The 114,837-nt window shown below is 46.5% G+C and overlaps 1 protein-coding gene across 6 annotated transcripts; it reads left to right on the top strand.

The window, feature by feature from the left end:
- Positions 1–33,015: 33,015 nt before the first annotated feature.
- Positions 33,016–111,828, top strand: SERTAD2 (SERTA domain containing 2). 6 transcript variants are annotated; one of them, XM_058020086.1, is made up of 3 exons: positions 33,017–33,308; positions 89,450–89,607; positions 106,437–111,828. In XM_058020086.1, exon 3 carries the CDS (start codon positions 106,441–106,443, stop codon positions 107,383–107,385), a length of 945 nt encoding a protein of 314 aa, XP_057876069.1. In that variant the 5' UTR covers positions 33,017–33,308; positions 89,450–89,607; positions 106,437–106,440; the 3' UTR covers positions 107,386–111,828. The 6 variants fall into 6 exon arrangements, with proteins under 6 accessions (XP_057876072.1, XP_057876069.1, XP_057876070.1 ...); XM_058020087.1 differs by lacking the exon at positions 33,017–33,308 and adding an exon at positions 34,809–35,006; XM_058020089.1 differs by lacking the exon at positions 89,450–89,607 and having other exon boundaries at positions 33,016–33,308.
- The last annotated feature ends 3,009 nt before the right edge of the window (positions 111,829–114,837 follow it).

The raw sequence follows: 114,837 nt of genomic DNA, 5'->3' as shown, positions 1-114,837 counted from the left end.
AATACCAGGAAGAGTGTGGGATATCAAGAAAAAGCAGTCAAGCTGGACAAGCAGGTATCTGCAGCTCATCTAAAGGACCTGCAGATAAGAGAAAAACAGCAACAGAAATTTCAAAAGCAGATTAAGGGAGTGAAAAAGTTCATTAATCTCATTTCACTCCCAGGTGTTTGGGAGTGATTTACTGAAGTGTGCTCATTCCAAACATCAGCTTTCCTGGAGCCATTGAACAGTGAAGTTAATATGCTCATGTAGTTGCCTTTATATAAATGTCTATCGTGTCACTATTAACACAGTCAATACCAGGAGCTTTATTTCTTGATTCCCCTGAGTGGGACACGAGTCCCCAGGTGCCCTGGGCGTGAAGCCCTGAAGCCTGGAGCTGCAGGTGGGTTGCTGCAGGACTACAAAGGGTGCCTGTGCTCGAGCTGCCCAAGCAGACAGGGTAAACACCCTCAGCCCTAACTATTATAGGAAAGAGTGAGCCCACATGTCCTGACTCACTCCCTGAGGGACACCCAGCAGAGGAGCTTGTGGTCACCCGTGCCTCCCTCCTGCCCCACCGCTCGCCTTTGCTGTGGCTGCAGCTGGTTCCCTCTGAATGTTGGAGCCTCTCTGACCTCTGCTCCCGAGGGAGTGCACCCCTCCTTTCCCAAATTCACTGTTTGCCTCCTGTTCCTCCTTCTGTGCAGCCCCAGTTCCTCCCTCAGATGCCCCTTCCTCTGCGGCAGGCACTGGCAGTGATGGAGCTCCCTTTGGAGAAGCCCCAGGTTAGCCCACTGCTCCCAACTGACGGTGTTCATCTTCCAGAGGTGTAAACAACTCATTGAAAGTAAATCAAAGTTAAATATCTAAGCCCCCTTCCTTGTTTGGAGCTTCTCCATCAGCCTCACGGTCTTACCTTGCACGATGGCCATGCTACCACAATGCTTCGAGCTTTGGCACAGGGATAGGACAGAAATTTGTGTGTGCATCTACACAGAAAAGGGGTTGATCAGTATGAGGAGAAAGGATCAGGGAGCAGTGCAGCAGATTTGTGCCAACAAAGGATGTTTTTTCCTCTCTGTCGCTTTCATTCCTGTTTAACTCCCCCCAGCCCCTCGCCAGCCATCAGCTGAAGCCCAAAACCAGCTTTCAGTGTTCAGACTGTGTCTGAGGGAACAGAAATCTGCTGTGAGAAGCCCAGATGTTGGGATAAATGGAAAAATTGTTGCAAAAATCAGCTACTATTTAATTTAGATATTGCTAATGAGAATTGCCTGGGTAGGCTGTACAGGTTACTAGAAAGTCCCTTCCATACCTCTCCGTCAGTCTGACTATTTAAAACTCCCTCTGTCCCCTCCCTAGACACCCCTCGACTGCCCCTGCTGGCAGGACATCTGCCAGGGGAGCATGGTAAGACAAAGGAGCCGCCATAAATCACAGCTGCTAATTGCAAAGCTGTATGAATCTGTCCTTGCCCTTTTGTGCCTTTGCCTTCAATCCACAGCTCGCCCATCCGATCCATCTCCTATCAGTCTTGCTCCTTCCTGTCCCTCTGTGCTGCTCCCCTCTATGCTCTGAAGCACAGCCTCTGCTTCTTCATAATCAGCTTCATATTCCCTGTGTCTTCGTTGCTGAGCACCCCTGGCCCCTCTGCCAGCTTGTTCACTCCTTTGATATTTCTCTTCTTCCTCGAGTATCATCACCCTCCTTGCTTCCCTGCTTGCCTCTCTGAGCAGACACACATGACATGTTTTGCTGTTGCCTTGCTTTTCAGACATAAACTAATTATGGTCTGTGAGCCAGAAGGTCAGCAGTAGGATCCTTATTTTTGCAGCCCTCAATCCCACTATGTCAATGCACACACAAACATGGATGAAGGTCTTTCAGGGAGATGGTCAGGCCCAGACACAAAAACCCCTATAAAACCAGTAAAAAAGGCTGATTCTTATCATAGAAGCACTCCCTTGTCAGCATGTGCTGTGTGTGCCCAGTGCTCCAGAGAAAAGCCACGTCAGCTGCACTTTAATCTCAGAAATATTCAGGAGGCAAAACTGCCAACCTGCCAACCTTTGGGTCATCTCTTCATCCTTAAAACATTAGTCAGCCCCCAGACTTCCAGGAACAGGTTTTTTACCACCCTGAAGAGTGTTGGGAGATGACAAGAGGCCATACTTTTACATTCAAGTGATTTAGGAAAAATATCAGGAATAGATCCCAGGGAGAGAAGGAAACGCCTTGGGGATTACTAGGAGCCAGTTTAGTGCTTTCCTGGGGGAAAAACAAATTGCAGGGCAAACCAAGAACTGGCAGTCTCTGAGGCAGTGTTTGACTACCTGCAGAAAACCATCCCTGATATTTGCTGTCAGTGCTTTGTTCCAGCCTGAACTGCCTCCACCCAAGCAAAGTTGTTCCACAGCTTTCAAAAACTGAAAAATTGTAGGGAAAACAGGGTTAAAATATTTCCAAGAACAAAGCAAACCAGGAAAGTTCTTCTGTGAGCCAAATACCATTATTTTTTAGCAGAGACTTCCGGACTGTGGGACCCCAGCATTAGCAAATCTTGTTAACAATTTGCTTGAGCATTTTTGTGAGGCACCAGAAGAATGGGTTACGTGTCTTATTGATTTAATGGCAACTATTGCTGCTGGGAATTGATGCTTTCATTAGAGAAAGCAGGTTAGCAATAGACTTGTGAATGTCTGACCAGCTCAGGAGGTGGCAGGGAACAAATGGTTTCCCCTATTGAAATAGGCAAGATGCAATGCAGAAAGACTCTGCTAATATCACAGAGCTGTAACACAGCTCTGGTTCACCGGATTAAAAACTCCCATAGTTGCTGAAACCCTCCAAAGATTATGATTAATATATCATCTCTTTGGGGGAAAGAGCAGTGAAATACCTGATAAAAGCTAGTACTGTTTGCTGAATATCTGCCTTTGAAACTTTGGGAATAAGACTCAGTTTCCCCGTGCTGGAAATCTTTGGCTGATGATGCCACATGACTTGGATGATTATTCCTAGAAGGATATAGGCAACCTGAGGCAGAGAAGGCTTCCTCAGTGGGAAAAAAGTCAGAAAGGAAATTGAGGGTTGAGGCGGGAAGAGACCTCTGGAGGTCACGTGGCCCTGTATCATCTGTGGATGCATCCCTATTCTCTCCTTGAGGTCCTTAACAGAGATGTGGGGCAGCACTGGGGGGCTCCATGTCAATCCCTGCCTCTCGGGGTCTCTCGCTGGTCAGAGTGACCCCAAGATTAGTTAGAGAGTCTCTTTTCCCAGCCCAGTGATTGAAGAAGGAGTCAGGGCTCTTCATTTCTCGGTCTCAAGGCTGTTTATTGTATCTTATCTATAAAATTCTTTCTCTTGTCCTGCCGAGGTCCGCTCAGCAAGACAGTCCGAGGCACTCTGCCTGCCCCCAGGGTGGTGTTATGTCTTTATACTAAAAACTATGTATTCAATATTTACAATTACTTTCCAATACCTATCACCTATGTTAAACAATGAGCTTCTACTCTAAACCAATCTAAAAGTGCCAATATCACAGCAGAAGATGGAGGCCAAGAAGAAGAAGGAGAAAGGCTGGACACACCCAGATTGCTCCATCTTGCCCCCTGAACCCCCACTCTAAAAACCCCAAAAACCTATTTTTTCACCCCGTAATAAATTGACTATCATTCTACTTAAACTGTCATGGCTTGTAATTCCCCGTATAAGGTTGGTAATTATTTTTTCCAAGGGCTAAATCAAAGGCACAGGGGTCTTGGGCTCTGTGCCAGGGTCTCTGAGCCCCTTGGGCAGGGTCTCGAGCCCTCCAGGGCAGCCAGAGGAATTTCCTGGGTTCCCACACCTGCCTGCACCATTTTCCCCCGAGTGGGCTTTGTGCCACCAACCACAACCCTCTGGACCCAGACATTCAGCTGCTTTTTAACCCACACTGCCATCCCCTCCTCTAACCTGCGCTTTGTCCAGGGGGATGTCACAGGAGGCAGTGTCAAAGCCCCTGTGAAGCTGAGGTAAAGAATATCCACCATTCCCACCGTGTCTAACCTGTCACCTCCTTCGGGTTGGTTAAGCACAATTTCCCCCTGGCCTTTCCCTTTTTCTGCTGAAATAACAGCAGAGTCCAAGGATGTGGTGTTTTAAGAAAACAACTAGATTAAGAGACAGATGCTAAGTGTTCAAAGACTTCTGACAGAGATAAACTGCAGTATCAGTCTCTATCAGATGGAGAGCACAGGCCTCATGCTTCAGGGGAGAGACTTAATTATTTAATAGAGCTTTCCCACCTCTCACTGGTGAGCTCCAGCCCTGCACACAGATATGTGAGCACCAAGGGGACAAACCCAGATGTAAATAATCATTAGAAACCCTCACTCAGGGTCTCAGCACTGGAGACATTGTTTGGGCATGTTTCAAGCAAGAAGCAGAGCATGTTTCCCTGTGCCAGGTTATGTCCCACACCTCCTGGAGGAGGGTGGATCTCTCTCTTCTTTCTTCCTACTGCCTCTGGGGCTACAGCCTGTGTTTTCTCTGGTGCTTCAGGCTTTTTAGCAGGTATTTAACTGTTCATGTGAGTGCACAATGATTATGCTCATGGTGGGAGAGGGGGATCAAAGAATTTTCTGGATTCTGCTTCCTCTTTGTCCTTTTTTTGTCTGCCTCCCTGTCCACTTTGGCTTTCTGTTCCCCAGAGGAGCTGCTCCACCTTACCCAACCAAGCAAGCACAGCTTGGCTCTGCAGGTTGTCCTCCATCTGCAGCCCTCACCCCAACACCCAATTAGGTGGAAACCTCTAACTTCCAACTGGATGGGAAAGGAAGGAAGAAGAGAAACTTCCATGTGGCTGCTTGAGGTGCAGCATCTCTCCTATTTGTTGGGTCATATCTCTGGCATCCTCACTGACTCCATTTCTGAGGAGAGATGTTCTCTGCAAGCTTCATCTTCCTGTGCAATGGCTTCCAGAGGCTTTGCCCAGTGAGGGCTGATGTTGAAGCATTAAAACACACCAGCATATGTGGATCCAACAAGACCTACCAAGTTTTATCCACAAGGAAAATGGAGGCTTGTGATGGTACTGCTGCTCTATTTCCTCTGAACTCATTGACATGTATTAAACATGGCATTAATACTCACATGGTTTAGGTTGATGAAATGAAGAAAGAGAAAGGGAGAAGGACACAAGCATACAGATTGGGAGAGAGGAAAAGTCCTGAAAATTCCATAAAACCTGCCAGGCATCCTTATAGCTGCCATTGGGAATAAGATTTTTTTCTAGCACAATGGCAGAAAATAGTTGAAAGATGTGATTTCAAGGACCTCCATAAGAAATCCTCCTCCTTGTTGTGTGAAGCTTCACCTTTTCTGATTAGTTTTTAACATCCTGCTTGGACCACTGTACTGATTACAAAATTAAGTTGCTCCTCTGAAATCAGGATGTCTACACTAAGTAACAGCCAAAGAAGCTCTAGTCCCAAATCCCACATAAGAAGCTCTGGCACCCACAAATTTCACAGGATTTTTGGGTGCTCACCACCTCCCAGGCAGGATGTGTCCTCAAATGACTGAAATGAGAAGGAAAAAAAAAAAGAAAAAAAGTCCTCTCAAAAGTAAAACACGCTTCTGATGCAAAATTAGCATTTGGCAGAGAAGTGACTCATGGTGACTGAGGGCTTCGTGCAGCCCTTCTCTGAAGCATCCAGAATCTTTTTCTGGCTTGTGATTCACCAGAAAATGGTAGATGAGCACATCTTGACCTAAGCAAAAACTGAGGGTGTCACAGAAGAAGATTAACATCTCTTCTCTGCTCTCTGAAATGGCACTGCTGGCAACTCTGTGGTGCCAGGAGGAGGGAAGACAGCACTTCCAGGGCTGGGTTAAAAGGCAGAGAGCTTCATTTACAGTGTATTCTAAGCCTTTGGGAAGCCCAAAGGTGAACCAGTGGTGGATTCCACTTCATACAGAGCAGGACCCTGCGTGGGAGGGTGACATGTCAGCTCTTCTGAGGGTCTGATGCCTTTTAGTTTTTTATTATTATTTATTACAGGACCCCATTCTTGTCACATTTTCCATATGCTCTTGTGACTCCAGAGTCAAAAAATCTCATCTTCAGGCTCTTCACAAAGGCCCTTCAGACTTCTTTGAGAAGAATTTTTGGGAATGGGGATCAGCAAAGCACCTGAGCACCACCCTAAACCCCATCTATGCTTCCCCTTCAGACCCAGACTCACATCAGCAGCACTGTATGCAGCAAAGACAGAATTTTATCAACACCCATGAATTGCAGTTTCACCACCTAAATTGCTACAGGACAGAAGGAAGGAGACATCTATAAGACATGTATGTGTTTACTGAGTGGAGCACATATATAACAAATTTGAGTTTGAATCCAGCTGCATGAAATGGGGCAAGCACAACATCTCCAGCTCCACAATGTTCTGAGAGAGCCTTTCTGCCCAAGGCAGGGCTCGGTGTGGAGCCAGCAGGCACAACAGCCCCAGGGACAGCACTGTGCTGATGCCCCAGGGACTCTCTTGATTTTTGCAGGAGGGGCCATTGCAGCGTTCCGGGCACAGAGAGGCAATGAAACACATTTTGTTTGTGGTTGGATTAGCTGGGTTTACTGATGGCTAAGGTGAAAAGACCAGCTCATCTTCTGCTTCTTGTTTCATAACTATGCCCCCATCATACTTCATTTCTACATCTCTCTTAATTATTTTTAAATCCAGATGACTCCCCACAGCAAAGTCCCGAGTCAAGCAGTCTCTTATTCTCTCTGCTAGAGAAACAAATGTTGACAATGATCTTTTTTTCTTCACATCAAGTAGAATTAAGTGCCAGCTTTTGTCATGACTACAAAACATTCTCTCTGGGCCAAGGATTCCCTTTGGATAAATGCTCATCACAAAATAGCACCTTCCCAAGCACCGTTGCTCATTAATTATCCCCCTGGTCAAAATTTCCAGGACCTTCCTACTGCAAAAACACTCTGACACTGATGTCATGGTTTAACCAGAGCTCATCTTAAAGAATCTAAATCAGGTTTTGTGGGAAGGGTAGCCACGACTACAGAGCAATACTGAGGGTAAACACTACAGGTGATGGATGTTGGCTGAGCTCTGTTGGATGCTACAGGCATTGAGGGATCCCTGGATGAGTGGCTGGGTGTTTCACTCCCCATGGCTTCAGACATCCAAGTGCAAAGTCCCTTTTTGCCACTTGTGAACGCAGGCAAGGGCGAGTGTCTTTGGGCTTTTGTGCTTCCCTTCTCTGGGCTCTCCATGAACAGAAAGGTGAAAATTGCTTTCCCTGTGCTGTTGCTGAAGGAATCTGAGCAGGAGCCCTTTCCATAAGGATGCTTTGCTGTAGGATCATCCCCCTGCCCTGAGGTACCTGCTGAACCTTTTTGTCAAATGGCAAAAGGGAAATGCAGAAGTGGTGTCGGGCCAGCCACGCTGACCTGAGCACAAAATGCTGCCTTGGGGAGTCTGCCTCCTTGCGCAACAAAGGCAAAAAAAAAAAAAAAAAAAAAAAAAAAAAAAGAGTATAATTCCAGTCCCGCCATTGCTTCCATGGTAATCAGCATGGCATTATGCAGAACGATTTGCAATTTTACACTGACAGCTCTTCTCTTCTGGCAGCCGCCATGAGTCAAACAAATGTCTGACATCTCAAGGGGCTGAAGGTTTGTGCCTTTGACAAAAACCTCAGCTCAATAATGAGCCCAAAGAGAAAGAGATGCTGCTCTGCAGGCCTCACTTCACTCTTGGCCTATGGATCATGGAATCCTTCCTTGGTGCCAATGGTCGTCCTGTGATGTCAGCCCCACCTGAAATTCCTTTTGCAGAGCAAACAAGAAGCACAACCTGTGGACTTTGCTTTCAATATCCTCCTTTTCTTCTGATGGAGAAGTGTCTGGAATGAGAGGAGATGCAGGGATAAACCCCACAGCTTGACCCAACTTGGCAGATTTTGAATATAAGAAATGTCAAAGTAATATCCAACCTCTTACTTGGGCAAAACCTTTTATTTCTTTAATGCCTTCTAGATAGAAAAAGCGGGCAGCAAATGCCTGGGTAATAAGTGACCAAGTAACTCTTCAGCTGTATAGGTTCACAGAAAATTGTCTAATCTTCCTTACAACTCACAAAACAAGGGAGGCAGGATACAGAAAATGAGAAATATTCTCTTTTGCCTTGAATTAACTGGTCTTTTCAACTGGATTTCTCAGAAATCCAAGTTCAGTGACTGGAGGAGCTTCAGCCTTATGAGCTGTCTGGTCCTGGACACTGAAGAGGATCAAACACAAAATGGGATGAGGCTCCAGAGCTGGAATGCTCCAGCTCAGATTCATTCATAATATTAATATTTCTCTTGCCATCAGGGCTTGATCATTCAAGATACCTGTATAGCTCAGGCCTCCCACCAACCACAAACACACCCTGCCAATCCACAGGGATTTCCTATAGGTCTATTTTTAGAAAAAGTTCAGAGTTTGGAATCAATAAAAACTGCTTAGGTCAGAGTTCCATCTGTGTCGAGCCTGGCTGGTTTTCAATCAATCTCTTCATTAAATTTTCATGTCTTGATAGAAAATTAGAAAAAAAAAGGAAGATTTGTTATTGTGTAGGGGAAAAAAAAAATTGCTTTTCAAGCAAAGCAGCTATAATTTGTCCAAAGTTGATCCACACTTACAGAACTACTTTGGCTTCTGTGAATATTTTTAGTTTTTGTCTGGCTACTTTTGATGGTTTATTTAAGGTGTTGTTGGCACAAGTGGGAGATTTCTGGGAACTTTATAAAAGCTTTTAAGTTTTTTTGCTTTTATTCTGGAAGCTTTTGTGTGCCCAACAGCTGACAAGCTGTTTCCAGCTCTAGTGGCTTGTCCAATAAAATATATTAATGTTCCCTACGGCCCTGATACATTTCTGTGATGCTCAGAAAAATAGAGGGCTGCAATTCCCACCTCAAAGCCTCTCACCAAGTACTCTGCCTGGTATGTAAAAACCCCAGTGTCCTGAGGCATTTGTAATATAAAGCTGAGGTTATATAATGCACCATCCCCTTCAATCCTGATCGGGACAGATCCAAGGTCATTTCCCTGGTAACTTCAGGAGGCTGGCACAAACCCATGGCTTTATTTATCATTTCAAGCCACTTTTGAAAATATTGCCTGATACCACCAAAATCTCCTCAACCCAAAGAGATTTTTTTTTTTCAAATTTTTTTCCTTGCAATGCTCTTTTTTCCCCCAGGTGCTCCTTTTTTAGGGTGAGGAGGTGTTGGCATCTCTTTTGGTGCTGTCCAACAGGTGAGATCCAACAGGAGGTGGCACAGTGGCCCCTCCAAGCAGAAGAACAGTTTCCCCAGGTGGCTCTGGCACATCTGTCTGGGATTTTGCGCCCCGCGGTCCCTTCAGTCTGAAGGCATGAGAGCCTTGCTAGTTGGTAGATTAACATCACACCAGCCCCATCCAAGTAAAGCCGTTTTTAATTATTCCAAAGCTGTGGCTGCTCTCCTCGGTGGGCATGGCTCCACAGCCTCTCCACTCCCCTCCTTCCCAAGCCCTGGCTGGGCCCTGGGCTCCTTTAATGTTGGAGTTCTTCCTTTTGATCTCAGATTTAGTCTTGAGAAGAGTAAATGCTCTGCAGCCTGAGTGGAGCCAGCCACAGCTACTCCCCAATAAACATCTTGTCCTTTGTTTTGCCCGTCAGTGTTATCTAGGTCATTGTTTTACCTTTCCTGCTCAGGCCCACTCAAGGAGACTGAAACCACATAGAAACCATGAAATGGGGAACTCCCAGTTCTCAGGGCCCATCTTCACCCATTGTTTGGATGCTCACCTCACCTTTTCCACCCTAATTTCTGCCACACTGAGAGCTCCTGGGATTTCTCACTTCCTCATGTCAGTGTCTCACCAATCCCCCCATGGGCAGGATTTGCCTGAGGTCATTCTGCACAGAGGACGTGACCAGGTCATCATCACTAGTGCATGTGGTGGGCAGTGGGGTGAACCTCCAACACCTGAATGCTGCCTCTGTAAAGAAATCAACCCCCTAAGGCTCAGCTCTGTAACAGTGAGCATGAAAAAGGAAAAAAATAATTCAAAGAGAGTTGACTTTTATATCCCCACTCAACTCTGTGTCTACCTCTGAACATCAGCACTCATGGCAGGACTGTGTTTCCATGTAACACACGCTCCCCTTAGATAATTGCATTTAATTGCTGTTGTTGGTGGCTCAGGCTCTCCCAGGCTCCACCACAATCCTGCCAGCAGTGCTTGGGAGCTGATCAGGGCCACCACGTGTGCTCCAAGCTGCATCCCAAGGATGCCCAGTGCCACTCGCACCCCCTCCCTGCTCCCTTGGCAGCTCTGGGAAAACAAAAAAGGCCCAGGGCCTGTTACAGAGGGATGCAGAGGTCTGCCCCAGCATGCAGGCCAGGTGTTATCTGGGAAGTGGGAATAGCCCCTTTCATCCCAGCCAATTAACTCTGAAGGATAAAGATGGTGATGGAGCCGACAGCAGCTGAGTTTATCATAGCTTTCAGTTCAGGAGAAACAATCCACTGATGTGTGCTCTGAGCAGATGGATGTCACACAAGCCAGGGGAAGCATTCCTCATTTTTCCAGACTCCTCTCCTTCAGACCTTCCCATTGCCTCTTCTGAGCTCCAGGGAGACCAGCAAGGCCAAAATGGGATGGTGGGGGAGCAGCAGCAAGGAAAGGCAGGAAGGACTGGCTGGAACCCCTCGGACCCAGGTGGGGAGCACTGAGGCTGGTGTAACTTCTGTCCCTGTAGACAGATAACCCTGGGGCCCTGCAACAGACAGCCCTCCCCCACGAGGAAGGGATTTGCACCTGGAGCCTTGGTTCCTGTGCTCACACTGCTTTTCTCACCTGGAAAATGCCCTGCTCAAGGAAAGGACCCCACAGAGCTCTATGGAGGCAGCAGTCTGACCCCAGCACATCATTGAGATGCCAGATTTGCAACAGCCTTTACTACAAACATTTTGTTTATTGCTTGAATGAGAGAGAAGAGAATCACTATTTTTCTGTCTTATTTTTGAATATTTTTGCTTTATATATATATAATGTTTTCTTATTTTTGCTTGTTCTTTTGTAGTTTCTGAAATGCCCAGCCCTGCAGGAAGGTTAGCAGGAGCTTGGTGTTCTACCCTTAGGGTATGAATCAGTGTGAGTGGGCTCAGGATAACTCATAGCCTGCCTGCCTGCTCACTTAAGGAGCACAGCACCAGAAGCAGGGCTATATTGCCAAACAATCCCTCATTCCTGAAATCATCTACCCCAGCACTCTGAAATATCAAGAGATAAATACTAATTTCAGTGATTCCCTAAGCCACCCTCACAGAACTTGTCCACAGTGTTTATCTGTATTGTTTCAGCCAAAAACTGTTGCAATACTTCTTCTTGGTAGTTATTTAAAAAAGCCATTGCAAGGTGCCACTGCCCCTCTGCACAATGTACCTGTCCCTGTATTTTACAGGCAGCTACAGGAACCAGATGCCAGGGTGAGGAAGACAATTCCCCCATGGCAGGAATATCTGGCTCTTTGGCAAACTCCAGAGGCCATTGTGTCAGCCAACCTCTCTGGTGTCCATTCTGATTGCGCAATCAGCTTGTACAGGAGCTGGCACTAAAAGCTTGCTCTTCCAGGCACCTCCTGTCTTCAGGTGACTTTTGAACGTAGAAGATTAGTTGCTTTGCCCAAAAGACCTGTTTTCTTGAAAGCTTCTCAGCTTATCTATGCTGTCCTTGTTTCTCAGCTGAACCCTTTGCTAGCCTCAGACCTAACCACATTTCTGCTAGGCACAGTGGCTTCTTTTTTCCTTGGAAAAGCTTTATGCACTGACCTTTTCCCCACACACCTCGCTTTTGCCTTCTGTTTGTCTCACCCAGCTTCAAGCAGTTCTCTGAAAAACCCAAATAAGGAGTTTTGTCACCCTGGGCTGTCCCTGTAGTCGATGCCCCAGAAGACAGAAGAGATATTTCTTTTCTCCCAGCAGGAGTTACAGCTTGGCACCATGGTGTTCTCCAGGTCCTTCTTTCCATTTGAATGACCATGGACATCTCAGACAGCTCAGTGGTATGCAATGATAGGCAAGGCAGCTTAGAGTTGACTTGTAATTCACTTGTGCTGTGGTGATACCAGAGATGACTTGTCCAGGCATCACTCAGGTGATGTGGGCTATGGGGCAGGGTGGGATTCTCCAGGTCCCAGACCAGAAGAATTTTGTGGAGTCTGCTTTGGGAGTGCATTTATGGGTATAGAAGAGCCAACAGCCACATGAGCTGCAAATGCAGTGAAGAAAGTAGCCTTTGACTGGTGTTATTTTTTGGCTGGTGAAAAATATGCCTCCTGTCTTGTATCAAATGCATTGAAATTACCACATTAAATTAAATAATTTCCTCCTCTTTTTTTTCCCCTTAAATATACAGTACTTTGTTTCATATAGTAACATTTGCTATAGTAGAATGTCAAATTATTGTGGTAGAGCTAAACTACTGTGGCTTGAAGACTTTTGCAAAATATGGGGTTTTATATTAGACAAACATGGAGATTTTGGTTAGTCTGAGGTAGCAGCAAATGAGGCAGAAATAAAAAACTTGGAAAGTTAAGAGACTGCTCTCTCTGTTTAGTTTGCTACTTACGTAGGAAACATTCTTGATTTTATGGAAACTTTCTTTACACCCCTTCTTAAACTGATGCTCTACTTGGCCAGGATCTAAAACATAAAAATTAAAAATATTGGACTGTCCCGCATAAATTATGAGACATTTACACCTTGAAAGCATCTTCTTTATATTATTAATTGTCCTTTTCCCAGAAGGGATTGTGAAAAATGGGCTGCTTTGAAAACAGTCTTCCCCAGCCTGCTGATGGAAGGAGGGATGATGGGCATGGTGTGGATTCTACATCTTGCTGCTCCTGGGGCACCTCCTGCCTGCTCCTTCTGCCTGCAGGAGAGGGGAGAGGTCCAAGGGCATCACTGCCAGGCCAGAAGTCACAGTTGTCATGAGTTTCACCCCCAAATCCATTGAGATGTTCATGCAGAAGGTTTCTCCCTCTGGACTTTTATTTCAGCAGCCATAGCTGAGCAAATGGAGAGGGACCACCATGTCCCTGTCACTGCAGTGGGCAACAGCCCCAGGAGACCAGGTTAGCTCAAAGCTAGCTCTGGAATAGCTGCTCTTGCAAAATGGCCATGCAGTAAGTGTCTGAGTGGAAAAACTTTACTAAAAGGTGCATTGTGCTGCCTAAAAATAACTACCAGGTCTTTGTCCAAACCACATGCCTCCAGAGGGCTCCAGTATTTAAGCACGCTTGGATCAAAGAGGAATCCCAATCAGGGAGATGTTTTGCTCTGGCCACAGATCTTTCTGAAGTCACTGGGAAGCATCTGCAGAGGCCCTGGGAGGGCTTGGCTGTCGCCCATGCCCAGGCACTGCAGCAGTGGGCTGGCTCTTGGAGCGCTTTCCTCTAATTGGGGCGATCGATCGCTCGCGTGCAGAGGAGTGAATTAAAATCCTGGGAGCTTGGCAATGTAGAGAAGCTCACAGCTGCCCAGGGAAGGCTGAGGGACTGAGACAGAACCGTGGCCTTCTTTAGGCTGGAACAGGACTTTAAGGTCATGGCATCCAATCATTAGGGCAGCACAGCCAAGGCCACCACTGAACCGTGTCCCCAGGTGCCACATCCACACGTCTTTTAAACACCTACAGAGACAGTGACTCCACCACTGCCCAAGGCAACCTGTTCCAGTGCTTCTCTAGAAGCTTCTCCAGACCCTTTCCCAGCTTTATTGACCCTCTCTGGACATGCTCCAGCACCTCAATGCCTCTCTTGTAGTGAAGGCTCCAAAACTGAAGACAGACAAGGTTTGAGGTGCAGCCTTACTTGTGCTGCATAAGGGGGACAATCACTGCTCTGCTCCTGCTGGACACACTACTGTGGTGAGCAGGAGGTATCACTTGTCACCCCATCCCCTGCCCCATGGAAAAAATTCCCCTCCAGATACCATGTTTGCCTTTTCAAGAGTGCTTCCCTGGAGAGAAGAGGCTCCTCAGAGTATGGTGTCCTACCATGGGCTGTTCCAGCAAATTTTGGGGATACCATGACCTGCCACGCTGGGCCTGTGCCTCAAAACTCACTTCTCATCTGTCTCCCCTGTCTGCAGGATTCCTGTAATTCCTCCCAAATAGATGGATGAGATGTTGGATTGGAAGGGTCAAGGTCCAGCTGAATCCAACAGATCCCCTTCCTCCTTCACCCTCACCCTGTCCTTTGTGGAGCTCAGCTCCTTCCATGACAGCAGACATTTCAAGCACTACTTTAAGAAAATAAAAATAAAATTGTCCTAAAACTCTCTTGCTCCCCAAAGCTCCTCTTTTTCTTTTCCCAGCAACTTTCTTTCTTTAATTTAAGATGGGGCTGGTCACTTTTGCTCCAAAAATACACCAAACTGCTGCATAACTATTTTCCAAATAATTAATCTTTCCAGTGGAATAACTCAAAGCCTCATGTTTCCTGTTATGTTACACAGCTGCAATTTGTAACAAGAGATCCCGCGCTGAGCTGCATGGGCAGAGGGCCGAGGACGTGGCACTTTACCTACACAAGAGTCCTACATAAATAATCCTTCCCTGCATGTTAAACAGTTAGGTACTGTTCAGTTCAAGAAAAAAAGGAGATGGAAAACAAAAGCCTTTCTTTTGGTTGTCATTTCACAGTTTGGAATTAAATTTTCAGTGGTAATCTCTTTTGTTTCCTAAGCTTCGGGGGTTGGGAATGCACCTTCTCAGCTGCCAGGGCACCCATGCTCAGTTACCACTACCAATAGCTGTTTTGTTGATTAATTCACATGTCACAAATATTTTGTCGGCCATAAAACTTACAGCCTCCTGTATAACTGGGATCTCGAGACATGCCAAGTATAAGCAGAGTAATCCTTACTTCTCTGCCCAAAACCAGGCTTGGGTGGAAATGGTGGGAGATGGCCAGAAAACAGGGGATGTCACTGGATGGGACAGCCCTGGAGGGCAACTGGAGCCAGGCATAAATCAGAGCCACCCTGAGATGGTGAGAAAGGACACCAGGAGCTGCACTGTCCCCTGCCAGCATCAGCATGGGGACAGCTCTGAGGTGACATGAAACCTCCCCTGGCAAACCTTCCTCCCTCCTCTGCCTGGCACAACATGCAGCTCCCATCACGCTGCCATTTGGGGGTCTGGCCTCCCAAATCCCTGAGTGTCTCCTGCCATGTGTGTTTTACATATCCATGATAACAGCATCATACGGGCTGTGGGGTGGATGCAGGGCTTGGCTGAGGTAGCAGCAGTGTTTATGGGTGTTATAAATCATCATCAGATTCATGCATACTGCACTTGTACTGTCAGGATAACAGTGAGAAGGACTGGGATATGGCATAAATCAGTTGTAAATTGTTGTCTTATCAAATTGAGGGAAAGGATTTCAAAGGCTTTCAGCAAAGGCAGATAAGCACAGTGTGCACGCTCACGGATCAGCCTCCCAATTTCATCCCTGAAAATACAAGCAGGAGCTTGGCAGAAGTTTGCTGTGGGATGGGAAGGTCTGAAAGCATCTAAACTAATTCAGCACCCAGCCTCCTGCGCTGTCAGTGGGATTTTAGACTTCATTCTCTTCCAGACCTCTAAGCATACTCAAAGCATCTAACCTGTGTTTAGTGGGACTAACATGAGGGAGGTGGGATGGAATGGAGGAGGCATCCCTTGTAGGAGCAGGTGCTGCTGCTTGTCTCCTCTTTTTGGTGAGGAGATGAGGGTCTGAGTGCAGCGAGGTAAAAATCCCAGCTCGCTCAGCCCAGTGAGGCAATGAGCCTGGAAAGATTGCTTCCAGCACCTCCCAAATTTCAGTGACACTCCTGGTTTGGGGGTTCCCATGAGACTTCCAGGTGATGGGGTAGTTTTGCTGGGAGGAGTGAGCGAGGCAACTGCAGGCTGTGGTTTCCCTTGGCCCTACCCGTGGCCTGTGCTCACACTGACAGGATTCACCCCAGGTGATGGGCAGGAGCCTGGTGCCCATGCCAGGACCAGTCCCTGCTGGTCAGCTCGGCTGCCCTGGGCAGAGCAGCCCCATCAGCTGCAGCATACAGGAGCAACCCTTCACAAGGGAAACAGTTTGAAATCAGGCAAACAGGAGAACAGCTTCCAAAAGGCATGAAAATTAGCTCGTTTCATGCTTAGAATAACCCCATTACTTCAATATCCTGAATGAATTATGCCAAACTTCCCATGCACACACGCACACGCACAAAATCCCCCTTTGGGCTACTTAACAACAGGAAGAAATTTCAGAAGAAGCAGCTCTTGAAAAGAGGGAATTTGAAACAAAAGTGTTCTTTGGAGCAGAACTACAAAGTGTGTATCATTGTGCTTTGATATTTAGAATGGCAATTGTTCTTCTTATTGTGAAATATATTTCTTTTGTACCAGCAAATCCTTGAAAAAAGCTTAATCTTGCACACATTGTGCATTAGGAAAATTCTCAAATTAAGACCTCTTTAAGACACTAATCAATGCAGCAGTGAGGAAGGCCAAGAGGAAAAAAAAGCAGCTCAGAGAGGGAAATTTTCCTCCTTCTGGACAGAGAGGGCTATTTATTGTAAGCCAGGATGGGAGGAGCTTACACTGCATTGTGAAAAATAATGTTTGTGACTTCACTTCTCCTATGTGAGAAGGTTTGCACCCAGGTAAAGCAGATGTAAAGGTAATTGTTCTTCAAGAGTGTCTAATGTTCTCCTCACACATGGGTGCTGTCAAACTCCATGCAACTTTAAGAGCTTAAAAACTTGTTTGTGAACTTTTTACTTCAAAGCACAGAATAAAATGCTGGACTCACATGAAGTCCTCGCCTTTTCCCCATGTCTTCTCTTGGTTGCTTTCCTACATGTGACTAAACCATGAGTCCACTTTTTTCATCAGAGTGATCCAAAAGACTGTGTGCCAGCTGGAAATGCCTTTGTGTCAGCACAACTCTCATTAGACATCACATTTGCTGTCCCCACCAGCAAATTGGCCCAACCCTGGGAACACTTCCATCCTTTCTTGCATGAAAGAGACACAAATCCAGGGTAAATTTGTATATACTTTTCCCACCATTTGCAGGAATTTGTAGTTTGGATATCTCCTCCCAAGTTTGAAGCAGTGGGTGGCAAACCTTGGAGAAGAAATGGAAAGGCCAGAATGGGAGATCATATATGGCTGGGGAAAGGAATGTGGCAGGAAAGGTGATGAATTGGTGAAAAGAACAAGCAAGCAACCAAAAAGTAAAATAAACATACAGAAACATAGAGAAGTTCCAGTGAAAGGGGAAAGAGAAACAATCTGGGAGTGTCAGGCAGCAATGTGGACAGTATATTTAGTTAAGCCACTGACACTGGTGGGAAAAGTGACAATTGCAGGGTTTAGATCTTAATCCAACAAGGGAATTTCAGCATGGGCTTATTTTTAGACATGCGAGTAATGCTCATGATTTCAGATCAGAAAGGTAGATCCCAGCTGGTATCATCCTGTTGTCAGCATGGTTCTCACTGTTAGGGAAAAAAAAATATTTTAAACCTCTTTTAAGTCACATTTTATTTTCCCTGTGAAAAAAAATATACATACCCAAATTTATTCAGACGAATAAAGACATGGAGGTGGCTGCTGTGAGACAGGGAAACGGGGTTTGAGGTTTCCTGTGGGCTGAGGAGGCAGGTCTGCCTGGGGAGGCTGCTCCTGCTCCGGTTGGGTTTTGCTGAGAGCAGGCAGAGCTGGAAAAGCAGAATGCTGGAGTCACTTCTGCATGATGGAGGGAGCAGCAGGACATGGGCACCCAGGACATCACTCCCTCAGAGTGGGACTTGTCTGGTGCAGAGAAAACAGGGCAGGTCACTGCTGTGTGCACCCCAGGTGTTGCAACCTGTACTGAGCACGGCTTGGGTGGAAAGGGAAACAGAAGAGCACATCTAAGGGCGAGCCCGGCTCAAACATTCAGTGCACAATTCATTATATTTACATTTTAAATGAGATAATATTATTATAGTTATTTATTGATTGCTTCCAACACCACTGTCTCCTCTTAAAAGTCAGACTAGACAGTAGCTTGATATAAAGTATTTCATTCACTGGATTTTAGGGTGGTTTCTTTTGTAGGGGGAGGCAGGATTGCTAGTTCTTTCTGCATCCATCCTTTTAAAATGCTCTCAACAATAAGTGTTTTCAAGCTTTCAGACACAGTGATGCTTGGAGTGACCCATCTTCAAGCGACCTGCTCCTACGTGGAGATGGTCCTGCTCTCTCTCAGTGACATTTTTTCACTTGCTGCAAGCACTGCAATGTTCCCTGAGACAGCAAAGCCCACCACAGGGTATTCCTTATGGGCCACTGATCTCCACTGATACCAAAAACATTAACCACAACCTCATCATCCCCTTTTTGTGCTGGGCTTTGTACTGGTTGTCCTGGTTTAGGACAAATTTGGGAGAAAACCTCCAAAGGGGTTCCTCTAGAAATTCAATTGGCCCCTCCCACAACTGGTTTGCAAAAAGATTGCCTTGGAGAAAAGTGGAAAAAACCTGTTTCTTTAACAGGTAAAGCATTCACCAGCACAAAAAATTAAAAATATTAGGCAATAAAACCTCTTGCCACTATGAAGAGATGACAAACTCAGAAAGTCCTTTCCATGGGCTGCAGCTGAGCTCACTCAGTCTCTGGTCAGTCCCTCCAGTGCTGGAAATGTCACAGCCCAGGCCCGGCCCGGTGGGCCACAGGTGCAGCTGCCGGTGCTCCCCTGGGTGTTCAGTCCAGAGCAGGTTTGAAAAGGTCCAAGAAGAAGAAAAACCACAGTCCAGGGAACTTCTCTGCCTCAGCTAGCTAAAACTAACTAACAGCAAAAGAGAGCTCTGTCCCACCATCTGTCCATTGCAGACAACACAGTCCAGGAGTAGGAATGTGGAGGAGCGAGTGCAGCTCCTGATAACAAACTGCTGCTTCTTCTTCCTCCCCTTCACTCTCAGAACCAGTCTTAAAGGTGCAAAACTTATTTCTGGGCTAAACAGACAAATGGGAATACAAGCATCATAAAGTCACCCCAGGATATTACACCCCTTATCCCCATATCTTCAACTCACTACCAAAACTAATACATATTCCAACTTTACAAACGCATACATTATACATATATATATATATACACACACACAGAGTATATCGCTATATGCAGACAATGACAGTGATATTCAGCAAACAGTGATATTTACACATGGTTCTCACCCAACAATCAGATCTCCCTGAGGTACACATCGTGTTGTTCCATCTCTCTGCATTATCCACCACATGCAACCTGGTCCCTGAGCAAAGACAATCCCATGAATGGGTTTGTCTGTACTTGAGGCAGAATTCATCCAAACAGTTTTCCCTAACAAACCTCTGACACTGGGACTTTGTCTCTGGCTACTCTGTGCAGGGGCTCAGATTGGGCAGGGTGTGCTCAGTTGGTGGAGCCTCAGGTGTTAACTAACCAGGTAGCCTTTGTTAGATGCTGCTCCCAATTCTTGAAAGATTCCCCCACTCAGTGCTTTCAATGTAGTTTTTAACAGTCCATTGTACCTCTCCACTTTGCCTGCAGCTGGTGCATGGTAGGGGATATGGTACACCCACTCAATGCCATGTTCCCTAGCCCAGGTGTTGATAAGGCTGTTCTTGAAATGAGTCCCGTTGTCTGACTCGATCCTCTCAGGGGTGCCATGTCTCCACAGGACTTGCTTTTCAAGGCCCAGGATGGTGTTCCAGGCCATAGCATGAGACACAGGGTAGGTTTCCAACCATCCAGTGGTGGCTTCCACCATGGTCAGCACGTAGCGCTTGCCCTGGCGTGTCTGGGGCAGTGTGATGTAGTCAATCTGCCAGGCCTCCCCATACTTATACTCGGACCACCGCCCACCGTACCACAGGGGCTTCACTCGCTTGGCCTGCTTAATGGCAGCACACGCCTCACAGTCATGGATAACCTGAGAAATACTGTCCATTCTTAGATCCACCCCTCGGTCTCGTGCCCACTTATAGGTGGCATCTCTGCCCTGGTGGCCTGAGGCATCATGGACCCATCGAGCTAGGAACTGTCGCAGACATCTTTTGTGAAAAATCTTTTCTTTAGATATTTCCTGCTAAAGATGAGAAGTTTCAGCAACAAATGTAAACAACAGTTATCTGCTGCTGTGGAATGCAACAGGCTCATCCATGATTGATCTCCTGTGGATGTTTGGATGGGGTGATCAGTCATGATAGAGCTGGGTCTCGCTCTCTGTCCAAGACAGCTGCCTTTGTTATTTTTTTCTTTTCTATACTTAGCTTAGCTATCTTCTGAGGAAACCTTTTCCTTCTATTTCTTTTAGTATAGTTATAATGCAATATATATATATATAATAAAATAATAAATCAAGCCTTCTGAACATGGAGTCAACATTCTCGTCTCTTCCTTCACCTGAAAACCCCTGTGACCACTGTCACAAGGAACAACTCCCCCTTATGTTGCCAATCTAAGTCTATATTTGACATCTTTGTCTTTGCAGCCTTGTCTATCTGCTCATTGTTTTGGTGGTCCTCATTGGCTCTATTCTTGGGGACATGGGCATCTATGTGACAGACTTTCACAGGAAGCCTCCCTACCCTAGTAGCAATGTCTTTCCACTCATCAGCAGCCCAAATTGGTTTTCCCCTATGCTGCCAGTTGGCCTTTTTCCACCTTTCCAGCCATCCCCACAAAGCATCCATGAATCAGTGTAGAGGTAGAGCTTTGGCCATTTCTCTCTTTCTGCAATGTCCAGGGCCAGCTGAAAAGCTTTGAATTCTGCAAGTTGTTGCAGGTGCCAAAAAATGTATTTGTCCTGGTTTAGGGCAAATTTGGGAGAAAACCTCCAAAGGAGTTCCTCTAGAAATTCAATTGGCCCCTCCCACAACTGGTTTGCAAAAAGATTGCCTTGGAGAAAAGTGGAAAAAACCTGTTTCTTTAACAGGCAAAGCATTCACCAGCACAAAAAATTAACAATAATAAACAATAAAACCTCTTGCTGCTCCAAGAGAGATGACAAACTCAGAAAGTCCTTTCCAGGAGCTGCACCTTGGCTCACTCAGTCTCTGGTCAGTCCCTCCAGTGCTGGAAATGTCGTAGCCCAGGCCCAGCCCGATGGGCCACAGGTGCAGCTGCTGGTGCTCCCCTGGGTGTTCAGTCCAGAGCAGGTTTGAACAGGTCCAAAGAAAAGGGAAAAAAACCACAGTCCAGGGAACTTCTCTGCCTCAGCTAGCTAAACTGACTAAAAGCAAAGGAGAGCTCTGTCCCGCTGTCTGTCCATTGCAGACAACACAGTCCGGAGCAGGAATGTGGAGGAGTGAGAGCAGCTCCTGATAAGAAACTCCTGGTCCTTTTCTCCCCTCCTTCACTCTCAGATCCATTCTTAAAGGCACAAAACTTATTTCTGGGCTAAACAGATGAATGGGGATACAAGCACCATAAAGTCACTCCAGGACACTGGTAAACATGCTGGCTATTGAAATATCCAGAGAAAACTGCACCTCCTCCTGCAGAGGCTGCTCTTAGCCAACTCCAGAGCTTCACCATCTTCAAGGAATTTAGGAAATTAGGATGCCTGAAGGGGTCCCAAGTTGCTGGGTGCAGTGTGATGTCACAGAGGGATGGCTCCTCCACTGGACATTGATGTGGCATTTTTTGGGCCCCCCAAATCTGGGAGAAATCAGCACCTACCTTGGAACGGAGCACATCTCAATGCATTGGCTGATCAGAAAGACCTGTGTCTGCCTACCTGTGACCTGGCATCTTCTGCTTAACAGGTGGATTTTTAGCAAATAGACCCATTTAAGAAGAATTTGTCAGCAGGTTACTCTGCTTCTTTCCATTGGATTGTTGTGAGACCCTTCAACAATGTCCCATCATTAAGAATTTGTTTTGGAAATGGGTGGAAAGCAGTGAGATTTGGCTAGTCCATCCTCATCCTTTTATCAGTGACATTGTGGGTCTCTGAAATTTAGGAAGTTAAGAAAAGATAAGGAGAACTCCATTAACTGGGCTCCTTCAAATATATATCAAATTGCCTGCAAGTTTACCAAACCTTCCAAGGAGGAATTAAGGAATACAAAAGAGATGGAGAAATGACTGATATGAAGCAGGTCAGATGCTCAAAAAATATAGCATTGTTGCAAAAAACCAAAAACGAACACACAAATAAAAACCAAAAAAAAGGGGGGGTGGGAATAAGTGGAGTCTTAATTTTGTCAGTATAAAATTTCATCTCCATGATTATGCAAGCATTTTATACTGTCTTAGATACAAGTTCTGTGGAAGAAGTGCTTTAGCATAGCTTTCTGCTATGGAGCTGAGCAGGAGCTCAGGAAAGCAAGGGCCAGGTCTTCTATCACTCCAGTCCTGAAACTGGTTTAGACAGCAATGGTTTAAAAGGCAGGAGCAGTAGCTTTGTTTATGGGGGGCTATCTCCAGTGGTGTGTAGCGATGGTGACAGCGATGGGAAATTTGGGCTACAAATGGTCACAGGCATCCCTGAGACGTTTGCCTTTAGTCAGTTTTGAGAGCAGCATTTAAACCTGCAGAGGAGGGATCACTAACCAGTGGTGGCACTGAGCCAGCCTGTGCATCTTGCTCACCTTTAGCTCCTCGTCTTCCTCCTCGGACCTTTCACTATGGGGAGAGGAGGAGCGAGGTGGGGGAGCAAACAGCACAGCAGGGCTTCAGAGATCCCCCCAAGACCAAGTCAGGAGCGACACAGACCTTGAACACCCATTTATCCCAGCAAGGAGCATTTATCGCTGCCAACCGGGCAGTCGCAAGAGAACCAGAACTCGCTTTGCAGCGCTTGGGTGAGGCGAGGCAGCTGGCAGGGACTCGTGGATCATTTCCCCGTTGCTCCCCGTGCCTGCCCGCGGCTCACAGCGCTCAGGGCACATGGCGCTCAGGGCACACAGCGCTCAGGGCACACGGCGCTCAGGGCACAGCGCTCAGGGCACAGCGCTCAGGGCACACGGCGCTCAGGGCACACAGCGCTCAGGGCACAGCGCTCAGGGCACACAGTGCTCAGGGCTCATGGCCCTCAGGGCACAGCGCTCAGGGCACACAGCGCTCAGGGCACACGGTGCTCAGGGCACAGCGCTCAGAGCACAGCGCTCAGGGCACACAGCGCTCAGGGCACAGCGCTCAGGGCACAGCGCTCAGGGCACACGGCACTCAGGGCACACAGCGCTCAGGGCACAGCGCTCAGGGCACAGCGCTCAGGGCACACGGCGCTCCGGGCACACGGCCCTCAGGGCACAGCGCTCAGGGCACACGGCGCTCAGGGCACACAGCGCTCAGGGCACAGCGCTCAGGGCACAGCGCTCAGGGCACACGGCGCTCCGGGCACACGGCGCTCAGGGCACAGCGCTCAGGGCACACGGCGCTCAGGGCACACGGCGCTCAGGGCACACAGCGCTCAGGGCACAGCGTTCAGGGCACACGGCGCTCAGGGCACACGGCGCTCAGGGCACAGCGCTCAGGGCACAGCGCTCAGGGCACACGGCGCTCAGGGCTCACGGCGCTCCGGGCACACGGCGCTCAGGGCACAGCGCTCAGGGCACACGGCGCTCAGGGCACACGGCGCTCAGGGCTCACGGCGCTCAGGGCACAGCGCTCAGGGCACACAGCGCTCAGGGCACACAGCGCTCAGGGCACAGCGCTCAGGGCACACGGCGCTCAGGGCACACAGCGCTCAGGGCACACAGCGCTCAGGGCACACGGTGCTCAGGGCACAGCGCTCAGGGCACACAGCGCTCAGGGCACACGGCGCTCAGGGCACACGGCGCTCAGGGCACACGGCGCTCCGGGCACACGGCGCTCAGGGCACAGCGCTCAGGGCACACGGCGCTCAGGGCACACAGCGCTCAGGGCACAGCGCTCAGGGCACAGCGCTCAGGGCACACAGCGCTCAGGGCACACGGCGCTCAGGGCACAGCGCTCAGGGCACAGCGCTCAGGGCACACGGCGCTCAGGGCTCACGGCGCTCCGGGCACACGGCGCTCAGGGCACAGCGCTCAGGGCACACGGCGCTCAGGGCACACAGCGCTCAGGGCACACGGCGCTCAGGGCACACGGCGCTCAGGGCACACAGCGCTCAGGGCACAGCGCTCAGGGCACACGGCGCTCAGGGCACAGCGCTCAGGGCACACGGCGCTCAGGGCACACGGCGCTCAGGGCACAGCGCTCAGGGCACACAGCGCTCAGGGCACAGCGCTCAGGGCACACGGCGCTCAGGGCACACAGCGCTCAGGGCACACAGCGCTCAGGGCACACGGTGCTCAGGGCACAGCGCTCAGGGCACACAGCGCTCAGGGCACACGGCGCTCAGGGCTCACGGCGCTCCGGGCACACGGCGCTCAGGGCACAGCGCTCAGGGCACACGGCGCTCAGGGCACACAGCGCTCAGGGCACACAGCGCTCAGGGCACACGGCGCTCAGGGCACACAGCGCTCAGGGCACACGGCGCTCAGGGCACAGCGCTCAGGGCACAGCGCTCAGGGCACACGGCGCTCAGGGCACACGGCGCTCAGGGCACAGCGCTCAGGGCACACAGCGCTCAGGGCACACAGCGCTCAGGGCACACGGCGCTCAGGGCACACAGCGCTCAGGGCACAGCGCTCAGGGCACAGCGCTCAGGGCACACGGCGCTCAGGGCACAGCGCTCAGGGCACAGCGCTCAGGGCACACGGCGCTCAGGGCACACAGCGCTCAGGGCACAGCGCTCAGGGCACAGCGCTCAGGGCACACGGCGCTCAGGGCTCACGGCGCTCCGGGCACACGGCGCTCAGGGCACAGCGCTCAGGGCACACGGCGCTCCGGGCACACGGCGCTCAGGGCTCACGGCGCTCAGGGCACACGGCGCTCAGGGCACAGCGCTCAGGGCACAGCGCTCAGGGCACACGGCCCTCAGCCCCTTGGCCCATCGCGGCCTCCCGCGGCTGCCGGGCCCGGCCCCGCCGCAGCTCCCGCTCCGCTGGCACGGCTGCAGCGGCGCGGCCGGCAGGGCCCGGTGACGCACCCGATCGGTATTAGAAGACTTCACTGGCTATTTATAGGCCCCCACCGACCGCAGAAAGCTCTTGGCCTCGCGTTTTCTCCCTCCCTCCCTCTCGCTCACTGGCTTTAGCTCAGCACAGGAGGGGGAGCAAAGAAATGCTGTCAGTGAACCAGCGAGTCCAAGCGCGATATTCCCGAGCACAGCAAAATTTCTGCCCCTCCGCTAGTGGATTCAGTCTGAACAAATTATTTCCAGCATGCCGGCCTTTCACTCTGGTGTTCTTTCCTCCTTTTCAGCCTGGATTTCTTTCTTGCTTCGCTTTTTTTTTTTTTTTTTTTTTTTTTTTTTCCTCCCTCTCTCTGCGCAGTTTCACTTTCCAGTTCCTGGCACTGGCTTGGCTGTTCCTCAGCAGGGCTGGATACACACCAGAGACGGGGGGACCTCTCTGTTGAGCTTGGCAGATTTCCCCCGTTCCTGCCAGGAGCTTCCCTGTGTGTCTCTCTCAAACACCCAGGCTGAGCCCTGACCCTTATTTTGGCCCGTGACATCTGATGCTCTCCTGACTGCAGGGCCAGGCTTCATACAGCTCCCACGTTCACCCTCTGAAGGACAAACCCATGGTCCCCACCCTTGCAACCCACGTGTCTCCAGCCCCTGCCCTGTTCCCGTGCTGGTGGGTGAGTCAGCGAGCACTAAACAGAGCTGTGGATGGAAATTGTACCTACGCATCGACCCTGGGTGCTCCTTCGGCATGGATAACCACAGCAGTGAGCTTTAAAGTGCTGTTGTTGCAAAAGCACAGTCTGCTCCAGTTTGGGGCAGAGGTGGCATTTGGAAATGTGAGTTAAAAGTTCAGTACACCTGGATGTGGGCAGTGAGGTAAAAACAATGCCTAGTGTCCACAGCAAAGGCACTGATGGAGAAGTGAAGTCATCTATAATAACTTCAGTGAAGTGAAAAATAGAGGTCACTGGAGGTGCACATCCATTCTTTTTTTACCAAAACAATGCTGATTTTCACAATATTTATTGTCAGAAGCATTTCTAACAGAAACACTCCCGTCTGCATGCAGGCCCTCAGGTTTACAACAGAGGTAAGAGAGGACGACTGTGGGAATTAAATCTGGAGCAAGCTATTCTTCTGCTTTGTCAGTGAATTAACCATTGCCCCACCTGAGAGGCTCCTTCCTTGCAGCTCCATCAGGACTTCAGGGCTAAAGCAATCAGGGAGTGGGGCGTCGTCTCAGTCTTACCCTTGAGTAAATCACTTTATCTCTCAGTTTTTGTATGGCACCCTGCTCCTCGCTTATCTCTGTGGACTTGCAGGCTCCAGGGCTCACTCCCACTGCAGGGCAGCATGTCCAGCACCAACTCCAGGCACATCCCCAGAGGGCTGAGGCTCGCAGAAACGCTGGCAGACAAATAACAGGGCCAGGGTCTTTGTCTTCAGAGAGAAATGGCACACCCAGCTGCAAACAGCTGGTCCCAAAGTTAGTGCATTATGCTTTTCAAATTTATTATTAGTTGTAGTATTTACCATGTCCAGTTCTGAGCTCCTCAGTATAACAGACATTGAGCTTCTGGTCCAACAGAAACAAAGATGATGAAGGGACTGGAGCCCCTCAGCTCTGAGGAGAGGCTGGGGGAGCTGGGCCTGCTCAGCTGGAGAGGAGACACTGAGAGGAACCTCATCCATGTCTGCCAGTGCCTGCAGGGAGGGGCCAGAGCATGGACCAGGCTCTGTCCAGAGGCACTGGGACAATGGGGCAGGAACTGAGGCTCAGGAAGTTCCACTTGAACATGAGGAAGAGCTTCCCTGTGCAGTGCCCGAGCACTGGGACAGATTGCCCAGAGGCTCTGGAGTCTCCCTCACTGGAGATATTCCAGAAGCATCTGGACACACTCCTATGCCATGTGCTCTAGGACAACCCTGCCTGAGCAGGGAGTTTGGATCTTATCCCTGTGGTCCTCTCCAATCTGACTCATTCTGTGATTCTGTAGCTCATCAAAATGAAGACACAGGAAATTCACTTGAATCTGGGGATGGTGCTTAACATTTGGCCACAGAACCAAGAGCATTCTTGACAAAAATTACTTTTTCTTGACAAGCTTGTCCCTTTATAACTTTCTGATCCCATTCCTAAACCCTGATGTGAATGAGACTCTTGCTGTAGGTGTCTTACAGCTGTGTCTTACTCATGACCAGGTCATCTGGGATGTGTGGGACTGAAAACTGGGTAAGAAAAAGGAAATTCTTATTCCTTCTATGCTGTTTCTTTAGAAGCTTCACAGAACTGCATTTGCCGTGTCTGCCAAAGGTGAGCAGGCTGCCAGTGATCAAAAACAAGGGGATGGAAGGGGATGGGAAGTGTCCTGGCAAAGGGAAAGCGCCCCTTCTCATCTGACCATGCTGGAAGGTGCATGGTGTGGTACTGAAGAGCCATGTACCCCGCTGACCTCTCTCCTCACACTACTTCTCTGCAGAGCTGAAAGCCTACAGAACCTTTTCAGAGGCAAATCAGTACACACGGATTCCACTTGCCACAAACGACAGCTGGGACACTTCACTTTTGCATCCTTCTCAACTTGGAGATGCTCTAGCCCTGAGAACTGCATGCTCACCCTGCAAATGTGGGATATGCCAGTAAAATTTCAGGATGCCTCTGGAACGCTGTTTTAAAAGCAGTTCAGGAGCAACAGGCTGCACAGGAAAATTTTTATTTATTCCTTAGTTCCTACTTCTTCAGTTTTGGAGAGGCACATTCATAAACCATAAAAGCAAATTATCCCTCCACTGACAAAGATCCTACCTTGACCTTTCTGCAGCACAATTAAAATGTAAAAGCATTTTTGCCATATGACTAAAATTGTTCCTTTCATTTACACTTCATTTTCTGCCAGCACCAATGTGTAAGGTGGTCATGACTCACAATAAATGTCTAGTAGTTCTCCTACAATAAAATCCTGATTTTGAGGAACTTCCAAATTGAGCTGGACAAAAGCCTCATAAGATGTAACTTACTCTTAAATTCACCATCCTGGTCCACATACAGCTTTGTTTCCTCTGCTTTTTGTGTGTGAAATTTTCTCACCAGGGGTTTCTTAGAAGTAAATCTTGTTCTCGTGGATCACACAAAAGCAATCCTGCTACAAGTACCTGACCCTTGGCATTTGACAGAGGAATGTGTTTGATTCACTGCTATCATTTATGGCATTTTTGCCAGCGCTGCAGTTGTGCCACTCCACTCCTAAGCAGGAAAAACCACACAGGCTCTGCCTTGGATGGGCTGCAGTCAGATGACAACTGGTAATGCTGAGATGCTGCAGGTGGCACCCATGGCTGGGCAAGTTTGCACACAAGCATCCATTAGGCATTTCAGAGCTCTGCATAAAAGTTCTGCTAATTTCTACAATAAACACGTGGGGGACAAACTCCATATTTTGCAGTTCCAACTTTGGACTTAACACTATTGTATTTTAATATACTAAATGTCATGTGGCTTCTGGTAGTGGAATAATACAAGCAACTCAATGTGTTATGCATTCGTGGATTAGGTTGTAAATGTTTGTAAACCAGGCAATAAAGCTGTATGAGCAGAAGCATTTAAAAGATAATAGTAAAGTAATTTGAGTTTTAAAATTATGGGAGAAGTTGGTGTTTGGCAGTGCTGTGTGGGGAGACAGACATTGGACAGCTGAAAACATTACAACCAATAGAAGAACACAGTCCAAGGTGAAGAGCAGCTTACAATCATGTGTAAATGGCATGATTTAGGGATAAAACATTACAGATTTTTTTGCCTTTACATGAAGGAGGGTCTGTTTTCTTGCAACAAGAGCTCTGGATCTTCTCTCCTGGTCATTTGCAAAGCAAAGGGATTGGGAATCTGATGCTAAACTTTTGGAGAATGCACATAAGCATGATTATGTGATGGTAGTAATGACATTAAACTTAAATCTCGATCTGTCAAACAAGACAAATTGTTTGTCCTATAATAAACCAATTACTTTTCACATAACTACTTAGAAAGACAAATGTCATTTTAAAAAAGCAGGCATATTACACTGGCATACCTTTGTTCCCAGTTCTACTTCACAGAGTAGTAGATCAGAAGCACCCAACATCTAAATGAAATTTATAAAATGGCAATTATCTCTGTTTCAGCACACAGCATTGTTATTTCTTTGCTAAATACAGCTGGTTTCCAAGAATCGATACACTCATTGCAGCTGGACAATGTTTATAGGCCTGTGGCAGAGGATGGTTTCCAAAGGAATTTAAATATTGCAGGGAGTGGTTTTATATTCCAGGGCCCCAAGTTTGCTTTGTGATAGTGGTTTAGTTTCACTGTTGCTCAAGAAAGAAGCCCTCTGTTCAAGAGGGAAATGCAGAAGGTGTGAAGTGAACAAATAAAATGTTCAGTTCTCCATGCCTGGCACAGAGGGCTAGGAATCAGGATGGCAGAAAAGGAGACAAGACTGGATAAACAGCAAAGCTAAAAATCCTGAACAAATCAGACACGTACTACTGGTTTGCATTCCCAGAATATAAATTAACACCTGGTAAGATGACTGTGTTTTTGAGATAAAATTTTGCTTTCCATGAATAACCACTAAAATGGGCTTAAAAATCTTTCCATAAACATTCCTATCCACTAATCTAATTGATGGGAATGTGTTCCAAAAGTAAACATAGATGAAGGATATTCACTGCTTTTATTCACTTAAAAGTGAGTATTTGCAGGTTTTTAAAGGTATTCCCTAAGGTCAATAACTAACTAAACAATCTTATTTTGTAAACAGCTGTGGTCCAGTAAAAAACGCCAGGCTCCAAAGGTCTTTGTGTGAAACTATCAACAAAATAATCTCAGTTTGCTCAGAGGAACAAATATTTTTAGCAATTGTTCCCCTCAACATGATAGATGCTTTCTGACACTCCCTAGAAGCCGTAGTTGAAAGTGAAGTTTATGTCAGCAGGGCACCTGCATGGGATCAAAGATTTCTGACTGCTTGGGATGTGCATGGATGTCAGCAAGGAGGGGTCAGGTCATTTTGCCATACCCTGAACTGATTCAGGCTTTGAAGCTTCAAACCCGGGAGCTTCAAGGGAATTACTGCCTGCTCACAAGGGTGGAAGAGCTGTATCAAGCCCCTGAGACCTAGCCCAGCTCCAGGCTCACTGCACACCTCAGGCAGACCTGCTGGCCCGAGCTCCCTCTGCTCTGTGTTTTGTGGTTTGGTTCTCTCAGGTGAAGCCAGAGCCAAACCCATGACACACTTCCTGCAGTTTTGCCCCACACCCAAATTACAGGGGGAGAGCTGCTGGATCTCTGAGCCAGGGCACCAACTATCCCTGCAGAGCTGATCCTTGACTATGAGGCCCCAGTTCACCTGTGAGCACTCCTGGAGCAGTTTGGCAGAAATGCTGTAACTGCTAAGCCCAGTCTCGCTAAGGAGCAGCTTAGCTCTGTTCAGCTGAAACAAGAGCAATCCTAAACAACCAAACATGCAAAACCCAACCCAAACCACCTCAGCCAGAAATCACCACTGGCAGGCAGGCAGGCTGCATTTCCAAACTTTTCTCTGTAGCTGTGAAATTGAGACTTTAAAAGAAAAGCCTTCATACAACTGCTGCTTCCCTGCCAGCGCTGGCCCTGCAAAAGCCCTGCTGCACATTGGGAAAGCTGCAGTGCTGTGCTGATGTGAAACATTCCCTCGGCTGCTGCCTCTGAAGGGTGTGCAGAGCCCCTGTGCCAGGCTGTACACAGGATGAGTGCTTCTAGACTTTCACCAGCCACAAGCAATCATGCCCAAACTCACCAGCTCAACTTCTGTGTCAATTCTGTCAGATTATTGCTGCTAAAGAAGGTACAGCTACCAAAACACAACTGTCTGCCCTGAGACTCCCACCCTTTTCAGTTCTTTGAAGAGGGGTATATGTATATATATTTTTTTATATATATATATGGGGGGTTTTTTTCATCTATCATTGAATGGTGAAGGCTCTGTTCATTCTGTTTGCCAAATTGCACAGCACCTGATGCAAAGCCCTCCTCAGTGCAGCGTTCACGAGTCTCCAAGCATGAGTCAGTGTGAGCACTGCTGAAGGATTCAGAACCCTGCAAGTATTTTAACCTCTTGCTAATGGCCGGAGGGGGCGGGGGAAAGATGACAGATCCTAAACTCTCTGCTTTTGCTATCAATTCAAAGATGGGAGTCACTTATAAACATCCTTCATTATTTCCAATGATTAGTCGAAAAGAAAATCTTACCCCCACCACCCTTTTTTCTTCCCTTTTTTATTCTGACAGGATGGCTTTAATGGTCTTATTTTCTTCCCCTTTCATATTAGAGCAATTTGTGTACTGTCCATCCTGGATTTCTTGCAAGACACTATGGCAAGGATGGCAGAATGGGGCCTTAGATGCTAAGACACAAATCTGAGATCTTTTTTTGGTGTATGGTTTAACAATTCATGCTTCAAATGAGGAACTGTGAATTCTCTCTTCCAGCTCCCTTGGATTTCAATAAAAGCAAGCAGAAAAATACTGTAATTAGTCCCACCATTTCTGAACTGAAAAACATGAACAAATTATTGCAGGTTACCAATTTTCAGCTCTTCAATTACTGTGGATGTCAAAATAAGGAAAAAATCCGTATTTATAGCAGTCTGTTGATGGAACAAGTTTTTAAAGCAAACAAAATTGTATTTTTTCAGCCTGTGAAAACGTCAATGTAGTCCCTTATTCTGTTATCTCACTATCTTATAGAAATGTATCAGCTGTTTTGCGCCTTTACTGCAAAAAGCAGGTCTTAGTACAAGAGTTAGTACGTAGAGCTGAAGAGCTGAAACACAATTTGAGTATCTCATTTCCTTCACGGGGATTAAAATGTTGGTAAGGTTCCAGTATTTGTTGGAAACTCCTACTGGGCATTACTTCCTCCTCGTGCCCAAAATAAATTCCTCAAATATTAATCATTTGTGATAACAGCGTTGCTTTTTTACACCACTGACGCCGTTCCTACCTGTCAATTCCCCCCCCAGCAGCAGGAGAGAGGAATTGCTATTGCTCCAATTTTTTTTCGTTCACCTGGTTAAATTCTGACACCGTACGGGATCCCGGGATGTGCTTTGTTCTCTAAAAACCTGTCACAATCAGAAACCAGCCGAGACTCGAGCCGTGACACCTGTCAAGCACAGGCAGCTCCCCACTTCCAGACGCGGTGTCCCGAGGGAAGCCCCCAGCCCCTTCCCAGGTTTTTCACCGCCGCCGGTGGGGCCTCCCCGGCTTCCCCCGGACCAGGCCCCGGCCCCGATCTCCTTCCTCCCGCGGGAAACGACCTTGGCGGCGCCGGGGCCAGCCCCGATCCGCCCCGGCCGCCTCCCGCTCGGCAGGCGGCTCCGGGCCGAGCCCTTCCCCTCCCCGGGGTCTCGGAGGCGCCGGCCCTGCCTGGCCCCGCCGTGGTTCCGCCGCCCGCGGCCGCCGCCCCCGCTCCCTGCGTGACCATCTCCCCGCCGCGCCCCCGCGCGCTTCCCATTGGCCGCCCGCCCCGTCAATCAACCCGGCTCTCGCTTCCGATTGGCCGCCTGCCGGGCCGGCGCGCGGGTCCCGCCCCGCGGGGCTCCCCCCGGCCCTCCCCGGCACTTGGCGGCGGAGTGTCCTCAGAAGACTCGCAGGGCCGGAGGGGCCGCTCCGCCGCCGGCGGCCGGCCCGCGCTCCCATTGGTCGCTCCTCCTGCCAATCCGCCTGGCCGCGGCGCGCTGTTGGCTGCCGGGCGTGCGGGGGGCGGGGCGCTCCCCCCGCCCCCGCCCGCGCGGTGCCGCCCTGTGACCAACTCCCGTGTGTGAGTCACGGCAGCGCCGTCAATGCCGTGTGCGGGCGGGCGGCGCTGCCTGGGCTGCCCCGGCCCCCCTCCCCCGGCACAGGGCTGGCGGGCCGCACTTGTCACCGTGTCACATCCTCCCTGCCGCCTGCCGACCCGGCTCACCCTCCCCAGCTCGGCCGCCGCCCGGGGCCGCCGCGGCGGCATGGGATAGAGCCGGGCAGAGCCGCCCTCGCCGCTGGTTTCACGTTGACCTCCCCGCGGTTTAAATCCTTCCCCGCGTGTCCCCCCCGCCGCCTCCTCGCCTCCCCCGCGGCCCCTCTCTCCGCCGAGCCCCCGCTCCCCCGGGCGCCTCCCTCGCCGGTCCTCGCCGCGGAGCCCCCGGAGCGGGTGAGTGCCGGGCACGGCCCTCCCGGGCTCGCTGAGGGGCTGGGGGTGCGGGGGCGCGGGCCGGGGCGGCCCCCGACAACTGTTCCAAAGTTGGGGCATTCCCCTCCCGGCGCAGCCTGGCGCTGCCCGCTCGGACTGCTAAAGAAGGGGAAAAGCCATTGGTATAACCCCCCGGCATCGTTGCCAACTTCTAGTGCGTGTCGTGCTGCCGGCGAGTGTAATTTTGATTTTATTTTGGTTATCTTCCCCGCCCTGGTTGAGGCTGTGGTGAGGGTTGACGTGCGGGTATCCCGAAAGGCGCCCGGGTGGAACAGCCCCTCCATGCCGGGCTCTGGCCACTGTCCGTGCTGGAAAAGCGGGGAAAGACTCCTTTTGTATTTCCAGGTGCTCCATCCTCTCCCCAGCCTGTCAGTGCTGGGTGTTTCGCTATTAGCTGGGCTTCGCTTGCCGTGGCAGGAACATGCGTGTTTGGAAGGGGGAAGCCGTGCTCCGCAACGGGGAGTTTTGGTGTTTTGGCTTGGTGTTGGGAGCGCTTGATGTGAACTGGTTATGTCTCTGTTTCACTGCCATTGATTTTCCTTTTCTTTTTTTTTTTTTTTCCCCTCAATGTATTTTTAGAACATGAATATGGTGTATGTTGTCGTGTGCTGTACGTACAGAGCAGCTAAAATAAAGCAGAGGCATGGAAAACCCCAGCAAATACAGCAGTGCTTCCATGTACAGGGCATCCAAAGCCTCAGTACTCTGTCAGGTTTATTTATTAATACTAATTGCTCGATCTTTGTAATTTATATCATATGGAAATTAATTGCTGAATTGAAGGTTTACCAAACCTCTCAGAGCTCCAAAATCATCTATCTCAGGCATCTGAAAAATAAATCTACTGATTTTTTGTTAAGAGGAAAGGCCAGCATCATTCTGGGAATCCTCCACATGAAGTTTCCCTTTCTAAAGGCAAGGACTCTTGTAAATAAGTCCTAGTAAAGAATGGCTTTACTCAGTGAGTACTCAAGTGTATGCAGAAGGTCAGTGAATTTCTAGAGAAAATGAAATCTTTACTAAATTTTGTCTTGCTTTTATCTATAAATAGAGGGAGGGAAACAAAAATGAATCAGCTGTGAGATTAACATGAAATAGAACATCAGTCCTTTTCCCGAGGGGTAACTTGCCCAACATAACCTGAAAATTTCCGAAATTTTGCCTTTAGGGGAGGGGTCCTTCAGCTGCAGTCTGTTGAATCAGTATGAAGTGGGCTTGTTTCTCCTCTGGAGCTGGCTTGGCACCAGTGTAACTTCATTACCAGAGCAGATTTGCATTAATGTGAGGAGCAATCCAGAAACTCACGTTTTGAGGAAGGCCCCTGTAGTAATGACGTGCCGAGTCGTGATTCCTCCCCTCATCAGTCCCAATTACAGCACCCTTACTCACTATGAGTGGCACTTCACTGCGCAAGTGCTCCCTGCGATGCCTCTGTGACTCCTTGTGTACTGCCCTGCCGGTCTGGGTGAGCCGGAGTGGCGCTTGTTTTCCTCATCACTATTTTATTCCCTTGCCTTGAAATGACAGCGTGCTGGATAACTATTTTTTCCTTGGGCCACGAAGAAAACTTCTGAGGATTAAATGTAAATCTGCTTTGTTAAGTGACCGTAGCAAAACCCCCCTGTTTGAGACTTCTGTGCTGCCAAGTGAAACGGGCAGGTAAGTTTTCTGTGTGCTTGGCTTTCCCTTGTTTCTACAGCAAGTAGGAAAAAGATTGGTGAAAAATTAATTATCTTGTCCTGAAATTCCCCTGCGCCTGTGGGATTCCACACCTGTATTCGGTGTTCAAGTTGGAGTTGTTTCCTAATTCCCCTCTGTCTCTAGAACCGCCCCCACCCCCCAAACATTGACATTGCATTGTTAAAGTGTTTGCTGTTGGAATCGCTGGCACAAGGATCAGGCCCTCGGCTGGTTTTCTTTAAAGCGGTTGATTATGACTTGGATGTGATGTTGTAGAAAGATAATATTATCTGGTGTGTCCAGAGCTCAGATCCACTGTCTTACTACAGTCTCAGAAGAAAGCTCTGTGCTAAGCAGCCTGTAAAGAAAATGTCCAACAAAGCAGAATTGTCTTCTGCCTTTCTGTACTTATTTATAAATCTCTTGAAAGTTTGTTTGATACTCTTTCAGAACAAGACGAGATCCCTGCGTGTTTGTTTCATGTTTCCACTTCCTCCTATGACTCTGTTCATTGCTAAGCCTTTGTGTCACTGATTGAGATGTTATTGTAATTAACATTAATTATGCAAACTAGATTGTTTTTAGAGGCTCTCCAACTCTGTATTGATACTGTCAACTTGTTTGTTTGTTGAACAAAAATCCACGCATTTCACCATTCTTGGAGGAAATAGATTAACCGACTCCAAGTTAATATATGCATGGGAAACCACAGCAAAATCAAGTTATATTAGCTCAAATGGCACACTGAATCTTGATGGATGTGGTGAACCGAGTATGGCTGGATCTGAACTATTAAGGCAGGGCAAACAGGGGGAGCAGGAAAGGGGACTCTGGGTACAGTCATTCGGGGAGGGTGTTTACACTGCAGACTTCCATTACATTTTTTCCAGATAGACAGTACTAGGATCAATTGGGCCATATTCTGCTGTCCCTAATTGAATTAAACTCTCACTAAAATATACTGAAGCTGGCTGCTTGAATTTTTTTGGGAAATGTAGAAAAATGGCAGAGTTTAATTCATTAATTATTTAGGACGTTTTTGATTTTAGACTCAGAGAATTTGGTTTAGGAGGTATTCCAGGGTTGTCTTTTTAAAATAAAAGCTTAATAAAGATAGCGTTGAAATATACATCCCTGTAGCAACGGTAGCATTTTATAATTTTTTTCACAATGTTAATTGTAGTGACATCCGCAAAAGTCTCCATGTCTGATTCCGAATCACCCTCTTGAAACCCTTCTGAGCCGAGAAGGATTTTAGAATTTCTCCCTGGAAGTCAAAATTGTTCCAATATTTGCATATTGTATTCTTGTGTACTCTTAGGAAGAAAAATAATAGAGGCGGGGAGAGTTTAAATGGGAATTGGTTGTCATGATATCACATCTGCAAATATATGCAGACTGGCAGATTATTCCCTGTCTTAAAAATCAAGTCTCTCTAACTTGTCATTTAAATAAGCAAAATTTGGTTTGCAGTTTGCTTTGGGTAATAAAAGAGATTTTTTTTTGTTTCTACTTTTGGTGCAGTGGTCCTCTGGAAAGTTAGAAACAGTGCCCTGGGGCTCAGCGAAGTGGAGGGTGTATAATTATAGGGGAAGGCTCCATAGCATCAGTGAATTAGCATTAGCAGCTGAGTGAGTTTGTTAAGTTGTAGAGATGGCATTATGGAAATCAATAAAATGCTGATTTCTTTTCCTTATTGCAGATTCCATGTTAAAAGGAAAATATGCTATTTGTTTGTCTGCCTTTCATGTAGGCTTGCCAAAGCATTAGTTGGTATGGAAAGGCAGGTTTTTCAGCTCTGACAATCAGTAGTCAGGCTTGTTTTGTTTTGCTTTTTTTAAACTCTTTTAAATCTTTATTTATTAGATTGTTTTCCAGAAATCACACTAACATCCTGGCCTGCAAGTGGCTTCACATGCGTCTGTTTGTCAGGAGAGGCAAAAGGGAAGGTCACTTATTTTTCCTGTGACATTCTTGTGTGGCATTGTCTGTTGTAGCCCAAATGCTCTATGTGCCTGATATTCCTGTTTCTGCTTTAAATTAAGTTCTCCCAAGGATTTGGAGGATACTGATGCTGAAATCCACATTCAAAATAAAAGAGAGAGTGACCTTAACTGTTTTCAGAGGTGTGTGTCAGGAGGAATGATATTAAGCACTGTAAGATGTATGATGTGCATTGGCCTTTATTTCTTTGTCTGAAAGCTTCTCCTGCTTTTATACCAGAGAGACAAGTACCCAGATCATTCATCACACTGAGCTCTTACAGAGACATGACAGACCAGCAGCCTTATGTTGCACACTGTGGAACATGTACAATGCATTAGTTCTGATGATCTATATAAAACATTTTAATTGGGAGGAGCTGTAAATGGGAACGGCTGTCTTCTAATCCAAGGGCTTCGCTTTTTCTTCTCTTCTTCCTGATTGAAATGAAACTTAAGTTCACCATCAAATTATTCTGTTTTAATGTAGCTGTATGCTATGACTCCTGATGAAATGGTTTATTCATGTTGAGGTGCAGTTTGGGGGACCCCTCTGCCTTTGTGGTGGGTTTGCTGGACTTTCTGGAGCTAAGAAGGTCCAACCGTGCGGCTTCTTCAGGGATGCTGTGGCGAGCATCTGTTCTGTGACATGTGAGAGCCTGTGTGACAGAGTTCAGATATCACAAGGCTTGTGGAGCACATTCCTGTATGAAGAGAAGCAGTCCAAAACGCTGGGTGTACGATGCAGGCAACACTAAAGATCAGCAACCTGCAAAAGTAATACTGTGGTTCATGGTGACGTTTCAGAGGGAATTCTGATGGAGGTGTGGTCCCAGCAAAGGTAAACTCAGGGGTCTAGCAGCACAGATAAAATAGCAGCCTTACTCTTATCTCTTTGGTAACCCAAACCTGTTTGCTGATAAACTGGCAAAATTATGTTTATAGTCTCCCTATGCTTTGTTTCTGCTAATCTCTAATTAAGTAGATCTAGGGAAGGCCAGCATGGTGCTTTTAGTGCTCAACTACAGCTTAGAAATGACACTCTGCTTTCTAATGATTACAAGCAGGTGAAGTGACAGGAAGGGCAGAGATGTTGGAGTAACGTGATCTGCAATTAAATTCCCGATTCTCTAAAATATTTACCCATAGCTGTAGTGATCCACAGTACTTCATAGCTGGCACTGCCCACGTGTGTCCAGTTAAGGACAGTTAAAAAGCACAGAAATACGGGGGGGGGAGGAGATTGGAAAAAAATATAAAGAGATCTTAGCTGAACCAGAACAAAACCTCTTTAGCTCCTACCATTTGAAATGGGGAGGAATCCCAAGAAATAATGAGGATAAAGTCTCTCACAACTGCGAAATTACTGGAGTGATTGTGACTCTGAAAAAGCAGGTTCCAGGTAGAGAAGGAATTGTAGTTACTCTGTGATCTTGTCATAGCCTTGCTAATATGGTTAAAGCATTAGTTCTGAAAACAACTGCATTGAGACCTTGGAGTACTTTTCTTAAAAATGTACAAATCTATATTCATGTATTTTCTGTGGAGCAAAATAAAATACTGCATGTTGGATTACCTAATTTCAATATTATTATTAGAAAAAAGAGATGCACCCTGATTTCCACCTGTCAAATGAAGTCAGATATTCTTGTGGATGCCTTTTTCTCTTTTATCTTTTTTTGAATTGAATTCCATTGTTGCTTTGATTCCTTCCACTTCTTTCTGGTTATTTTTTTTTTTCAATTTGTTATTGTTCCTTCTAGCTTTAATCAACTACCAATGTTGCTGCTTGCCTATAGAATCACAAGGTCCATGCTGAGGTGTGTCATGCCAATAGTATTTGGTGTGCTCTGTCCTCAGCAAGGCAAAGGTTCCCCACTGCTGTTCTGTGAAGAGAGAGCCTGTTGGAGGTGTGACTTGAGTGCAGTCATCTGGGAGGAGCCAGGGCCACAGCCAGAAATTGTACCCAGGTGTCATCAGCTTCCAGGCACGTGCCCTGTGCTGTAGCAAAGCAGGTTTTTTCCTTTTTCTGTCCTTTGCAGAGCTCACTTTTTTTTTTTAGTTTGTTTTTTTCCTTCTCTTTATTTGGCTGTCTTTTCTAGTTTTGTCTTTCCTCCTCTGTAATATGTAATAGCTACTAATGGCCTCTCAAACTGCATCACAGGAGTGTTGAGGCTAGTGTGTTTTCCCTCATCCTGTCTGGAATGTTTGGCTGCTGCCAAAGAAATTGAGATCAGAATCAGGGTCTCTTTGAGTACCATGCACCAAAAGTGTATGTACGTGTGTTGAAGATACCAAAATACTGTTAAAAAAATCAAACAAGATTTGTAAAGTTAAAAAGCTAACACTTGTTTTGAGATGCAGTGTGAGAACTAAGGTATGAAATGATACAATGAATAAAGGCAAAGATGCAGCCTTTTTCAGAGAATCTTTAATCAATTAAAACTTTTTAAAGGAACATGTCAGTTCTTTGGTGAACCTACTCAATGGAAGGAAGGTGAGCCATCCCCCTTCCTGTGAGAGGGAACAAATCTGATAGGAAACTGCCAGAACAGAGCTGAGGTCTTTAGGCCTGGTGGAGGTGATGGCTGTTGCCTGATGTCAAGTGAAGGAAGTAGTGACAGATATGCAGTGGGAAAATGCCCAGGAACTGGCATTCATCCAATCCAGGAGGTTGTTTTAACTGTCCTTTGATTCAGAATATTTTTAATTTATTCTGTTTTCAGATATTTCAGCACAAATTCTAGAAAAGACAGCTCCTCTCTTTTCAGATTGGCAGATTTTTGTAGCATGCCTATCTTGAAAAATCCAAAAGAGGGAGGAGGTAAAAAAGTAAATCTCAGATTCAATTTTCTTCTGTCCCTCCTGCCATGTTCAAAATGATATCTCATCTTGTTCTTATCCTTGTGTTCAGAATAAAAGCTGTGATAATCCATTTCCTTTGCTGTGATAATCCCTTGCCCAAATGTCCTGGTAGCATAATTTGATTGTGGTGCTTGGACAGCTATCATATCACTCCTACAAAGCAACAGTAATAGTTGTTGCAAACAACAATATAATCCAAGAAATCCAGAGTTAAAGTGCTTACAGCAGAGACTAATTGCATGCTAGAGAGTATTACTGTATCTTCCTGATTGATGTCCCTCATTGGCCAAGACAGACTTGCAGATGACTTCTTAACATATTATTTAACAAGATGGTAGTGCTCTGTGTTTAAATTGCTTGTTGTTGTGGGGCTTTTTTATTGCCCCTCCCCAGTGTGGGGTTCAGAACCTCCTTATTAGTTTTATGGGAAAGCCACAGATCCAGATTCCTTCTGGAACTATTGCAATGTGAGGGAACAAAGTGTAGGGATTTTTTCAAGAGCTACTAAAGTAGCCTGTGCTCCTTGCCCAAGGAAAGTTAAGAGTCCTTATAATCACTGGGGCTTTTGTGTGGTCTTTGTTTTATTTTTTATTTTTCCTTTGACTTTCTTTCTCACTTGAACCCTGGTTCTGGAGGAGCTGGAGCAATTACCCAGCCTATCTTACATCTTCCCATTCAGAAGAGGATGGAGTGGGAAAGAAGGTCTGCAATGGACCTCAGATATTCTCTCTGGCCCCTTTGCCACCCCTAAGTCACACTACTTCAACCTGAAAAACAGCAGAGGAAAAATTCCTGCTTGAACACTTTTTCCTGGCTTTAATGAGGGATTTTTACAAAGAGAGGAAATAGTGTTGGTGAATGCATCTAGCACCCTTTAGGAAAGGGTCACCACCACAGGGATGCTGCTGAAAAAGGATGCCAAATCCTCCCAGACTCTGTACCAGGCCCTTTGAAAGGCTCCTATGAAATAAAGAAGCTATATAGCCAGTGTGTATGTATATTTCTGAAGGTTATGCTGGATTTCTGCCATGCCACAAACCCTGATTAGAATAATTTATAATAAAAAGTGATGCATGGATTCCAGAAATGGATAATGTGATGGGGGAAAGAGGGAGGTGAGTAGCAGAGAAAGCAAATCTGAAGGTTTTCCTGGTCCATAGATGTACCCCAAAGTGTGGATTTACTGCTACTGTCTGTAGGAAGAAGCTACAGTCCTAATTTTTGATGTCAGAAATGATTGTTATAAGGTTGGCTTAATATACATACCGTGCACTGCTGTTTGTTTATTTATTTATTTGCAGTAGGACTCGGGATATTTCAGGTACTTTCCAGGTGCTTAAAGATAATTTCTGCTCCAAGGACTTCACAAATCAGAGAGGCCAGAGGAAAGTAAATGGGTGGGAATTGAGTGCTGAGCAGCAGAACGGGATTCACAGGATGCAGGGCCCTTGAGAGCAGTGCAGGTGTGTGGCAGAGGTGCTGTGCAGGTAAGATGGGGAGGAGGATGCCTGCAGTGGCCTCCAGGAAAGAAACAGGCACTTGGTGTGTCTGGAAAAAAGGGAGATCCTTTTGGTTTTCTTCTGCATTGCAAGTCAGTCTATGGTCAGTTTACAGCTCCCAACTCCTGATCTCTCTCTTGGATCCTTTCCCCTGTATTTGTGATTGTGTGGTGTGGTGGCTTTGTAAGTGGAGTTATTCTGTCATGTTCTGTGCAGAGAAATGCTGTGAAGATGGCAGAGCAGGGGACTGAGGCACAAAGGTGTGTGCATGCAATATGAGGCTTGACATGGCCAGGGAGAAGTGGCATTGGGGTTTTACACAAGCATTCTTTGGGGCACAAAGTGTCATCATCTTCAGTTCATTTTTTTTGCTGTGATTAAGGCCCTGAGCATGCCTGTAATGCAAAACAGAAAACATAAAGAAAATGTTTTCTCTTCAGCCATCATTCTAACATGCTTATGTGTGTATGAATCATTCCTCCTCCATCTGGAAGGATGAGATGCAGAGCTCTTTTCTAAGGAGGTATCTAAAGTACATCCTCATAGCAGCCAGCAATTGGCATGACAAAAGGGTTATAGCAAGTGGCTGGCACTTTTCCCATCCATCTTGCCACTGGAAACATAATGATTTGCAATGTGCTTGTTCTTCAGGCACCAGTGTGCAGAGCCAGTCCTTGGGACATGCAAACGGAAAAGTTGCATGTTGTTGGCTTTTGTTTGTGGCACCTCCTCAGCAGCCCCAAAACTGGGAAGAGGAAATAGCACTGATAAACTGGTTTCCTTGATTTAAGCATGATGTGGAGTGAAAAGGAGCAGTGGGGTACTCATGGAACGTGGGAAGATGGGCAGCAAGGCATCTGGCACTGCCAGTGTAACATCAAGTGTGGGAGAAGACTTTGTTTTGCTTCTTACCTTGTATACTTTGCACAGAACAAGGAAAAATATAGTAGTATTGAGTGCACAAGGAAAAAGGTCTGATTTTTAAAAATGTCATCTGTTGTTCATGTAAGCTATCTTGTATGTATTTTATGTATTTTGTCTTTCACTTGATTTGCAAGAAGGCCAAGGCCCTGAATCAAGTAATTTAGTCTAAAGTGTTCCTGTGATGTCAAGAAAGGGTTTTACTGTGCTTTTTTGGGGGTAGAGGAGTGTGGTGTCAGAACAGGCAGTAGAAAGAAGGGCCTCTAAATCTCAGTGCCCTGTTTTAACAACTCTATTCTTACCTTTCTCTTCTGCTGACCACGACTGGGAATGTCTTTGTCTTGCAAGCAGTGGCCAGCTCTGTAAGTAGTTCACATGTAGAAACTGGGTGTTCTTCTGCTGAAGCTCCTTGGGACACTCTTGAAAGTCAACAAATGCATGTCTGTGGGACTGGACATGTCCTTGCTGCTTCCTTCTTTTGAAGGGGGGTTGGAGATGAGGTAGGAGCATCCAGGATTCATTCATTCAGGGTCTTTGGTGCAGTAATGAGCTTGTGGTTTGGACCAGTTGTTCTCAGAGCTGGGACTGTGGCCCTTCCTGCCTGAGGAGTGCCTCTGCAGACAGGAAAAGGCTCTCTGCCCTCCATTCCTGCTCTGCTTTTTCACCGGTGTCTGTTCAGCAAGGCAGGCTCATTTTTGCTGCAGGAGCTGAGAGGATTTCTCCACCTCATGCAGGATAGGCTGGAGGTTTAGAGCACTGCTCCTGGAGGACCTCAGCTGACTTGGATCACAGTGGGAATGGCAGGGAGGAAATCACCAGCCTGTCTTACTGGAGAGCACCAAGTCCTGCTGTGCTGCATGGAGAATGCAGGCTGCTTAGTGCCTTGTGTATGAAGCACTTCAGCTTTTTGAAGGACAGGTTCTTGCCTTAGTGTATGGATGGAGAAACTTCCTTTCTGCTTTTTGCAAAGGGTGGGTTCAACATGCAGCCCTGTTCTTGGCATCTCTTATGAGCTGACTCTGCACAGTGGCGTGCTGACCTCAGGAGTTCAAACTACTGTCCTCTTCCTTGGTATACTTTGGGTTTGGGGTAGAGGGAGATGGCTGGTGGGTCTCTAGGCTTTCTGCAGCAGGCTCCTGTTCTGAGCCTTTCCTTTGGAGCCAGCCCCTTTCCTTTGGAGCTGTTGTGGCTGCAAGCAGGGACTGTGAAACCCTCCTGTGCCACTGAAGTGAGCACTATGTATCCCTGTCTGCTGCCTCCCAAAGAGCTTTTAGGGGGCTGCTCTGGATCTGGGATGTAAAATGTTTTAGAAAGCCATTCTGCCCTGGAGAGTGAAATACTCTTGCATATTAGGGCACACTGTTGGACCTTGTATCTGGGAGAGCTTTTCTTTGACTAAATCGCAAGCTTCTGTGGTTATCTTTTTTCAGATACATGGTAGCCTAGAGAAGACCCTTCAGGCAGAGATGCTTTGGTACTTTCTTTGGCTTCATAATTGCTGTTTATAGTATAGTGTAATAAACACAATTAGCATTTTTGGCTTATTTCAGGGTGTGTGCTTGCATGTGAAAAGGATTGGATATGTTAACTCTGCCATCTCTCTTACCTGTGCCTGAGATATCATCTGATTATGATCTTTCTTGATACATTACAGCTTTGGAAAGGAAGTTACACTCCCTATACTTTCAGAAACATTTCAGTAGCTTGATTCAGTATGCAGTACATTGGTATCAGGGATGAGGGGTGTTACATTCAGTCTCTTGTTTTGAGAATTGGCCTCTGGATCCTGCAGAGCACGGTCAGCAGGTGGAGGATGTTCACATTGCACACTTCACCTGCAGTGTCCAGCTGGGACATGCTCCATGTGTGTAAATGCAGTTTTGCTTTTCTGTGTGTCATGGGCCAGAGTTTACAATCTGGGGACCCCTGAGGCAAAAGAATTGCTCTGCCATGTGTGTATGAGTGCACTCAGCAGGTGTCATTTGTCCTGTAGTATTTTCTAGCCCAGGCCAGCTGTGGGTATTTCCACTTTTTGAGAGGCTGAAGACCAGGTTCCCATGATCCAAATTGTGTCTAGGGCTCTGTGCTGGAAGACCAGGGGTCAGATGGACGGAAATAAAAGATACAGTGACTTAGGTGCAATTTAGGACATGTGAATCTGGCTCCTCCTCCCCTGAAATACCAGTGTGCCAGCAGCATCTGATGTAGGAAGCTGCTAGGAACAGGCCAGGCCAGTGAACCTATTTCACTTTCCAAAGTATTTCTAAACATCCCAAACTAGACTTTGCACCTTTAGCCATTTTGAATTCTCAAGGCAATCCCTTCAATGTTAGGCAGAGCAAAGAACCTGATCCAAGCAGCGCTGCTGATTACTGGAAATGTCCTGACATCTCACTTTACCCTCTGGAGAGTAACTGGAGGGGTGGGGGAGAGGCCTGGAGCTGTGTTAGTACATGTGTTGTTTTCTGCCTCTGGGGAGTTTTGTTGTTGTGCATTCTCTTGTTTTTCCATCTTACACAAAATCTGAAAGCTTGTGTTGCAGCTGTGGCCTAGAAGGAGCAGTCAATGCTCTGTTACCCATCAGCACCAGACAGACCTGGTGATGAATGAGGGGGAATTTTGGGCTCTGGGACAGGGATGCTGAGGTTGCTTTGCAGCCTTCCGAGCGTGCTGGGCTGTGGGGGACTGAGCCCTATCAGGCTTTGTGGCTGTGGCCACAAGGAGTGTGATCTCTCACTGTGATGGCCCTGGTAATCTCTGGCTATCATCCTCTTCTCATTTGGAAGAACTTTGACTTAATGAGAGATCCGTCAGCTTGAGTCACTTCTACTTGAAGATACTGAGCTCTATGAGTACTGTAGAATATCATATCCTAAACTTTTGAGCCCTTCTGAGTGTAATGCAGTGCTGTTCTTGGAATGATTTGTTTCAACTATGGGGCCAGTTTAAATAGAACTATTGAAGTATATGTTGCTGTTCATCATACATCAAAAGTGAAGTTCAGTGAATAATGAGTTACCACAGGGCACCACAATGAGATAAGAACTCATCATAGCTTTGCAATAAATGGCAATGCCATTAAAAGAAAAAAAAAAAAAAAAAAAAAAAAAAAAAAGAAGACTTTTTGTCTATAAGCTTAATTGGAAAAGCCAGGAATCTTGAGTGGAGATTTTTAGCATGCTGACCAACTGAAATATATTGTAATGAGAGCAAATTTATGTGTGCAGAGGGTGTCCAAGATTTTGGTTGCTGCATGAGACACATGGCTTTGGGATATTTTCCTATGTATGCCTTTTGTGTAGATAAGTGATGGTACCTGATTTTTGGTCCTGGAGGGAAAATGTACACCCTTATTATTGAGCACCTTTCCAAGATGCAGCAGTTGTCATTAAAACTCAACAGTAGACCACGGAGCTGAATTTGGCAGGTGGGGACTTTTTTTCCCCTTAAACTTTTAATGGCAATGACTTGCAGTTATGTCATGCTGTAGTTTTAAAGTGTACGAGGCACTTTGGCTCATTTATGTTCTCATTCAGGTTTCTAACGTGCACACAGAAGCAGCTGCTCTCTGGGATTGCTGATAATATGGAATACAGTGAGGATGGCCAGCCCTTGGTGTGTACAGGGATATCAGGCACTCCCTCTTTCACTGAGTTTTGCAGCAAAGCCACTATGCTCCAATTTCCTTGTCTGCAGAATGTGGCCCCACCCTGCAGTTCATAAAATATTTTAAATAAAAAATTTTAAGAGGAATGATGTGCAAGATTCATGTCACTTTTCCCTTTGTGGTGCTTACTTTAACTTATTGCTTTTAGCAAGCAGAATCACTGTACCACAGTGGTCTCAGGCACAGTTAAGCAGGACAACACGATCTGCCCATTTGCAGCAGCTCTTCTGGAGAGGTCTCATCTGCAGGAGCCCTTGTTTGCTCTTAAGGATGAAATGCAATTGAGCATCTGGTGAAGTCTGCTCTGTGGTAGCAATTAATTATAAATATATACCTGGGGATTTTTTAATCATTAGTCTTAAATTGATTATTTCCTACCAATTGTAAGACTCCAAAGAACTGCTTTTTCTTCCATAAGAAAAAAATATCTATTTGGTGGGCAAATGCAATGCTACAGGTAAGATATGGCAACAATAACGCATGAAGAGCAGTGTGAGGAAAAAGACAACTTCCTTCTCTGTGGTGTTCCTGATTTTTTTTCCTCTAATTATATGGAGTTGGAAGAGTGAGCTGGTAGGATATGAATGTTGCCATCCAATAATAAGAGTTGTGGTCATGGGTGCCATGCAGGCATGAAGCTTCAAGAGACTGTGATGTGTTTTGGGGGACAGACCAAGAATAATTCATATGGCTTTCTCTGGTAGACAGGTGAGTTTAGGGAATGTCTGCAAAGCTAGGGCCCAAAGCTGGAATTGTGCTCCCTATTCCAGTTAAACCAATGTGTAAACAAACCAGTTCATGATGTTCCCATTAATTTGGACTGCTTACCTTTCCAGTTTTTCTAGCTTGTGATTTGAGCAGAATGAGCCAGTAGGAAAAATGACAGTCTGAAACCGGCTTGGCTTGTCTCTGGCTGTCCCCAGAAAGCCAGTTCCTTTTTTACCACCAAAACAGGGCCTGGCTCCATAGCTATTGTTCAGGACACCTGAGACAGCAAGATCATCTGCCACTGCCTAGAAAAGGACAGCAAGGAAAAACTTTCAATCCTTTGCCAGCCCCTTCTGCATCTTTCTACCTGCTAAGGCCTTTCTCCACTGCACAAATGGTGTAGCAGCTGTGGCTTGAAAATCCCTGGGGCTTTCCCCTCACCCTGGGATATTTGACTGTGTCCAACCCTGGCACCTTTACAGGCACAGGCAGCAGAAGCTGTGTGTGGGGCCAGTGTCACTGCTGTGCCTCTTCCAGCACAGGCACACAGTACAAAGCAGGCTGGCCCCTGGGATGACAAGTTGTGCTGTTTTTCTGACTTGAGGCCTTCAGGCCTGCAATGACCTTGAGCCTTTTGTCCCTGAAGAAGGGAATACCATGAAGAAGCCTTTCCTTTTTAATGGAGAACCAAAACTTGGGTTACTGAGGGATCTCAGGGACCAGTTGAAGTAGATTTTCCCACTGTGTGTGTGAGGGGGAATGGTAAGGAGAAGGAGACTGGGTACTCAGTACAGCATTTCATTTGGTTGTGTAACTCCAGCGCAGCATGCTCGTGACATGTGTTTCTGACTTCACCAAGAACCACTGAAGGTGCAAAGCCCCTCAGTGTCCTCTCTGTTCCAGGAAGTCCAGACAAGCTTCTGGCTAAGCAGTCAATGAGTCCACAGAGTCCCTTTGGTGTTTTGATGCCTGTGGAAAGAATAGTTGGCAGTAGAACTAATTTTGTAGCTTTTGTTGCTGACTGTGACAAAAAAAAGCTTTCTTGATCTGCAATGATGCCAAGGCTGTGTGCAGGATGGAGAATGCAGCCAGTGGTCTTTCCCTGGTGCCTTGCATCTTTGGAAAGAGAATTATTTTTGGTGTTAAAGTAGACCATAACCTTCCATGGGATCTGGTTGAATTCAGAGGTCTGCAGCTGAGATCTGGGGGCTGCCTTCTGGTCAGGGCTCACTTCACCATCAATTTTTAAATGGCTCTGCATGGGGCAGTAGTAGAGATTGTGATGTTCTGTATTCTCACACATCACTCCATGCTTTGGTATGCTGCCTGCGTATCAGTGGATACAGTTGGGATGTTTCCCTACTGAAAGTATTTCCTTTTTTCCCTTGGTATTGCTAGAAGCCATTCTCAAACACATTTTTCCAGACAAAACAAAATGAAACCTGTGAATCCCAAACCCCAAGATTTTCTGTAGGCTCTAGTGGGAGAAATGAAAGCAGATTGCAAACTCCCAGAAAGTTGTTTGAGTGCTCTGTGAGGAATACCACCTGCGAAAGGGGTATTCTTGCTTCTTCAGAGAGAACAAGAGATCAGCTGGGACCATTTTTTCTTGCCTTACATAGCAGTGTAAAAAGAATTCACAGGAATTTTGTTTTTGACTAGTAAGCAAGTTGGGGAGTAGCAATAGAAGTTATTAGAGCCATGATTAACATGTGTTGCTTTTGATCTTGTGGCTGAATCAAAACTGGATTGGTTTGACCTGAAACATGAAAAGTTTCTTTTGCTAACATTAAGATTTGCTAAAATCAAGATTTTGGCTAATCTTAAACCCAAGTATTTTATATTGTCTAAAGTCCTTTAGGTTAAAGAGTGATTGAAAACAGTTTTCTAGTTTCAGGGAAACAGGAATCTTTATGGTTATTCACTGAATTCAAATGTATTTCAGTCCTTTTGAATCCACATTTTGCTGAATATAACCTGGGAGAGGGAAATGGAGCTGCAGTTCCCCCAGTGTCTCTCCTGTATCATGAGAATGAAATCACAACTGTTCAGCTCCCTTTTTCAAAGCAGTGCTGCATACATCTCTGTGATATCCTCAGACCAAAAAACTTCCCAGCATTGATAACAGACAGACAAAACTGAAAGTCTGTCACAGTGAGAAACAGAGCTTTTTTTTCCCCCAAAGAGCAGTGTGCATGTAGAAGGCAAGTGAAAATTATCCCCTAATGAAAAAGCAGTAAAATTGCAGAAGAGCACAGCTAAACAAAGGTCAAACTGCAGTCTGAATGAAGACCGAGGCTAAACCTGTTTGCAGTACATAGAGAGAGCAGTATGAAATGTAGGTAACCAGCCCAAGGACTGTTACAATGCACAGATAATGCATATATGTGTAGGTAATACATGCAATCATACTTCTTGAAAGCCTGTAGTCAGAACAGATTGCAAAGCACAGAATCCACGCAGGAGTTAAAAAATTTGTAGCTGCAGAGCATAATACCAAGGTCACCACAGAAACAGAGCATTTTTTCAAGAACAAAAGAAGCATATCAAGGAATAGTGGATTAAAGGAGTTGTGTGAGATACTGATACAGGTCCTGGCATTCCAGCAGTGTGTATGATCCATGCTGCATCCCACTTTTCCCTGAGATATGAAGGAAAAGGTGGAGGGGTAAAAGTAAGGGTTGACAATTGAATGTAGTTATCAAGCAAGTTATTAGCATATGGTTCTGGCGTACAGAAATAAATGTTATTTTGAACTGTTGTCTGTATACAGAAGGTCTGTATGAGGCCACATTGAGAGTGTGGTTACATGGGGAAGGTACAGAGATGAGGAGGCTTCCAAAAGAGGAAATCATGTCTAGACTTCAAAATGCCAGTTCTCAGTTTTGTTTTAGGTGGTGATATCCTGTCTGGTATCTTTGAGGAGAAATAATTGAGAGGAAACAGTCAGTGACATCTAAGGAGGTGCTTTGTATCATTTCAGAGTGAAATATCCTAAACTTTTATTTTGAAAATTGTCACCAACCCCCAAAATTTGTCACATGAGAAAGGCAGCATGTATTTTATTGTCTGATAGAGCATCAATTTAATACCACTGGCCAGCAGTGATGCAAAGTGTTCTTGTGAAGGCTGTCTGAAAAGTCTTGACTAACTTGCATGCTGTAATCAGTGTGCCTTCTTCATAAATTTTTATGTTAAATGTTAAATATTTTGGTTTCTTTCATGTTTTAGCTGTCTTAGGGGTTAGAATGGTTATGCCGATTCTCAGCTTGGTGTTTTTATATTTAACTTGATAAATGTAAGTAAAATATAGAACATTTGACCTACAGAGTAAAGTTCACTGTTTCTGATAGTTCAAATTAAGTTTCCCCACTTTTGCATATTTTCTATGTGCACTGTACTTCTGATGTTGAGAGGGGGATCTCAAACTCAGTACTTCCCTAAATGAAGAGGAAAATAATTATTTATGTTGTTTGTGGTTAACCTACAGAGCAGTATTAATGGTCTGTAAAACCTCTTCAGATAATTGACTCAATAGAAACTTTTGAAAAATTATTTAAACTTGAAAGAAAAGTTCCATGGGAATAGAGGCCAAGATGGAGTTAAAATCATCAGGAGGGTGAGTTGGTGTGTAGGTGAAGATCCTTTTGTAATACATTCATGGGAAGTAAGAAGGCAGAGGAGTGTGTATTTAGGTGCTAAGGGGAAGAATCCATTAAGTGGAACCAAAAATCTTCAGTACAGTTAATTCTTTCACCCAGATGACAGTGGCAGTCCACGCTTCGATGCAAATACTGGAAACTTCACCTGAGGTGCCAATAATTGCTATTTGTATTCCTCAAATTCAAATATGCTCGAGTGTTTTCCCAGGCAAAAATGGCAGTGTAGTACTTAAAACTTGAAACAGAATCTTACAGCCATTGAGATAATTATATTTGTGCCATATGAAAGTTGTGCTTGAAAGCAGGATTTGATGCCATTGTGTAATGTGTTCCTTTACAGAGAATAGCGTAAATTAATAAAAAGTTATGAAAAAATCACACAGGTTGGATTTTCTTTTTCCTCTGGACTATTAATAATTTTGGATATTTTGATACAGAAAATTCAATTAAGTAATTGTACTTATACCTGAGCCAGGGCTTTCATAGTCTTAGAAGTGGAAGGCAATGAAGTTTCTCTGAAAGCTTATATAGTCCTTGTAAAACTTGGCTATTTCTTCTGTTCTGTCAAGTATTTAAATTTTCACCTCAATCCTTTTAAGGATGGACAGGCATTAGGGTTTTTAAAAATTATTTGACTGTGTGAACTTCTTTGCAGGGATTTTAGGGGTATCCTAAGCTTATAATTATGTTTTCATCCATACTGTGATCGTTCTTACAAGAAAACTGGCAGCATTTCCCTCTCTGTGCTTCTCTATTTCTCAGAGAAGATGAAGTGCCGTAATTTTTTTCTGTCATTGTTTTTATTTCTGGTATCTGGGTGGAAAATGAAAGCCAGTGTCTTTTCCCCACGTTTGTGTGTGCCCACCAGCAGACACGCAGGCACACACGAGGAATTCTCGCTTGTGCGCAGCCAGAAGGGGCTGGACCCGGCTGTCTTCAGCTCAGTGGAAATTGGCACCGTCCCATCTGCAGTAAACAACAGCCTGACGTCAGCTCTCGCAGCGGTGATAGCAGCACAACTTGAGAGATTTTTCAACTGGCCGAGCTGTTGAAAGGCTATCGCTGGGTTTGATAATCTCTGGCTGCACTTGAGAGGATTTGGTGCAAAGGTGGGGGGAGAAATGGTTGGTTAATGACAGAAATAATAGAGCAATTCCTGATAACTTCTTATGGGGTGGAGAGGTGATTTTTAAGTCTTACACCAGAGGTATTTTGATTCCCAGCTCATCAGCTGCAGTCATTCTCTCCAGGTTCTGAAATCCTGGCTGCTCTGTAGAATTCACATTTGTGCCCTGTTGGAAGTTGGAGAACAAATAAAGTGCTGTGGAACAGTCAATCAAGCAGATGATGAAATTTGACTTTTCTAATGTGTTGAATTAAGCACTTTTATTATGATTTCAATTCCTGATGTTTGCTTTATTCGGTGTAGACGAGTTCAAAGAACCTGAGCCTGGCAATGCTAAGATTTTTGCTGGTTTCTGTATATTCTATTTCTATTAGTAGGATATAAGTCATTGAGGCCCCACATTGTGGCCACAACACCCAGAAAATCTTTACTGAAAGATACTTGGTTATTCATCATTATCAAATTGAGCTAGAATAAAGGGACCATTTTGTGGTACTGGTTTCAGATAAGGATTCAGAAAAGTACCTGTTTTCCTGAAGTGCTGCAAGCTCCTTGACTGCAAAGTTACTGAAGACTGTTGCATTTCTGAAACAGAGCCACTATGACTTAAATTTAATTACAGCTGGTTCTCCTCATAACCCGACAGTTGAAAGAGACTTTTCTATTGTTCAATACTACCGCTGAAAACACATTTCCATTAGGAACTTAGAGTCCTCCTATGCCAAAATCAACAGTTAAAAATGAATGGTTTGCTCTGGTAACAGGAAAAACAAACATGAAAATCATTGTGTTGTGTGACAGAAAATCAGAATGTTAAAGTAAAAGAAGTTGATAAACCTACAAGAATAACTATCTGATGGGCTGTTCTTGAATCAAAGACAGTTCCAAGCAAGTATTTCAAGGACATAAATAATAGTGCATCAACTTCTGCTTTGTTTCTTGTATGGCTGCAAAGATAGCAAAAAGTTCATGTTCCATTTAGGTCCTGTCACCAGGGATTTAAGAGTTTTGTGAAACCCTGGAAAGGAATGTGAATATCTGCCAATATTAACATTTTCTAATGTACACATTTTTACATCTGCTTTTAGGGTACATTCAGACTAGGTTAATCATAAAGTCTGTCTTAGCAGGGAGGGACAAGAATGCAAGAAGGAAAGAAAAATTGGATTCTTTCTAAGACTGTGTCTGCCCTATTAGCAGTTTTTTGAGACTTTTGACCAAATTTGATGGGGATGCACAAGTCTCAAAAGTTCACAGCTTCTGTGAAAGTGGGCAAGAAAGCGAGGACCTGTCTGAGCCTGCACTCCTTGGTGAATTCATAGTCACTGAATATCTCAGAATGATACAACTGGGATTGCTGATCTTGCAGAGGGGAAGGAATGGGTGAGCAATGGGTCTTTAAAAACCAGGGAAGTCCTGGATTTCTGTGAGTCTGGCTGTCCTTGGAGACTCATGTGGCTACTTGACATCCTGTCCCCAGAGGGGCTGGCATGTGGCAGGGCCTGACTGTGCTTGATTTATGAGAAAAGCCCAGGACAATTTTAGACCAAAAGCCAAGCTGTCAGAAAGCTTGTGCTTGAGAGCTTGCAGTAGCAGAATAGTTGACAGCTCAGGTAAGGAATTTGTTCAAGAGAAGTTGGCTGGAGCAAAACTCTCAGACTTCCTGCGCTTCAGGGCCAACATGCAACTCCAGGATCACAGCTTTGGCCCTGTGCAAACGTGAACTTGCCAGCATGTAGGAGAGGGCAGACCTCTTCAGCTGTCCTTCCTAGGCAGGTGTGACGCAGGCTGGGCACCATGACCTGTATACAAACTTGGGAACAGGTTGCCTTAGGTCTGTTTATGACCTCTTTCCTTCTCTGTGGTGGTAGGCTCTGAGACAATGCCTTCCCTGCAGCCTGCCTCCTTTTCTGGGCTTGTGCCTGCAAAGGGAACACTGGCACTTGTAGCCCTGTGAAATTTTTACAGTGGCTGTAGCTGAGCAGGGGTCTCATCCTAGGTCACTTCAGCAGTCCTGAGTACTTGTCACAACCCTGAGCAGAGCTTCCCCTTCCAAAAACCAAACCAGCAGCTCACTAGGGTAGTTAATCTCTCAGCTGCAGCCTCCCTGAAGATGATGTTAGACCATAACTGGGAGGAGATGTGCAGTAGGAAAGGTCCTTTATGTTGTTGTTTTGGGGTTTTTCCTCCTTGCTTTCTTTTGCTGTGTTTCATCTCATTTAACCAGCCTGCTAGTGCTCTAAAAAGGGAGATGAGGTGCTGGGAAAGGTGTGCACTCTTCTCTCTGCCTCCAAGTGGGTAACACTTGCATTTGCTGCCCGAGGTAAGAGTTAGCCAGAACTGCTCACACTAGCCTTGACCTAACCCAGAAGCCAGAGACATGTTATAGCATGTTTCCTCTTGCTGGAAACCTACAGAATGGCTTTGGGATTCTCAGCCCTGCTTGTCTCTGCATGTAACAAAGTCTGCTGGGTGGCTGCTGAGGTTATGGTTCACTCTGCATCAAGAAAAGTTACATTTGGCTTTAGAGTGGCTCGGTATCCAATAATGCACATTTATAATCAAATTTTAAAGATCTTGAGTTTGCTTTTTGTTTTATGGAAATAACTGTAAAAAGGCTCCCAAATAGGCTGGTTTGCTATCAAGATGTGATTTTGGAATGGCTTTATCATGCATCTTGAAAGGAATTATCCTTCCCCAAAGATTCAGAAATACCTTGTGGTTAGCCCCTTCAAAGTAACGTGTCAAGGCTTCTAAAGAAATTAAGCTGAGGGCATCCTTTTGCTCTTAGATGATTTTGGATCCTTGCAGGTTGATATTTTCAAGATTTTTGTTTAACATAAAGAGCTAAAAAATAAAAAAAAAAAGTAGTAAAGCTGAAGTTCTTTTTTAGTGGCTGCTCAGTACTTGGAAATGTTACATGCTCTTGCTCTTGCTCCTTCTGTGCTCCTCAAATGTTACAACTTTTCTGAATAGTAAGGAATCATCATAAGGATGGCTCTTCCCCATGCTTGATCACAATGTGAGATGCAATGCACAAATAGCTCTGGGCAAGACTGAGGGAGGGAGGGAGGATTCTTACCAGCCTCAGCCACTGGAGCCTTGCAAGAGCTGCTCCCAAACCTGTTCTGTGTCTGCTACAGCACACACATTAGTGACTTTAATGAGGCAGAGGGCAGTCCCCAGTAAATTTTGGGGATTTGGGGTTTTCTTGTTTAAGACACTTGTACAAAGTGAAGGAGCAAAATAACTTTGCAACTCGCATTGACTTTATTTAAACTCAAAAAAACCAAGAACATTTTCCAGGCATGGCTTCCCACCTTGGCCATGTCCTCACATCTTACTGTATAAAACATGTTCAGCTGAAGAGACCAGCAAGGGAGGCACAGTGATCCTGTTTCACAGCTTAGAGATGGCCACCCCAGCTTGCTCCTTCCTTTTTTTATCCTCTCTGATTATTTCTCCCTAGTGGGCAGGGATTCCTATGGAGCGTGTGATGCCTTTGCATCCTCCCTTGTTCGTGTCTCATTGAACATGAGACCCATCCCACCCAGAGGGACCCCTGAGTTCCCCACAGGCATTTCATCAGACTGGAAAGGTTCTCCTTCTTGTTTGGTCATTTTAAGGGTAGTGTCAAGCACAGGAAATTTACTGATTTCTTCTTGTTGGCAATGCCATGCCGGCCCATCACGGAGGAAGAAATCAAGCAAACCAGAGCAGAGGGTGGGGTAGACTGATGAGCAGGAGAATTTGGACTTTTATGGATCTACACTGAGCAGAACAGGGATTTGTGTGCTATTTGGACAGTTGGGTAAAATGCACAGCCCTCTGTTCAGCTCCATGGTACTGCTGTTCCCCGTTGAGGCCCCCCACTTTTACCTGTGCAAATTCCTTGTGGATTTTTTGTTGCCTGAAATAAAATAGCTTGATTTGGGAGGGGAAAAAAACCACCAAAAAAACCCATTAAAAAACCCCAAAACCACACCCAAACACACATTAAAAAAAAGTTCTTGCAACTGAAATGTCTGTTTGTACCACTAAAAACTCAGTTTTCTCATTACTACAATAACGTGTTGATTTGAAATGGCTGAGTGGCTTTAATTATAATACTGATTTTATTTTCCTTTTTGGTAGCAGTAGTAGTCGAGCAACGGCACGCCGACAAAGGCAGCTTTGAAGGAGCAGCAATGCTGAGAGGTGCCGTCCTCTTCCCTCCCCCCAGCCCCATCTCCCAACTCCTGACAAAGAAAACAAGTCGCTGCCTCTTCAAGACTTTTCTTGTCCTTTCTGTTCGTGACAGGCGTAAGTGTTAGTAACATCTGCTGGCCCGAGCTCGCTTCCTCCTGCTGTGCCGGGCTCTGGCAGGGCCGTGCGGAGGAGCAGGAGCCGTGCCAAGCACGGAGCGCGGTGTGCCGAGCCAGCGCCGAGCGCAGCGGCCGGGCCGTGCCTGCATCGCGGGCACGGGCTCCGGGCACCTGGCAGGGGCTGCCCGGCCCCGCCTGCCTTCTCCGGCCCCGGCTCTCGCTAGTGGGAACCTTGCTGGCTTCTGCTCCTGGTGGATAATGAGTGTTATTTTAAGTGAAATAGCCAAGGGGGATAAACAGATCAGCATGTGAATCTGATCACATCTTCTGTGAGCTTTGACTTAGAAAGTTTCTATAAGTTAGACATTACAGAGAGTGCTTTTCTTTCACAATTTATTCTTTATCTTGTTTCTGCCTTTCAACAATGTTCTGTGGTTCACTAGGTGGTGGGGTTTTTAGTGTTTTTTTCCCCCTTTACTGTCAGATTTCCTTGGTTTTGGCAGTATTTTCCAGAGCAACCTGAAGGGAAAGTATGTATGTATATAATTTCACAGGGACATAGAATCTGTAAAGGCAGATGCAGACCCTGCTTTATTTTGTAATTATTTTGTAATTTTATAATTATTTGTAAAAATATCAGGGTTGGATAGCTTTCCCTTTGGTTAAAATGGGCAAAAAGTATTTGGGTTTTGCTTTTTTAAAGTAAGGCATAGGATTTATCTTCCTAAGACTGGTTGGTTGAATACTTTTAATTTTTTTCATCAAATTAAAAAAAAAAATTAAAGGACTATGTGGAGATTTGGTCTATTTCATGTCACGTGTGAGGTCAAGGGGAAAATTATGTGCATCTAAGAGTAAAATTTATCTCAGACTTGTCAGCTCCTAACAAGTCATGATCTTGTTACTTGCTCTTAGGTTGGCAGCAATGTGATGCTGTGCTTCAGATTTGTTTTTTGGGGGATGGACGGGGAGTTCCTGAGACTATTTTATGTGCCATTTCCCAATGAGAGAATTTTTGAAGACTCTTGTAATGATTTATCTGGATATTTTCTTCTAACAACATCGAAAGGCAGCCTGAAGTTACACTATCGTATACTTCAATCAGCTTTATAGAATAATCCAGTTGTTTCTTCCTTCTGAGTACACAAAGAGTGTGTGTGGCAATGATCCTGGAGCCTGCAGGCAGCTGCAACAGAAAAGGACTTCCGTGGTTTGCTTTTGCTTTCTCTTCCTGTCCCCTCCATTTTCATATATGTTTTTGAGAAGGCTGAGTTTCTGATAGACTACCTAGTGCAAGACCAGGGGAAAGTGAAACTGTGTTTTGGGGCTTGTTTTGTTCTTTTGGTTTTCATATAGAGTTCTATCAAAGACACTGTTCTGTAATATTACAAACAACCCAGTGGATGGAAAAATTAAAGATGTCAGTCAATAAAAATTAAAATCTGAACTTTATCTGTAGGAAATACTAACGAGAGAGAAGCTGAGTATGTCTCCTCCTCAGCCCTGCCCCCTGCAAAATGCCAAGCATCATCACTCTGGCATCATTTAGAAGTAACTTTGTAGTACTTCTAAGTAGCTGAAAGTGAAAAGATTAGAAATCAGGTTGATGATACAGTTTCTTTTCAAATGCTTTCTCTAAATGTTCAATACTGTGTCCCTGAGGAAGTCCCATTATTAAAGCTGCGTGACTCTGAAATCACCTTGACTCTGCGGGGGCGATAGTTGAGAGTTCTGGGGATTTTCCTCATCTGACTCTCAGAGTTCCCTTTTGTTGTAAGGATTTAAAAGGTTTTTTGTGAAATTGTCCCTCTCAGAGCTTGTATCATCTCCAGTCAAGCCAAATTGACAGGGGTGGCCAGAATTATCCCATGTACCCTAGGAGTATAAACCAAATCGTGTTATTAACTGAGACTAGGGGTTGCTGTAAACTTCTCCCAAAGGATTTTGGGGCTTGTTCACAAACAAACACTGAAGAGGAGTTTTGGTGCTTTCCAGGCACCTTTCCCCCCATGTGACATTAATAACACTGACAAAAATAACTCAAAGAGTGCACACTTCTAATAGACTCAGTGACAGAGACCCTAGCACACTTTGCCCTATGGATACTTGTAGAGGGGAGCTGTTCCTCTCTCCTCTGCCACAGCCTGGAGAGGGATGGGATGTGGCAGCTGTGTCAGCATGGCAGCACAGAAGGCATTGGGATGAACAGTGGGAGAATTTCACTATGTCCTGTAGAAGCAGTTAAGAACTTAACCTGAAACAGGAGCTGATAAAGACATGGCTGGCTGGGAAGTTTCATTTCTCTGTAGAATGCAGACTGTTGGTTGACGGCTGGTTTTTCTCTCCTGAGTTACAAAAACCTGCTTGTTCTTTGCTTCAGCTTTCCTTACTGTAGGTTTGGTTATAGGGCAGGCAGTGATCCAAGGCATGGGGTGTGCAGGGTGAGGTACAGGGTGCTCTGCTTTATCCTCTCTCTATGGATATGTGGTAGCAGCTTTGAAGGCGGAGCTGTGTGTGCTGTGTAAGGGCGTGCATGTCTCCTCCAGGATCTGCTCAGAGCTGTGAGGTGCCATGCTGCAGATCTGCACAGCAGCTTCCCTGGGGATAGGCAGTCCAGGAGAGAGCAGAGCAGTGCTACTACATCACTACTAGCTGGAGTAGCTGCAGCACTTGGATCTTTCCCCGGGGGCCTCTCCTTTGCGTATTAACCCAACCTGACCCTGCTTGCCTTGCAGGAACTGCCTGGATCCCAGCTAAAGGGGGTATGGCTGTAGGCATGGAAGTGTAAGGTCTGACACTGATGATATCAATGAGCAGGAAGCCTTACACTGCACTATGTGTTCTTAAAGAATGCTGAAGCCAAAATATTCATGCATTTCTTTTTTCATCTTTTACCAGTACAGCATGTTTAATAGTTTTTTGAAAACTGTGTGATGAAAAAGAAAGGCCAAAACCCCTTAACTAAATAACATTAACAAAGCATTCTTCTTAATCTATGTGGACATAAATATGGGCAGAATACCCTTACAGGTTTCTGACTGGGTCATTCAGCCTTAAATTGAAGTGACCTCATTCTGGGATGATCCAAGGAGCTCAAGCCTTGAATTTTTTTCTTGCCGTGGTTGCTAATGATTTTTATGCTGTTAGCAAGACTTCTGGTGGGTGATATACCAAAAAGCTTGCAGTGGCAAAAATTACTGATGGATTCAGTGAAGGAAAGCTGTGTGTGTGTAGGTTCCAAGGAGAAGAGGATGTCATTTGGATTTTTGTTATTTCAGCTTGAGCTTTGGTCTGCAGCTTGTCTGGTCCTTTGAGCTGCTGCTCTCTGACAGTGAATTCACATTTCAGCTTTTTTTCAATTGATTTGATGTTACCTAACATCAATTTTTTACTTACTTATGATCAGACAGTGCTGATGAGTTTAGGAGGACTGATTTTGGGGTAAAACTCCCAAGTGTGAAGTGACTTTTTGTGTTTAGGTATACATGAGCACAGACATACTTTTAGTGACCTGTATTCCTTCTAGAGGCACATGCTCTTCTCAAAGCTTTGGGCTTGGTTGGTTGTATATACCAAAATCACTTTCTCTTCTGTTTTCCTCTTTCTGTTCCAGAAACTGGTCAAAGATCTGTTTGATTTCAGGTTTTCTTTTTAATAAAATTTTTAATGGACAGATTTCAGGAGTGGTTTGAAAGGAGTCTGATGTAGAAGTTAGGCATAAATGTAACAGAATTCAGTATCTGTGCATGATTTCAAATCTAAACCACAAAAAAACTGAGATTTGCTTTCAGATTTGAAGACAACTCAAACTGCAAAGCAAGGCAAAAAGAATGTCTGGTACTTCTAATGCTGCTGAAGTTCATGCAGTTTTTGAAGCCACCAGCTACTAAAACATGCTAATTACTCCATGGAGATGATAATGTTTTTGGGACGTCAGCTGAACAGTTGGCATGAAACCTGGGCTCTGAAAAGTCAGCTGCTGCTGACTGTGATGGAGTCAGTGTCACCTGCTGACCCTTTTTAAAGAAAGGGTTTGGGCATGGTGTCTAAAGGGGGTGGAAGATGTTTTCCTTCCCATAACAGAAGATATGGGTGTGTGACTACAGGAGCTGCCACTGCCCAGAGGCAGAGACTTGGGGTAATTATGCAGGAGCACAGACACCTAAAGAGGGAGAGAATTTCCAATAACTAGACATACAAAATTAAACCAAACTGGTGATTCTAGTTTCAGGTAGTGACTGTACTGGTTTTGCCTGGCAGAGACAGTGTACACAGGGAGTGTTAGGTTATAGTGCCCACAGTAGCTTTCCAAATACCACTCAGACAGCCACAATTGATTGATTTTGTGCCTCTAATTTTGACTTCTTTTCATCAGTGGGAAAAACAGATTCCTCTAAGCCAAGGGGACCATACCCCACCATCTTGCAGTTGTAAATAGAGCTTGGTTCTCTCCAAACTTCATTGTGAGTTGTTGCAGTATGTGTGACTCATAGCCTAATGAAACAGTCTCAAAAAGAATACAGTCTCAGCATTAGTTGTGTTTTCACTAAGCATATCCAAGTATTTTCTATCTCTTGGGGAATCAGATACAGGGTTTTAAAGCACCTGCCTGCCTGACATTAGATTGCCAAACCATCAGTGATTTCTGTCATGAATGTGCAGGACTGGGTTGTCCTGTGAGCGTGCTGGATGGCTGCTTTGGAAGGGGAATTTCTGTCAAAAAGTACCTGCTCTTAAATGTTAATTGGGCCTTCATTTCTTTGATGTGCATATCTATGTAAGTGTATGAGAAAAATCAGCTATGGAAAGTAATCTTATAATTCTCTGTGTGGATATAATGGAGGAAGGAAGCTGTTTTTTATTATTATATTTTTAAAATTTATTTTACTTAGTTGAATAATGTAAGGAGGTTCAGCCCTGTGTTTTCAGTGAATAACTACTTGGTAGTGAAATGAAGTCATGAAAAAACATCCAGTTTTTGGGGATACTGTGCATGTGAAATAGAACATTTTTGCATACTGAGTAGGATGCTCCAAGGCATGTGTAGTCTTTGAGGCTTTTTTTGTTCCTTTTACATATGGGCCTTGGTGAAAAGTCAGACCTGCTATAGGTAAAATTTCCATTTGTGATCCTCTTGCTTCTAACCTTGTTGAGCTCTCAGATGTGCTAACTTGTCCCTTTGAGTCTCTGTGTGTGGTGCAGAGCTGTTTATGCATCTCACACTCCTGTTTGTTCACCAAAAGCCATCTGATGCCCACAGAGGTGTCTTTCCAGGCCAAGGTGCTCTTAAATAGAAGACCCAATTTTGATTGTTTGGTACTTAGAGCTTTATGACCACAAACTGTTGAGAGAATATCGATAACTTTTCGAGACTAATTCAAATTCCTTTGAATTAGCTTGGGTTTGGATGTGTTGGCTTTATTTCTTGTCCATGTTATATCAACATCCATCTTATCTCTGCTGCTCTGAATTTGTCATTATTATGCTATGCTAACACCTTTATTTGGCTTCTGAAGCTGCCTTGTGTTGCTTTTGCATTTACTGGCTTCTTTAGAGAGAAAAACTTTTTGATTAGTACTTAACCTACTCAATAGTGTAGGTGCTTTGCAGAATAATTTTTTTTATAAATTCCCCCAAACAGGTATTTTCATGTGGACTGGAATACAGGAGAGGGAGAGCAGGGGGTGTGTGGGATGGGAAGACAAATCAGGAGACCTGAGCTGAGTGCCCAGCCTTTAAACATTCCTTTGCTCTCTTGCATTTGCTGTTTAATTCCTGAGGATTGCATTTCCTTATCCCATCCCTCTGACATATCTGCTTAGCTTGTAAGATGCCTGGCACAGGGCTGTGTGTCCAGACATGGATGTGTGTGCAGAGCTGAAGCCCCATGAATCTCCGGGTTCAAGAGGAGACAGCAGTGACAGCGTTGCCATCCTGGAGCTGCAGTGGTTGTGTTCCCATCCTGGGAGCTCCTGTACTCGAGGCTGCTTGTCTCTAGGTAACTCCTCAGTGCAGGAACAAGAAAGTCACACTGCTCTGCAAGCTGCTGCAGCGCGTCCTGCGAGCACTGTGCCACATCCAGCCCTCTCCTTCCCAGGCTCCCTGATCCCCTCAGCCCCCGTCACCCACACACTGTCTGGGGGAGTAGTGCTGGTTACCTGAGAGCCCCAAACTCCGAGAACCAGACCCACCTGGGTGATTCCTCTGTCTCTCCTCCTCTGGGGGGTTTTGGGGATTTGCTGGCCTGTCTGCAGATGTTAAAGGTTTCGCTATTTCACCTCTGTCTTGCTACATTTTCCCCTGAAAGTGGAGTAGCGCTGCAGCTGCCGCTGGCTTGGGCTGGTGTTGCTGAGTGCCGCTGTGAGGTCTCCTGGCCCTCGCCATCTCTGGACGAACTACCTCTGTCATAGGTATCTGCTGTAGCTGCCTTACAGCTACAGGGTGCTTTTTTCCTTCCCTTCCTCCTGCATCCTTCTTACCTTTACTGGGTAGCTAGCGTAGGTGTTCTCTGGAGTGGGTGCTTTGCTCCGTTCCCTCGCTCCCAAGCGCCCCTCACATGCTAGCAGAGCTCACCCAGAGCCAGGCTGCTGCGATCGCAGCGCGGCTCCGCTGGCAGCGCTCCCGGCTCTCCGAGCTGGCAGCTGTCCTCCTTTCTTTGAGCTCCGATAGCGGGAGCAGCCGGAGCGCTGCTTTATGGGCCTTTACTCCTGTACACCTCCGGTTTTCCACAAATCCTGCCAAGTGAGTTTCCTGATTGTGGGCTGTGTCATTCGCTGTGCTCCCCTTCCCTGCCCCCACCCATTTCCTGACATCACTTTAGATCCGGCTCTAGCGCTGGTCCGGTTCTGCTGGAGCACTCCACCCTGGACTTCCGAGTGCAGTAAATCTTTCTGGCCGGGAGAGTCGTACGGTGTGTGGAGCATGAAAAGCTACAAAGCTTTGTCAAGCTTAGGAAAGAAATCCTCAAAAAATGAGGGAGAATATTGAACTCCTTTTTTTCTCTCTCTTCTCTCCCCCCACCCTGTACTGTTTGCCTTCATTTGGTGAGTTTGCTCTACCCTAAACAAAAATAAATAAACAAACAGGAACTTTAAATTTATCTCTACTGCATTTTCCTGCAGCAATTTTGAAATTATCTGGCATAAAGGAATAAAAAAATACATTCTCATTTCCTTCAGTGGTCTCTTTGGGGTGCCTTTCTAGACTATCACTATCATCATCTTCCACAACACCATGGGTACTGTTATTTTACCAGTTCTTACACCATCTTGCCTCAGAGGTTGGAGTTGGTCATTCTGGGGCTAAAACTGACCAAAGCAAGGTTGCAGTGCTGCGATTGTGAATAACCTCTTGGCAATTTTGCTGTCATATACCTTACTAAAAAAAGCTTTTTTATTAATGAGGAAAGTGTTGGAGCCCCCACTGCCATTAGGACTAGATATTTTTCTGCTGGAGATCCCTAGGATCCAGGATTTCCTCAAATTCCTGACATTTGGGCTTGTCCCATTTGCTACTGATTCAAATCTCAAACAGCAAACACAGACTAGGTTTTGTACTTTTTTTGTCTTTTGTGTCAGCACAAATGGAGTAAATGGAGTAAATGGACATGTCATATTTTGAGATTGCTTTTCCCAGTATAAAGTCAAAAGTCTTTCCACCTGCATAAAAGGGGGAGGGATCAGATGGACTTGAGTCCATCTGAGGTGCGTTCATAACAGCATGCTCCTCTTCTAAAGAAAACTAATTTCTTTAAACAGTGGGCAATTGATCGAATTTATAGCCCAGTATGTTTTGCGGCAGGATTAATAAGTGGTGTCCTGTAAGACAGCTGCAATTTGCTGCCCTAAACACTGCTTGGGATCAAAGTGCCCTTCTGCCATATTGCCCATGAGCTGTATGTGGTGACCAGAACTTGGGTGTGAAATGTCTTCTAGTCCTTTTTTCCAGGTCAGTTGTCTGAGGCAAACACAGCCGCCCCTTCTGCCTATCTCTGCCTCCTCGCCTTTAGCCACAGTTGAATTTTTGCTCACTTTGTATCAGTCTACAGATATTTGCCATCATAGTGTAGTGTAAAAGCCCTGGAGAGAAACAATGTCTGGTGGAAATGATGTCTTGTGTGGACTGAAATCGCTTTGATGAATACTATAGAAAGAGTGATGCTTACTGATGAAAGTTTTTAGGGGCACCTGTCTGTTTCTTGCAGGAGACATCACAGTTCTGCTGGATTCTCCACCATCATGATCAGGCAAATGCTCCTTTTCACTTTTGCCTTGCTGAGACTTTTGCACTTTTTTTTTTTAATCAACTGCAGTGATCTCCTTTGCACTGGGTTAAATAGCAGCATGGCACTTGATCTGAATTATTTTTATTACGTCCTGTGGCAGAGCACAGTGGTCCATCATGAGCAGAGCATATTTGCATGACATCCCCAACAACTTTGTCTTCCATACTTTATTGTGGCTCTCAGGTTAATCCCGGGGAAATTCCAGGGACTGGACATTGTGGAGTGCAATGTCACAAATGCTCTAGGACCTGTTTGTGTCTACAGTGGTCAATTCCTGTGTGTCCTCCCCAGAAGTGACACACAGTGGGGATTTTTCTGCTGTGGGTGCTGATTACACTTGCAAATGATACTGGCATGGGAGGAGCTCTGAGTTTTCTTGAGAACAGGGTTAGAATTTAAAATCTTGACCAAGTGGAGAAATCACTTGGAAAAAATAAGAGGTTATTCAGAAAAGGACAAGCACAAAGTTGTTAACTTAGGTGGGAATAATGGGCTGCCCAGACCCAGAATGGGAGATGGCTGGCTGAGCAGCAGCTCTGCAGAGGGGGGATGGAGTTGATGGTGGATTCCAGGCTGACTGTGAGTCACCGGCCTCATACAGTTGTGAAAAAGGCAAGCTGAGGTTTGTAACCAAAAGGGTACAGCAATCCTTCCACTCAGCTCAGCTTGGTGAGGTCTCAGCTGGAGTCTTGAACCAGTTTTCTGCTCACAGCCTTTAGAAACAGCAAAACAACTCAAAAGTGGGTCAAAAAAAAAAAAAAAAAAAAAAAAAAGAAAAGGAAAATAGCATGAATGGATGATTTAGCAGACATGACCTATACAGAGATGTAAGTATTGGGGTTGCTCAGTCCATGGAAGAAAAAAAGTGAGGGGATGGATGAACATGTTAGCACCTGTAAAATGTGGGAAGGAATAAGCTGTTTAGCATATATTTCAGGGAGAGGACTGTGTACTTGAGTCTTTGTGCAGAGCAGTCCCGGTGAAAGGCTGTCACCAGAAATCCACGGGAGCCTCTTTTTAGCAAATGTATTTATCTGGAACTGTTTCTGTGGCAATGGCCCTTCCTTCTCTCCTGCTTTGTGATGGCCAAGCTGAGAAACACATGGTGGGAAGGGAGCCTGTGCTTGCCATTGCAGGAGAGCTGGCTCTGGCCCAGTGAGTGGAAGGGAGCAGGGCAGTGCAGAGCTGTCCTGCCCCTCTGAGCGATGCTGTCATGGCAAAGCTCACCCTGTGCCTCTGTGCTGAGGAGGCAGTGCCTTCGTGTCTGGGTGGGACCCCACAGGTGCTTGGTCAGAGGTGTGCTCTGACATCAGGCAATGACATTTTTGGCTGCTGGTGTAGGGAAGTTGAACATTTTTGCATTTGGCTTGTATGGAGAGGCCAGTCATTTTCCTCTGTAAGGCTGGAGGCAGGAGAGGTGACCAGAGTGAAAGCAGCAATGTGGCTTTAGACTCACTGCAGGACATGGTGATCCTGCAGGAGCACCAGCTATCAGCTCTCAGGGTATGACAGATCCATCCCAACAGATGTCCCTTTAGCACCAGCAGCCACAACATCCTGGACGTGTTGTCCTGAGGGGTTTGTTCTCATCTTTTAGGGAGATTTCTGTCTTGGGGATGGGCTTGCTCTGCTCCATCATGTAGCAGCTACTGCAGCAAAGCAATATTAGGAAGTAAGATTTTAGCTGTCTTCCATGTGATTAGTCCTGCTTGAGGGAGGGGGAAGGGCCTCACACTCCCTATTAATCATTTCTTCTTCCCTCCTCCCATCTGCTCAGTGATTCTCTTGCTCTTGCATACACCACTAATATTTGATCACTTTTATTTCTCTCGGATTCTCTGACTCCCTCCCCGTCCTTGTTGGTTCTTTCTTGAATCTCTGCCCTCCTTGCTCCCACATTCTTGCAGAGATGCTACTCAATGACCTAATTTTCTTCCCTAGCTTCCTTAAAAAAATTTAAAAAGAAAAAGAAAGAAAGAAGAAAAAGAAAGAAAAAATACTCTGAAGTTCCTCATTCCCTTCTCCATGGACATTACGCCTTTTCCCAGCAGTCAGCACCTTCAGCCAGAGTTGTAGAGCATGTGTGGGCAGTGCCTGCTTCCCTCCTCCTCCTCTTTGGGCCCTCCCCAGAGGGTGCAAGCCTGACTCCTCCTCCGCCTCCTTCTCTTCCAGCTGCTTTCACTAGCCTCCTAGCTCTTCTTGGCAGTGAGGAGCCTGGACATCTGTAGAAGCAGCTGGAAGCAAGATGGAGAGCCAATATCCTGCAGCTCATCAGATCCCTACAAACCTCAGCTCAGGAACAAACTGCTTCATTTGCTGCGTTTTTGTGCCCTTTCAGTTCGCAGCGCACGCCGCTCATTCCTCATGATCCCAAAGCTCCAGCTTTATTGATACATGTCATGGCATGGCTGTAGCCTGGTGTTTTAGAAATATTGTCACCAATCTGTGAATCACAAGAAGAAGGCAAAGTTAAGCTTTGTTTCCACTTGGATTTTCAGCACTACCTGCCATTAGCATCATACGGTTCCACGGACAGTATTTAATCCTGTGTTAGTAAAATTTGACCTCTGTCAAACAAACAGCAGTACCACAAATTCATAGTCCTGAGAACACAGCAGAAGTGTTTTTTGCTGGTTCTCTGTCACCTCCCCTCCTGATTTACATCAAAATCTTCCTGCGAGGATGACTGGTGATATTCTGATATATACATCCTTCCCTGTAACCCTGGCAGGCATCGTTACACCGAGCTCCGCAGGCTGAAGGAGCAGAAGGAGGGGCAGGATCCCCGAGCGGTTCCTGTGGAGGTGGGAGAAGCTGGCGGGGGCTGGGAGCTGCAGCGTTTTGCAGCAGGGCGTTCGGGGATGGGCCCCCGAAGGGAAGCTCGCAGCCGCGGTGCCGTGAAAAGCCTCGCAGCGTGTTACATGATGCAAGCTCCTGGCAAGGGCTGTAATTGTGTCACTGAAATGGCTGAGCCACAATGCTCAGGGAAAGGTTTTTCCTGGTGAGCCTGCGAGCGCACTGTCCCCTTCCCTGGTGCACGAGAGGCCAGGGATACCACAGAGTGCTGAGAGAGCTCCTGTTTGGGGAAGGGCTCCTGTGCTCTGGTTCGGATTTGAAATGTGCCAATTTGTGGCTGAGAGCACATAACAAGAGATATAACTAGACAGATGCTTTAAAAATATTTTTCAAAGGACTTGGAAATGAGTGTGACGATTACGGACACCATTTTCATAAAGCTTTCAGCCCAGCATCCTGTTTTACTTTCATGACAAACTGCAGTTATGCACAAAACCAGCTACTGGAGTTTTTAATATCTTGCTCCCTCAGCAGTAGCTGTTTGCTTTCAAATGCCATTATTTGCACCCAGAGCTGTTGGAGCACAGAGGTGCAAAGTAAAGGGAATTGCTTTAGAAATCGGGCTTTAGGCTTGGTTTGGGGTCAGTCTTCAAACCACCAGCTCTGACATGGCTGGGCAGTGCTTTGCAGCGTGGGTGCCCATAGGTACAGGTGGGTGCACAAAGCCTGCATGTGGTGTTGTCAGGTGTCTAAGTCCAGTATAAGGCAAATACCATTTGCAAGTAGCCCCAATATGTCCTTTTTTTTTTTCTTCCCCTGTCTCTAAACCTTTGCTGTGAAACAGAGCTCTCATATTTTCCATTCCTAATTCAAGAGCTGGAGGGATTGCTAAAGCCAGGTATCAAGTTACAGGAGAAAGAGTGAAGACATTTGGTTGCAGCTTCATTGGCTCACCAGTGCACACACCCAAGCAAACATTTTCATCAGCCCCCATGTCTCTGTTAAAACTCTAAGGAAAGTCATCTTTTCTCTAGGTCTGTCCTTGGGAAGGACACTGTCTGCAAGGAAAGTTCCCTTCAATAGAGGAGTTTGAAGGCTGGAAACAGGAGGAAGGAAAAACCCTGTAACGATCAAAAAGCATCTCGTCCATAGTACAGGAAATGTTGTTCCTACTCATCTGAATTACCAAAATAAGGCAAACCAACAAGTTTCAACAATAACAATGTTCAAATTAAAAAATCCTTTGAATGGGTAATGTGTGTAGCTTAAAATGTGACTCAGCCAGGAATTGTTACTATTTCTGGTACTGTTTTAGTTTTTAAACATAGTCTACTTCAGATATTTGGCATGTCCTTGGTTGTGATAGGAGGCTGATTAGAGGTGGTGACTAAATATCCTTTATGGGCTGACTAATTCAAGCCTGGATCTTTTTTGCTGAAATTGGGATTTGACACTCTCCAGGTTAGACATGAACTTGAGTGAAGAATGCAGTGTGTAAAAGAAAGCCAAACCCCTGTATTCTTTTTTTTTTTTTTTTTGCCTTCTTGTTATTACCTCCTATCTAGCATTTATTTTCTTGTTGGTGTTTTCAAGACCATGGGTTTTTTCTCTCAGACAGAACCTCTTCTCTGTGTTAGGATGCTTTCTTCAAACTTTCAGCTGCTTCTGTTTGATTCTTAGATTGGTGGTGTGTGTTTGGCTGTTTCCTCAGTAGTTTGTCCCACCAGAAGAGCCTTCTCACATCCTCTTTTCCTTTCCTATGTATTCTCTTGCTCTTTCCCCTGTGTGCTGTTTTTCCTTTTGCTGATCTCCATGTGTTAGTCCTTTTTGTTGCTCATTTACACTTGTCTGGCTGGGAATGATCTCCAGCCAGCTCTTCTGTTTCCCCACCATGCCTTTCCTTTGGTGGAGCTGATGGGAAATGCTGTATTTCCCCCTTCCCTCCTCCCTCTGCCCCCTTCCTCTCCTGCTTCCGTTGCTTGTACAGCTATGTGAAAAGCGCTTAATAAAAATGACTTTGGGTAAAAGAGGAGCAGAACAAACTCCAGTTATTTCCCTGTGTGTGTTTTCTACAGTTTGCCTGTCCCTGCAGGCAGGCCCTCAGCTTTTGAAGCTGCATATTCTTGGGAATCAGTAGAGAGATTAATTTTGGGCAGGGTAGTAGTGGACTGACATTTGATTTCCTTATTTAAGTGTGACTGTTATCCATATGCTGGAGCCCACACGTGACTTACAGCACCCACTCTCTGTGCTTCCTCAGTTTTTCTGCCCAACCTTCAGTTCACATTTTGTTGGCTACCCTTGCAGTGAAAAGAAGTAGAAATTGTCTTCTTTCCCACTAAAAGTTTAGGTTAAAATTAAAACACATACAGAGCTGCAGAAGCTCTGGGACTCGTCTCCTATAACCCAAAGGCTGCCTTTGGGAGCAGCCCTGGGGGCTTTTCATAGAGCTGGAAAGGGGAGATTTCAGTGTTGTACACAAGGATTTTGCTTCTTGCTGCCCATGTGGCAGTTGTGAAGGTGTCCCTAACCTGTAGTAGTTGTCAGTGTATGTTTGGTGTACTGAGATACTCCATGAACCCTAAATGCAAATCATGCTGAGATCTGAGGGGAACCATAAATTAATCTGTATTTTCTGTCTTTATTTTTTCCAGTTTGGTGGACAGTGATTTGTTGTGTGTGCTGCTTGTGTACCATGTTGCATGAACAAAGAGAGTCCATGCAAGATGAAAAACACAAATTGAATTAAAACTGTCAAGTTCTTCCCCTCCTGCCACTTTTCCAGGCTGTTTTTTTCCTGTGTGGGCTGTGTGTTGTTTGCGTGCTTCCGCTGCAGCTCAGTGAAACACACAGCACTTCTGGAGAACAGACAAAACAAAATTAGGTGCTTTGTTGTTGCCCATATGCCCCAAACTAAGGATAAGAAAAGACTCGTCCCTTCTCATGGTGTGACTCTTGGGGATGGTTCTGTGCAGGGCCAGGAGTTGGACTTGACAATCCTTGTGAGTCCCTTCCAGCTCAACAGATTTTGTGATTCTGTCGCTCATCACAGACCTTCAGTGCAAGCAGTAGGAGTTTGAAGAAGTTGGCTGAAAACCTGAAGGGAGTCCAAGGTCCCCTTCCATTTGTGTAATTCCTGGTGGGAGCAGTGTGATGTAACACTGAGCAGAGTCACTGTGCTAATGTACCTTTGGACCTGGGCAAGAGGAAGAAAAGCTGTGAGACAGCCTCTTGTCAGGAGCTTCTCCCTGCAGTCCAGATTCCTGAAAGACAGGTCACATCCAACCAGGCATGAGTGAGGCTGTACAGCCTGTGCTCTGCAGGCTGGATAGGCCTTTAAGCCTTTGCCTATGAGTACAGGAAGGACACACTATGGAAGGTGCTTTATGCAGATGCCTTCAATAGATGAGTAAAAAGAAAGCCCAAGTTATCTGCCTCTTCTTCCATCTTGCCCTCACAAATGCCTCCCATGGTTGCTAGCCCTTCTCTGGGAAGCACAGCCCCCTTCCCTCTGAGGGGCTGTGGAGTGGAGGCTTGCTCTGGGGCACTCCAAAGAGGCAAATCACCTTTGGGAATAAGACAAGGATATTTGGATCACACCTGCATGCCCTGCTGTGCACCCTGGTGCTCAGGACAGGTTGTTACTGGAGAGCTGTAACAGATGAAGCTCACATGAGCAAAACCAGATGTCAAACATATTTTCTACCTATCAAAGCTGTCCCACTGTAATAGTGGCAGCAGGAGAAACTTTAAACCTTCTGCCAGTGAAAATGTAGCCCCAGACTTTGAATTGCTTGTTCAGCTGCTGTGTCAGATAGATGGTGTGGGATCATCCTCTGTCAGTGTGGGAGGCTCCCACAGCAAGGTGGACAGGATGCTGAGGGTGGGACAGCTTGGAAAGGCTCCCCAGAGCCAATCCACATGTGCTCTCAGTCACTGCCTGTCCTTTACTCAGGCAGGAGTTTCAGGCTGGGTGCTGTAGCTCACAGTCTGACCCCAGATGTGTGTTAATTATTTATTTTCCTCCACGTGCTGGCAGATGGTTGGAAGAAGAGTCTGGCAAGCATAGTGCATGCTTGAGGGCAGTGATTTTGAGACACGTTGTTGAGATTATCTGATGTTTCACATTTTCTGTAATTTAGTTTGTGTGTGTGTGAAGGGAGTATTTAAAACTTGCAGACAATAGTTTGCTGGGTTGCAGGGAATGAAACCCCTAATGAATAGTCCATTGTTTACATCCATTTGAGGCTGTTTCTTTGCTGAATTAGTGCCATGAAACATAGCTGCAACTCTGTTGTTTTTAACTCCCCTCTCCTTACCCATCCCCCCTTCCTATTCCTTATGGTTGCTAAATCCTGCTGCTATCTTCTCTACACAACTTTCCAGGCTTCCTTCTCTCCTCTTGATTTTCTTCTGCTTATACCTCTTGTCCAAACTGGGTCATCTTTTGCTTCTAGTGTGATACATTTTCCCATCCTTGGCCTCTTGGACTCACACTTCAGTCCTTATTATTTTTATCCAGATGAATGTGGGGAAAGGGAAAAAAAAAAAGCACCCGAACTGTTTTCTGCATAATCAGGTCTAGATCTCCCTCTTGCCATTGCCTTTCCCTCCCCCCCCCCCCTTGCTTTGGAGCTCTTTCTGTGCCAGTTTGCAGCTGTGTGTAGCTGTATAACTGTTTTATTTCATGTTTGCCTGCAAGCCCTCTGCCCAGTTTCTAGCTCCTATTTTCCTCTCCATTCAGGAACCTTCTCCCCTTGCTCTGTCAGCTCCACACTCTGATCTCTGTGCCTTCTTCTGGTGACCCCTACAATTTGAGGTAGCTCCATTTCCCCTGTCTTCAAACAGATAAGTGGTTGGTTGGCAAAGTTGTAAGCTTTTTTTTCCTGTACTCTGATTTGTAGATGGTCCTTTTTTTTGTGTGTGTTGCTAATTGATGCTGTGTAGCTGTTTACCTGCATAATGCTGTGATTTCTCAGACTGATGCATACCACACTCTGGAACTGTTTCTTTTCTTTCCAACCCTGATTTACAGATAACTGGAAAAAGCAATTCTTGGCTGCCCTGTTTTGAAAACTATTACACCACAGAAAAACTCATTACATGAACACAGCACCTGATATAAAGAAGCTCTGTTTGGTTTTCTGGTTTCCCCCATGAAAAAAAGCTTCAATAAAGTTATTGAAACAATAATTCCCCTCAAATTATATTTAAGGGATGTAGGCACCAAGGCTTGCCTGCTCTTCTAGGACTTCCTGGAAATTGGAACTGGGGATTTTTTCATAATCAATGGAGGGAATGGGGTATTTTGGAGAGGTTTTGTTTGTTTTCAGGATAGGCAGTGTGCACATGCCACATAATACAAACCCACCACATTTCTATCAGGCTTGTGTATACCGGACGAAATGCTAGCAGAGGTATCTGCAGAAAATTCCCTGTGGATGAAGGTGTTGGGAAGGTTGGAAAGCTCCAAAGATGTCAGGAAAGTAGGTACAGACCAACAGAGAGTCTCCTTTAATTAAAGGAGTGCTGTGCATTGAGCAAATCAAGTGCATTTGCTTCCCTTTACTCCACAACCTCAGTGGGATGCCCTCTGGACTGCAATGCTGTAAATTGAGGGCAATGCTGTAAATTTTGAAATACTGTTTGTTTGTGTAGGATGGTGCTGGTGTCCTTTTGGGTCAGCACAGCTGCTCTAAAATATGGCAAAATCATCAAGTGACAAGCAAACCAATGATGCTTCAGCCCAATGCCAAAGAAAATCCTGCAAGAGAGAATTAGCTGTGAAAATTTACCCTGTTGCTACAGAACTCATTTGGTTACATATATCATGCCAGAGTTGAATGATTGAAGAAATACTCCAATTGGTAAATGAATATTTGTGCCAGTTAAAGGACAGCTTATTCATGCATAAAACCTGAGACACCTGGTAGTGGTGTGGACAGGTTGTTTTTGAATGAATGTGCTTGTTGGAAGGCAGGGGAGGAGTGAAATGCCTTTGTGTCTTTAAAGTATTTCTCCTTTTGATGCCATATACTGTTAAGGAAACCGGATTTTGGAGACGCGTTAGTTCTGTTAGCAGCAAAAGTTTCTGCTTCCTACAGTGGGGATCCTTTCTCCTTCCTGCTTCCACTCCAGATTGATGTTAAGATCCTGAGGCTGTGGCACTGCTTTTGTTTTGGCCTCTTACTTCCCTCTAAAAACACAGAGTCAATACGTATAATATGATCAATTCCTGACTTTTTTGTAACAATTTTCTCTTCTTCTCATCTCCATCACTAGACATTGCACATCCCTCCCAAACCAAGCCCCTGTAGCCCAGAAATAGGTCACACCCCACCACCTGGACAGCAGTCATGGCTTGCGTCACCGCTTGGCGTGACGTTGGCGAGCACTCAGTGAGCAGGACCGGCTCCTTCAGGGAGCAGGATGTGAGAACACCCTTTGTGATTCCTCCAGATGGGCCTTGGGAGGTGATGGGGGAGAGGACTCTGTTTACACAGGGAGAAAATAAGGAGGAGGTATAAGCTAACATGATCAGCGCACAGATTTTCTGCTGGTTGGTTTGGATGATTTATAGTGGTATACAGAGCTTTGTCGCCTTTAAGCTGACTTGTTCCACTGCTGGCCAGAGGTCGGCCCGTTGGCCTGTAAAAAATGAATTGTCGATGTCTGTGGCTTTTCCTGGTGGCCACAATCCTGGGGCTGTTGTCAGTCCTGCTGTTGAGCTCAACTGGAGGCTGGAGGGGGCTGTCCAGGATACTCGCTCAGCCTATTAGCAATGGTGATTTCGTTTTGGACATCCTTATAAAGTGACCCTGTGCAGGGCATATCCAAATCTCCTTTTTAGTTAGTGGGTAGAGGAGCAGCAGTGCCAGCAGTTGGACTCTCTGTGCTCAAAAATGTGATTTCTTGTTGCAGTGGTTACTTTGGGAAGCTCACAGGAAAGAAGCACACTTCCATTTTTCTTCCGATTTCAGTTGCTGCAAAAGGGTAGCTGCACAGCAGATAGGCACAATGGAATTAGCAGCAGAGGTATCTATGAGCATGTGACCATTTTTGTATGACATGTACGTCGTGCTTCTTCCTGAGAAATGCTGGGAACAAATTGTCATAGAAATGGAAAATACAGTCGGTCTGTTTTGGGCTGAGGCAAGAAATGAAGGCCCTGTAGCCTGGAGAGATGTGTATGAATCTGCGTGGGGAAAATGCTCCTTAATTAGATGGCTTGACAGATCCTGTTTCTCCTGCTCCTTCCGCAGTTTGCAGCGTTCAGTGTAGGAAACGCCTCCCGAACTCGCCCACCGCTGCCCTCACGGAAGGCCCGGCACACTCACCTGGAGTGCTCCGTGCCGTGTGGCTGGACGTCACCGAGACCTGGATCATGACCCGTTTGGCTGGATGGACAGCTTCAGGCTGGGAGGGGAGCCCAGCACATCCCCTGCCCTCTGCAGCCCGCGTTCCTTAGTGCTCCTTCCCGGCAGCTGGCCGGGCTCTGTCCCGCGGGGCCTGCCCGGCGCTGGGGCTGTGCCAGGGCCCTGTCCCCTCCTCCCGCACCGGGAGCTTGCGGTGCTGCCGTGCTGCTGAGCACTGCTGCTCTGAAAGTTGCTTAACCGACAATGCTTGACTCTATCTTGACAATACACCCTTTTCTTGAGAGAAATGAGAAGTTTCAATTTCAGTCACTAGCCTGTTTTTCATTGACCTGTTTTAGTCAGCAAGTCATGGCTTTACTGTGCCAGTCTCTCAAACTGCCACTCATGAGCCTAACGAGACAGTGGAGCAAAACTCCTCTCCTCTGCAGAAAATGCAAAGAGAGAAGAGACAGTTTTACCCCAAATGTTAGAGGAGACTCAGTCAAATTAATGCTACAGTAAATGTAAAATATTTTTAATTTACAGAGTACTTTAGGCCCCAATTGGGAGGTGGGCGGGAAGGGTTTGGAGTGAAGTTAATAAACCTTTTAAAACTTTTGACTGAATCTTTTATTCAGTGTTTGTATAACTCAGTTATCTGCTAGTTAATACCAGTATTTTTGATACCTCTCCAGAGCCAATACATGACAGACCTTCAGCCCTGTTGGGTATTTGTGCTACAGCATATTTAATAGCCATGACAACAATTCAACAATTGTATAGAAGCTTCCCCTCCCTGTCTGAGTGTTGCAGGCACCAGAGTGTCTCCATTGGAAAACCCCTAAACATACAGTTTCAGCCAAAACTGGCTTAATGATAGTCTACTGAGAGCTTGACAGGCTTTTTTTTTTTCCTTTAAAAATAAAAAAGAAAAGGGGGCACTTTTTTCCCTTCCCCCCTCAATTTTTTTTCTTAACTTCTTCGCTGCTTTTGTGAAAGCTGCTGCTGTAAAACACAAGGCAAATTAAAAAAATAAATTGCTTTAAATTGCTTAACAGGCTTGATGAGACAAAGCCTGGTGTGTTGGAGTGGCTGCAGGGAGCTCTGCGGCTGCTTTTGTATTATTTCAGAGGTGAATTTAGATGGCTGGAAGATAGATGGGTGCCAGATGCAGTTTGACACAGATTCCGGCAGCTGCTCCTGCGCGAGGTTTCATTAGTGGTGAGTTAGCGAGCAGCAGAGCGCCGGCGAGGCCCCCAACGCTGCGCTGACAGCAAGAGCACTGAAACAATACAATATTCGCTAAGTGATTTTAATCTGGGAGATTAAATGACACCCAGTTGGTTTCCCGACTTAGAAAGCCAGCACAGTATAAAGCTGTTCATGGCACTCACTCTACCCGGGCCCTTGTCACATAGATTTCCATCGAGAGTGCTTTCCTGAGCCACTCACCCTGAAATGGGAAGAGAAGGGTTGATTTTGTGTTGCAGACATATTTTTCCATCCTCACTGTATAATGTGCTTTTAACTACAACAGGAAACATTGGCCTCACTTCAGCAAATGCTTACATTGGACCGAAGTGCTCGCGTGCTCCTGCTAAGCGCAGGCGAAACTGTTTGAAAGATTAGGGCCACGGTCTGTAAAGTGAACGGCTTCCTTTTAATAGATGGGCAAGTCCCAAAATCAGGAAGCAGTTGGTATTTACGGGCTTGGGCAATTGGGTTTGGTTTTAAATAAACCAGTGTACTACAATGGATGACTTGATAGAAATGGTGGAGGAGCTGCTGTTCTCCAGGAAGATGGAGTTTTATTTGTGGAGAAACACTAAAGATTAGGACTTGGTGAAGGGAGGGAAAATGTAATTGAACTTACTTGCAATACAACCCAGGCTGACTTCAAGATTCTTCTAGGGGGACTTAATGGGCTGTATTTTGGGAACCCTCACTGTGGCACATTTACTGTGTGGTTATTCAGACTTTCTCTGTTTTTTCTGTATCTCTAATTGCTTCAGCAAGTAAATCCTTGACTAGGAAAAAAAAAAAGGTTTTCTCCTCTGATAGGTGGGGGAAAATATGCAGGGAAGCAAACAAACAAGATCTTTCTTTCACATGTACCACCTGAATTTTGCCTTTGCATATTTAACTGCTGATGTCAAACTACTCTGTTCACTTTGAGTCATTTGGTATCCTCACAGTAAACAGACAAACTAGCCTTTTTTTTTTTTTTTCCTCCAGTAAATATGCGAGTTGGATGTGTATGGGCTGCTGTCTTTGGATCTCAACTGTTGTTTGTAACATTTCTGCATGTTACAATTCTGTTTCTAGATGCCTTTGGTAAATACCCCATGCATGGCTTCAATTAAGCTTTCTATATTGAGAAAGTATGCCTTAATTTATCAGGTTAAAGATATCTCTGTTACATCAATTTGTTCACAGTGTGTTGTGACCTAATCAACTAGGGATGTAAGCCATTTCATGAGGAGTAATTACTCAACAACAAAAAATGTCTCTCTTTCCTAATAGCTGTGAGTGAGTTGGCTAATTGGAATCCATTTTGGTAGTGGCAGGTCAGCAATCAGGAGGTGGCTTTCCTGACTGGCTTCTAGGTGGGAGGGAGAAGGCAGCAGCAGCAGAAACACAGAGCTGTGGTTTCCTCAGGTCACTGGGAGAACTTCTCTCCGTTGGATCAGTGTCACATGTGCTGACATTGGGGTGTCCTCGTGATCCCCTTTACCATCAATGCTGTGACAGTTTGGTCAGAACCCTTTCCTGGAGATTTCTGAGGGAAAGAATTCATGAGTGGGTTGGAAATGCCAGATCTTCTTTCAAGACTTGCATAAGAGTTCTGGTGTTGTTATTGTTAGTGGGGGCAGGGGTCTGCAGTGATGTGACAAATCTCCATGGCCTGGCTAGGCCTTGGTCAGGAGATGATGTGAAGTTTAGGGGTGATGGCTCCTTATGTCTCTACTCAAATCAACTTATGACAGTGACTGAGCAATTTTTGCTTTCAGTGCTGCATCACTCACATTAGCTGCCAGTCCTGCAGCAGGATGGGGGTGATGTGCAGAGGCATCTCCTAGATGACCCCACTGGTTGCTGTCCTGTTTTCCTACTTGATAGATCATTGAGGTGCATTCTGGCTTTTTCTTCAATTTTTTTTCCTCCCCTCCTTGTCTTCAAACCTTGCTGAGATGGAGGTGGAGAGGAAAATCCTCATGAATTAACATTATTTCCCTGGTGGGCTTTGCTGCCATTTTATCTAATTACGCCTGCTGTTTTCCAGATCACATTGTAAGCATTTGCATGAAGGGGCTTTCACTTACCTCCTCAAGTAAATTAAATAACAGCCCTTAGGCTGGGCTGACAGCATAATGCATTTTCATGTGGGAGATCAACAGCTCCCATACCTTGAGATGGGAAATGCTGAAATGACAGGGAAGGTCTGTGCTTTTGTCTCGAATTAGGGCAGCTAGACAGAGTTAGGGCCACTCTGAAAATGCCTGCTGCTGGCTCTTCTGGTGTGTAGGGATTGGTAGGAAGAGAGGGGCACATAGGAATCTGCAGAGGGCCACAAAGAATAGACTCACAAGGATCCATGAGCTACGTGCAAGATGTGCAGGAAAGCCAGGGAAAGCAAGCCTGTTGTCAGCATTCAGGTTTGAATGCACAGCCCTATTGGAAAGCGTGAAGGGATCAGCAAACTGTGGAAGACTGGAAACCACAGACATAAAGCAAATGAGAGGTGTAGGCCCTGCCCTGAGGATGTTTACAGCATGACTTCGTGGATGAGGAAGGCTGGACTTGTGTGGAGAGCTCAGGAAATCAAAACACACGGCCTTGACTTTCATTTCCACAGTAAGCCAACCCGTAGTTTCCCTGTGCTTCATTTCTTCAGTTTGCAGAATGAGGCAGTGGCCCTTCTGCTGAAATGCTGAACTGACTGTCCGCTGCTTTCCTTGCCTGACCCGTTACTCCCAACGAGCATCCAGCCCCAGGAGTTATCCTCCTCCAGATGTTTCAGAGTTCCCAGAGCCCTTCATGATACCAGCCTCATGGGCTGATCTGGTCCCTTCACAGTCATGTGTGTTACACATCAGAAGTGTAGATCAGTCCTTCCCTGGCTGTGGTCACTCCTTCATTCCTTTGCTACAGTTCGGAGCTTCTGAGGAGGAGAATAGATCAGGAACAAATGACCACGAGGAAATGTGTTTCTTCTGCTCCTGATAAGCCCAGGCTCGTCCTGGCAGAAAAGAGGATGTTGATGGGAAGGCAGAGAGACAAACTCCACCTCCCCCAACCATTAGGCTTGGACAAGCCTTGCGTAGCTCAAAATTCTGGTGTGCTCCTGTATTCTTTCTGAAGTGGGGACATGCCAGCAAGCGGGCTGGTGAGCTGCACTCAAATTGAGTCAGCCCTTGGGAGTGAGGAAGAGAAGGAGAGGGACCTCTACAGCAAGTAGGGAATTTAATCCCTACTCTGGCTTGCTGATGTTGGTCATGAATGGGGGCCAGCAACAGGAGAGGCTGCTTAGCTTGGGAGGCTGTACCTAACTTATACAAAGCTCCCACCATGTAGATGTTTCACATAAGGGAAGAAAGGTGATATGTGTTCATTTAGTTCACTGTAACTCTGTGGTGACAGTGACCCTTGCTGTATTACACCTGTAATGTTGAAGTACCTTCTCGCTTTTGCTGCTAATTCCTTTTATCCTGTGTCATTGGTTAGGGATTAAGGAAATCATGCAGATCACTAAGATCTGCTTGAAGGAGTCTTCAGTGACTTGCTTTTGTCTAGGGATCTTTGCTGAAGGAATGTGATTTACTTGTTTTTCTTTAGAAAATCAAGTTTTCTGTTCCATCAAAACATAGTTCCAGGTTGAAGGTGGAGGAGAGCTAGAAGTGTTAGTGTGGTGGGTGTGTAAACACCTTTTAAGTTATATGTTAAAGCATCTTGGCTCTTCCCAGTAACTAAAGAACTACTTTGTGATGCATTTCTCTGTCTGAGATGAATTTTGAATGCCAGCAAGATAATGAGATTTATCAAATAAAAAGCCTGTCTTTCACTTTGTTCAAGCTTGGCCTCATGCCTCAAATACATGGAGTTTAGCTCAGAAGCAGCTTGTAATTTGTATCACAAGCCCACCGTGTGTAATTGGTGATGGATGGTGGCCACTGGGCTGCAAGGGGAGGTTTGCAGTCTGACGCGCTGACGGCTCCCGCTGACGTTTGCGCCTGGCCAAAGCGGCTGCAGGGGGCAGGGGACCAGCGAATGGTCACCAAGAGACTTCATGGGAGAGGCTGAGAAGGTGTTTGCCTTCATCAATCAGGGATTCAGGTTTAATGTCAATCAGTCTTTAGCATGAACTTGCAGGATGTTCACGATGCAAGACACAGTGCTGCTTGTAACGTGTATGGGGAGATGATTCAGGACTGATGCAGCTGCTTTAGTGATCTGGTAGTATACATCCCATTATCATTATTCACTCACATTATTCACTGTTAGAAAGCTTTCTAACAATTCATGATATTTCTCAAGCTCTCATCCCCTCCTCTCTCTTTCTAAAAAAACTAATTTAATTTTATTATTATTATTATTCAGATTCCTGCTGTATACATCCCCCAAGCAGGTGGGAGGGGGAGTTGGTGGGTGATGACTTGGCTTTGTTGGAACTTCACTTAATGCAGGGTGGGGGCAGAGAAAATGAAGCTAAATTACGCAGATCCTGAAGGCACAGCTAGTGCACTGCATCACTTGTGAGCATGACTAGAACTGAAAATGAATCACAGCCTTGTTAGACACGGTATGTGTCAGTGCATGTGGGCAGAAATATCATTCAGCGAGAGAGAGAAAAAGACAGAGAGAGACTACATCTTTTAAAGTGTGCTGGTCCCACTGAAATCTCTGTAGTATTTAACCTAATGGGTGAGAGCTGGGAAACAGTGGGACAGTTGCTCTAGGATACTTCACTTTGTCAATTTTTATTCCTTTCTGAAGGTTAAGAAGGAGTCTGGATTTGTCAGCAGTGACAAAAAAAAAAAAAACAAACAACATTGCAAGCTCAAGTTTGAACCCACTGCTGAGGACTTTAAAATACAACCACATATTTGGGGCTAGGTTTGAATGTAGAGTTGCTTCAGCCTGTGTGTTCATTGTTCATCCAAATCACATTAGGAAGCAAATGTTATTTGCTCTTTGTGTAAACTTTTGATGGTTGCATGTGCACATGAACACACAGTACACACATGTGCACACTGAGCCAGTTCCCATATTCCAGAGACAAAAATCCAGCCTGGAACTGTAACCCTGGTTCTTGCAGCTGTATAATTCAAACATTCTATTTCTAGAATGGAAATTGGTTTGCAGTTCAGTTGCAGTGTGACACAGCCACGTCAGGTGATTTGTTGGAGGGATGCTGGAATCAGCTGGCCACTAAAACCTGCTATATCTCTGCTTGTGTTCCAGAAGATATTTGCCACAAGTGATAGCAACGTTCCTAAAGAAGCTCTGCTACCTCCTGCAGAGACCTATCCATAGCAGCCAACAGGCAGCAGCCATCTTAAAATTCCCCCCTTGGCACACTAAAACCACACTTCTTCTAAGCCAGATGGAATCAACCAGTGTATTCTTTAAGGGATTTTGGTTGTGCCTTTCTGAATGTTGTGCTTGGTGCCTGTGCTCAATCATTGGCCTGTTATGTGTGATGTATTGTATAATTTAAAAGCTGATGATTCTAGGCACTAGCCAGAGTTTTTAATAAGTGGCTGGAGATGTGTGTTTTCTCCTCTATCCCCCTCCCACAGACCACGTGCTTTGTACTTTCTGAACATGCAGTGGTTTTTGAACGTTTTAAAGGATGTAAACTGCTGCTGAGAACACAACAGTGCACCTCCCTGGCCAAAGGAAAAAAAAAGAAAAAAAGATAAAAACTCCACCATCAGTAGCTTTCTTAAATCCTAGTCATCATGTGGCATTCCTAGAATGTCCATACTTACTAAATGAAAGAGGGAAAATGGGGATAGCTTGTGATTTTCTGACTCCTAACGGGACTTTTCTGGGAGGAAGGCAAGGAAGGGATCCGTACTTGTGACAAGTTAAAAATAATTTTTAATTACTTAGAGTAAGAACATGTTCTGAAAAGTAAAGATTTTGGACTTAATGTGCATGGAACAAAAGGCCGTTGTGAGCTCTGTACGAGAGTTGCTGCGAGTTTGTATTCTGCCCTTTTTTTTCTGTGGGAGTTATTTCCTGTTGTTGACTAGAGTTCTTTATTTAGAACCACCTAGCTACTGAATGACGACTCGCTTGCAAGAAGAAAAAGTGTGATTAAAACTTGCTAAGGCTTATTCCAAGATCTCCCTACTTCCATTTATTTAAGGGGAATCTTTGCTAAATGAAAGAAAGTGAAGTTCAAAACAACAAATGCATTTCCTTCTCGTTATTGTGCCCACATCAGCTGTGGCAGCTAGCAAAAAGATCTTGGGAGCCTGAGGTCTTTCACCTGAACATCTCATGGAAGACAGTGTTTGTCTGACAGAGGTGATTTGGTTTAGGTTGTTCTGGTTTTAAAACAGAAACAAACACATCAAATGCCAGGCCTCCCTTTTTGCTGGCAGGAGCAATGCACTGATGTTCTTGGGGGCAGCTCTTTCTATGAACCTCACAGGTCAAGTAAGGAGTGGGCACTTGCACTTTCCCAGCTGCTCAGAGGAGGAAGAGTTTCTTTGTAGAGCACTGCCAGCAAAAAGAAGTTTCTGTATGCTGACCTGCTTGGCAGTAGTATTTGGGTATCTATGTGGAGTCAAATTATCAGCACTTTGACAGCTGCCTGACTTCTTTTGCTCTTGTGGCAGGGTCTGAACATCCAGCAAGAGTACAGTAAAGTTAGCAGAAGAGCAGATTCAGAGGGAAAAAGAAAAAGATTTAACATGAAGGTTAACTCTACTGTAGGTAATAGGTAAGCAAGCAAAGTAGCTGGGGTTTATTATGAATTTTTTGCTTAGCAGGAAACGTACTAGGAATGTCCCCTGAGTGTGGATGATTAGAAAATGCACTGGGGCATGAGTGATAGCAGATGGACAGCCATCCCTCCTTGGCTTGGCTGGCCCCTTGCTGTGAGCCTCTGGCAGAGGGTGCCTCTTTCTGCCCAGCTCCTGCAAAGGGTCCGGTGCCTCTCTCTGCAGTAGCTGGGGCTGGCTGCTCTGGCTGGGCAGGGACTGCACTCGGCAGGCAGGCAGGAGTTCCGGCTCAGTCGCTGGCACCCTCCCTTTTACAAACGAATCCTATAGAAACTGGTTTGCAAAGTCGAACCTCTGTAGGGAAGTGGATCTCTGTGAAGGAGAGGGGTTTGGGAGCCTTCTGCCCATCCCACGTGTGCTGGGAAAGCTTGTGGCTGGGAGAAGGAGCAGGGAAAGCCTCAGTGACACACCTCGTGTTATTTTCCTCTCCTGCTGATGTCCAGTTGTCAGACAAGGGAGGACCCTGGACTCGATATCAGCACCATCAACGGGAACGCAGCTCTTCCTCCTTGTTTCTTGGGTCCACTTCTTTCCCTTGACATGTTTCCCTCTGTACTCCAATTGTGCCTCTGTTTTGCTCAAATAAAAATAGAAGGGGACAATTATTACTGTTTGAGCAACTTTCTTATGGCTGTCACAGAAAACCACCATAGTTTATGCCACATGCAGCACCTTCTTCCCTACCTCCATGCCATCCCTGCTCAGGACATCTCTTTTCTCTTTCTTACTTTTTTTTTTTTTTTTCCATACTATTTTCGTTTGCACCCCTGCAAATGTCCACACGTGCTATGTCCTATGGGTGTGACGAGGCAGGAGAGCTGCCCCTCTCCTCTTCCAGACCCTTGCCACATTTCAAGGACATTATCACCCCAGAATCGCTGTGGGAGGAAGAAAGAGACCATTAAGAGGTGTGAAAGGAAGGGGACTCTGATGATAAATGGTGGATTTTCAGCTTTTTTTCCTTTGTCCTGTTGGTAGGACCTAAATGCTGGGTGGGTTTGCAATGATTTAGTGTTTCATCCTTGCTTGGGAATACTAATTAGGTGTAAACCTCTTTCAGCCTTTGGCTAATGGTCACTATAAATGAACAGCTTCCTTTAAAGTGAAAGAACATTAAAAAAAAAAAGGTTAGAGGAGAACCTCAATTAATTTGTGCAGTTCCCTTTTTCTTCAGAAAGATAAAATGCATTTCTGACGGTTACAGGGTGGTTTTAGGTAAAGAATTGCAGACATCACCCACGGTCTGTTTACCTGCATATGCAGTATGAGCTTCTGCTGACTCTTAGCCGTGCTAGCACTGGGGAATGTAGAAAGACAAAATGAATCATTACCACAGGCATAGTCACTAAAAGCATCTGATGTACTCATTCAGTCTTTTTTTTTTAATCTCCTCTTTGCACATAATCTAAGGAGCTACACATTTTGTGAAGGGTTAAAACAGAAAGATTTGTGCATTCACTGCATTGACTCAATGAGTTCAGTTCTGTATGAACTTCAATAATTTGTAGAGGAACAGAATGGCAGTGGGAGTTAATGCTGCTACATTTGATGTTCTTGTGCTAGGTTTTCTGCCAGCTCCTTTTTTTTTTCTTCCTCTTCTGAATTTGGCCCTACAGATTCAACTTCTGTTTTATTGGGGTTTGTTGGTTTTGGCTTTTTGCTTTTTTTTAAAGAAGTGGTGTAGGTCACTCACCGTTTATTTAAAATTAGACCCTCGGAAACCTCTGTCTGAAAGGAGTGCAGATAAACATCGTCTGTAAAGAATTTTGCACCTGGGACAGTCAGAGAAAGAATTTATCATTGCAAATTTGAATTACTTTGAAAATGCCTCTTTCTTGGTAATCATTCTCTGAATCTAGAGGCTCTAAGGAGCTGCAAAAACTAGTTTTAAACAGTAGGCCTAAGCCCCCAAATCTGCATAGGAGCATTAATGTGCTTTACAGATTGTATTCCAGCCAGCAAAAGCAGCTATAGGTGAGTGCATTCATTTGGATGTCCATGTATTAACTCATGTTTTCATATAAATAAGGATTGAGATAGGTTGTTGTTGGTTTGGTTTTTGTTTTGGTTTGGTTTTTTTCTGGTAATGCATCTGAGCACAAACACATTTAACTCCAGTTTTAGTTTTGGTTTAAGTCCTGCTTAACATTGAAATGCTGTGCAACATCAGCACTGTTACCACAACACCATTTCCATTGTGCCCTCCCAGTCTCAAACTCCTTGTAGCTGTTGTATAATGCTTTAATGCAGCAAATCTGAGCAGGAACATCCACTTCTAGGAGCCTCTGGTCACCCCACTGGTGGCCCCATTTGGTCTCTCAGGCCTTTGGCATCTGAGCAGGGTTGAGCAGCTGCCTATGCATCCAGGCCTCTTTCCAACCTGCCTATGCACCCAGGCCCTCTTTCAGGTTTCAAGAGTGTTAAGGGGCATCTGTGCTTCAGGAATGTATGGCTCCATGGGGAGCTTTGTAGGAGTAGCTTTGCTGCAGGAGAGGGCTGTAGTGTGTGCAGCACTCAGGGTAAGGCAGAGCAGCAGAGCTGTTCTCCCCTGGTGACCCAGGAGCAAGCAGGTGGTCCCTCAGCACTGGGGATGTGGTGGGCACCTTTGTGCTGAAGTGTGCGTGGCTTGCATGTTTGACAGCCCCACGTTGTTAAGATTTTCAGGCTCATGTTGGGTTTGTGCTCAAGGCTGGTGGGTGGCCCAAAGTCTTCTGGCTTGATTGCAGTGACATCTGTTTACACCAGCGGTTAATTAGGCCTGAAGACTGGCCATCTCTCTGTTTTTCTCGCCCATTTCTGTGGTTTTTCTTGATTAGAACTATTCCCTCCTCAGCTCTAAAACAGAAGCTTTGGTTTTATCTGCAGATTTTTTCCCCTTGATCCGCTGGCCCTGGTATGAGATGAATATCAGGACATCAACGTAGCCTCTCTTCAAAAAAGTAACCAAGTGTTCCAGAAAAGAATGACTTGTGCTTTTGATAGAGACTGCAGAGTGAGCACTGAAAGGGAAAGAAAAGCAGCCTGAAATTGTTTAAAACTCAGCTCAGTGCAGAGTACAATTCACTGTGTTACAAGAAGCAGGATTGGAAAGGAGAGACTGTTTTAGCAGCCTGTGTGCCATACAGGCAGTGCCAGTGTGAACAGTCTGGTCTGGGCCAGGAATGAAGCACATCTTGCAAGGGATGCAGCCTGAAAGGGATTTGAAAAGGAACACAGAGTTTTATTAAAAGGCAGAAAGATGTGAGGAGATACACAGCAATGGTAGGCAGCCAGAACCTCTGTCAGAGGACAGTCTTTCAGCTGGAGCAAGGATGATGCACACCAACAGTCTCCAGAGGACTGGGAGTGCACAGGGAATTACAGAGGGAGGGAGTCATCTCCCTGCATGAGGAATGCAGCAAAACCTCCTCTGACTAAGCCAGCTAATGCACACTGCTTTTTTTTTTTCTTTCCTGATAATCCTGTTCCATAATAATTCCTTAATAATTTAGTATGTGAAGAGTAGCCCTTCTGAAAAACATCTAAATCACCAAATCTTACATTCAGATGAAACCTTGCTACCCCTGTCGTTCGCACACACTCAGGATTTTTATTTGGTGTGGCTGTTTGAGAGCCATCCTGGAGTTAAGAGTTGGGTTTTATTCCTTAATTACTTAATGAATTTACCATGCGGCACAACCCTTGGTACTGCCAAGCAATAGCTTCCTATTACTAGACTGTACAGGCCTGATCCTGCATTACCAAAGCCAGAAGCAGTGTTTGGGAACCGACATTTTCATCAAAATCTGTAGGAAGCTTAGAGCAACTATACAAAAGGGGTTAGTTGCACTCAGAATATTGATTCATGAGCTCCCTCGTTTTTTGCATCGCTGTTCATTTTACCCAGAGCAGATCAACTGCCCAACTGGACATATAATATATGATACTGCATTAAAACTAAGGCTGCATTTGGTCATACTCATTAATTAAACTGATTTCTCCTGTAGGGTTTTTTTTTTCCTAGAGAACTAACCGAGAATGATAATTAAGGATGTTATGCATTCTAGGGAACAGTGTTTCTCCTACTGCCACAAACACATTAAAGGAGAAAAATATGAACTAAAGGAGAAAATGAAGGTGTGGGGAGGGGAAGAGCTAAAACTGGAATGAGAAGGAGTGGATCATCAGGGTTTTTACTGACTCCTGTGCTTTAGGACACATGGGACAGCCGTGTTAGAGTTGCACCAGCAGAAAAAGGAGAAAAAGCCATTGAAATCCCAGGGAAAGCTGCCCAGCTCTCAGGTGCAGCTCCCTCCCTGCTTGTGTACAGGTGCAGGCTGCAGTAATGCAGCACCCCAGTTTTTTACTGAGGAACTTGTTTTTATTTGTGGCTGAGCCTCACATGAGGAGGGCCCTGCTCCTGGAGGTCAATGCTGGGCCTGAAGAGAGCCTGCCCGAGGTGTGAGCAGTGTTTCACCGTGCCTTTGCTTGCAGCATGCTTTCTCCTTACCCAGGAGAGCCACGCTGCTCGGGTGGAACAAGCAGCTCTGCTGTAGGCAGGCCCTTTGTCTGGCTTCTCCCAGGGTACCAATGCTGAGGGGGTCTCTATTTGTAAAAAGTTGTCTGCATTGGGGGCAGTGTTAGGTGTTTGCCTGCCAGCTTCTGCATGCAGCAAAGCAAAGACATCCAGGGAGAAAATGAAGTTGTGTTGAACAATTACCTGATGAAATCTCATAGTATTCATACATATTGCAATCAGAAAGGAAAAGGCCAAAGATTCAATTAGAATCATAGGAAGCAGTTCACTCCCTCTATTTTTGAAATATGCGAGGGATGCCAACATTCCAGCGCAAACTTGGCCACTCTTTCCTAATTAGCATCCGTGTTGATGGGCAGATTACCTGGCAGTCTGTAGTGTTTCTAATGAATTGATTTATGAAGTCCAGTGTCTGTTTCCCCCTTCCCAATCTTTTTGATATCTGTTTGTTCATTTATTACCTTGTTCATTTATTTATCTTCAATGCAGGGGTGGTTTTTGAATGATTATTTTCATGAGACCTGGCCTCAGTCAGGCAGGCTTTGACCATCCTTGCTCAAAGACAGGGCTGCACTCAGGCTGTGCCTGTAGCCCACATCAGGTCGGTGCTGCTGCAGAAAGACACAGCTCAGCTCCTTCTCTTTTACTGTGTCATCTTCACATGCGAGCAGCTCACGGGCCTCTGTCAAGGCTGGGACTGCACAGCTAAACCTGTGCTACTGCTCCCTGGGAAGCCCATACATGCATGGTTCTGAAATGGGATGCATTTTGGGTGGCTCCTCCTTGCAGACGCTCAGACTGTTCTCCCCTCCCGCTCCGCAGGCTCTGGAAGCCTCTGCCGGCACACTTCCTAGCACGGCATTCCGTGCCTCCATTGCAGGCTGCTTCTCCTGCTTACTGAAGTGCTCAGCAAACTGCATTTGGGTGTTGCAGACACCCTCTGCTCAGGCTTCTCCAGTGCTGAGAGCGGAGTTTCTTGGCCAGGAAGGTCTCCCTCAATCAGGTGCGAGGCCATGTGAGGAGCAGGCAGCCGCGGGATTATTCTCCTTGCCTAGCCCAGCCTCGTCCCGCCGCGCTGGAGCCTGGGCTGTGCGCGAAGCACGGGAAGGAGCTCTATTCATATCGATTCGTATCGTGACCTATGCTCAGCTGGGAGTGCTTCTGAGTGTGGATGCAGGTTGTGCTAGTTGTGTTCGGAGGCACAATCTGAGTTACAGCGTGACTGTAAACTCCTGCCAAGAAAAGACTCGAGAGAGTTACAGTAGGAAACAGAAGGGGCGGCGAGCTTTTTCTTATGCCGGTGTAAAATTGGAGCAACCGAGCGAAGTCAGAAGCGTTTAAAACTCGAATGACACCGGCTCAGGCTTTTTACTGCCGACTGTAACATGGCAAGGGCTGTGCACATCGGGCTGGAGCCCAGCTGCTTATTTAGCAAATGTTTGTGGTTGTGCCTCTGGTGCCGGTGATAGCGCGCACACACCCAGGCGCGGGCACTGTAAACCTGCTGCGGACTTTGAGCTCCGGAAGGCAGCGCTGCTCGGCTGGGCGCATCCACGGCGCGATTGCGCAAGGCCAGATCCCGCTGGGTTACAAATCTGCTGTAAAGGAGGGTGGAATGGGGCCCCGAAATTCAGTGAGTCTGGCGTGCAAAAAAAAATCCCCCAAACAACCCAGCCAACAGTGTGCAAGTATTACAAATATTCTGTGTGGCTTTTGAGTAGGCAGAAGCTGACCTAGAAGTGATACCACCGAACAGGTATCACTCAGGCCCTAAAGAAGATGAACCTTTTCCTTTTATTTAGTGATTTTGTTGTGACGCTACAATTTCAGGGAGAGGTAATTTCAGGGAGAGACGTGTTTTCCCAGGCAGAAGGACCAAATTTCAGTGCCTTGCTGCTGGAAAGTATCCAGCCAGGGAGATTCTGGTTTTAATGTTTGCCAGCTCCTGGGCAATTCGCAAATCACTCGTCAAAATCTAGTAAATGGCTCGGGAATTGCTTTGCAGATTGGTTTAGGGCTAACTCTGTGCCGCAGATAAGGGATGAGAGGGCTTGGATCTCCTCAAAGGAATAGCACGGGTGGAAAGGGAAAGGTGTGCTGAGGCCTCCAAACCTGCAAAATAAAACGTCGGTTTTTACATCTGATGTCCTTTCTTTTATTTTTAGTGAGTTCAGTAGAGTGCTCAAGTGCCAGTCCTGGTGTTTTAGCATCAACGTGATGGGGCCTTTTCAATTCTAATTTTAAGAATCCATAAAATCAGCACTTAGTCTCCTTTTATTTTGGCAGATTCACCATTTTAATGGTTTGGTGTTGTTTTTCCTTTGTGGATTTTTGTCAGATACAGTTTACAGGGTAAGGAGACCTTTCTTCTAAAGGTATCCTTTTCCTTTTCGGTTTTCTAACTGAAAATGGAACTTAGTTTCTAGTAAGACTATCATCTTGATTGATCACAAATCATTACAGACCGTTTTGAGCATAATACCTAAATGAGTCGTGGTATTAATGACTAATAATCGCCTTTATATTAGGTCTTAAAGCTTTATTGTCCCGGAGTACAACCGGTTTAGTGGAACATGAAAGGCCGGAACGATCCGAGATGCCTGCTGGGGCTACAGCCAATGCTGTAAGGTGTTTGAATCGCCTTTAACAGCGCTGGCTGGTATTACAGCCCCTTTCAAAACTCAGTCATTGAGGTGACTTAAAATAATCATCTTCTTTCCAGATAGCGCCTGGTGCCGAGCGCTTCCCTCCTTCCCCCAAGTCTTCGGGCTCTCGAACATCTCCGTTTGGCCTCATTTTTGTGCTTCGGTGGTGTCTGCACAGCCCAAATTAGCAGCGAGGATTCCACGGACGGGGGCCGCCGCCTCCCTCGGCTCCCAGGTGAGGTCCCGGGGCGGGGGGCGGCCGGCAGCGCTCCGGGCTCTCTCCGCATCCCCCCTCGCCCCCGCAGAGCCTGGCCGGGCCGGGGGCTCACCGGAGGTGCCGGGGGGAACAATTTTGGGTTGTACCGGGACAATGCGGGGCCAGCCCCGCGCGGGGAGCAGGGCTGGCGGAGCCCCGTGCCCCGGCCGGGTCCCCGCCACCGGATAGCAGGGATACTTGTCATATTTGCGGTCGGGGCGCGCTGGCACCCGCCTTTGTGCCGGCCCGGCGCTCCCCGGGGAAGCCGCGGCGGCGGCGGGGGCCGGGGCACGCGTGGGCAGCGCGGGGAGCCGGAGCGGGGGAGGAGGAGGAGGAGGAGGGGGAGGAGGAGCAGCGGCAGCAGCCGCGGGGGTTGGGGGGGCGGGGGAGGAAGGCCGGGGCCGAGGCGGAGCTTTGACGCGGGCCGGAGGGTGAGGAGCTCGCCGGAGCCGCCCCTGTCGTCAGTGCTGGCGGCAAGTACTGGGAGCCGGGGCTGGTGGTGCCTCCTCCTTCTCCTCCTTCCTCTCCTCCTCCTCCATTGTATAATGCTGCGTGATCGCAGCCGCCGGGGCAGAGCGGAGGCTTAAATCCTCACGCCGCCTGCTCCTGCCTCCTCCTCCTCCTCCTCCTCTTTTCCTCCTCCTCCTCCTTTCCTCCTCCTCCGCATCCCACCCGGCCCCTCCCCGGAGCGGCGCGGCGAGGAGCGACATATGGAGCTGCTCTAGGGCGAGAGTTTCCGACCTCCCCCTCTCCATGCTTTAGTTCTCAGGTGGAGCTGCATGTGGTGAGTGGGGCTGGGGGGCTGCGGGGCATCGGGGGGGGGGGGCAGGGGGCGGCGACACTCCTCCACCCCCTCTGGCTTCGCGAGTCATCGGGGCTTGTTTTATCTCTACCTTTAAATTGGTGCCCGGGCAGAGGAGCCCGGGGCGGGGATCCTCCCCCTCTCCTCCGGGGAGGGTGGGGGGGTTCGTGCTGAGATGAGCAGAGGAGGGAGAGCGGCGAAGTTGACCTTAAAATACGCCCCCTCCCCCGCCGGTGCGGGGGGATCCCGAGCCGAAGCAGGTGCGGGTGGCTGGAATGTACTTTCCTGTCGAGGTGGCTGTGGCGGCCCCGGTAGCGCGGCCGCTTGTGCTCCCCGGAGCCGCGCTCCCTCCGACGCCAGGAAAGCCGCGGCACCCCGGTAAGTTCGGTGTGCGCCCCGGAGCCCCTGGAGCCGGGGGCTGCAGCCCGGCTCCGTTCTCCCAGCAAGAGCGGGGGATTCAGGAACGCCGAGAAGTGCGTGCTGTAGTGCCGGGGGAGCTGAAAGGGCCTGGGGGAGACTTTCACTCCGCTGTAGCAAAGCTGACATATGGCTGGGCAGGACCCGGCTGGCCCCGCTGCCCGGCCCTTTTCAGGGGTTGGTGTTAGGGCTGGGGATTAGCCTGTCTTTTCCTGAGCAATAGCGCGCATGGGTCTTCCTTGGGAGCACCGCCAGCGCGGAGAGACAGAGGCGTCTGGGGGGGATTTTGTGAGTAAGGTGGTGCATCTTTTGGAAGCGACGGCAGAAATGTATATTTATTAGGATTTTCTTCGGGGTGGATGAACACTTGAAGAAAAATCCTTTTGCGGTGCCACTTTGATTTGGAGCGTTGGCTGCTTTACTCACATCAGGATCTGGAAAAATAAGTTATTCCTAAGCATGAAAATAGAAGTACAGTTACCTGCTGTCATTTCTTGCATTTTGTGAAACACAGCTGGAAAAGCCAGGGCCACTTTAGTTGGAAATCTATGGAGAGGCTTGTGTGCTGTCCAGTGGGCCCCTCGGTGGCTGATTTACAGCTGTGGGTCAGCTGCTGGTGTAAAATAAAGCGAACCTGCCTATTTTATCTCCATCCGGGGGGGAAAGGCTGTCAGCTTCTTCAGCCGAACTTCAGTGCAGCACGCCAGAGCTGTTGCGTGTGGCAGCGTGTGCTCAGACACATCCGAGGCTCTCGGGAGCAGGGAAATCCAGGCTTTTTCATCTGGTGCCTGGTGCAGTCATCAGGGTGACTCTCGCTGCCGTCAGTGAGTGCTGGATTTTGCCGCTCTAGAACGCACTATTGCTCAAACAGCGGTGGGAGAGGGCTTGGCTGCCCCAAACACCATTTTTGTATTTGTGTCTCTCAAATGAGTGAGCACTTGCAATGTGTGTGAGTTCAAACAACGCTTTCTAGCTTTTTTCATTCTGATCATTTTAGGCATGCATCTGCACTAGTGAAGGTTCCTGTGTCTTATGGACTTCTCACAGGGTACAAAATTGACAGAGGCGCTTCAGTTTGCATCTAAGGGCTCGGGAAGCTTTCACATGGTAAAACAAACTATAAAAATGAATTCTGTTTTCAAATGATTGCTATAGAAATTAGCCAACGGATTTAGCAGGGTAAATTGAAAGTAGCCCTTTCTGGCTGAAGTTAAAATGCATGCCTTTGACATAATAGGATGGCATCTTTGGATTGTGATTTAACATCGTGAGCCAGGTGATGGTAGAGAGAGGAGGAGGATTAAGAGTTTGTGCTGCTGGACAGGTATCCAGGAGCATGTCCTTCGGAATACTTCCATTGTTCAGGCAAGTATTGCAGCATCCAATGTAACAGCTCTAGATATTCCTCCTCTCGTGACTGATCCTGCTTCCATTTAAGTTGGTAGCAGCAGCCACCCACTCCTTTTCTGCAGGAACTGGATTGGACTGCTGAACAAACGAAGCTAGACTTTGTGCATATTAAAATGCTGCTTTGATTTTTGTGTCAAGCTGATTTCTGTTTCTCTGAAGCTGATTGGAAACAAACAAAAAGAAACTTGATAGCCATAGGTCCCTCAGGTTTTGTCTTAAAGAGCATTAAATACATCTCTAGGTGCTGATTTATTAAGAGTTGTAATTGTGTTCCTTTATACACCTGCTCTTTTTTAATGGGAAAGATGAAATAAAGATTTTCACAGGGGAAATAATGACATAAATATACCAAGTGCTCAAATTGTTTGCCTGAGAGGCATCAAGGACTTTGAGATAATGTCCTAATAGCAAGGAAGCACTCAAACTTCATATTCAAAATTTATTTTTTTTAGCTTCCATGAAGTACAGCAGATTTTATGCAGTATCTAGTTTGAAGGATTTTGCCATCATTCACACAAGCTGCTTTTTGTTTTTCAATAAATATTTCATTGGGAAAACATTTTTTTTTTAGGAACTCTGACTTTTTTCACACTGATGTAAAGCACTCCTGGCACAGTTCATCTCTGGCAGTGCTAACACTAGACAGATGATCCAAAGTATTTGTGACTATTTTTGCTTTTGTGTAACATCTTAAAAGTGTAATCTGTCAAACAAGGAGAAGGCAGTACTTTGAAAGTGCGAGTAGTCTTCTGGTGATCTACTTCTCATAAGGGCCAGGTAGCAAGAGAGACACCTCCTTTTAGCTCAGCCCTGTAGTGTAACTGGCTCACAAGGAGACAGCTCCAGTTGCAGTGGTTCCTAAACATGCGCATGAATCAGTGCCAGAAATAGCAGCCTTCAGTTACCAAGTCCAAAGATCAGGAGTGTTTCAAAGGAGAGAGCAAGGTCCAGCTTCAGTGTAAGCAGGTTGGCACTAAGCAGAGATCTTCAGTCTTGATGAATCTTTTGCTAATTAGTGGTTTGTGGAAGATGAAATTTGCCAATCTGAGCACAGTGCTCATTTTCTTCAGGGGTGTTTAATTGCATGTTTTCTGTCACTTCTTTTGATTTCTAAACTTTCATCAGTCAGAGGAGCTGCTGTCATGAAGAGGTGCCTGTTTTCTGTAAACGGAGAGAGACTCTCAACACACGTTAGTTCTTTAATTCTTTTATAAACAGAGTCAATTTTTGTGTTTGCTGTAGCGGAGGCTTCAGGTTTGTTCAGCATTACCAATGCAAACACTATAACAAAAATAAGATAACAATGCTCGGCTGTTACACACGAGTGGGGAAGGCAAGGCCTGTGAATGCTGTGCTAACGCTGCTCCTGGGTGTGCTGAAGTGTAGCCCAATCTGAGGTCCAAAGCAAACGTGTGGCTGGGAGGCAGCAGAGGTTTAGTGGGAGAAACAGGCTTGTGTGTGTCACAGCAGGGTCCTGCCCTGTCTCTTGGCTGTGTGGGTGTTAAACTCTGTGTCGCTGTGCAGAGCACAAACTGCACTGCCACCATGTCTGCGTCCCCGATGGCTCCTGGTGAGCCTGTCAGATGCTGGCTGTCATTGCCGAGGGGCCAGGAGGAGCTGTGAAGATGTGCTGGCTGGGACATTCCTGCAGCACAAAGGGGATTTTCGGGGTGGGGAAGGCCTGATGCGAAGGGCATTTCCAAGGGAGAGCTGGGGCAGTCTCCACGGGTGATGGGTGCAGCCTCAGAGCCTTCAGAATGGGCTTTAAGCTCTCACTGGGGGTGGGAAGGCTTGGAAGGACTGAAGAAACTGTCAAGTCACCAGAGAGCAAGTTTTTGGTTTTCATGTGTCCCTTCTTTGAGGGTGGAGGCTCATCTAGCTCAGGTGAGACAGCAACCACCACCACATCAGAGTGACACTGGATTCAAGCTGCTGCAGTGAAATTAAAACCATGCTCAGAGCCCTGCATTAGGTGAGGTCAGACCACTGCTCTTCGAGTGAGGGGCCACGTTTGGTACCCTCCTCAGCTTGGTGCATAAAATCAGAGGTGTTGCCATAGAATGTCTGAAGTTCCCAACCTGTACAACATGATCAGTGTTTTGAGTACCATTGGTTTTAAATTTCTCCTTAATATCACAGATTTCACCTTAATATCACCCTGGAATTGAGTTTTAAGTGGCATCAAATGGCATGACTCTCTGTGTAATTGTTAGGAGCCAAAACCTGTTTACTTTGCTTGCACACCAGTAAGGTGTGAAAGCAAAGTAAGAAGTTTGTTTTCAGTGAAGTTAAAATAAAAATTGAATTCTTGGTATAGAATACAGAGAGAAGTGTTCAAACATGGGTTGTTTTCTTTTAATGTCATTTTGAAAACTGAGTAGTATATGGAAGTAGCAGAAAAAAGAAGTTCCCTTTTTCAAGGAGTCCTGAATTGGTGGAAAGATCTAAACTTGCCCTAATACTTCCTCAGATGTAACAATTAAAACTGTTTTTCTTGATCCCAGATTTTCCACCCCGGAAACCCTTGTACTGTTTGAGCCACACTCACCTTTAATGGAAATGTGACAAGCATTGGCTGTTTTCATACAGTTTCTTATAGTAGCCTGTAACATTAGTGTTAAAAAGCCCTCCTGTTGTGCCAGGCCGGCAATAAGGTTGAGTGAAGTGTGCTATAGCAAGAACCACCCATGATTGGAGGTAAACTATGTGGATATATGTTGGGGTGGAGGTTGAAAGGAGCATGGAGGGCATATTTGAAGCAGACTGTGCAACCGCTATAGCAGGTCTGACTAGTTTGAGATGCCTAAAGGCAGCTTTGTCTTAACTTCAGGTAGCTGCAAAATGAAGTTTTAAGTCCTAATTCAGAAGTACATCATCATCATCTTCCGGTGCCTCCACAAACTTACTTTTCATGTGTTTTTACAGGCACTCTTTCTCCCTTGGAAAAAAGCCTTTACTAGGTACACATCCACGTGCATGCATATCATTTGCATATTTTTCAAATATACATTTCATCAAGATAGGAGACTAGCGTTTGTGTGCAAACCACAGTGTTTTTTTTGAACAGTGGTGGTTACATTTTGCTTTCTCACTGCTCTGTGGGCCTTGTGTGAGACAAGCCACTCTATTTCAGCCCTTTAGGCACGGCCTGATTTGCTGTGGGTCAGGTCTCATGCCTGCTCCTGGCCCTGTGTCGGAGCAGTGCCTTCAGCTTCAGGAGCCTGTGCTGTGGTCACAGGGATTTTGGCCAGGGTACTCACTCCCATGTTGGCTGTCCCAGGGTCCAATAACCTGCTTGGGTTACTCTACTGGGACCTGGCTCCCCCTTTCCCCCTCCTGTTCCATCTGCTTGGTGAAATTGGCTCTTCTGAACAACCCTTCCACTTTCCTTCTCTAACTAAAGTGTTCCACAAATAGCTTGTGAATGAATAGAAGAGAGAGAATATTTTCTCTGTGAGTGACACACAGTGTCAAGCTTCCTGTCGCTGCTCTGCTTCCCCTTGCTGGCAGGGGCACACACGTGATGTGTGTGTGCTTGGATGAGGACTTTAATTGTGGGGAAAATCAGTATATACTATCATGGGTGAGGTGAGTGGGTTGTGCCTGACTGAATATGAAATAAAGTTTCAGACATTTCATTTCCTGAGCTGTTCTCCTTCTGTATTTTCCACTCCTGATTTCCAAATTTTCTAAACTAAATTTTAGTTTGTGGTTAAGTTTCTTTCTTATGTGTTAATTAACCTGTCCTAAACATGCTTCAAAAATACAGACTTAATACAGACACATGTTGTCAAAAGATGCTGTTAAAAGGGTGCTTCCATATAAATTGAAATTATTTACTTGAAAATGTCTAAATTACTCCACATAGAAGAGACGTGGGTCCCATGGTGGCTGTTTTAAAGAACATCTCTTCAGTGTAGTAGTTTTTGTTGTGAAATCAAGCAGGTGCAACGAAAAATGGAATCTCTTTTGTCTCTAACTCATAGCTATTACAGGTTGAGAATAGCTCAAGGTTGGCCAAAGTTCCCTTTAGTCAGTTTTCAGAAGGATCCTTTGTAGCACATGGAAACACATGTTTTATTTCAACAAATGCATGAGCTTTAGTGCACTGGACTGAAAGGGCAGCAGTTAGCATCTTCTCCAACATCATTTAACACCATCTGAGCAAACTTTCTTGTCAAATTTTAACTATGTTTTAAAAATTTGTTTTGTTTTCACTGGTGGGGGAGAAATGTCCAACAGATTTTTCACCTCTATAAGAGACGCTTGCAGGGTGAGTGGATTCTTTTTCATAGAATGTATTTGTTTGCACGGTTGTGTTCCTTTTATTTACGTAAAAATGTTGAAAAAAACTCATGCGCTGTTTAAGCTACTTCAAAAAATGCCAGGGAAACACCTTTCTTTTCTCCTAATTCTCAGTAGTGCAAAACTGGTTAGCAAATAAAATTTGCAGGCCAGAAACTAAAATGACTTGTCATTGCTGGGATTTGTATGGTGCATTTGCAGCATATATTTATTCAGAGGATTTTTTTTTCCTTTCTCCTCTTCTTCTCTCCTGCCATTTGCTGCTTTTCAGTTTGACTGTGATAATTTATTCAACACTGTTTTCAGAGCAATAACCTACTTTTTGGCAAACCATTCAGTTCTTTCAATAGTGTGGGGGTCTCCCCCACCATGTGTTTATTAAGGGTCTATGACAAGGGGGAAAAACAAGGTATCTTTGGGGAGAAGATGCTACGATAGGATTCAAACAAAGTAATTATACATAGGTGAGAAAAACTCCCTTATTATACACGAAGGGGTCTCGTCTCTCACGGGTGCACACACAATTCTCATTAACCTTTGCAGGAATTGCACAGGTCCAGTGGAGATGGGTGTGCAGTGCTCAGTCCCTGCACACACTAAAAATAAAAGGCAGCCCGTGCCACGTGCGTGCCAATAGAGATGTCGTGCACAACACAACACAACACAACAGCGCCGTCATCCATTGTTCTGTGTGCAGGGGAGGAGGGGTGCACAGCCAGCCTGGCTGTTTCATCATTCTCCCTTAGAGCTGACCAGCAGCATCTTGTCATTACAGGTGTGTAATTTTAGCAGTGAAAAGGGAGTGTGTGTGTGTGCTTCCCAGCCTGTGTCACTTTCTGGTAGCTGTTCTAGGTCTTTCAGATGATTGTTTTGAATTTCATTTACAAGCGAGGTGTCTCTTTTTAGACAGCACTTGAGCTGTGCCGGTGCCTGCTGGCTCTGCAGTGGGAAGGAATGGAAGGCAGTCTTTGCTGAACTGGGCCCTGGAGCACTACACAGCCATCTTAATTGCTGCTGTTCCACCTCTTGAGGAGATGGCTCTGGTTCTCCCAGCATGGAGTTGTGTGCATCAGCTCCAGTGTGTTTCCTTGCTCACTGACATGGGAATTCATGGTGTTGTGGTGCTGCCTGTGGGACCAGCATCTCCTGCTTCCGTGCAAGGAGGCCCAGAGTGCAGCACTTGGGGGAAGAAACAGTGGTGAGGAGCAGGAAGAGCTGCTGGGCTGATCCCAGGGTGGGCTTGTGTGTAGAAGCCCTTGCATTGGGTGCCATGCACCCATATTTTTTTCGATTGCCAACAAGCAGAGTCTGCTGAATAATCAGCTAATCCCATAGTAAAGTCAGGGAATCTGGCCCAGTGCTGTGCCTGGTTTGCTTTACTGCAGCTCTGATTTCCTGCTGCTGATGCCCGGGTGTGTAAAGCAGCTCCTGGTCCTTCAGCAGATTGCTGAGCCCGTGTGTTCACAGCACAGTAGAACTCAATTCGCACTTGGTAGGCCTGGCTGCTTCTTTAACACTGACACATGGGGACCCAAATTTCAAAACAGCCTCAGCCTGGCTCTTTTTGGTGTCTCTCTGAAGCACAGAGCCCAGGTAAGCTGACCCCCAGGGAAGGAGGCTCCTGGTGGTGGCTCAGACACTGTTGTGAGCGGACCGTGTGTGCAGCCATCCTGGGAAAGGATGTAGTGGAGATTTGGCACAGAGGTGACCTGAGATAAGGGCAGCTTTCCCATCTCCTGGAAAATCTCTCTCCCCTCAGCAGGTAGCTCTAACAAAGCATCTCCTGGTGGTGGGAAGGGGGGATGGCTCCACCCTGATCTGGTGGTTGGTGGTCAGCAGGGCCAGGCCAGTGAAGGGCTGTGGCAGGGTTGGCAGTCATGGACAGTGTGATTCCTAAAGCTTTCAGTTAAGGATGAGACCAAAAAAGGGCAGGCTGGGGGCTTGTTTGCATCTTCTGGGCACTGTTTTATAAGGAAGCACACAGGAAGTCCTGTCTGAAACACAGCATGTGAGGATTGACATTTTGGCTTTGAGATCTTTGAGTCAGAAATCAGTTTCTGCCGAGCAATCCAAACGTGTTCTGCTTTTTTCCAGTAAAGACTACTGCCTGCCTGTATGTAAATGTTAAATAAATGCTTTTCAACCCTGGTGTGTTACCCTGGTATATTCTCCCTCTTGCTTTGCACTGAAGAGGAGTTGTCACAGAGTTGCACAGGGCTTTTGCTCTTGCCTTCAGCCTCACAGTGGTTTGCAGTGTGCCTTGCTGGCTTTCCATGCTCAGAACCTGTGTAGTCTTGTCCACCTTCTGGTTCTGCCAGGGCAGCCTTTAATGCTTTAACAAGCTAACAAGTGCTCCTCTGATTTAAACTTGCATTAACTTCTGCTACCCTGATAGAATTCCTAATATTATAAACACCCTTAATAACCCGGCTGTAATCTAGAAAACCTGCTGTCCTTTTTCCAAACAATTACTTAATGAGGCAGTAATTTATTCTAAGCTATATTTATTGGAGCCCATTCCAGCTTTATCAGACGTACTCTGGTTGGATGTGTACAGTTAGTCAAAAACATTAAAACTGCTCCACTTCTTCCAGGGGAACATGTTACATTTAGCAAACTGACAGCATTAGAAACTGTTTCCAATTTAATAGAAGCATATGTTTCCTGCAAGGCTTAACACGCTGCAGAGTCAGAGATTGCCTTCCACTGCGGCTTTGCCTTTTTTTAGCGTGGTGAAAAGGAGCTGCAAACTGAAGGCAGAAGTGGAGTTTGTGTTTCTGGTTGTTTTGCAGAGATCCTTCTAGCAGGGCTTCGGCAGGCTGCAAGTTTAAGAAACTCTCAAGAAAGTGGTGTGGGCGGTGCACACAGAGATCTCGCTCCAAATGCAGTTTCTGATCATGAACAAACAGCGAGAGCTCGCTTTGCCCTCTGGGCCTCAAATAGTACAGTATGCAACAAGGGAGAGCAGGCAAGGCACGAGGATGGAAACAGTAGGATCAGATTACAGTTTCAAAATATCGCTGGAACACGTTGGCTGGCGTTACACTATTGACTGGCTTTATAATTGCATTGCTTATTTGCTAGGGAAGGCTTCACCTTACTTTCTGATTAACGTGGGCACTCCTTCGGGGACCCGGGGACTCCGGGCTCTGAGTGTCAAAGGCAAACCCTGTGAGACCTGCACGACTTCAGATGCTTCTCAAATGAGAGTCTGAGCTTCTTCTGTTGTCTCCTGTTTGCCAGAGGTTTCCTTACGCAGCCCCTATTGAAGTTCCACTTAGAATAGCCTCTAACAGTCACCCACTATGGTTTTCCTTCTTATTTTGATTTTAACTGGAGAGGAGAAAAGACCCCTGTCACTCAGCTTGCTAGCTGCTCCTTGCTCAGTCTTCACTCTGTGTGAAGTGCCTAAAGCAGGGGGCTAAGGCTGTGTTTCTGCAGGGAGAGAGAAGCTGCCTGTCTTGCTAAATGCAGCAATGGGGTGCTGAGGAGCTTTACTTGCTTCTCTGTTTCTTCTGGAAGAGCTGAGGTTTACCCATCCACCACAGGAGACGGGGAAGAGTTAGGTCCCTGTAAAATATGTGTGAGAAATACCTGCCACTTAGAATTACTGCTGGCACTGACAGCCTTGCAGTGAAGGCTTGCAAACATAAAAACAATCCCCTGTACTCTCTGGAAGCAGAGAGCTGCCCAGGAGGCCAATTTTTTTATATACTCTAAAGGAGAGTTTTGTAAGTGCTTATTAAACCTCACTCAGTTAAAAAAAAAATTAAAAAGGGCAGCCAGAATGAATGTAAAATGTGTCAGGGAAAACAAACCTTGTAAATACAGAATGTCTGAGCACTGGCCTGGAGAGGACAGAAACCCCTGCACAGCTCCATTTCCCCTACCTTTCTTCGGGGGTTGTGGGATTTGTTTCCTAGCTCACATGTGGCATGAGACACAGTTCTTACCAGGCAGCGTTGTCAGGAGTCCTCTTTAGCCAGGCAACATGGATGCAGTACACTCCAACATGTAAAAAAGCATCAGATCCCGAGAAAGCAGCCTTGTGAGGGAAAAAAAGATAAATTAAAGAACACTCCCCCCCTCCCCCCGCCGCCATCCGGGCCGGCCGGTTCACACCCTGCAGGCAGCTGCAGCACAGCACAGGCAGCGGGGCCGTGCAGCTCCGCATGGAACAGGCTGTCCCAGCTCGGGGATGCTGTCGTGCCAGGCTTTAAACACTCTGGTGTCAGCAGATGAAATCCCCAAGGAGGGGCCATTTCCACCCAGCTCTGGCTGCTGCCTGTGAAAGTCCATGTTGCTCGTTCGCTCCAGCCCTGCAGTTAAACCTCGACACCTGGGCTGCTCAGCTTTCCCCCTTGTTTTGAGCGGGGCTGGGAGAACCTGCCAGGTTTATAATGGCCTTTCCTCTGCTTTTCCTTTGTAACTCTGAATGGGAGGAGGGTGCCAGTGCTCTCAGATGTCTGCCTTCCACCTGCTGGGGCAGGTTTGCTATACTTTGCCAGGATCCCACGGGCCAAGGAGCATCCTTCTGTAGTGGGTGAGCCCGTGGTCCTGCCCCAAGGGGTCTTCTACAGATCTGTCCATTCTCTCTCTCTGCTGTGGCCTTGGGGACAGGGAGAGAGAGGTTTACTGGTTTGCCTCCCTAGCTCTAGGGGACAGATACTTTGAAGTTGTGGAGACTGGTTACAAGTTCAGGTGGTCCCTCAGGCTGGGTCCTGCAGCACTGAAATACCTCACAGCAGCTCAACCTGCCTCTGTTAGCTCGGAGGGTCTTGCCAGATGAACACAGTTGGCATAAAAGGCCTTTTTATTTTGGTCCTGCAGCTTTCTGTGCCAAATCCTCATTCTGCTGAAGTCAGTGACAAAACACCCATTGACTACCATTGAGCCAGGATACAACCAATGGACCCCTCAAGGATGAGGAGTGAAGGATGGAGGAGAGGAAAATTGTATTTCATGTGCCGGAAGTGACACAGAAAGCACTTCCATAATTCACCGGGTAGGTTCTTTGAGAAAACCTGGTGAGGGTCACTTACATCTGAGGTTTGTGAACTTAGGGGGAATGAAGTGTACAAATTCAGTGCTCTCATTGCACTCTGGAGGCTCTTATGGGGGCGCTTTGGTGTTGTGGGGTTTTGTTGGGTTTTTCCATGCACATGTGTGAAGTAGCATTTTATTTTAATTCCCCCAAGTTGCCTTTTTCTTTCTCTCTCCTTTTTTACACCCCTGTGGTTTGAATTGCCTAAGACTTCAGAAAGTAGCTGGTCCTGCTTTAAACTCCTCTTCTCGCACAACCCCTGTGGTTCACACCTGTGTTTCGGTGTTCGGCTGCCTGGAGGGGAATGGTTGCCTGTGGACTCAGGGATTTTGATGCTTTTACCTTTTTGAGCAACATGATGTTTGTTCTAAAAGTAACCTCAACTCTAATAAGCTAATTATTTATAATTTATAATAAGCTGTTCATCGTCTACACTGACAGAGGGGGTGGCGTAAATCCGTGAGTGGAAATGTGACTTCTTAAAAACCCTTTTCTGCTGTTTCTCTTGATGTTCAGTTCCTCCTTCTTTTTTTCTTTATTCTCCTTCCTGTCTGTCTCGATGAGCAGGGAGGGCCTAGTGGATTGTGGAATTGATTTCCAAGATGAGTTTTTGGTCTTGAGAGGTATTTTAAACTTAATTGTTAAAGTCTTTGAGAATTAAAATTACAGGGTTTTTGTTGAGCAAAATCACTTTTCCTCTCAGTTTTTACATATCTGGTGCTTTTCTATGCCAAAGTGCCGATTATTGAAGACTTCAGAAATAATCCGGCAGTGTTGAAGTGTCCAAAGCACAATCAATAAACACAGTGCTCCTCTCACAGTCTACACGTACCTCTGTCCTCCGGAGAGCGAAGGATTCATCATCACTGGGTGGGCTCAGAGACACAGGCATTGCATGAGCTCTTCTGTCTTTCATCGCTGAGGGCTGACTCCAGAGAACCTTCCACTCCAGGCTGATTATCTCTTCCACTGAGCCCCAACTGCTTTTTCTCCCAGCTCTGTCTGAAGAGCATGCAGAGCCAATAAAAGGAAGCTAAATGACACACAAACGAGGAAAAAAAATATACTACTTTTGTTTTTCAATTAAGAAAAGACAGCTCCCAAACAATGCTAGGGTTTCTCTGGTGCTGAGGCACGTGCAATCGCCCTAAATGGGCAAAAAAGCAAGTAGTATCTTTGTCAGCAACAATGGTCTAGCTTTTGGTTCTGGGTCTTCCAGAGCTGGAGCCAACTGGTAGATAATATTGGGGAAGATCTCCAAGTAACTCCCCCTGCCCCAATCTCCAGAAAGAGGCAGTTTTTCCATTGTCTTTCTTCAGCTTTCTGCTTCCACATACCTAAGAAACATTGAAAACTCACTTGCAGACCAAAACCCTGCAACACCCTTTATTACAACCGCAGCAACAACAACAAAGTGACGTCCAGTCTCAACTCTTAACATCCAGCCTCAAAATTGTGTTTAGCAAATGGGTGAAAGTGCAGCAGAATTACATCTGGCTGAGGTTGCTGCTCGGGCAAAATAGATGCATGAAAGACCTTCCATGAGCATTACCCTTTATTTCTGCCTGTGCAGTGCCACATTTGGATGGGTTGGTGTTGTCTGGCTGCCCTTGTCACAGCTGTATGGCTTGGTTGGACAGCTCTCTTTTGACACCTGGGATGGTGCGGGTTTGTCTCTTTTTGTACCGATCTTTGGTCAAGCTGATCTTTTAAGTTTGGCATTTTCATTTTCCCATCAGGAGGTTTGGCTGGAAAGGCTAGAAGCAAAGTTTTTGAGATGAACAGACTTGATTGAGATCAAATGCTGGTATTGTACAGCATCCTTTTTTTTAAAATGTTATTCTTTATCTTAAGACATACAACACTGATCCCTTTAATGCAGGCATGAAAGTGATTGGTTGAAGGAGGAAAGAGATGGTTTGAACTGTAAAGAACAAGCAGAAAACATTGTCTTAAGCTTTGATGGTCAGACACTATGAAATTCCTTTTTGAAGAGCCAGAGGAAGACTTGCAAGCCCCCAAGCATGTCTGATTTTACCAACTCTATCAGTTGGTCTAAGAAGATATCACCTCCTTGCTTTGCTTGGCATGAATGAAGTGATTTATGGAAACTGGAGGAAAACATTCTTTACAATTCCCATTGGCATGCCAGAGGAGAAGGGGATAAAATAAAACTTTATAAAGCCAGGAGTCTAGCAGTGCTTATTTGAGCCCTCTCCTTGGTGGAATAAAGCCGCCATGCTTAGGCTGACATCCTGCTTTGGTGCTTTAGGGGTTAAACCCTCTTCAGAGAGTATTAGTGGGGAAAAAGGAAACTGAAAGCTGTGCTGAAAAGCTAGTAGGTGAGCCTGGGAGTTGCCTGATCTATTTTATCTTTTAAAAGGGCAAGCTCTGAATCAAGCTACAATGAAGATGGAGTGAGATGTGAAAGCTTGACAGTCACACATACAGGAAATCTTGAATTATCTCTGAGCTTCCTGGAAAATGACGTAGTGAGGTTATCATAGTATTTACTCAGTGATGATCCCACAGTTCTTACTGATCCGCTTTAAATAAGTGTTCACTACCAGCACCTCAGTCTTGGGTGGAAATGGGCTCAGTTGGGTTTGTTGGAAATGCTTGGCAGCGTCACCTGGCAATGATGAATAACTGAGCACAGGGAATGGAGCCTGGGCTGTTTTCTTTATCATGGGGGAAAAGGTTTGCTTTGTACAGGGAATGTTTTTATACATTCCTGGCAGAGGCTGACAAACTTCAAACTCTTCTAGTCCCAAAGCCATTTAAAAATGTCTTCTTTAAATAGAGCATTGTAGAAGGAGCACTGCTATGTCTTTAGGTCAGAGTCTGTCTTTTTTCAGGGGGAGGAGATAGCAGGAAGGGATGGAAAGCTGCTCATCTCCTCCTAACCCCATGCTGCTTTAAAAACGTGCTGGAATTGGGCAGGGTTTTTAATTCTTGCTAGCCCCATTCTCCCTTTCTTGCTCTTATCTGTCTGAAGTGAAAGGAAGCGTCTGCTGTGAACACTGGAACAGCAAAGCCCCCCGCTCGCCCCCCAGACCCATGTGAGCAGCTCCAGAGCAGTCCATGGAGTGACACTAGGGAGCAGAGAAAAGCCAGACTTCGGCAGCAGTGCTAAATTTCAGAGGTTTTGTTCGCCTGAGATTCCAGGCGCAGGAATTGCTGGTAGCTGGCCAAGCAGCTTGGATGGCAGCCTACCTGTTCCTCAGCTCTGCTCAGCCTGCTCCCTCCCCCCCGCCTTTCTTTTTCTAATTGCATAATATGCTAGAAAATTATCTGGATTTGGGACTTATTTTTAACCAGAAGAGGCTCGCTTCACCCGATCTGGTTTTCGATTTACCGCCCAGCAAATGCTCTCTGAAGCTCTTGTAGCACTGAAACCCTGACTTCTTTAGCTTCCTCTTCTGCTTTCCAAGGGTCTCTTTGCTCTTAAATGTTGGTCAGTCGTTTTTGGTGATGTTAAACTGTGTCGTCTGTCTGCTGAACTGGTGTGCGACCATCAAACTGTGTTAGACCTGCCTGGTGCAGTTGTTTCGCAGGCACTAACCCTACTGAGCGGATTGGGAATTGTACTCAAATAAGGAAGGCAAATTTTGTCTCCTAGATGGTAGCTGCATAATGTGAGAAGGGGTCTGGGGTAAAAATCTGTATGGCCGTTGCAACTTCTTTCTGGATACCTGTGGCTAGAAAGCCTCTTCCACTTTTTTGGGGGGTTTTAGGTTTTTATAGGTTTTTTTTTCTCTTTAAGCAAGGCAGACTTCTTCATGCCAGAAGAATTTGTTAAACAGAGGGAAGGATGCAAGAATGAACAGGGAGCTCCTTGTGATCATATTAAAAGAGTGAGCGGGTTAGAGCTCCAGCACCTCACCATTCTACCTGAGAAAATGAGGGAGCATAATGCCAGGTCGTGGTACTGCCACAGCACAGCAACTCCTTCATTCCTCTGCGTTTGGGGGGGATCTTGGTGTCACAAAAATAATGGTGACAAAATGAGGTTGGGACTGTGCTGTGTAGAGGAGCATTTCCAGGCACTCTGAAACATCCTGGAAGAGATGGCACTGGGGACTGAACTGCCCTACTTAATCTTAGCTCAGAAATTATTTATAATACGGGGCAAGTTTGGTAAAATCCCCTTTGTTTCCTTCAAAATCTGCCATCTGACCAGCAGCAGAGTGTAGTGCAGATAGTGGTCTTGGGGATTAGAGTAAAAGACTTGACAGATCATCTTCTTCTGCTGTAATTTATCTAATTTTGAGTATAATAACTGCATTTCCTGCTGTGGTACTTTAGTCCTTAGGCTATCAGCTAAATAAACCCATATGTGTATATCCTGGTGTACCAAAGGGCTGATCTCCCAACCTCACTGGGGAAGTTTCTCTCAACACACAATTGCTTGAGCCTCACTTCCCTTCCCCCGTGAACACACTTTTCAATAAAAAGAGGAAATTCATTGTGAGAACTTCAGTGCTTTACATTTGTATTCCCAGGCATAGCACTGCCTCAGTCAGGGAATGTAAGGAAACGTTCAGTACAGTGCCTGTGGCTCGTGCTCCTATGGACAGGTATTTGCTTAATGTAAGGAAGAGGAAATTTGCTGTCAGGCATGCCAGATCTTGACTATTATAGAAGCTGTCTGAATTCCTGCTTGGAATTCACCAGCACAGCCATGCCTAAACACGGATGGACCAGAGCCCTGTGTTAGGGTGGCTGCTGCTTGCCCATCACGCTGCTGTGGGCCAAGGCTGACTTACTGATGGGGACAGATGTGCACCTGCCTTGCTGCCTTCATCAGTGTCCTCTCTTCCCTTGCAGATATATGTTGGGGAAAGGAGGAAAGCGGAAGTTTGACGAGCATGAAGATGGGCTGGAAGGCAAAGTGGTGTCTCCCACTGACGGTCCCTCTAAGGTGTCTTACACCTTACAGCGTCAGACTATCTTCAACATTTCCCTTATGAAACTTTATAACCACAGGCCATTAACCGAGCCAAGCTTGCAAAAGACAGTTTTAATTAACAACATGTTGAGGCGAATCCAGGAAGAACTCAAACAAGAAGGCAGCTTGAGGCCCATGTTTGTGGGCGCTTCGCAGCCTGCCGACCCTCTCAGCGACAACTTCCGCGAGGCGCAGCCGGCCTTCAGCCACCTGGCCTCGCCGCCCCTGCTCCCCGCCGACCTGGTAAGCACTATGCCCCTGGAGTCCTGCCTCACCCCGGCCTCTCTGCTCGAGGACGACACTTTTTGCACTTCCCCGGCTGTCCAGCACGATGGTCCGACGAAGCCACCACCTCCTGCTCTCCAGCCAGTAAAGGACAGCTTCTCCTCAGCCTTGGATGAAATCGAGGAGCTTTGTCCAGCACCTACCTCCGCAGAGGCAGTAGCAGCTGAGCCGGCAGCCGACGACTCGAAAGCCCAGCCCAGCGAGTCCAACACCCACAAGCCCGAGGGCCTCCCGGAGAGCAGAACGGCTGAATCCAAACTCATGGACCCCCTGCCTGGCAACTTTGAGATAACAGCTTCCACAGGTTTCCTCACAGACTTGACCCTGGATGACATTCTGTTCGCTGATATTGATACGTCCATGTATGATTTTGACCCCTGCACGTCTGCCACGGGGGCTGCCTCAAAAATGGCTCCTGTCTCAGCAGATGAGCTCCTAAAAACTCTCGCTCCGTACAGCAGTCAGCCAGTAACTCCAAATCAGCCTTTCAAAATGGATCTCACAGAACTGGATCACATCATGGAGGTGCTTGTTGGGTCTTAAAAATATTAGAAATATATCAACTTTTTTTGGTCTTTTTTTTTTTTTTTTTTTTAATTTTAAGTACCAGTATATACACTTGGTAGTATTTCCATAGTCCCTCCTAGCCCCGATTCACAGCACTGTGCATGCATCCTTGCTTGCCTTTTTTGAAAAGAAAAGGATCACACTAGTTTTTGCTTCGAGCAGAGTTGGAGTGCCTTCATCCATGTATGACCACTTCTAATGTATTTTTTTTAAAGTGGTTCCTCAAGGAAGACCGAATATCCTGGTATAGGAAAGAATACGTATTGTAGACAATGTTATGTTATTACAAAAAAAAAAAGAAAAAAAGGAAAAAAAAAAGGTAAAAGCTAAGCACAAGGATTATGTTGGGGAAAGCTGTAAATTGCATGTGCATACTTGTCTATTTTTTCTATAAGTTTTATTGCAAGAGGTAAAAAATTTTATTATTTAGATAATCTCAATACCATTTTAGCCCTGTATAGGTTGACTTTAGCAATTCAGCCTTTTGGAGGCATTAACCTGCTCCTCTTTAAGTGTTGCATTTACATGGCTGTTTAGAAACTGCTGCCCAAATTTATTTTATATTTTTGTACAGATTCTGCAGTTTATGGTATTGTTTTTTCTAAAAACAAATGCTGTTTATACACACAAAAAAATAGCTATTTTGATAGGATTTGCTCACATAGTTCCTGCATAATTCAGATGTACAAGAACCACTTGTACTTTTATACAGAGTTGTAATGTTTTATATGTGTATGGTGCAAAGAGAAAATTGGATCAAATAAGCCTGCAGTCGGTTTCCCTGAATGCAAACAAAAAAAAAAGTGCTTTAAGAAAGGGCTGGGAGCTGCTTCTGCCGGAGTTTCACAAGTGTTTGCTCCCTGCTGTACCCACTGCGCACTACTGTGATTCCTGAAACTTAGAGCCATGTCCTTTCCAACACGTATGTGAAGCAGTTGGCAGGAAACAGTTGTGGAACTTCACCCGGAGCTCCTGAGCGCTGCCGTGGCCGCAGCTCCCGCCCACCCCACGTGGAGCCTTAACCCGGCGGAGATCGGCACCTCCTGACCCGGAGCTCCTGGCAATGGTGAGGGGAGCCCGGAGAGCCAGCCAGGCTCCCGTGGCACTCCCTGACTGATGGCGCGAGGCTGGGAGCATCCGCTCGCCCTTTCTTGGAGCATTTCTCCTCCCCTCTCCCACCTCACTGTGCTAAGTGCTGAAAAAGGCAGCTTCAGTATTACTGCAGTGAAGCTCATCTCGTACCTGCACTGGATGGACTTGCTTCAATATCCATTGCTGTCAAAACTGGAGCCAGTCGTGTGACATCACTTAGCATCTCGTATAGAGTTGGGTTCTTGTATCAACTGCGTTACCTGCTTTACACTTTATAGACCCGTTTTACAAGGAATATACAGACACAGCTTTCTATGCATGGTCCCCTCCCCCGTAACACCTGAGAAGTCTTCTTACTGCACCAATAGCTGTTTTTTTTTTTTCCTGAGTTCGTTGTGGTGTACATTTAATTTAAAAAGAAAAAAGTGTTTGCAATGTATCATGCCTATTGCTGAAGTTGCTATGGCATTTTAGTTTTCCAATGGTACTTTAGTTGTTGAGTGCCGGTTACAACCTGTATTGTTGACATGCCTATGGCTTCTTTAGGAATAACTTTTATATTTATTTAAGAAATTTTAAATTATGTTTTACGTCATTTGGCAATATTCAGTCAGTTCTGCTCCCTTCTTGTCATGGATGAAATTGGGTCTTGCCTGCCTTTTGAGGAGGCGGCTTTTTGTAAATTGGCACTTTAAAGCAGGCCATATATAGTTATTAGTATATAGATAGATGTAACATAGATATGCACACAGACACAGGATGAGAGCAAATACATTTTTGCAATGAAGGAACTCCTAATGGAAATGAAATGCATCATGTACAGCTGCGAAAGGCGCTTCTGGCTCCCAGCTCATCTGTCAGGGAGAGACAGGGCTGGGGAGGAGGGGGGCACTGGCCCAGGGGGGTGGGTTTGCTTTCTTCTGTTCCCAAGCTGAGCTCCGTGAAGCACTGGGGTGCTGATGGATCTGCAGTCACTACACAGACTAAAGAGAAAGGAGGTTATGCTTCAACGGAGAGCCACTGACCAAGTGTAGCGTTAGGGACCAGGGGAAGGGAGGGCAGGGAGGGGAGGCTCAGCTCCAGATCCACCCAGCCCTTGTTCCACAGCAGTCCTCAGCCCCTGCAGGAGAACCCACAGCCTTTCTGTCCCTGCACCTCGAGTACCTGGGAACACAATGCTGCACAAACCTGGAACAGCACCAGGCTCGGTAACTTGGAGGCACTTGCCTTACCATGCTTAAAAACTGGTTTGCAGGATGCTGGAGCCATCTGTTTTTTGGGATTACTTAAGTATTTATGCCTGCATAAATATCACCTGCTAGGCAAAAGCTCCCATCAGTGCCCTTCTCAGAGACCTGTGCTGTTCAGGGGAGTCAGCTGAAGGGAAGTTTTTGTACCCAGAGAGCAGGAGCTGAGCTCTAAATCCAGCCTGCCGCTTGGGCGGTGTCTGTGGCTCCTTGGTGCTGAAGCCCATGTCCTGGGGCAGAATCCCTGCAGGAATCCCACAGGACAGAAACCTACTTGATTTGTGGGACTCAGCAGAAGGTTGGGAAGGCTGCTGCAGGCCTGGGTCGAAGGGCTGAGCTGTGGCTTTCCCCCTGCCCAGTCACTGAGTGTCTCCAGCTGGGCCTGTGCTGTGGTCCCAACAGCAGCCAAGCATGGAATTTCTCTGAGACCTACACCAGGGATGGAGATTGACATTAACGTGCAATGAAGTGACAAGATGGGAGCAGAATAAGAGGGCTTTGGATTTGAAGTGATTTTTTTTTCTTAAATTATTTATTCTTTTTTTTTTTTTCTTCTGTAAATATATTTATTTTATTGTGAAGCTAACAACATCTGGATTGTAACATGTACAGAATGTATGGTAGGAATGTATCCTCTTGTAGGAATGTAAATCTGTATGAAAAAGGGTATGGGAGCCAGATTCAGAAAGAATTAATTGAGTTCCAGTCAGGATATGCATGGATCACAAGATTATTTTTTTCCTACACTCTTTTTCTAATATGGGTCTGGTTGTTTGAAATATGCAAAAAAAGGTATGGAGGAGGGACAGGGTTATGTTCAAAATTAGTTCTAATCAGGCTCCCACCCCCCAGTGGCTGCTTGAGAGGGGCCTCCCTTGGCATGCTACTGGAATTTGCCACTGAAGGCAGCAGCAAATGCAGTCATCTCCATCGTGCTGGCCTGGGAAAGGTTTAGAAAAGATGTTTTCTTCCCTTATTTTTCAAACACGCATGGGAGGCCCAGCAGAACTCCCTGGGGCCGGGTGCCCTGGAAGGGGCAGGGTGTTCCCCAGGAGTTGTGCCGGAGCTGGGGCCGGGCAGGATCTCCCGTCCCGTGGAGCCCAAAGCCCGGCTCTGTGTCCGGCCAGCCGGGCCCAGGGCTCCGCACTCCCTCCGGAGCCTGGGAGCCAGGGAAGGGGAGCATCCCTGCTGGAGAGAGCGCCTCGGTCTGTGCGGGCACCGCCTGCAGCCCCCGGACAGCAACGCCGCCAGGAGCCACCGCTCACTGCCAGGAGAAATTCGGATTTTCCTCAACGCCGTGTGGTAAGAGCCTGGGTTATTTAAAACACATGCTTTTGAATCCAAAGTTTACACTTTATTACTATTAAATTGAGTATATAGCAATGGGTCCTGTCTGACAAATGGTTTAATTCATTCTGGCATGTTTTGAACTTTTTGTTCTTGTTACAGGGTTTCTTTTGGTTTGGTTTTGTTCTTTTTTTTCCTCCCCCAAGCCCCCCAATCAGGCTTCAGTATCCTGCTTCTGTGCAAGTTGCTTTCAATATTCTATTAATTAACGAGACTGAACATTTTAAAATAAATTAGTTATTTTTAAGCACTTTTTTCTTTTTCTGAAAATAAGCCTAATGCAAGTTCTGGAACCTCTTTAAAAACACAAATTGCAGATAAAATCCCAACCTCAACTTCTATCTAGTTCTGAGCGTATTCCATACTAGTGCCTGCAAAGGCCAAGATTCTGGAAAAGGTGTAAATAGTGTGACATGTTCAGTGCATGGTTGTTTGAACAGGGCTTGTTATTGTCAAGAAAAAAAAAAAAAAAAAGAAAAAAAGAAAAAAAAGGAAAAAAATAGAAAAAAAAAAAAGAAAAAAGGCTGTATTTCCCCTTCCCCTCCCACAGACCTTAGAGCTGTGCCTTTTCTATGCAATATTACAGACATCTGAAACCAGATTACTGTATTCACATGTAGGTATGGGCTGTAATCAAAAAAACAATTGGACAAATGTACATGGAAATCAGCAGTCTTACTTTTGTAGTTTTATATTATACAATAAACAATTAAAATAAATTCTGGCTTTGTTCTTTCCCTCCACGGAGGAGGGCAGTCAGGGCAAGAAGACAAGATCCCATGAGGGCTGCAGGAGGAGGGGAGGGAGGTGCTCGTCCGCGGCAGGTGGCGAGGGACAGGGGCGGGACAGCGCGCTGTGACCCCGCTCCGCCTGACAGAGCAGGGGAACCTCGCCCTGTGCGGGGCCGCTCCTGCTGCGGGGCTTTTGTCCTGCCCGGCACACAGAGGTGCCCGTGGTGGCCCTTCCTGGCCCGCGTGTGCCGAGGGATGCTCGGGGCTGGAGCGGCTCCCCAGGAGCGGGACCTGCCCGCTGCCAAAGCACGGAATGCCCCGTCCTTCGGGCCATCAAATCCCAGCAGGAAACATCTGATACCTTAACCCACCGCTTCGTTTATCAGCGCCCTCCTCCCTCCCCGCTCCCCCAGGTGCCCGGTGTTTGCTTTCAGGGCCAGTCCGGAGGGAGATCTCGGCCCTGCCTTTGGCTCCCCTCAGCCTCTTGCAGCTCGGATCTCGGCCCTGCCTTTGGCTCCCCTCAGCCTCCTGCAGCCCGGATCTCGGCCCTGCCTTTGGCTCCCCTCAGCCTCCTGCAGCTCGGATCTCGGCCCTGCCTTTGGCTCCCCCAGCCTCCTGCGGCCCGGAGCGCCCTGGGCAGGCCCCGGCTGCGGGCTCGGCTCATGAGTCACCCTGCGCACGCCTCGCCCGCCTCCACACCCGCGGGAGCACGCCTGCTCCATTTTGGATTCCCAGAGAGCCGAGAGCCGGCGGGAGGAGCGGCGGGCTGTGCCCGTCCCGCCCGCAGCATCCCGGCTGCGGAGCTGGCTCGGGTTACAGCGCAGCCCCACGGGCCCGGCCCCAGCTGCCGCCCGGGGACAAATGGCTGCGGGGACACGAGCGCAAAGAAAGGAGAAGTGCGAGAGTTAAAGCCGGCCCCGGGATTGGATTTCTGTCTGCTCAGCAAGCGCTGCGCTCGCAGGGGTGAAGCGCAGCCGGGGCGAACCCTTCGCCAGGGGCTCGGCTCCCGTACGGGCACGGCCCGTCCTGGTGCGCTGATCCGGGGCAGGGCCGGCCGAGATGCCGCTGTTGCACTCCCGAAGCTGCCCCGGTTTTGTTGCCACCTACCTTTTGAGAGTTTATTTCCTCACTTGTGACTTGTCAGTGACAGCCGCCTCCAGCGCAGAACGCCCGGGCACTGAGCCTTTCTTCCCCCTCCCGAGGTGAGCAGCTTCCCACCCACGCCACCCCTCCAGCCTCCCACCTCAGCGAGGGCAAACCATTGCTCTGGGCTTTTAATCTGCATCTCGCCGCAGTGTCTGCCCCGACCCGAGGGAAGCTCCGGGCATTTGCCCACAGGCAGCCCTTGGAGGAAGGGGGATCCGGCTGGAGTTCGGCACAGGCTGGATGAGGCTCAGGTCCGAGGTATCTCACACCAACATCACAGCAGAGGAGTGAGGCACTCGCCTTGTTTCTCGAGGTGAAAGGGCTCTGGGGTACCCTGGGGACCGAGGGACGCTCCCTCCCTCCCTCGGGAGGCGCCACTGTGCCCCAGGAGTGGCATTTCCACGGCACTGGGCAGTGCCTCGTTTCAGCAGCACTGACCAGCTCTGCAGATGCTCGGTATCACGAGGCAGGGCAGCGGCTCCGTGGCCATCGAGAGCCACACCAAGCTCCTCTCTGGGCCCGAGTGGAAGATCAGGGAGCTGAGGCCACCAGGGACCTTGCTCAAGTATATGCTGTGTGGGCAGAAAGACACCCAAACACTGAGGCAAGGAGGGGACGCAAAAGCGCCCCTGTGCACCTCGCTGCCGGTCCCTCAGCCAGGAGGGGCAACGCTCCCTGCATCCAACCTGCACATCCATGTGGGACACGAGTTCCTCCAGCCCTGGCATTCGCAGCCAGCCCTGCTCACACAGCACAGCCAGCTTCCCTGGACCACACACATCTCGTACTCACCAGAGGAAACACAGCAGGAAAAATCATTGGAGAATGAAATCCCCTCCTGCCACAGACAGTGCTCCATAGAGCTGCTGTGAGCCACAGCAAACCCATCAGCTGAGACATGTCTGCTGGGATGCTGGCTCCACGGCTGAGCTGTGCAAGGAGCTGCTTCTCCTGGCTCCCCCTGCCCCTTTCCACCTCACCCCTCTCCTCTGGGCTCCCATTTGCCTCCATCACCGATGGCTGCAAGCTCCTCTCTCTGCCTGGTCCTTGCATGCATCATCTGCCTCCTCTCCAGGCAGCTCCCTCCTTCCACAGCTCCCCTCCCTTTTGAAGAAACTGCCTTAGCAACTGGCAGCAGGCCAGCAGGATCATGGGTTTTCCCTCCCACCCTTCCTTCTCCTCCAAAGAACAAGGTGGCCAGGGAGGGGGAAGGAGCCGTGAGGGCTCATGTGCAGCAGCCACAGGGGTTCTGCGTGTGGCAGGGGCTGGGCACACCCACATCTCATCCTCCAGCACTCCAGGTGCGCCAGGTGCTCTGGGGTCAGGAGCAGGGAGGGTTCCTTTTAGTCCTCTGTCCCTCTTCCTTTTTCAACCAGCATGTCCCCAAAACCCAGCCAGTTCCTCCCCAACCATCTCCAGACCTACAGATCTGCCAGGGGAAGGCACAGAAGGAGCAGCTTCCAAATAGCCCATTTCTGCCAGGATTTCCTTCCATTCTTTTGGCCCTGCCTTCCCCAGCTCATGCTACCGTCCCTGGACTATTTCCTCTCCTTTTCCCCCTGTTCACTGGGCTTCCTTCCCCTCGCCCTGTTCCTCCCCTTGCTTTCTCTCCTTCAGTTTGGCCTTCAGCACTTGCCCCTTTCCTGGTGTGAGCAGGGATACACGGATTGTGTGCCTGTGCCAAGCTCTGCATTTATTAGAGAGGGGGAGGAAAAAGAGAAAAGAAAATGCCTCAAACCCCTGGAAGCTTGCTAGAAGACAATGCTCAGGTAGGGTAACATTGCTCTTGCTTTCCTGGCACTCTGCCTTACCTTTTGCATGGAGAAAGGATTATTTGCGCTGCTCCAAAGGGACTTCACTGCCTA

The sequence above is a fragment of the Melospiza georgiana genome, chromosome 3 (assembly GCF_028018845.1).
Source record: "Melospiza georgiana isolate bMelGeo1 chromosome 3, bMelGeo1.pri, whole genome shotgun sequence".
NCBI classification, from domain to species: domain Eukaryota; kingdom Metazoa; phylum Chordata; class Aves; order Passeriformes; family Passerellidae; genus Melospiza; species Melospiza georgiana.
Note: the sequence above shows the minus strand (reverse complement) of the source record. Positions and strands in the feature narration are given on the sequence as shown.

What these genes read in the sequence shown, in the direction of transcription:
- SERTAD2 (XM_058020089.1), top strand. Translation starts at nt 106,441, where the DNA reads ATGTTGGGGAAAGGAGGAAAGCGGAAGTTTGACGAGCATGAAGATGGG.